The sequence below is a fragment of the Myxocyprinus asiaticus genome, chromosome 29 (assembly GCF_019703515.2).
Source record: "Myxocyprinus asiaticus isolate MX2 ecotype Aquarium Trade chromosome 29, UBuf_Myxa_2, whole genome shotgun sequence".
Classification (NCBI taxonomy): Eukaryota; Metazoa; Chordata; class Actinopteri; order Cypriniformes; family Catostomidae; genus Myxocyprinus; species Myxocyprinus asiaticus.
The window spans coordinates 9,923,700-10,067,878 of record NC_059372.1 but is presented as its reverse complement, the minus strand read 5'-3'; the positions used below and the strand labels follow the sequence as shown (position 1 = coordinate 10,067,878).

Genomic DNA, 144,179 nt, shown 5'->3' with positions numbered 1-144,179 from the left:
CTGAATGGTGCCAAAATAAAAAAAAACATTCATCTGTGGATGGAAACGCCTTGTTGATGAGAGAGGTCAACAGAGAATGGCCAGACTGCTTTGAACTGACAAAGTCTACAGTAACTCAGATAACCGCTCTGTACAATTGTGGTGAGAAGAATATCATCTCAGAATGCTATTCTGAGATGCGGGTTAGCACTATTTTGGCAGCATGAGGGGGACCTACACAATATTAGGCAGGTGGTTTTAATGTTGTGGCTGATCGGTGTATATAAACTCCTTTTCAGGACTCTGCATTTTAAAGATAATTTTGTAAAAATCCAAATAACTTTACAGATCTTTATTGTAAAGGGTTTAAACAATGTTTTCCATGCTTGTTCAATGAATCATAAACAATTAATGAACATGCACCTGTGGAATGGTCATTTAGAAACTAACAGCTTACAGATGGGCTTACAGATGGTATGCAATTAAGGTCACAGTTATAAAAACTTAGGACACTAAAGAGACCTTTCTACTGACTCTGAAAAACACCAAAAGAAAAATGCCCAGAGTCCCTGGTCATCTGCGTGGACGTGCCTTAGGCATGCTGCAGAAAGGCATGAGGACTGCAGATGTGGCCAGGGCAATAAATTGTCTGTGAGATGCCTAAGACTGCGCTACAGGGAGACAGGACACCTGCACAGGATCGGTACATCCGAATATCACACCTGCGGGACAGGTACAGGATGGCAACAACAACTGCCCGAGTTACTCCAGGAACGCACAATCCCTCCATCAGTGCTCAGACTGTCCGCAATAGGCTAAAAGAGGCTGGACTGAGGGCTTGCAGGCCTGTTGTAAGACAGGTCCATACCAGACATCACCGGCGCCTATGGCCACAAACATCGCCTATGGGTCACAAACTCACCTTTGCTGGACCAGACAGGACTGGCAAAAAGTGCTCTTCACTGACGAGTCGCGGTTTTGTCTCACCAGGGGTGATGGCCGGACTCGCGTTTGTCATCGAAGGAATGAGCATTACACCGAGGCCTGTACTCTGGAGCAGGATTGATTTGGAGTTGGAGGGTCCGTCATGGTCTGGGGCGGTGTGTCACAGCATCATCGGACTGAGCTTGTTGTCATTGCAGGCAATCTCAATGCGTTACAGGGAAGACATCCTCCTCCCTCATGTGGAACCCTTCCTGCAGGCTCATCCTGTCATGACCCTCCAGCATGACAATACCACCAGCCACACTGCTCGTTCTGTGCATGATTTCCTGCAAGACAGGAATGTCAGTGTTCTGCCATGGCCAGCGAAGAGCCCGGATCTCAATCTCATTGAGCACGTCTGGGACCAGTTGGATCAGATGGTGAGGGCTAGGGCCATTCCCCCCAGAAATGTCCGGGAACTTGCAAGTGCCTTGGTGGAAGAGTGGGGTAACATTTCACAGCAAGAACTGGCAAATCCGGTGCAGTCCATGAGGAGGAGATGCACTGCAGTACTTAATGCAACTGGTGGCTACACCAGATACTGACTGTTACTTTTGATTTTGACCCCATCTTTGTTCAGGGACACATTATTCCATTTCTGTTAGTCACATGTATGTGAAACTTGTTCAGTTTATGTCTTAGTTGTTAAATCTTTTTATGTTCATACAAATATTAACACATGTTAAGTTTGCTGAAAATAAAAGCAGTTGAAAGTGAGAGGATGTTTCTTTTTTTGCTGAGTTATATACATACATACATACATATATATATATATATATATATATATATATATATATATTTTTTTTTTTTTTTTCTTTTTTTTTTCTTGTAAATACATCACATTATGGAAGTAGAATGGGTTGAGAATACTGTTTAGCCCCTTACAAAGAAAGTACAGTGCTGGTAATGTAGTACAGTGATGTTGATAGATAGTAATACCATGGTACTTTGATGGTACTAAATGATGACCATATTCATTTACCACACGCAATCACAAGTCTTACTTTGCTGTCATGCGAGTGTAAAGAATTGGCACGCAATTTATCTTGAAGCTTCATGTTTATTCAATTCAAGTGTTTCCATATTAATACAGTTAATCTAATATCTAACATGTCCACCTTAATTACAGCCTTTCTTCCTGTGAACTCTGATCTGCTACAATCTGTGCAAAGAGCATGATTAAAGTAATCCTGCTCCTCATTTGCACATTCACTCTATAGGGTGCACACGAGGCGGGCGCTACCTCTACAGCCTACTGAATCAAAATTACACGAGAGAATGTGTTGAAAAAGAAGAGAGTTTAAATTCACTGTTCGAGATTTAACTTAAAAGTGTGGATATGTATGTATGTCAACCTTGTAAGCATGATCAGCATCGTAACAGGGTTGGCAGATTTTAATGCACAGAAACATTTAGGCCACAAACTAGCGCTACAGCATACTAAATTAAAATGATATGTGAGAAAGTGTGTTGAAAAGGGAAACTTTACATTTTCTGTTTGAGATCTAACTTTATATATCGGAATTTATAATCAAACCTGTTATAATGATCAGCATTGTAAAAGGGTTGACAGAGTTTTCATGGACAGAGACATTTGTGCCACAAACAAACACTACAGCGTATCGAATTTAAATTATGTGAGGGAAATTGTGTTTAAAAGGGGGGAGTTTAAATTCACTTTGAGATATCACCTAAAAATGTGGATCTGTTGATATGTCAACTCTGTCAACCCTGTTACAATGCTGATCATGGTAACAGAGTATTAACGTACAGAAACATTTGGGCCACAAACTAATGCTACAGTGTTCAGAATTTAAATTATGTGAGGGAAATTATGTTGAAAAAGAAGAGAATTTAAATTCACTGTTTGAGATATCGCCTAAAGGTGGATCTGTTGATATGTCAACTCTGTTACCATGATCAGCATCTTAACAGGGTTGACAAAGTTTTCACAGACATTTGGGCCACAAACTAGCGCTATAGCGTACTGAATTAAACATATTTGAGAGACAATGCATTGAAAAGGTAGAGAATTTAAATTCACTCACTGTTTTAGATCTAATTTGAAATGTGGATCTGTACAGTATGTATGTCAACCCTGTTATAATGTTCAGAATTGTTTTAAAATTTTTCACAGACAGAGACATTTGGGCCACAAACTAGCGCTACAGTGTACCGAATTAAAATTATGTGAGAGAAATTGTATTGAAAAGGGAAAGAGTTTAATTTGCTGTTTGAGATAACTTTTTATTTTGGATGGGAAAATATATCAATATCAACCATTGGCATATAATTTCTGTGAAGGGGGTGTTTTGTCCCCACAATCATGCATCTGTCCTTGTTTATATTTTTTTCAATGCTGAAAATAATTTAGTATTAGAAACCTTGCAGTTGTGTGACTGTGAGTCTGTCGTAATCATACAAAAAAACTTAAGTCCCTCCTCCGAGTTGGTATCGGCCAACTAGTTTTGCGCAATCCCCCTCTAGCATAGACGGCAGTGTCATGTGATATCTGATACTTTTCTCAGCGCTTGCCAGGATGGGCCAATCACAGTCGTTTATTATTACAGGATGAACATTTTAAAAAATGTGCTTATAGATAATGCAAAGGAGGATTTCCATTCACAGGTATGAATCCTTGCAATTATCAGTTTTTATTAAAAATAACTACCCAGTGTAAAATGTCTTTGAAGGGATATAATATGTTCTGAGATTTAAATGAGGATGCATGGAGGATTAGTTTTTAGACCGTCAAGCGCCCCCTGCAGGATTAATACTTTGTGTCTCACAAGACACAGTCAGTAGCTGACAACATGTGCAATTTCGGTCTGTAGGTCTTTACCTAAAACTTTCGTATGAATTTAGAAAACATGAAATATATCACAAATACATATTTATATATGTAGAGTCAGAGATGTTAAATGCATCCATAGAAATGATCAGTTGTTATTTTCAAGATTATGAAAGCAGACAGGTATTTCAGACGAGCCAGTAAGAATTTTAATTTTCTGAAAGGATTTATGTTTTTTATGAAACATTAACCCTAGTGCTTTTTCTGAATGTTTGCTATGATACACAGTGTATAAATATTTAAGAGTATGTAATGAATATTATTTCAAACCAAATCTACGCCATTGATATCGACCCTGTTATAATGCTCAGCATCGTAACAGGGTTGACAGAGTTTTACGGACAGAGACATTTGGGCCACAAACTAGTGCTACAGTGCACTGAATTAAAATTATTTGAGGAAAATGTGTTAAAAAGGTAGAGAAATTAAATTTACTGTTTGAGATATCACCTAAAAGTGTGGTTCTGTTGATATGTCAACTCTGTTACCATGCTCAGCATTTTAACATTGTTGACAGAGTTTTCACAGACATAGACATTTAGGCCACAAACTAGTGCAACAGCGTGATGAATTAAAACAATGTGAGACAAAATGTGTTGAAAAGAGAGAGAAATTACATTTGCTGTTTGCGATCTAAATTAAAATATGTAGATACTGTATGTGAACCCTGTTACCACGATCAATTTTGCAACAGGGTTGACAGTTTTCATGGTGTTATAAAGACATCAGGACTATAAACTAGTGCTTTGGTCAGGTTTATGGTTGCGTGATGATTTTGCATATGATCAAAGCTAGCAGCTTGCCCGTACCATCACGCTCATTCTGACTGTCTATGAAATTGTTTGGAAGCATTTACAGAATTTATGCCTTCTTAATGTCATAATTCCTATTATTCATAGTCTGATTGCTTCAAAACATCAGAACATATCAGATTCACCACACCGATGGGGCATGGAGTTTCTTTTTATAAAAATGTACTAATAAATCCACTGCAAAATCAAATTATACACGTAAGTACGCCTGCATCACGGGGACGGCAGTGGAAACCGAACTTGGCAAACTCAATGTCAGCACACATTTGCAAATCCTCTGTCAATCTGTCATTAGACATGTTATAAAATAATGATAAGTGAACGCTTCTCGCTTGCTTTATCGTGCCGCTCTGTGATGTTGATGTGCTGTAATGGGGTGAATGTGCAATGGAATTTGCCTGCTTGAATACACACAAAACATTCTGTATCTGCCTCACTTTGTCTTTTCCTGATGAGTATGTGTTCTCTGTATCATCACAGATTCAAAAAGAACATAAAGGGTTCAACGAGCCTGCAATGATAGCTTGAGTGCTATTGGATGAGAAAATGGTTTGGGGTTTTCCCAGAGCAAAAATTTATTTGTCAGACGGCCCTTAAGAGGCATAATGGCGTTCTCAGTTATGTTTCATTTAGTCTCATGGATAGACACATAGCTGAGATCATTTGGTGTTGGATGAATTCAGGGGTGTAGATTCCAGGGGGGGATGGGGTTGAAGTAACCCCCCCAATAATCAAAACAAGCAAGTTTTATTTTGAAAATTTTACTTGTGATTGCACACTTTGGTAAATTGGCAAATGTGAGCGCACATTTTGAACAACTTGATTTATTAGAGAAAGGAAGTTAAAAGGTCTGGGTTAGGGTAAAGCTCAAAATAGTGAAATGGTAAAATATTAAGCACCCATTAAAAATGAGGACAAAGTAATTAAAGAGGCAAAAACACTTTAAATATAATCTATCCTTTTAAACTATATTGAAAGATTTTAAAGCATTTTGTTTCATTTAAAAGCGTCCCAGAGAACAGAAAAGTTCCCCTAGTTGAAAAATGATCTATGCAAGTAACTTATTTGGCTTATTTTCATTTTGAGATTTCCTCTGTGGGTTGACAATCTCAGTTTCAGGTGTGTACAAATCTTTGCGTTTCACAGAAATGTTTCCTCTCATTTTGGCTGTTTTCAGTATCTGGTTGTGGATGGACTGATATTAAGTGGATCATTGTCAGTTAACATGACCATGTGTGTGGGAGAATTTTTTTTTATGTGATGTTATCGCTTCGGCAGATGTTGACAGATTCTTGACAGTTCAACTCTTTTCTGTTAACTAAGAAATCCTTAGAATCACAAACTGCTATGTTGATCAGCTTATTTTTCTTTTTTCCTCCTACCAGACCTGAATTGCGAGGTCAGAGTTTAATTAGGCACTGTGTTTTATCATGCAAATAACCAGAATTCAACATATTACAGGAATGTTTTGAGTTTAATAGAAGTTGAGCTCTATTGACAGCGTTTGTGGCATAATGCCCATTACCTTAGAAAATAATTTTGATTTTCCCCTTTTGAATTGACAGAGAAAATAACGTCCTGGTTACTTTCGTAACCTCCGTTCCCTGATGGAGGGAACGAGACATTGTGTCGATGTAGTGACACTAGGGGTCACTCTTAGGAGCCCCAAACACCTCTGCTTTTTTTAAAAAAGGCCAGTGAGAATTGGCGAGTGGAATTTGCATGCCACTCCCCCCGACATATGGGTATAAAAGGAGCCGGTATGCAACCACTCATTCAGGTTTTGTGCTGAGGAGCCGAGACCAGGTCCCGGCCATTTCAGCGGGTAGTTCAGCGTTGTGGAAAGAAGGACACAACGTCTCGTTCCCTCCATCAGGGAACGGAGGTTACGAAAGTAACCAGGACATTCCCTATCTGTCACTCACTCGACGTTTTGTCAATGTAGTGACACTAGGGGTCTCTATACAAAATGCCACAACTATCTGAACTGTGTTACATGAACTGGTGGTGTGTGATGGGCAGACCGCTGTGTGCCTCATAGCCAGCACACCAGGCCATCACGTAACCTCCCCCAACACTCTTATGAGCGTCGAACGGTCCATCAGGAACAAGTCGACTGCCCAACTATAGGGACAGGCTAGCCCAGCCGAGGCCTTTTTCCCTCTCTTTTCTCCCCAAAAAGAGTGGAATTTGTTAACTGACTGGGAGCCATAAGTGTCTGCGTCGGGGGGTGTCCCTCCCAAGGGGAAGACACTGTGGAGACCACACCCCACCCAAAAAGGGGGGGGGGGAATTTTGAGTGGAATGCATCACATGGTCTTACCGAGTCTTGTCGGAAGTATGTCATGTGGAGAGGTCCCATGGTAGGTCCTACCTAAAGGGGGAGGAGTTTCTACAGAGCATGGCGACTGGGGGCAGAGGGGCCTCTGCCCAAGAAAGATGCAGTTTGCCGACAGGGAAACAATTTTGCGGAAAATATCATATGGGGTCGCCTTCCGGGAACCAGCACATGTGGAGCACCTACCTCAGTACAGGGGCTCATTAGCGCACGTACTGGGCTGGTCAGCGAGTTTCTCCGCAAACTCAACTGCCAGGGGGCTAAGGAGGAAAGTCATCCAGGGATCACAGTCTGTGAGCTCCTCAAGGGAGGGGAAAGGCACTATGCGCAAGTGGTACACCCAGCCAGCTGTCCCAGAACTTACCTGCTTGTGCCTGCCAATACACAGGACGAGACTGGCTCAACCTGGAGATTGTAGAACCTCGCAAAGGTGTCGGGTGTTGCCCAGCCCGCTGCTCTGCAGATGTCTGCCAAAGAGGCGCCACTGGACAGGGCCCAGGAGGCCGCCACACTCCTGGTAGAGTGGGCTCGTAACCCCGCAGGGGGTGGCACGGCCTGATATGCCATTGTGATGGCATCAATGACCCAATGGGCAATCCTCTGTTTGGAGACAGCTTCCTTTCCGCTATCCACCAAAGCAGACAAAGAGCTGCTCGGAGCTTCTAAGGCTCTGCATGCGATCCAAATAGATGCGTAAAGCTCACACCGGACACAGCAACGCCAAGGCTGGGTCTGCCTCCTCCTGGGGCAGTGCTTGCAGGTTCACCACCTGATCCCTAAAAGGGGTCATGGGAACCTCGGGCACATAGCTTGGTCAGGGTCTCAGGATCACATGAGAGTAACCCGGACTGAACTCCAGGCACGATACGCTGACAGAGAACGCCTGCAGGTCCCCTACCCTTTTGATGGAAGTGAGCGCAGTCAGGAGGGCAGTCTTCAAAGAGAATGCCATTAGCTCAGCTGACTCCAAGGGCTCAAAGGGAGCTCTCTGTAGACCCCGAAGGACTACAGAGAGGTTCCATGAGGGGAGGAGGTGCGGTCTGGAGGGATTCAACCTCCTAGCGCCTCTCAGGAACCTGATGATCAAGTCGTGCTTCCCCAAGTACTTACCATCTACTGCATCGTGATGAGCCGAAATAGTGGCTACATACACCTTCAAGGTGGAGGGGGACAGCCACCCCTCCAGCCTCTCCTGCAGGAAGGAAAGCACCGATTCGACTGCACATCTCTGGGTGTCTTCGCATCAGGAAGAACACCACTTAGCGAACAGATGCCACTTCAAGGCATATAGGCGCCTCGTAGAGGGAGCCCTTGCCTGAGTGATCATGTCTACCACCTCCAAATCAGCTGGACCACCTGAGGGTGGAATCTCCACTATCCCATGAGGGTGACCTGATGTGACAGCACGTCCGCTGTGGTGTTGAGGTCGCCCAGGATGTGAATGGCTCGAAGCGACTTGAGGCGCTGCTGACTCCAGAGAAGGAGATGGTGAGCGAGTTCTGACATGCAACGGGAGCGTAGACTGCCTTGACGGTTGATGTATGCTGCCGTCGCTGTGTTGTCCATCCGGACCAACACGTGCTTGCCCTGGATCAATGGCCGGAACCTCCGCAGGGTAAGCAGTACTGCCAACAACTCTAGGCAGTTGGATGGGAGTCTGTGCAAAGCCCGGTTCAGTACTCGCAGGTCCAGGATTGGTCGCAACCCACTGCCTTTCTTCGGTATGATGAAGTAAGGGCTGTAGAACCCTTTCTTCATCTCGGCTGGAGGGACAGGCTCTATCACGCCCTTGCGCAGAAGGGTAACGATTTCTGCACGTATGGTAGCGGCGTTCTCGCCCTTCACCGAGGTGAAGCGGACGCCGCTGAACCTGGGCTGGCGCCTGGAAAACTGAATCTCATAGCCGATTCGGACGGTCCGGTCAGCCATCGCGACGGGATGGAAAGCGCGAGCCATGTGCCCAACCTCCGGGAGAGGGGGACCAAGGGAATGATCACATTGGACGTACTGGCGGGTGGGGCCAAAATGTGACAGTGGATGGTGGTCGTGACGTTGGCCGTGCGCACTGGATATGTGACCCAGGAGATGAGGGAACCATTCTTTTGTCAGGCTTTTGGGTGCCGCAGCCTCCTGGGCATGCGGCGACAAAAGATTCTCCTCCCGGCCCTCCACCGGGGGATGGAGTGGTCTGTCGACCAGCCCCAGAGAAGTGGGTCTCCTCACCCCTGGGTCGCCCGTCTCTGGGGGGCGCATCGAAGCCTTCCTCGGGTTCTTAGCGGCCAGCCGCGAGACGGGTTGCGTCTGCTTCCTGCGAAGGGCTCCACGCCGGAGCCGGGCCATGGGGGCGGGCTGCGGCGGAGTCAGTGTTGTTGCTGCAGGAGGATGCCCTTGGCGATGAGCAGACAGGGTGCGGGGTCTTAAACCGTGCCGGGGCAGGATATGTTGTAAGGCCTCCGTCTGCTTCTTTACCGCCGACAACTGCTGGGCAAAGTCATCGACTGCATCGCCAAACAGGCCAACCTGGGAAATGGTGGCATCAAGGAACCATGCCTTGTCCGCCTCTCCCATCTCGACCAAGTTGAGCCAAAGGTGGCACTCCTGGACCACCAGGGTGGACATCACCTGCCCGAGAGACCGTGCCGTGACCTTCATCGCCCAGAGAGCGAGGTCAGTCGCCGAGCGCAGTTCCTGCATCAATCCCAGGTCAGAACTACCCTCGTGCAGTTCTTTTAGCACCTTGGCTTGGTGTACTTGCAGGAGAGACATGGCATGCAGGGCGGAGGCAGCTTGTCCAGCAGCACCACAGGCGAAAGTTGTCAGGAATGACGTAAACCTACAGGCCCTGGACGGGAGCTTCGGGCACCTTATCCACCTGGGGATCACCGAATACCCCCTGGTCGCTTCACCATCGAGGGTAGTAGAGCGGGGGAGCTGAAAGACCGGGACTGGGCAGTAAAAGGTGCCTCCCACGATCTTGTCTGCTCCTCATGCACTTCCGGGAAGAAAGGAACGGGGGCGGGGCGTGGCCATGGGCGGCGCCCTGAGCCCAGGAACCAATCGTCGAGCCACGAGGGTTCAGGGGAGAGTGGAGGGTTCCACTCTATCCCGACGCTCGCGGCCGCCCGGGAAAGCATGTCCATCATTTACGTGTCGGCGTGAGACTTGAGACCGTTCCCGAAGGAGGAAGCCCAGCCGATGCCTCTGCGTCAGACTGGACGTGCCCGCTCTCCGATGATGCACTCGATAACTCATCATCTTCCTGAGCTCCGAACGAGAAGTCGAACTCGTGCTGAGACGAGCCGGTGGTCTCGTGCGAGAGCCCGATCGGGGTAAGCGAGCGTGCTGGGAATGGGAGGTCCGTGGGGGAATACCCGGTGGAGGTGGTCCCATTGATGTCCCCAAATCGCCCCCAGTGCTAACCGATATGGCCTCAAACTCGTAGGTAGAAGGACCGGTTTCTTACGAAAGCAAGCCGCGACTGCAACGTTGCCATGGTCATGTTCTCGCAATGAGGACATGACTCATCCATGAACGATGTCTCTGCGTGGGCAGTGCCCAGACACGTAAGACAGCGATCGTGGCCGTCAGAAGCGGAGAGATCATGACCACAACCAGGAATAACACACAAACGGAAAGGCATCTTTAAAAAGACGTTCCGTGTGTGTGCCGCTCTTTTTGTGAATGGAAATATACTCTTTTAGAATATACTGTCTTATTTTCGCTCTGCCAAGGCGCCCAGGGGCATTCTCTGCACTCCACGGGTGCAGAGGGTTAGAAATGCGCCGTAAATCCAGCAGTTTTGAGGTGCGTCTTTGGAGGGAATTGAATTCAGTGCACTGAATACAACTGCTCTGCTCCGAAGAGAAAATCTGAGTGGTTGCATACCAACACCTTTTATACCTGTATGTCCGGGGGAGTGGCATGCAAATTCCACTCACCAATTCTCATTGGCCTTTTTTCAAAAAAGCAGAGGTGTTTGGGGCTCCCAAGAGTGACCCCTAGTGTCACTACATTGACACAATGTCGAGTGAGTGACAGATAGGGAATCATGGTTACTGAAACACACTTACGATGTAGTGTAAGTCCAGGGGGCTAGCATTCCGGAGGGTTTAAAATCAAAATGTGAAGTTTGTATTTTTGTTAAAGCACTTGCATGAATTATTTATTTACATTTATTTAACTATTTATCATTTGAGCTTTACAGTTGTCTAAATTATCTCTGTTGATGTGGGTATCCTTTTTTAGGTGGATGAACTTGAGCAGAGTTTGCTGTATACAAACAGTCCCTTTCTGGTGTCCTTGCATGTAAAATGCGAAAGACCACTTTACATGGTCATGACATTGAAGTTGAAAGATGGATATTGGTCAATGATGTAATGCTCATATTGTTTTATACAGATCTATTAAATTATTAAAAAATACATAAAAAATGCAATTCACACAAAACAATTACTTGAATACACCTCTACTATGTTTCAGCTTCAATTAGTAATTTTTATATTTTTTTAATGGGGCTTAAAGTAAAAAATGCTGTGTATCCATCCAGAGATAGTTAAAATAAAATAAAAAATAATCATTAAAATCTGAATTTCTTGAAAAAAGAAATGTTGGCATGAGTAGTGCAGAATAATGTTTTATTATTATTTACAAAAATAAAAAGTAAAATAATTGTTATTTTAAAATAGGATTAATATTTGTAAAACTTTTGTCCACCAAATCAAAGTAATGTGGTGTAATCAACATGTAGGTAGCTATTATGTTTCATGTTGCCCTCATGACAGTGTGTGAAATAAAAAAATAAATAATAAAAAAAAAAAAACATTATTTTGTAATTTCATTAAATATCAATATTTTGACATTTTTATTAAAAGGCAGATTTTTTCAGGTCATTTGGTGAAACCATGAGAAAACGTATTTAGTTAAGAAAAATAAATGAAAACTTGATATTTCCTCGGAAATTTGTTTGAACTTTATTTTAATTTTTTTAATTGATGATTAAGTTATGTATTGTCTTATTTATTTAAGGTGCAAGGAAAGTATTTTAATATCTTTTACTCGATGGTTACACCACATGACATTTTTTAAGTCAATAAATACATTGGTGGCCAAAAGTTTGGAATAATGTACAGATTTTGCTGTTTTGGAAGGAAATTGGTACTTTAATTTACCAAAGTGGCATTCAACTGATCACAAAGTATAGTCAGGACATTACTGATGTAAAAAACAGCACCATTACTATTTTAAAAAATACATTTTTGATCAAATCTAGACAGGCCCCATTTCCAGCAGCCATCACTCCAACACCTTATCCTTGAGTAATCATGCTAAATTGCTAATTTGGTACTAGAAAATCACTTGCCATTATATCAAACACAGTTGAAAGCTATTTGGTTCGTTAAATGAAGATTAATATTGTCTTTGTGTTTGTTTTTGAGTTGCCACAGTATGCAATAGACTGGCATGTCTTAAGGTCAATATTAGGTAAGAAATGGCAAAAAAGAAACAGCTTTCTCTAGAAACTCATCAGTCAATCATTGTTTTGAGGAATGAAGGCTATACAATGCTTGAAACTGCCAAAAAAAAAAAAAAAAAACCCTGAAGATTTCATACAAAGGTGTACACTACAGTCTTCAAAGACAAAGAACAACTGGCTCTAACAAGGACAGAAAGAGATGTGGAAGGCCAGATGTACAACTAAACAAGAGGATAAGTATATCAGAGTCTCTAGTTTGAGAAATAGATGCCTCACATGTCCTCAGCTGACAGCTTCATTGAATTCTACCCGCTCAACACCAGTTTCATGTACTACAGTAAAGAGAAGACTCAGGGGTGCAGGCCTTATGGGAAAAATTGCAAAGAAAAAGCCACTTTTGAAACAGAAAAACAAAAAGAAAAGGTTAGAGTGGGCAAAGAAACAGACATTGGACAACAGATAATTGGAAAAGAGTGTTATGGATCTTAACCCCACTGAGCTTTTGTGGGATCAGCTAGACTGTAAGGTGATGAGAACTCTTTGAAGTAGTTTAAGAAGTTCTGAACATTTTTCTTTTTTTCTTTTTTTTTTTTAATAGTAATAGTAATTAATGTCCTGACTATACATTGTGATAAGTTGAATGCCACATTGTTGAATAAAAGTACCAATTTCTTTCCATAAGAGCAAACTCTGTACATTATTCCAAACTTTTGGCCGCCTGTGTAAATTTTTTTGTAGAAAATGCTATAGGCCTAAATGTTTTTCAGAAATGTGTGAAACCAACATGGACACAAAGGTTTCATTTCTATGAACTTGACATGTGTGTTTTATGCTAGATTTTTTAACTGTGCACAAGCAAGGTCAGTAATTGCCCCATGACATTATGCCCCAAATGCTGTTAATAGACCTTAACATGTATTGAATCCGAAAAAAGACCCCATAAAATGACCTGACGAACAGTTTTGGTGCCACCCACCACAAAAATATGGACACCGGGGAGGTACATTCTCATTTCAGAGCATTTTTTTCATTCTGTGTTCACATAGGTGAAAGAAAGTTTAAATGCATATATATCTGCTCAAAGTTAAGATAACTTTATGTAAGAGTACACTTGCATTTACACTAATGAGCCAAAACGTTATGACCACCAGCCTAATACGCTGTTGGTCCTCCTCGTGCCGCCAAAACGGAGCCGACCTGCTGAGGCGTGGACTCTACAAGACCTCTGAAGGTGTTCTGTAGTATCTAGCACCAAGACATTAGCAGCAGATACTTCCAAGTCCTGTAAGTTGCAAGGTGAAGCCGCCATGGATTGGACTTGTTAATCTAGCACATCCCACAGATGCTCAATCAGATTGAGATCTGGGGAATTTGGAGGTCAGGCAACACCCTGAACAATGTGTGCAGTGTGGCAGGGTGCATTATCCCGCTGAAAGAGGCTATTGGCATCAGGGAATACCATTGCCATGAAAGGGTGTACCTGGTCTGCAACGATGTTTAGGTAGGTGGGACATGTCAAATTAACATCCACATGAATGGCCGGACCCAGTGTTTCCCAGCAGAACATTACCCAGAGCATCACACTCCCCCCACCGGCTTGTCGCCTTCCCATAGTGCCTCCTGGAGTCATCACTTCCCCAGGTAAATGGCACACATGTACATGGCTGTCCACATGATGTAAAAGAAAATGGGACTCATCAGACCAGGTGACTGTGGCGAGCAGAGCGTGGCCGAGCTATAAGGATGGACGTCTGGGGGAGAATCATCGCAATAAGCTGTGAGAGAGATAAAGAACGCTATCATGGAGTCCTTGGCATCGCGATCTTCAGCCAGTGGTGAGGACTCCATGACAGCGCATCCTTCTTCCTCCAAAATCCAGAGTTTCAGCACCAATGTGGCAAATCTTTTGTTGTCAACTGAAGGATGAAGTGGAGCTGGGTAAACATCCAAACGTAAGACTTTTAATCACACTTTTCAGTGTACAACATAACAGGGTGATTTCAGCACCACATAAAATACATGCACTGCTTTTCAGCAAATACGTTGAACAAATTGAAACACACACAAACATACACACACACACACACACACAGACAGCTTCATGCGTCTCTCTCTCTCTCTCTCAAACTGTGGCTCTGGCTCCTCTTTATCTCTCTCCTGGCTGATTGCGATGATTCCCCCCCAGCCTTCCATCCTTATTGCTCGGCTACGCCCTGCTCACCACAGCAACCTTCTTCCACTGCTCCAAAGTCCAGTTCCAACGCTCGCGTGCCCATTTAAAGGGTGAAAGGGTCATCATGGGCACTCTGACCAGTCTGCGGCCATGCAGCCCCATACACAGCAAGGTGTGATGCACTGTGTGTTGAGACACATTCCTCCCATAACCATCATTAAAATTTTCTGTGACTTGTGTCACAGTAGACCTTCTGTCGGTTCGGACCAGACGGGATAACCGCCAGGCGCTTCAATGAGTCTTAGGCGCCCAAAACCCTGTCGCCGGTTTATGGTTTGTCATTCCTCGGACCACTGTCGGTAGGTACTCACCACTGCTGACTTGGAGCACCCCACAAACCTTGCCGTTTCAGAGATGCTCTGACCCAGTCATCTGGCCATAACAATATGGCCCTTGTCAAAGTTGCTCAGGTCTTTACTCCTGCCTGTTTCTCCTGCATTCAACACTACGAGTTCTCGTTGACTACGAGAACTGATTGTTCGCTTACCATCTAATCTACCCAGACCTTGACATGTGGCCTTGTTAGGAGATGATCAGTGTTATTCGCTTCACCTGTGAGTGGTCATAAGCTAACAGACATTTAACTAAAAGCCACAAAACTCCCATTTTGATTTCATAATGCTTTATAGGTGTTTCAGATGCACTTCTTAAAACTCTCAAAACATTTAAACTACAGATGGCTCATTTGAAAAACAAAACTGACAGAGCTGACAATCTGAAGCAGCACTTTATAAAAGTTTCAGGTAAAGGAACTCTCACACTTTAAATAGCTCTTCGGCGTACTGCAATATCTAGAACAGCTCTCCATCAAAATGTGTGTACTTCAAACCAACAGACAGCATCATAATTTTCAGGGCAGTCACTATTTTTCCACTCTCCTTTCTATTTGTCTGTCTTCCTTGTGGCAAGCTCAACTTGTAATGGTTTTCTTTAAATATTAATTCTCTTTCATTTCTATGTTCGATGGTGGCTCGGCCCAGAAAGACATGCTCAATGATTGAGCAGCGTCTACAGTTCCTTTTTACCAGCGTGAGTTCGTTTGAAAGGTTTTAGCAAAGCGTCACTCACTTGCAGTCACCTTCTCAAAAGGCCGGCTGAAATAGAGTGTTGCCTAGTCAGCGAAGGAGAGAAGAGCGGAGAAAAGACTGCCATGCTTTCATGGATAGATGGAATGTCGCTTTTCCAAAAAAATGATTGTAGACTCACATCTCTGAGCAGCACAGTGATAGCCATCAGTGCAGATTACTTTACCTCTATATAATTATGCACCTTATGAAACAATGTGTAACATGAAATTTTAATTGTATTGCTGCTGTAGCGAATTTGACGTGGCTTGATCTAACTGGGTTTCTCAACGTCTTGTAGGTGTATGATTACTGGCTGATCTAGCTTACTTGTTTAACTATCATTCAGGCCCGCTATTCAAATAATAATAATAAAAAATCTTACTCCATATTTTTGTCTTGTTTTCCAGTAAAAATATTGTTTGTGAATCTGGACCTTGATCACCCTAGATTAGACACAATATTGAAATGTAAACTTGACAACGTAAGTTTGGCATACTACAATGCCCCATCTGCTGCAGTTGTGTTAAAAGCACACACAGGGGTGGAACCGCTGTCTGTGGCAATATGCAACGTTCTGCACGTTTCTGCTTTGCTAGGAAGGAACAGCTGGAGTGAGCAGTCGGACAATCGTCAGGAATCAGCATGGCGGCTGTGATTGTGCTGATGCGAGTGGAGGGCCTGGCCAGGAGATCATAGCCTCATGAAAATGTGTGATATGTTGCTTTTATATTTTGGTGATGTCAGCTTCAATTTGAGGCAGCACTGTGGCCCCTCGGGCTAGTCGCTGTGACACAACCAAGAGACATGCTGATGAAGAGCTTGCAATCTGGCGCAAGTTCTTTCATCAAGGCCATAATGGAGGACTAAAGCGTGGGGCTATTGGCATTTTATGACTCTCACTTGCTTTTGAAGAGAAAAAATACATATATACATGTATTTTACTGCAAGATAATTTTTAATCACTATTTTGTGTCTTGTTTTCCAAGTAAATGGACCTAAATATCCTTAAAACAAGATAAAATGTACTTTAATGTAAAGCTAAATTGCATAATAAATTGTTTTGAGAGAATGTATCAATATATTTACATTTCTTATGCAAACTATTTTTTTTACACATCAGTCTAACAAACATTAAGTGAGGTTTATGCTTGAAACTAGATATAGAAGATAATTGAATTCACAAATTTGTTGAGTTTTATTCCATTTTAATTTTACACTGCAAAAACATAATTTTCTCACTCTTGTCTTGTTTTCTAGTAAAAATACATGAACATTTTAAAAGATACTTTGATAAAAATGACATTTGATATTAAAAGATATTGATATTAAAAAGGATATTAAGTCTTTTTTTCAGAGAAATTTGATGATATTTTTGCTAGGTTTATTCTTAAAGAACTACAGTATTTGTCATGGGGTAAGACAAAATAAACTTAATTCAAAGGCAAAACAAGCTTATTTTTCTTACCCCATTGATAAAAAATTATTTTCTTGTTTTAAGCATAAACTGTGCAAAATGTAGTTAAATTTCTCTAAAAGAGCTAGGGCCCTATTTTAAGAACGCTAAGCGCAGCGTTTGCCCAAGCATGTGCTAAGTCTAGGGTTTGGCGAAATTGTGCACGCAAAGCGATAATGGACTGGGTCAAGTGCAATTTAATTTGGAAGTTCTTCTCAGGTTATTGAGCCGTCTGCATCCTATTACTTAGTCCATTCCCTGTCAAGCACCAGCAACATAAACAAAGACAGCAGACTCATAAGAAGTTGGTAGTGTAAATGGACTGTATGCAGTGAATGTCAGTCATATTTCTATTAAAGTGGCATGCTTCTTTTTTACGCATGGAAAATTTGGTTCTCGTCAGGATTTGGATGTTGGCTCCGTTAAATAATAGAGAATGTAAATATTATTAAAGGAATGTTCCAGGTTCAATACAAGTTAAGCTTAATTGAAAGCATTTGTAGAATAATGTTGATTACCACAAAATTAGTTTAGACTCATCCCTCCTTTTCTTTAAAAAAAGCAAAAATCTGGGTTCCAGTGAGGCACTTACAGTGGAAGTGTATGGGGACGATGAAAGTGAACGTAGCCAGTTTATGGAGGGTTTAAACAGAAATGTGAAGCTTATAATTTTATAAAAACACTTGCAGTAATTCTGTTAAAACTTGTGTATTATTTGAGCTGTAAAATTGTTTAAATTGTCAGTTTTACAGTCGTTTTAGGTTTTGTTGACATTACATTGTCATGGTAACAAAGTTGTAAAATTGGCTATAACTTTACACAGAAAAGGTTAGTAAGCGATTTTATCACACTAAAATAATTTTTATACACATATCCTTTATGTCTTGTGGCTATACTTTTGAAACAGTGAGTATTTTAATGTTAAAAAATTGCCCCCCATTCACTTCCATTGTAAGTGCCTCACTGGAACCAAGATTTTTGCTTTTTTTTTTTTTATGAAAAGGAGGGACGAGTCAAAATAAATTTTTGTGGTAATCAATATTATGTCACAAATGCTGTGGATTGAGCTTAACTTGTATTGAACCCAGAACATTCCTTCTACTGACAAATCATGACTAGTACTGACAGCTTTCCAAATTAGGCTGTGGATCTGGTGATTTTTGCCAGCACTTCACTTCTACCAGTAATTTTGGATTTGGAAAAAATCTATTAATTTATTGAAACATGAAAAAATTAAACCAAAAATATTTCTAAATTCAAATTACACTTTAAACAAAATATAATAAAAATTATGAAGTGGTAAAAACAATCATACCAAATCCAAACATTTAAGATTTTCCGACTTCTTTTCCCGGCCCCTTTTGCAAGACAACAGGTGGAAAAATACCAATATAAAGTAGATCATAAATACAACTGTAAATATAGCCTAAACATAAGAATATTAATAACTGAAAGAGCATGAGCTCTAGAAAGTTTAACAAAAATCTCATAAATTTTTGTTTCATAAAATAGCTACAACAGTGATTGTCACAGACATAATTTGATGTTCCACTATATTTTCAGAGTTTGGACATTAACTTTATTATCACCTGCTGGTGGAATCTCCCAACTGCAAATGCAGGAAATGATTTTAGACCTTGCACTGAAAACAGACATGCTTTTCAAATGTCTTGGCTCAATGTCCTATTTCTCAGGAAAATAGCAAGTTGCAATTTGTGCCACTTCATTTACATGCAATACACCCACAATTTCCGCGTATACACCAAATTTTTCACAGATAGCACAAACACTCCCACCCACACCACTTTTGTGCACTTTGCCCTGGCACAAAAAATACGCTTAGTATTAGTAGTGCACAGTATTAGCACGTAGCATGCTCACGAAAACTTAGACCTTAATATCTTATGCTTTTCAAGTAAATGTATCTTGTTTTACCTACTATTTTCTTCTTATTTTCTAACTAAAGAAAACATTTTAAGAATATTTTGTAATCCTGAAAAAGACTTCTTAAGAATGTAAGACATCTTATATCTTTTTTTCTAAACCATCAACATTTATCGCTATGTACCGTTGATCCGCTATCATTCCAGCCTTTGCCACACAGTCAACCCTCAGCATCCTGACACTGACAGAAACATGGATACATCCAGAGAATACAGCAACACTTGCTGCTCTCTCCAACAACTTCTCCTTCTCTCACACCCCTTGACACACCGGTAGGGGTGGGGGAACAGGTTTGCTCATTCATAACAACTGGACTTTTTCACCACACTCTTCACTATGTAACAATGCTACTTTTGAATTCCATGCTATTACTACAATGCAACCCACAAAAATATATGTTGTTGTCGTCTATTGTCCTCCAGGTCAGCTGACAAACTTTCTCGAAGAGTTGGATGTCCTGCTGTCCTCCTTCCCGGAGGATGGTAGGCCACTTGTGGTTCTTGGCGATTTCAACATACACCACGACAAGCCCCAGGCCACTGAACTGAATACTCTTCTGGCCTCATTTGACTTGGGAAGACTACACACCACAGCCACTCACAGATCGGGCAACCAGCTGGACCTCATTTTTACATGTAACTGTACCAACTCAAATATTCTTGTTACTCCTTTACATGTCTCTGATCACTACTTTGTTCAATTCCACATGACTCTCCCATCTACATTAAAGCAGACTCCACCTTTGGTTTCCTTTCGCCGTAACCCCTGTACTCTTTCACCCTCTCACCTTTCCACTGCTGTCTCTACCTCTCTTCCTACACCAAATTTATTTTCTACGCTTGATGTAAACACTGCCACAGACACACTAAGCTCTGCTTTAACAACTGTCTAGACAACATCTGTCCTCTCTCTTCTAGGCCAGCACATGCTACACCACCCAGCCCTTGGCTCTTTGACGTCCTTCGTGAACATCGGACTGACCTCAGGGCAGCTGAGTGGAGATGGCGGAAATCTAAAGATCCAGCAGATCTAGGTAAGTATCAGTCTCTGCTTGCAACTTTTTCAGATAATTTTAAATCTGCAAAAACCTCCTATTACCAGAACAAGATCAACAGCACCACAGACACTCGCAGCTTGTTTAGAACATTCAACACACTTTTCTGCCCTCCCCCTCCACCACCTGACACATCACTGACAGCAGATGTCTTCACCACATTTTTTACTAATAACGTTACAACCATCAGCAATACATTCTCAGCACCTCACCCTGTCAAACACCCGTCTCCTGTATGCAACTCTTCTGTCTCTATGTTCTCTCTCTGACTGACACTGAGGTCTCTAAACTCCTCCTCACCAACCACCCCACCACCCCACCACCTGCTCCCTTGACCCCATTCCTTCTCACCTTTTCCAGGCCATCTCTCCATCCATCCTACCTGCACTCACACACATAATTAACACATCTCTAATTACAGGCACTTTTCCCACTACATTTAAGCAGGCTTGAGTAACCCTGCTGCTGAAGATACCCGCACTTAACCCCACACAAATAGAACACTACAGATCAGTCTCTCTCATCCCATTCATGGCAAAAACACTTGAAAGGGCAGTTTTCAATTAAATCTCTGCCCATCTCTCACAGAACAAGCTGCTGGATGACAATCAGTCAGGCTTCAAAAGTGGACACTCCACCAAGACTGCCCTGCTGTCTGTCACTGAGTCGCTGAGACAGGTGAAAGCTGAATCCAGATCATCCGTCCTGATTATGCTGGACCTTTCTGCAGCCTTTGACACAGTCAACCATCAGATCTTACTCTCCACCCTCTCTTCGCTGGGCATCACAGGAAATGTGCTTGACTGGTTTAATTCCTATCTCTCAGGTAGGTCCTTCAAGGTAGCCTTGAGAGGTGAGGTATCCAAGCCACATCAGCTACTTAATGGGGTACCTCAGGGATCAGTGCTTGGGCCACTTCTCTTCTCTATATACACAACATCACTGGGACCCATCATTCAGGCACATGGTTTCTCTCACCACTGCTACGCTGATGACACACAGCTCTACTTGTCTTTCCAGCTCAATGACACCACAGTGACTGCTTGAATCTCTGCCTGCCTGGCAGACATCTCGGCCACTGGGTCTGCTCCAGCATACCTAAAATCATTTCTGCAGAGCTACGCACCCACTAGAAGCCTGCGGTCGGCTAAGGAACGTCACCTTGTCGTACCAACACAAAGAGGCACCAAAACACTTTCCAGGACTTTCGGCTTCATCATACCACGTTGGTGGAATGACCTTCCCAACTCCATCCGTGAAGCTGACTCACTTTCTGTCTTCAAAAAATGACTAAAAACACATCTTTTCCATGAGCACCAGTCACTAACTAAAAAAATAAAAAACTTGTTGCACTTTAATCTGTTTTGAATACTATTATGATGCTAGTGAAACTTTGTAATATGGTACTTTTTCGTACCACTGTCTCCTTAAGATGATTCGCTTATGTTTTCCTTTTTTGTAAGTCGCTTTGGATAAAAGTGTCTGCCAAATGAATAAATGTAAATGTAATGTAAATGTACCATCTTTTAAAATTCGTATTTATCTTTAGAACTTTCTTAATTTGTTACTTAAGAAGATTTTCATGAATCCGGACCCAGATTTTTTAAGTCTCAAACCAGAACATGGTGACATTTTCAATGTAAGTGCTCACCAACCCTTGTCTGAAAAGATTGGAAAAACAGATGCAATTACTTTAGATAAAACAACAAGGCAACTGGATAAATTGTAAGTTAATTTGTTAAAAGATTCTCTAGAATGAAAGTACTGGCAAATCAACTTGCAATGGTAAAGAAACTGGTTTTCTTCTCTGCAATGTCATTCCTTGAGAATCGCAAACTATGCAAGAGACAGTAGCTGGAAGGTCACTGAAGACGCTTGATTTTAAGTCAGTGTCAGTGAACAGTGGAAACTGGGACATATTTACACATTTAAGTGAATTTTCGGGACACCAGGACACATCTCATGAAACGAAGAAGTCTGGTCACCCTTTGCACATCGGCAATAAAATCGGACAAAAATGGTATCATAAATTTAGCATCTTTAGCCCTGAGTAAAAAACAAAAACAAAAAAAAAAAAAACAAAAAGAAACAATTCAGGTTGTTCCAGCCAATACAAATGCACATTCATGTGGGAGGACTATCGTAAATGAGTTATTTTTACAAAACTGTCCTGGTCCTGTTTTACTAAAAAAATATTTTTTCAAAATAAAAAATAAAAAAAAATAAATACATTAGAAATGATATTATGCATATACAAAATGAAGCCTATTTTAAGGCCAATAAGACAGTTACCCACGATTTACCCTCCAATTCTCATTACTGCAATTTGAAAAATAATGACATTTTAATTATTATGCATTAACACATTATAGTACATACACTGGTGGCCAAATGGTTGGAATAATGTATGTGTTTTGCTCTTATGGAAATTGGTACTTTTATTCACCAAAGTGGCATTCAACTGATCACAATGTATAGTCAGGACATTAATAACATGAAACATTACTATTACAATTTGAAAAAAAAAATTCAGAACTTCTTAAACTACTTCAAAGAGTTCTCATCAAAAAAAAAATCCTCCACGTACAGCAATGACAGCTTTGCAGATCCTTAGCATTCTAGCTGTCAGTTTGTCCAGATACTCAGGTGATATTTCAGCCCACACATTCTGTAGTACTTGCCATAGATGTGGCTGTCCTGTCAGGCACTTCTCACACACCTTACAGTCTAGCTGATCCCACAAATGCTCAATGGGGTTAAGATCCATAACACTCTTTTCCAATTATCTGTTGTCCAATGTCTATGTTTCTTTGCCCACTCTAAACATTTTTTTTTTCCTGTTTCAAAAGTGCCTTTTTCTTTGCAGTTCTTCCCAAAAACAAACACAAAGACAATGTTAAGCTTCATTTAACGAACCAAATAGCTTTCAACTGTATTTGATATAATGGCAAGTGATTTTCTAGTAAAAAATTAGCAATTTAGCATGATTACTCAAGGATAAGGTGTTGGAGTGATGGTTGCTGGAAATGGGGCCTGTCTAGATTTGATAAAAATGACTTTTTTGAAATAGTGATGGTGCTGTTTTTTACATCAGTAATGTCCTGACTATACTTTGTGATCAGTTGAATGCCACTTTGGTGAATTAAAGTACCATTTTCTTTCCGAAACAGCAAAATCATCCTGGTTACTTTCGTAACCTCCGTTCCCTGATGGAGGGAACGAGAAGTTGTGTCGATGTAGTGACACTAGGGGTCACTCTTGGGAGCCCCAAACACCTCTGCTTTTGAAAAAAGGCCAATGGGAATTGGAGAGTGGAATTTGCATGCCACTCCCCCGGACATACGGGTATAAAAGGAGCTGGTATTAACCACTCATTCAGGTTTTGTGCTGAGGAGCTGAGACAAGGTCCCAGCCATTTCAGCGGGTAGTTCAGTGTTGTTGCAAGAGGGACACAATGTCTCGTTCCCTCCATCAGGGAACGGAGGTTACGAAAGTAACCAGGACGTTCCCTATCTGTCACTCACTCGACGTTGTGTTGATGTAGTGACACTAGGTGTCCCTATACGAAACGCCACAACTAGCTGAACTGTGTTACGTGGACTGGCGATGCGAGATGGGCAGACCGCTGTATGCCTCGTAGCCAGCGCACCAGGCTGTCACGTAACCTCCCCCAATGCTCTTATGAGCTCCGAACGGTCCATCGGGAACAAGTCGACTGCCTAACAAATAGGGACAGGCTAGCCCAGCCGTGGCCTCTTTTCTTCTTTTTTCTCCCCAAAAAGAACAGAATTTGTTAACCGTCTGGGGGCCATAAATGTCTACGTCAGGGCGGTGTCTCTCCCAAGGGGAAGACACCGTGGATTCCACACCCCGCCCAGAGAAGGGGTGGGGTATTTTGAGTGGAAATACATCACATGGTCTTACCGAGTCTTGTCAGAAGTATGTCATGTGGAGAAGTCGCATGGTAGGTCCTACCAGAGGGAGGTGGAGTTTCTACAAACATGGTGACCGGGGGCAGAGGGGTCTCTGCCCAAGGAAGATGCAGTTTACCGACAGGGAAACGATTTAGCGGAAGATATCTCATGGGGTCACCTACGGGGAACCAGCACATGTGGAGCACCTACCCCAGTACAGGGCCTAATTATCACACTTACTGGGCTGGCAACAAGTTTCTCTGCAAACTCATCTGCCACAGGGCTAAGGAGGAAAGTCATCCAGGGGTCACAGCTTGTGAACATGACTGGGAGTCAAAAGCGCATGTCTTCACCTCAAGGGAGAGGAAAGGCGCTATGCGCAAGTGGTACACCTGGCCAGCTGTCCCGGAACTTACCTGCTCGTACCTGACAGCACACGGGACGAAACCGGCTCAACCCAGAGACTGTAGAACCTCACAAAGATGTTGGGTGTTGCCCAGCCCGCTGCTCTGCAGATGTCTTCCAAAGAGGCACCACTGGTCAGGGCCCAGGAGGCTGCTACATTCCTAATAGAGTGGGCTCATAACCCCACGGGGGGAGGCATGTCCTGAGCATGATATGCCATCACGATGGTGTCAACAACCCAGTGGGCGATCCTCTGTTTGGAGACAGCGCTTCCTTTCCGCTGTCCACGAAAGCAGATAAAGAGCTGCTCGGAGCTTCTAAAGCTCTGTGTGCAATCCAAATTGATGCGTAAAGCACGCACTGGACACAGCAACGCCAAGGCTGGGTCTGCCTTCTCCTGCGGCAGCGCTCGCAGGTTCACCACCTGATCCCAAAAAGGGGTCGTGGGAACCTTGGGCACATGAGAGTAACCCGGACCGAACTCCAGGCACAATTCACTGACAGAGAATGCCTGCAGGTCCCCTATCCTTTTGACGGAAGTGAGCGCAGTCAGGAGGGCAGTCTTCAAAGAGAGTGCCTTAAGACAGATGCCACTTCAAGGCATGCAGGCACCTCGTAGAGGGAGCCCTAGCCTGAGTGATCGTGTCTACCACCATGGGTGATATGGAGGCTCCAGAGGTCTGGTCGTGGGTGCCAGATGGTGCCCTGTCCCTGAGAAAGAAGGTCCTTCCTCAGGGGAATTCGCCGGGGGGGAGCGTGAGGTCCGAGAACCATGTCTGGGTAGGCCAGTAGGGTGCTACTAGGACAACCTGCTCCTCATCCTCCCTGACCTTGCACAGGGTCTGTGCAAGTAGGCTCACAGGGGGAAACGCGTATTGGTGTAATCCCGGGGAAAGCAAACAGGTCTACCTGTGCTCAACCGAATCGACTCCAAATCAGCTGGACCACCTGGAGGTGGAGTCTCCACTCTCACCTGAGTGTAACCTGTTGTGTGCGTGTCCGCTGCGGTGTTGAGGTCGCCCGGGATGTGAGTGGCTCGTAGCGACTTGAGGCACTGCTGACTCCAGAGGAGGAGACTGGGCGAGCCCACTCTCCGATGCTGCACTCAATAACTCATTGTCTTTCCGTGCCCCGAATAAGAGATCGAACTTGCCCTGAGACGAGCCGGCGGTCTCATCCAAGAGCCCAACCGGGGCAAGCGAGCATTCTGAGGAATGGGAGGTCCGTGGGTGGTTACCTGGCAGAGGTGCTCCCATTGAAGTCCCCAAATCGCCCCCAGTGCTAACCAATGCGGCCTCATACCCGTAGAAGGACCGAGGCGGGGAGCCGCTGGGGTGGCTTGCTTTCTTACGAAAGCAAGCCGCGACTGCAACTTTGCCATGGTCATGTTCTCGCAATGAGGACAAGACCCATCCACGAACGATGTCTCCACGTGGGCAGTGCTCAGACACGTAAGACAGCAATCGTAGCCGTCAGAAGTGGAGAGATAACGACAGCAACCAGGAATAACACACAAACGAAAAGTCATCTTTAAAAAGACGTTCCGTGTGTGCTGCTCCTTTATGAAAATATACTCTTTTAGAATATACTCATTGTTTTGCTCTGCTGAAGCGCCCAGGGGCGTTCTCTGCACTCCACGGGTGCAGAGGGGGAGAAGCCGCTGAAATGCGCCGTAAATCCCGCAGTTTGAGGTGAACGGAAAGGAGAATTGAATTCAGTGCCCTGAATGCAACCACTCGGCTCCGAAGAGAAGATCTGAATGAGTGGTTGCATACCAGCTCCTTTTATACCCATATGTCCGGGGGAGTGGCATGCAAATTCCACTCGCCAATTCCCATTGGACTTTTTTCAAAAGCAGAGGTGTTTGGGGCTCCCAAGAGTGACCCCTAGTGTCACTACACCGACACAACGTCGAGTGAGTGACAGATATGGAACTGTACATTATTCCAAACTTTTGGCCACCAGTGTATATATCTTAATTTAAAACATCATTGTACAATAGCAACTTTTTTTTAATGTAATAAAGTGAAAAAATTATTGTGGAATGAGAATTGGAGAGTAAAATGTGCTCAAGTGTCTTGAAAATAATGTCACAATGCAAGACATTTTTGTGGTCCTAAATATACACTTCACTTTCTTTATGCAAAATATAATTTCATATATTTTGTGTATTGATTTGGGGTTAAATATGACCAAGACAATTTCTTGACAGGTTAGAAGTTTACATACACTTAGGTTGAAGTCATTAAAACTCATTTTTTAACCACTCCACAGATTTCATATTAGCAAACTATAGTTTTGGCAAGTTGTTTAGGACATCTACTTTGTGCATGACATGAGTAATTTTTCCAACAATTGTTTACAGACAGATTGTTTCACTTTTAATTGACTATATCACAATTCCAGTGGGTCAGAAGTTTACATACACTAAGTTAACTGTGCCTTTAAGCAGCTTGGAAAGTTCCAGAAAATGATGTCAAGCCTAATTTAGCTTCTGATAGGCTAATTGGAGTCAACTGGAGGTGTACCTGTGGATGAATTTTAAGGCCTGCCTTCAAACTCAGTGCCTCTTTGCTTGGCATCATGGGAAAATCAAAAGAAATAATTGTGGATCTCCACAAGTCTGGTTCATCATTAGGAGCAATTTTCAAACACCTGAAGGTACCATGTTCATTTGAACAAACAATAGTACACAAGTATAAACACCATGGGACCACGCAGCCATCATACTGCTCAGGAAGGAGACGCATTCTGTCTCCTAGAGATGAACGTAGTTTGGTACGAAAAGTGCAAATCAATCGCAGAACAACAGCAAAGGGCCTTGTGAAGATGCTGCAGGAAACAGGTAGACAAGTATCTATATCCACAGTCAAATGAATACTATATCGACATAACCTAAATGGCTGCTCAGCAAGGAAGAAGCCACTGCTCCAAAACTGCCATAAAAAACCCAGACTACAGTTTGCAAGTGTACATGGGGACAAAGATCTTACTTTTTGGAGAAATGTCCTCTGGTCTCATGAAACAAATATTGAACTGTTTGGCCATAATGACCATCATTATGTTTGAAGGAAAAAGGGTGAGGCTTGCAAGCCAAAGAACACCATCCCAACCATGAAGCATGGGGATGGCAGCATCATGTTGTGAGGGTGCTTTGCTGCAGGAGGGGCTGGTGCACTTCCAAAATAGATGGCATCATGAGGAAGGAAAAATATGTGGATATATTGAAGCAACATCTCAAGACATCAGCCAGGAAGTTAAAGCTCAGTTGCAAATGGGTCTTCCAAATGGACAATGCATACCTCCAAAGTTGTGGCAAAATGGCTTAAGGACAACAAAGTCAAGGTATTGGAGTGGTCATCACAAATCCCTGACTTAAATACGACAGAAAATGTTTGTTGGCAGTTCTGAAAAAGTGTGTGTGAGCAAGGAGGCCTACAAACCTGACTCAGATACACCAGTTCTGTCTGGAGGAATGGGCCAAAATTCCAGAAACTTATTGTGAGTAGCTTGTGCAAGGCTACCCAAAATGTTTGACACAAGTTAAACAATTTAAAGGTAATGCTACCAAATACTAACAAAATGTATGTAAACTTCTGACCCACTGGGAATGTGATGAAAGAAATAAAAGCTGAAATAAATCATTCTCTCTACTATTATTCTGACATTTCAAATTCTTAATGTCAGACAGGGAATGTTTTCTATGATTAAATGTCAGGAATTGTGAAAAACTGAGTTTAAATGTATTTGCCTAAGTTGTATGTAAACTTCTGACTTCAACTGTATGTTGTATTTGCCAATAAGCCGATTGGCTCTTTAATTGAAAGGCAGGACTTTTCCTACAACCGCCATGTTGAGAATTGCAATTTCTCCTATTTATTTTACGGTTAATTTTTTTCCTTATACAGTATTGTTACTGTACTGTGTTTACCTCTACGGAGTACCTTATACTGTCTTTGAACACCTTAAACAGTATTTCAACAGCTTTACATTAAACGTTTTAGAAGTGATGTTGAGCATGCTTTGTTCATGTATATAGCGTGTCAGTACTTTATAAATATGAGCATGCATCTGTTGGTTATGAATTGCCTTTATTAGTGCTATTCTTTCTGCTGTCAGTGAAAAAAAAAGAAACATCAGTTATGTTTCCATTAAATGTAATCCAAAAAGCCTCGGGTTACCGTTGTTGCTACATCTCAATCTATTTTGACAGCCTTGTCTATTGGCATGTGTATATGTGAGCTGATATGTGCATGAGTGAAAGTGTGTGCCAGCTGCAGCTGTGAGAATGCAAGCCAGGAAGATGTTGGTCTGTGAGGCAGTAATGCGTCCTGCTGTCATGCTGGCAGTCCTCAGGTTAACTGTCACTCACAGAGATATGAATTAGCTGTGACTCTATCAGGATTCGGCCGTCCCCCTCATCCTGTAAACATAGCCGGGGTTCACTGGCCCAAAGCTCAAAACACAGCCCATATGCCCTGCCCAAGCCCAAGCTTCCCTCCCTATCCAGTCTACATGCATTTATATGGCCCTTTAAAACCCTGTAAATTCAGAGAGACAATTACAATGCGATTTCCATACGGATTTAGGGGCCATTCAGACTGAATGTGTCCTTGCGGTTAAAAACCTAAACACAGTAAAATGAATAGAACAGAGATATCTCGAGATGTGTTTTTAAAAGTTGAAGTTCTTTTTAACTTGACATCTATAGCATCTAAAAAATGCCTCGTTTCTGTGCAAGATGCTAATAAAACAGCAAGAGGTGCGCAACGGTCAAAGATGTCCATCTAGTGCATGTTTACATTAAAAAAATAACTGAAAGACAGTGCAGACAAACACAAATACTCTGTGTGAACGGCCCCTCGTAGCACTCTAGGTTTGATATCTGTGATTGTCAGGGGTTTTCCTAATGTTACGCTGTGGTTTTCAACTAGTGGGTCGTGACCAAAAAATAGGTCACAGATCTGTTCTCATAGGGTCATGGACAACAGGGAAAAAAAACAATTGGGTTATTCCATGTAAAGTCAACTAAATTCCAGAAATGTCCCTGTTTTTGTTGATACTTTTTATGAAGAAAGACAGTCGTAGATTTGACACCATCCCACCAAGTTTGGGATTTCTATGATAAGGTCTCTGACACCCAGACACAGAAATAAAATAAGAAAATCAATACAAATACAGTAGAGTTCCAGCATCTTTTGTATTTGGACCCTCAATGATGCATTGCAGAGCTTTGTAGATGTACATTTCTGAAATCCCAAAACTAGATATAGGTATTGCACTATTACTGAAAGGCCACATGTTTCGCTTATTCTTTATAGGAGTATATTTTTGGACTCTAGAAGATCAAGATTTTGACATTATGGTTTTTATGTGAATAAATAAAGGTATATTTCTTGTCAACATTATTTGCACTTCAGACCTTTGTTTTGTTGGACAAGAAAAACTAGCTTCAGACCATGGGACCCACATTTGGTTTTTGACCATTGAAAATGGGTAAAATTAAACAATTTAGGGATGGAGGTACATTGACAGCCCCATATCTCTGGCATTGAACCATATTGGGCCTTTAAAATGAAGATACTGAAACCAAAGTTTATTCTGAACCAGAATCTAAAAGGATATTAAGTTATCTGTAATGCTTTTGAAGTTATAAGCACTCCGACTTTGGAAAAACAACTAAACAAAATGTTTTTGGTCATTGGCATATAATGCAAGAAGGGGTGCTGTAGTCAACTGATTTTATTTATAGATCTAACTATCTCTGTGTAAAAATAAAATAATGACACTACCATCTTTAAAATGTTTTTTAATTTTTTTTACCTGTAGTTTTGCTTCAAAATCATAAGTGAAAATGGTCATTTTGACCGTTCTTTTCAAAATAATGGATTACTCAGTAAACGTTGATCCATGGCATTTAATATTTTGGCTTTCATCAACATTTATGTATTTCTTTCACCAGTAAAAGAAGCCAAAAAAAAAAAAAAAAAGATTTGTGTTGAGTGGACACAAAATGATCCAATTGCAGTTGGATATAAACAGCAACTAAACATATAATTGTGCATAGTTACCTATAAAAGGGAGAAAACGCTTCCCAAATATTTTGTTGATCACGTCAAACACTGTGCATCCAAATAAACTCTATTTTGCAAATTCATCTGCTGAAAATTCAAATAATCACAAATTCAAATTAGGCAAACGCCAACATGGACAGGTTGCGTGACACTCAAAAACCACGAGCATACTATACAAGGTTGAAGATATGACCCAGACTGTATTAAATATGGGTTCACTTGTATTGAGGATAAAAATGGTTTGTGCCGATCCAAATTTGTTTTGTGCAGTGAAGTGAATGGCTGCTGAAAGCATGAAAACATTACAATTTAAGAAAAGAAGAGACATTTAGAAACAAATATGGTCAATTTCCTTTTTGAGCCGACAGTATGCAATGTAGATAATTTTATGTATTGTTGGGCCGAAGCAGTTCATGGTAAAATGTGAATATTTTAAAATGTTTGATTTTAAGGACTTTTTTTTTTTTTTACTCTTGTACAATAAACAATTTTGGTACTGTGTTGGGTCATCACTAGATGTCCAGGGTAAAATATCAGTCCTGAAGCAAAACCAGTTGAGAACCATTGCTCCATACCATAACATAATTACGTAAACAAAGATTTCATACACCCAGATAAAGATCTGCAATCTAGATGCAAAATAATTGACGTCCCAGGTTAAACGATGTGACCACTTTTTAACCTGTTTCCTAAAGCTGTGGAAATGTAATTTACCAAACATTTCACTCCAGGGTCTCCCATTATTTTGCTGTTCATTTGACATGTGACACTTAACCGCTCTCTGACATTTTTTGCCCAAAAATGTTAGTTTATTTTCAGTCCAGTTAGTGCACTTAAAATGATTTATTTTGGTGAGGCTTAAAATCAGTATCTGGATGCACACAGACCTTTTCCAGTGCTGTGACTTAATTAGGCAACCGACTGACACTTCTCAAGTGGCTGCCTGACAACCTGATCCACATGGGCCCTGGAGAAAATGGTACAAGCACATTTGCTGGATTAGCCATTCAGGAGGAAGCTCTGTCTATGTAGACGTGCTTTTCGAAAAATCAAAGACTTTAAAATGACAAAGAATGCAGGGGTACAAAAGTATTCAGTGGTGGTGTGCCTTAATCCACTCCTTAGTTCATTAGCAGCTATATTGCACAGAGTGTGAACCATCTCAAGGGCTCTCCTTTGTCAAAATTGTTTTAGTACAACAATCGCTCCCTGGTAATTCAAACCAAGATTGCAAACATCTTATTATTTTGTCAGTTTTATATATATATATATATAAACATAATTAGAGGGACACCCACAAAATAAAAAATAATTTACCAACGTACTCACCCACATGTTGTTCCAAACCTGCATAACTTTCTTTCTTCCATTAAACCCTAAAGGAGATGTTAGGCAAATTGACAATCTCAGTCACCATTCACTTTCATTGTATGCTAAAAAGTTGTAATGAAACAGGGTTCCCACCCTTATTGACCCATTCATTTCCATGACTTTTCCATGACCTTTCTAGGTGTTTGTGATTAATGGATACAGATTTTTAAAAATCATTTTGATTCAGACTGATTTGCTAGTGAATCATATAGACTGATTAATGAGCCGTTTCAACTAATTCATTGGAAAGACCTGACTCAGAAGAATGATTAACTCGCTAATCAGACATTACTATGACTTGCAAGCAAGTTTTACTCTATATAAGAGCAATATCTAGTTTCTGAAATATTTTAGAGCAGATAAAAACGAGAAAAAAGTTCACTATAGAAATTTCCATGACTTTTGTGATTTTATTAACTTCAGTGACTTTTCCAGGCCTTGAAAACGTGATTTAAAAATACCTTGATATTTTCAGGTTTTCCATGACTCCGACTATCATTATGCCTACCATATCTTTTTGTGCTCCATGGAAGAAAGAAAGCCATACTGGTTTGAAACAACAAGTGGGTGAGTAAATGATGACAGAATTTAAGAATTAATTTTTGAGTGAATTAACCCTTTAAAGATATAGTCCCTATTCCACTACAGTTACAATTTAAATCATTAGTAATCAGAACACAGCTACAGATTACTGAAGAAATTAAATTTTATTGTCAATTGTTTCATTTAATTTGTAGTCTATTCAGTTGGAAATGTGATCCGAGTAACCTTTGAATGGTGGTAAAACACTTTCTTATAACCTGTTACATTTATACAAGCTGACAGAGGGTGCTCTCACTCTGTTATGAGTGAAAGGTGGATATGATGTGATTGAGGAAAAAGATGTGGTTGTTTACACTCTGTGGGGTTTAAAAGTTTGGAGCAGCAGAGAGAGTTAACCGTCACGTGAACATTTAGCTTTAGGCTAAGCTAAAATGCTATTTCTAGCCCTTTTACATGCACATGTGCAGTAGGGCCCCATTAAATCCTCTTTATTTTATTTTCCCCCAAATTCTGTGTTTTCCACTTTTTTCTATAGTTTTAAAGTTTTATTCAAATTTTTCAGTAAAAAACTGTCTAATCATCATCATCATTATTATTATTTTGTCAAAATAGATTTTTTGCTGCACAAAAGAGCATCACAGTAGTAATGAAGCAGTGATGAAACTCTTGTCTGAGATATTGCTTTCATTTTTTATTGATGTATTATTATTAGCATTATTATTATTACCACTACTACTACTACTACTACTACACTGAATATTACATTTTACTATACGGAAGTAATATATTGCTGTCGCATTTTTTAAATGTTATGCATCTTGTTAAATGGAGCTTTTATTTTTTTAGCTTTTAAGTTTTTGCAGAAAATTGTATGTTTTTGACAGCTTCACTTTTCACCTCAAGAAAAGCAAAATGGCTAATGTGCTTATTAAACCGCAAAAGGCTATAATTTAAATATATTAATATATGGTCTGCATGTTCTACACGCTTCACAGTAAATAAAGTGCTTTGCTCTTTGTCATTATACACACACAGTGCGAACGTGTTGTTGATGATGCGGTTTGTGTATAAGCAGCGGCTTTTCACATTCACATACTGTTGCAGCACGCAGCTCATGCAGACAGCTCATTTGTTTAATTACATTTCCGCATTTTGTGATTTAATCATCACACAAGGACAAATCACGATTTTAATTTAATTGTGCATTTATACATCAAATTCATCCCAACGTGACATTTCACGTTTTACAATTAATAATGTTTTTATGACTGGATTCCTCAATTTCGTCCATATTTTCTGCAATGTGGAAATCATAGGGCCCTACATGTTACCAGCCATGATTACAATTATTATTTTTTTAAATCAAGAACATCCACTTTCGATCATACATATATACGTATTTATTTTTTCTCAAGTAAGACATTTGATATTAAGGCAAAGATATACTGCAAAAATCTTATTCATGATGATAATTTTTTTTATTGTTTTCCTGTAAATAAATATCTAAAAAAAAAAAAAAAGAAAAAAAAGGTTAAACAACAAGGTATATTTACTTTGCATGAGATATTTAGGCTTTTTTAAGAAAATGTATTTTTAATATAAGTGTATTTTGTCTAACTGTACTGGCAGATCTTTTTTTCCCCACTTGTTATTAAATTGTTTATAGTCAAAACAAATGAAAAAAAATCTGCCAGTGCTGAAGAAGTAATCCAAAGTATTCAGATTACGTTACTGACCTTTAGTAATCTAACAGAATACTTTACAAATTACATTTTACAGCACGTATTCTGTAATCTGTTGTGGACAGGGGTTAAATTGGGCCGTAACGGTACGGAACAGCCTTCCGGCACCTTTGATTCCAAAAACAAAGAAAAAAAAAATGCTTGTTTGTCAATCCATCCCATTTATTGTATTCCCGAAGTGTTTTTTGTTTGATCCCCTTGAGACAATCCATCTCTATTTAGCAAGTGTACTTGTTCAAAAATATTTCAAGATCATTATGCTTCGCTCTAGTCAGTCAACATGATCACAAGTGAAGTCGGCATGATGTTTCCGATAGTTTCGGTACCACAGTATCGGTTTCACTTTTCCCTCTAACATTACTTTTTTACTCCACTAATGGTTAAGGTAAGGTTTGGGTTGGGGGATAGAATCTATAAATATATGCTTTTCTCTTCATTGTATAATGTCCTGTAAAGCTGAAAACAACTTGCTTCACTACTAACTTTTGGCGACCTCTCCTGGACATAAATGGAGCTCACACGTGCCCATATGCCCTACAACACTTACTGCTTTGGCCACTGGGAGCACTGTTTCGAAATTTCGGTCAACGTATATCGATTTTGATGAAAGAAAGTCGGTCTACTCTTTTTGATTTCACTGTGAGATCAGGCTGAGTCAGTTGTGGACACCGGTAGAGGCAGCATATACGAGAGCAGCACAAGACCGCGCCCCCGCATAGACGTGCGTTCCGTTTCTGTACTGCACCGTGGTCCGATCACTGATTCATAGAAATCAAGTAATGTGGAATCAACTGCTCACCTGTTTCTTAGATCCACTGATGTGCTGTAGCGATTTGCTTAGTTTTGTTAAAAAGCTGTATACACGAAGGGGTTTTGAATCAGGAATCAATCACATCCAAAGCCACATCAGATCAAAATATCATATGCCTACAACTTGAGAACAAAAGACCACTCGACCAACACACTGTAAAAGGTTTCTGTGGCATGGGAGGTGTGGTCATGTGTCGGTCTGTGGGAGAGGGAGAGCGGACCGACACATGGACACGCCCCCCCATGCCACAGTTTCACTGTTTGTATATTGATGTGTACTCTTTTTTTTGTTGATTCAACATTTATTTTTATTTTTTTTTGTTTCTTTAAAAAAAAAAAATTCTAGCAAATATACAGTGGGATTCATTATAGTGAAAATGCTTCTTCACGCAACATTGAAGAATTTTAAACTCTTATAATTGAATGCAAATGTTTTCATTACCAATTATCAGAATCACAATCTGAGTAAAAAGTAGTCATGCAGAAGGTGTTTGTTTCCCCCATTAAGAACAATGTGCATTTACTTTTAAATTGTAACATTAGATATACACTGATCAGGCACAACATTTAGACCACCTGCCTAATGTTGTGTAGGTCCCCCTCATGCTGCCAAAACAGCGGCAACCCGCATCTCAAAATAGCATTCTGAGATGATATTCTTCTCACCAAAATTGTACAAAGCGGTTATCTGAGTTACCGTAGACTTTGTCAGTTCAAAGCAGTCTGGCCATTCTCTGTTGACCTCTCTCATCAACAAGGCGTTTCCGTCCACAGAACTGCCGCTCAGTTTTTGGCACCATTCTGAGTAAATTCTAGAGACTGTTGTGTGTGAAAATCCCAGGAGATCAGCAGTTACAGAAATACTCAAACCAGCCCATCTGGCACCAACAATCATCCATGCGATTATCTAGTCAGCCAATCATGTGGCAGCAGTGCAGTGCATAAAATCATGCAGATACGGGTCAGGAGCTTCAGTTAATGTTCACATCAACCACCAGAATGGGGAAAAATGTGATCTCAGTGATTTAGACCATGGCATGATGATTGGTGCCAGATGGGCTGGTTCGAGTATTTCTGTAACTGCTGATCTCCTGGGATTTTCACACACAACAGTCTCTAGAATTTACTCCGAATGGTGCCAAAAACAAAAAACATCCAGTGAGCTGCAGTTCTGTGGACAGAAATGCCTTGTTGATGAGAGAGGTCAATGGAGAATGGCCAGACTGCTTCGAACTAACAAAGTCTACAGTAATTCAGATAACCACCCTGTACAATTGTGGTGAGAAGAATATCATCTCAGAATGCTATTCTGTGATGTGGGTTGGTGCTGGTTTGGTGGCATGAGGGGGACATACACAATATTAGGCAGGTGGTTTTAATGTTGTGGCCAGTTTTATAAGATGACTCCCAACCTAGGGCAAGAAAGTAACTTGTCCCAGCTGTCATCTGATTTTTATAGAATGTATAAAATACATGTGATATCATTCTTATTTTTTTTTTTTTTTTTTTTTTTGTCATTTACTAAACCAAATTTTCCATGTAATTATGTCTTTTTACAATTAAGTTGAATAATGACATACATAAATAATGATAGACAAATCATTAAAACAGAATCCCAGTCAAATCGATTCATCTGAAAGAAAAATCTTCTGTGAATTACATACCAAACAGGCCTATTAATAAATCTATATTTAGACATCACACGGGAAATCGACATCACCCAATTTTAGGGTTCCCCCACCTCTGAAATCCCAATTTAACCCCTGATTGTGGAATACATTTTAAAAGTAACCCCCCAACCCTCTAGGTATGTTTAGTGCATCAAAGGCATTGCTAGTTCCCGAGTTCTTGTTCACAATACTGATTCACATCATAGGGAACTAGGTAGAGGAATAAGACACACCCCATACCTTCAAATGGTGTTATCTGTAAATTGTCCAGCCATTTTTAACAGGACAATAACATTATAATAAACATAATCGTTTGTTCATTTACTGTCTGCTTATTGTTTTTTTCTTTTTTTTTTTTTTTTTTTAGCATGCTGTTTTATTTATTTATTTTTTTTCTCTGCCATGCTGTATAAACAAAAGAGACACAGTTATTTAATTGCTGGGTTGTTTATACCCCTGATTGTGTATCCGATTTGAGCTCGCCTTTAATGTGGCAATAAATCTCGAATGACTTTGAGTTATTGTTCTGAATTAATATTAGAAACAGCTAATTTCCTTCCCCTGATTACAATGACGAAAGAATCCAGGGCCCCTAATGTGAATCTATGACATTGAGCCACGCTACCCCCAAAAACCATTTCAAATGTTCCTCCGCCACACGTGCCCATCCACTGATGGGGTCATTTCAAGTTTCGCCATTAACCTCAAAGGCTAAATGACTCGATTTTGAGTTACCGCGGCCGCGGTGCACTTCCATTTGACGAGACACTTCAGAGGCGCACTCTCAATTTTAATTAAGAAACACAAATGACCGTAATATCACGTTCATTTTGTCATATTGTTCAGCCTATCTTAAATCATCCTCAGGCTTCCATTTAAGGGAAGTTGGTATTCCGAAGCATAATGGCTCGATGGAGGGAATCAGGGATCCATCGGTGAGGCAAGGCGCTAAATAATTTATGTCTTTAATCTGTGCAGTGAGGTGTGAGCTCTATGGCTGTAATTATAAATGCAAGGAGGAGGAATTATTGCGGAATACTTTTACTGCATTAGGAGTCATCTGATGAGCAATCGTGATTGCCTACTCATTTCCAACAATGGAGGGCACGCTGGTGTCAGGATGCTCGAATCGCCAGGTGCTTTCTCCCATTTACAATCAAATGTCAGTTTCCGGTTATAAAACAGATACGATGGGGAGTGGTAATTGGTAGCTTGATTGCTGTAAAAAGAAGGAAATAACATAAAATGTTGCAAGTTCAGAGGGTAATTAGTCTTTGATAGTTTTGGAACAGAAACTGCAGGAAGATGTTATGTAGCACGGGTGCATCATATGCAATATTTAATATCAAGGTGACATGATACAGGCAAGTATCAATCGACCCTGATGATGACTGGGGCTAGTTGTCACACAGGGAAGGGCTATGTCTCAGTAACTGTTAGGTTTCAATTCAAAAGTCCAATTACACAAATGTTTTTTTTCTCTAGCAGTGATTTGGTATGTTGGTTTAAAACACCTAGTTTGAAACCATATTAAATTAGAATAATTTTGTGATTCTATTTTCCAAACCATAATTGTAATATCATCATAGTGAACACAAAATCACATTAATAAAGGCAAGGGTGTTAGACCAGACCATCAAGAGAAAAAAAAAGAAAAACAAAAAAAAGTTTTGTTGGGCATTTTTGTGTTACATTCCTGATTTTCTGTTTCATGAAATGATTTGTTTCAAAACCTGAAAAAGCCTGTAATAGACTTAGTGGTAGGTTCAATTGTGACAACATGCCCCACTATTGGGTCAACGTGTGGTAAATTAACTGAATATTTTCCCCTGGGCTACACAATTTTCTTTTTTTTTTTTTTTTTTTTTTACATTTTAAGCCAAAACTTTAAGGTTTGAGCCTACACAGAGATTGACTGAAACAAACAAACAAACAAAAAAATCTAGAGAAATATTTAACAGGAACACAATATAGCAACTTGCCCTGGTCTCCCCTGCATGGTAAAAGTAATCAAAATCATGTACAAAAATATACTAACAGAATATTTAAAAATTATTATTGTGATTAGATTTCTTTGTTCCATTCTATCCCAAAAAAAAAAATAAAAATAAAAAAAAAAAAATAAATAAAAAAAAAAAAGGGTCACGAATGGAATTCTGGGAACACCCAATTATTGTTTTTTTTATCATAATTTTATCAATAATTTACCGTAAAAAGTACATGTACTCTCTTGTTAAACATAATATAATTTTTTCCATTAATTATATGGGAAAATCATACTTTTTTACTGTAAAACTACATGTATTGTCTTTTTAAATATATTAAAAAATGTTAATGTGTATTTTAAGGTAACTACTCGTTAACCAATTTACAATCTTTTACTGTAGCATATTTACAGTCTTTTACCGTTAAAATTACGGACATTGTTTACAGTGTAGGAATAATAGATTTGAAGTGAAGACTTGTAGACAGTAAGAAAATGTTAATGCTTTATTTGTTTGGTATAAAAGGTGCAGTGTTCTTTTGTCTCACTACGTATTCTCCCCCAATGAGAATTTTTTTTTCTGCAATGCTAAATATACATTAATGTGAGACATCCTTGTGCCAAACCTGTCCAAATCTGTAAGCCCACACACTAAATCTGCGCCTAAACGTGTGATTTAAAGTTTTATTAAAGTGCATCTCTGTTCTATTGTTGCGACACAAACATTTTACAGAGCAAATATACTGTACATTTCAGTAAATGTTTTTAATGTGTGTCTGGCTACCTGTTTGAGCGCTTGTGTTTTTACACAAGTGCATTATCAGATCTGCAAATTACAGTTAAAATGCATTGATCAATTTGTTGTTAAAAGTAATACAGTTTAAACTTGCCATATCATACAAATAAATAGTAGTCATAGCCAGAGCTATTGCATGCAAACATCAGCATTTATGTCTCAAGCAGTAATACAATTCATTACTGGTGGTGCATTTGAACAGGGTGCAAAGAATTATGTCAATGTATTCTTAATCTTTTTATGATTATTTATTTTCTAGCAGTACACTTCATTCTAACCCGGCCAGTGTGTCCATTTAGTCCTCAGTATGATGAAATGTGGATTCTGAAGTTGAAGTTTAAGCATTCTACGTAATGCTACTTGAAACATTATGGATAAAAAAAAAAAAGAAAAAAAAGAAAAGAAAAAGAAAATGAGACAATTTGACCTGTGTTTTATAAAAGCAGAGCAATTACAGTTATTTACCAACAAGATAACTACAAGTAGTAAAAATCAACAAAACTACTCTTTGTCCATTTCAACAAACTGTGAATGATTCTCAGGGGATTTACTGTGAGTTTTACTCAAGTGAAGTTTGACTGCGTGATTGCTGGCAAATGTCCTACTGCAAAGCTTGCATTTGAACTTTGAGTCAGTTTCATCCTCTGTGATCTGCAAATCCGTTGGTCGGACATTGAGAGCCTTTGAAAGTTCGGGCTCTGTTACTTTAGTTGGGTGTTCTATGGGTAGTTTGCTCATGTCCTTGATCTGGAAACCAAGATGGTTCTCAAGGTGGGATATAAACGAAGAAGGTGTTCTGAATTGCGATGCACAGTCATTGCAGTAGAAGACCGGATGGCCGGTATCCATGTTCTTCAAAAATTTGGTCCCTCCTGTTTTCCTAAGTTGGTACTTTACGTTGGCCAGCCAGTGGCTAATGGTAGTCATGGAAAGCCCGGTGAACTTCGAGATGTGCATCCTCTCCTGAGGACCAAGATCTGAGAGAAGATACTTGCCCTCGGATGTCTGAAAAAGGCTGGAGGCAAACTGGGCTTGAAGAATAAGAAGATGCTGGGGGTTCCAGTTAGACTGTCGGCCCTTACGCTTGTGCACTGAGTACATATCATTGGAGACATCTTCGAAACGTCGCACATCAGTCTCCAACTTTATGGCAGGCACTCTTGTTGGCATTGGTGGCTTTGGGGTTGTGGCTTTTGGAAGAACCTTCACCATATCAGCAATGTCAGAGAGTGCATGTTTCTGGGGCATTGGAGTTGAGGACTGCAACGAAAGGGGTGAGTTTAGTTTGTTGTGTTTGTATTTTGTCAAGTCTATTGGCTGGTCGTCATTTGTATACATGAAGCTATTGCTGGCCCTGATGGCGGCGGCAGCAGTTGAGAGGGCCGATATTGGTTTCTCTAAACCTCTACTGAGTTCCGAAAATATGGATTGTGTGTGATGCGAGAGAATGCTTTCTGGCCTCGGCTTGTTTGCTTTACCCAAATGATTATTCAAGACAGACTGAAGTGCGCTTAGAGGGTTTATGCTAAGGACTTCCTGGGAGTCACTGAAACGTTCTGAGGAACTACTGTGCCTGTTACTGACAGGGGGGCTAGGTGAAGGGTTCCCTCTGTCAGAGAAAGCCGGGCTCAACTTCCCTTTGATTGTGTCATTCTCTTCACTTACACAGTCAGTATCTAGCTTTGAAGAGGAGGAGGAATCATCCTGACAATCACTGTCATCATTCTCCACCAGATCAAACCTACTGCTCTGGCTCTCTTTGCCTTCAGATGCGTCACTCCTCTCCTTTTTGATGTCTGAATTGTGGAAACTTTCAAGTCCTCGAAGTCCCTGAAAGAACTTCCTCTTAGGAGCGATGGGTCTGTGCTTGTGGTTGAGACTCTGCTTCAGTTGGATATGAGGAGATGTGTAAACCGAGGCAGTCTTGATCACACCTGATAGCTGGTATGCCGCATGAATGCTGGGGTAAGCGCTCCAACTGGGGGTTCCTGTTTGAGCTTTATTGATTGCCGAAGCCACCGTATTTGCTAAAGACTTCAGAATGTCACCCCCTCCATTAGACCCTTGCTCGAGGTCCTCTTCTCGCAAATATGGATACTTGAAATTAGCATCAGTGGACTTCTGATCCTCATCATCTTGCTTATCCTCCTTGTCTCCATTTTTCTCAGCTTTGTCCGGTGACATTTCCCTTGGAGTGGCCCTTTCAGAGTCACCAGATGCTGTGCACTTTGGAGAAACCTTGTCTCCATCAAGTTCATTCACTGTTGGTTCAGCTAGTGTCTGCATTTTCTCTATTGCTAGAGGGTCAAGGGCTAGATGCTTGCCTTTCTTGGAAGCCGAATTTGTCACTTTAATGAAATGGCCAGTGACCATCATGTGAGTGGTAAGCTGTTGAAGCGTATCATGCGAGCTTCCACACTCCATGCACTTCAGAATCTGAGACTTGCATGTTTCAAACTGCCACGTGTAACTAGCACCATTCTGATAGCCATACCGGTTGTTGGGAACATTTGCGAGGCCAGATGATCTTTGTGCCTCATTGTAACCTGACGCCCCTGTTGTGGAATCAGGCGAACATGGCCTTGTGGCTTCAAATGCACGTTTTTTTGCTGGTGGGACTAATTTTGGAGTGATTACTGGGATTGGTTCTTTTAAAGGCACTTTCTGGTAATGCTTTGTTTTGATCATGTGGACGCTTAGGTCTTGTAGAGAATAAAAAGAGTGGCCGCAGAACATGCACTTGAGAACTTTTTGTGCATCTTCCTTGCCTTCCATGTCTTGAAGGTTCCTCTTGCGGTTCTTGGATGATGAAGTGGAGGCAATGCTTTGCCTGTTGTGGTTGTCATCCTGGTAGTGACCACTCTTGTTCATGTGCACTGTCAACTCCACCAGTGTGTCGTAAGCTGCACTGCAGTCTTTGCAGCGGAACCGACTGGCTCCGGTAAAGACCGCACCGCATGCTTTGTTGTTTTGTCTGTATAGGTGGACGGAGCTGAATAGATTAGGCTTTGACACAGGTTTTGGGGACAATGTTTGCTGCAGGGTTTTTGAGAGTGCATCCTGGTGCCAGTCAAACTCACTCTTGGTGCTCCCGTTGGAGCTGTCGCAGTTCGTTTTGCTGCCAGTGTTGCCAACCTTCAAATCTAGTCCAATTTTTGACCAGTAGGAGTCTGAAAGGAAGTTGGAATAGGCAGCCCGCATTTTATCCAGGCTACTGTGCATTTCATCCTTCAGTTTTGGGCCATGGCTCTCTGTGTCCTTCTGACTTCCTGGTGGTGAGGTTTTAAAGTCAGACAGTCTGTCACTGCCATCACTCAGCCGGGATTCCAACTCGACCTCCTGGTTGGAGAGGACACTGACTGGAGAGTTCTGGAAGCTGTAGCTGCTTTTGTTGTCTGTCTCTTTGTCTTCTTTGTCCTTGGAAGCAGGCCTCTCAGAGTTCTCCTCCTCTGTCTGCATTTCATTGTCACCCTCCTCCTCTGTGATCGAATCTTGGCCACCAGCATCCTCATCCGGCTCATATACTGAAACACAGAACAGAAAGAGAGGATATCTAATTTGTATAAACTTTAACCACACTTGAACACCACTTGATACTATATGTGAGAGCCAGGGAGACTTTAAAATAAAGACAGGCGAATACAAGAATGAAATTGATCTAATTTATGATTGTAAATCATTGTGTAGTCGTTCCTCACGGAAGCTTGTGTCCCCACAATCTTCTCTTGGTAATAGTGGGCAATTTAGCAGTATATGTTATTTATAACAAACCACTGGTTTAGTTTTCCTAAGGTTTCATCTGTTGCATGGGTGCATCTGTTTTTATCTAGGCGATACATACACATGACAAGACCTATACAGTTTAGTCTATTTACAAGCTGTGCATGCCATCTGAATTATACAAAACTGAAGATGGTGAGGTTGATAAGATTTTTAACATTTATCAGTTTGTGGGTTCGCAATGTCTAAAAAGTTCTCATTTACTGTCAATCATTCTCACTCAAAAGGAGGTGAAAACATCTTCACTAGATTTAGATACTGCAGCATAAATTTATTTCAGTTAGAAGAGTTGAATACAACCTGACATCCTTTTGATCCCTCAATATTTACTGCTTACAAATGAAGCACTACTGACTAGTTTAAGAATAATTTGCTAAATCTATCATCACTTCTTAAACCTTACTAAATTATTCACTTAAAGTCAATTATATCAATCTTTGCAGTTAGGAAAAATCAAGATTATCTATATTTTATAACCACATATTTGGATGGCACTTTGAATTTCAAGAGCTGTTATGGGCAGATGTGCTCAGTTAAATATACATAGGACCTAACAGCCCGGGCCAGACACTTCCCTTTTATGTAGTTAATATTTCTTTTTCAGCTAGTGATGCTCAATGAGGGGAACTCATGAATTTGAAGACTAAAAGTGCTGCACTATGTAGCCCTCGTAATGTCCCGTGTCTTCAGATTCTGAAAATAAGACTTTTTATCAATATTTCAGAGGCGCCTTAAGAGTAAGCCTGGAGGTGAACTCCTTTCAACAAATGGATAAAGATGGAGCTGGGATTTAGCCTCTCCAAACAAGCCCAGGGAATGGGGTCCCTTGAACAAGGGGCCCATCGTGCCCATACAAAAGCTTCCGGAGGTGCCATGACCTTGATCTTCCGCAATGAAGATTTTTCAAATGACTGATCCTGGAATGTGCTCGTACACAAGCAGTGTCAGAGGAGAGAATCATGTTTTATGTATTGAAATGTGTATATAGTTTTGACATAAAAGGAGTGAGATGCCTTCTCGGTGGTGTCTTGAGTGTTTGTGATCACTCAGCCAGTTAAGTGCCATTATGACAGACAGCCATGCAGTCTTTGCTTAGCTTTGGATTATTTACATGTTGTGAGGGATAAATGAATCTAAATAGCAGAACCTTACTTCAGAAGCTAAATTGCATAAGATATTAAGACTTTTTTAGGAAATATATATTGAATTACTGCAAGTTTATTGTTTATTGCACTAAGTAAATAAAACTTTCTGAGCCTTATGTTTAAAACAAGAAAAACAACTATTTGCCCATGGGGTAAGAAAAATAAACTTAATATTCTTTGAAAACAAGTCTTAGAATCTTCATCCAAAAACAGAATCTTTATTTTTAGGTTGCCTATCTGCGGTGTAAAATATTGAGATGGATATAAACCTTGAAACATTCTAGAACTTGTCTTCCTGTATTCTGTTGCACAATCCTTGTTTTGTTACAGAGAAATTGTTAAGTCATGGTGCAATGCAATATTTCAGTGACTGGCATGTTTCTGCATATCTCTGTTTACGAGATTTTTACGATAGATGTTGATGATGTTCCATGAGAATATTTACAGTCTAAACAGGCAAAGTTGCCATGACACCATACACCTGGAGGTATCAATCGAGTGCTATTTGTACTGCGGATGAAAGACAGACAGCTAAATGAGAAATGCATTAGTCAACCGCAATGCATTTTAGTGAATTTGTAATAATCTTTACCCTAATAAAAATTAGGAGGAGTCTAAGGAGTGTCTCTTTCAAAGCAATTAAAATGTTTTAATGCGTGATGTATTACTTTGATATTCTGTTGGATCTGCTAAGCCTTGCAATACTGCTAAATCTAAACAAAATACTTTTAAATACAAAATACTTTTGGACAATTTGTGAATTTAGGATTCTCTGGTAAAAAAACAACTTTGTATCTCAATAAGTTTATGCTGTATTACATTTTTTATATTGAATTACATGAGATGCTGAATAATAAATCACAAATAATTACAAATATCAGTATTTGCTTAAAAATCTATTTTGCAATTAAGTTTGTCAATTAATTGCAAATGGGGGGGGGGGCAGACTTTAAATGGTATTATTTAACTTCATTTAACCATTTTAATATCTATGCACCAATAAAAATAAATATTTTCCTACACACACACACACACACATATATATATATATATATATATACACACACACACACACACACACACTCACACGATTGGCTGATTAGATAATCGCATGAATAAGTAGATGCACAGGAGTACAGTATATGAAAGTATTAAATTGACTGTGATAATTACTTTATTCTGTTTTATTCTAGATAACAGGGTGGCATTTCTTCATACACAGTCACTGTTCCCAAGACTCTAATATCTCCATTCTCCTCCAAGTGTCTGGGAAAGACATTAATACAACCAAAGGCACATGTTCACTTTCCAGGCCCACATCTCTCCAAAATCCCTTCATGAATGGTAACATTTCCCCTTCCTTACCCATTTGTAACAGGGAGCTTGTGTTAGCCAGCTTGGTGATCCCTGCCAAGCAGCAGGATTTTGGAGTGCAAGATCAAACTCAAGGACACCACTCCTCTAGACATGAAATACACCAGTCCTTCCTGCAGTAACTGTATAATCTACTACAGTTGAGCATTAGGACACAGCCACACGAGCAGGGCAACTACAGTCAACCCAAGCCCAAACACACACACTCTTTTATTGATGTTTCAGCCAATAGAACAACCAAACCATGACTTGACGTTAACGTGGGCCATTTGTATTAATTTCAGTAATATTCAATACACATTATTTTGTTTTGGTCTAAGTAGTGTATGCATGGATGCTTTTTTGTAATCGTGCATGTACAGTAGGGCTGGGTGTTACAGTCAGCTGTTTTCATTATATTTACCTACATCCCTCCTTTTCTTTAAATAAAGCAAAAAGCTTGGTTACAGTGAGGCACTTACAATGGAAGTGAATGGGGCCAATTTTTGGAAGGTTTAAAGGCAGAAATGTGACGCTTATAATTTTATAAAAGCACTTACATTAATTTCTCTGTTAAAACTTGTGTATCATCTGAGCTGTAAAATCACTGTTTTGATGCAAAATTGTATAAATGGATAACTTTACACAGAATTTTATTTTTTATTTTTTTTGTGATATTCAACATTATGCCACAAATGCTGTTAATTCAGCTTAACTTGTATTGAACCCATAATATTCCTTTAATCTCAAGAACATAAGATCAGTTAGCAGCCTAATTCACTGTGGGCACACACACTGTTTTTGGGCACTCTGTGCTATATCACAGCACTGAAAACGGCCGTTGGGCCAACTAGGCTTACAAAATAAGGTGCTGGCATGCCTGTGCTGAGATTTAGCATGTCATAAACCTCTGTAAACCCTCCAATCTGTGTCACAACAAATTTATATCTTCAGACAGGGATATTCTAAGGTCAAAAAACCGAAGGTGTCCATCATAAATCAGCCTCTAAGTGTTTATAACATTAATCCGTTGGGAAAGACTCCTGGCATAACATACAGACAGCTGGATTTCAAAGAGCTGCCTGATTTCAAGCCAAATGGCTGCTGAACAGCACAGAGAAATGCATGCGTTAAATGCGTGCATTAAATCTGATTTATACATACAGAAGTGGTATTATCATTTTTTCCCTTAAAAGTCAGTTCTTGTTACTGTAAATGTGATCAAAGGCTTGGAACAAAAGCTTTTTTAATTGTAAAAGAGAGTGATGTATTTCCATTATTTTTGCACAATGGTGTCAGACGTTATGATGAACTGTATTCTAAACCTAAACTGTAACGAGCTAATGATTTTGCACTTTGACGGATCAAAGTGAGTGTAATCTGTATCATTTCCTCTGGCACCATCATTTTAATGTACTCATGTAAAAATGTGCTGGCTTTCAAATTTCATGCACCTAAAATGAAGTTATGCAGTACTTTTTACGGAATTTAAAGAAGACAGTTGAAAGAGTATGATATTAAAAAAAGAGATGGGAAAAAGTTGAGCTTTACAAAAAAGCATTTAAATGTAATATGCATGTGTAATTTAATACAGCACTTCAAAATGAGGGTCTATCAAAAGTCTGTTCATCTCTTGTTGGAACCAGCCTTTAAAATAAACCCTGAAAAACAGTAATGACATGGGCAACATATCATAACTTTCACAATGTCTTTTCATTATCTATTTGTCAGAACACATTACAGGTCAGACTCAAACCTGCGTCGTCCACGCAAGCATCATGGCTTTACCTTGTCTAGAGCAGTGGAACTGGAATAATGTCTAAATACTTGTAAAACATCCAAAAATAGAATAAATAATATGTGATCCTGCTTCAGGAGCAATGTTAATATTTAATAGCTTACCAAAATATTTAAATTTCTGACATCTTTTACTTGCCCTCCTAGTTCAAAACCAGTATGACTTTTTTCATCCGTGAAACACAAGAATGAGGGATTATGATTCTGACTGTCATGCTCCAAAAGCACATAAAGCACCATAAAACTCTTCCATATCACTCGTGTGCTTTATTTAAATTCTTCAGAAGCCATGCAGTAGTGCTGTGTAAGGAACAGACTGAAATGACTCTCTTCTGCAGAACACAAACAAAGATTTTTGAAAGAATATCTCAGCTCTGCAGGTCAATACAATGCACATGAATTGTGACCAACATTTTGAAGCTCCAAAATGCACATAAAGGCAGAATAAAGGTAATCCATAAAACTCCAGTGGTTTAATTCATGTCTTCTAAAGCGATCCATTCAGTTTTGGGGGAGAACAGCCCAAAATATAACACCTTTTTCACAGTACATCTTCCAATTGCAGTCTATTGACACAATCATAATTTCAAGCTCGATAACACTTCCTAGTGCTTGACGTATGCCCAAAGCACTATGTGGCACTAGGAAGTGTAATCAAGCTTGAAATCATGATCGCCAAGGAGATTGCTGATGTCCAGGTTTATTGTGAAAAGTTGGAGTTACATTTTGGTCTGTTCTCACCCGAAACAGATTAGATCGCTTCAGAAGACCTGGATTAAAACACTGGAGTGTTATGGATTACTTTTATGCTGTCTTTATGTGCTTTTTGGAGCTTCAAAGTTTTAGTCACCATTCACTTGCATTGTATGGACCTACAGAGCTGAGATATTCTTCTAAAAATCTTTGTTTATGTTCAGCAGAAGAAAGAAAGTCATATACATCTGGGATGTCATGAGGGTGTGTAAATGATGAGAGAATTTACATTTTTGGGTGAACTATTCTTTTAATCTACCTCTTTACCCATTCAAATCTGGCGCACTCAAAAACGTCTTTGTTTACATAAGTGCAGCGCAGTGAGTGCACCTGACACCACATAATGCTATGTTTCCATACTGCTAGAAAACTGCCACTCTGGGGCATATTTAAAAAATGTAAATAAAGTGTATTGTCTATCATTGCATTCCGTACATAAGCAATAATATCATCTTAATATATGCACAGTTGGAAAGATGCCAGCTATATTTCTGAATGCCTAAATATACAAACAGTGTTGATTTATTACACTGTTGCTTATCCAGCCACAGTATTGCTACAATGAACGCATGCAATCACAATTTGAAGTCTGTTTGAAGTCTGAATTAAACATAATGATGTGACTACACCACTGAATCCAGCAGAAACTTCAGCATTATCATCAGATTGTTAAGTGCTTATGACAGATGTCATTGCTTTCAGCTCACAGCGATTGGTTGGAGCATGGTGTTTTCAGCTTCTCATTTGCATAAAGTTGAGCATTTCTAAAAAAACAATCTGCACAGGATGCACTACAGTGCCAGGTGAAAGTATAAACAAGGCTTAAAATGCTTTATGTATTTATGGAACAGAAAGTATACAGAAAATAACAGAAAAAATTGTCCTAGAGAAAAATGCTAATCCTGATTTTTTTCTTTTCAATGAAGTGTGTAACATTTTTTATTATTCAGCAAAAAAGTGAAAACTGAAAAAATGCATTTAATTGTATTTTATAATGCAATGTTTTAAAGAAAACTTTTTTCTTGAGATGAAGTAAAAAAAAAAAAACATAAAACATTATTTTTCCCGAACATATGTTCTCTTGTTTCAAAGGGAGGCATGACGAAATAAAATACTGAGAACCAACTGCTCTAGATCATGAGCGCTGACTGCTACACAATGGCTCTAACAGAATTGCTTGGTTTTAAATATGCACAAATTGCTCTTGAAACTCAGTCTATTCGCTATACAGGGCTAACTGTAATAATAACAGTTAAAAATGTGGTGTATGAGGCATTTGAATGTTCTCGGTGGACGTGTCCTTTTAACGTGCCACTGCAGTGTGCTAATCATCCCCTTTGAGACGTGTGAGCTTCTGTTGGGGGTAAATCTGTCAGTCAGCATTCAGTCAGGGGTGTGATTTGCATTAGTTCAGAGTGACTATGAACTAACATAACATTCAGGCGGTCCTTGTTGAAGAACTTTTCCTGTCACTCGCTAATTTTCCGTGCCACTGAATTGTTTTCAGCCTAGCACCGGCCCTTCAAAAGCTAATGCTAATATTTCTATCAGCAATTCGTTGAATGTTTACCCCGTTGCAGCAGTGTTATTATTGTTAACGAAAACTGAAATGAAAACTAAATGAAATATGCAATATGCAAAATATATATATATATAAAAAAAAAATAACGTAAAAAATAAATGCCTTTACTAAACACAAAAATGCCACTAGATGGCGACAACATAAGATGATCATTAGAAATTTGATGTGGAGACAGCTGTTAAATCTTCAGCCCTTTGCGAATATGCTATAACGCTAGCATCGCAGGAGACCCTGTAATTCTCTGGTGTTATTGAGTGCATTTACATGCAATAAACGCTGTTCCTTTATAAGGTTGTAAAGTCATAAACGGTTTAAGAATACACCGGTTGACACGGGTAGTTTTTTGCCCATTATGTCGATTTTGCGTGGCATGTAAACACCTTACCCGGTGTTTTCACCTGCTTATCCAATGTGCGCACATGTTGACCGTATGTCTCTTCACGGTTTTTACGTCAAAAGCAGCGAATAACGCAATTATTTCAAATCTCATGTAAACACGGTTTTCTTGCTTTGTCAGATTTTTTAAATAAGCAGATTTCTGGGAGTAATCCGCAACAGTGTGCATGTAAACATGCACATTGATACAGGTCTGCCTGTCTATGCCACTTTTGCCACTGAATTGTCAGCGCAACTACATTATTTTCAGCCTAACGTTGGCTTTTCCGTGGGGGCGGGGAGAGCTGCAACATTTCTAGCCTTTTGCAAATAAGCGAACGGTAAAACTAGCATCACAGGCGACCCTGTAATTCCGAGGTGGTCTATGCCAATTTCGCCCAATCAATTATGCAACTTCTCCCACGTGGTCTTTAAGAGCTAATGCTAATATTTCTATCAGCACTTCATCAAGCGTTTACCCCTGTTGCAGTAACATTTCTTTCATTGATTGGTTTGTGGGGTGGGGGTGTATAAGAGACAGCTGCAACATCTCCAACCGTTTGCGAATATGCGAAAGGTAATGCTAGCATCACAGGAGACCCTGTAATTCTGAGGCATTGTTGACAGGTCTGGCGGTCTATGCCACTTTCACCACCGATCTCCTTACCGTCTCAGGCTACAGTTTTTGCCGTGGCACGGATCGATAGCTCTTTTTACTTCTCATTGATTGTCTCGCAGCAGGAGAGACCTAAGCAGAGGCTGTTATGACATTTCTAGATTTCCCCCTGTCCTTGGAACAATCAATTACACGCGCATGGCAATCAAAACCTCTTTACAAAATGAACCTGCTCCGTGACATTTTCATCTCCCGGATTTATGCCACGTGTTAAAAAAGAGAGAGGCAGTGTGGGAGAGAGAGAGGCAAGATTTTTTGTGTCCCATATAAAACGGCTGCACACACACAGACACACGCACGCTAACGAAGCAGGTCACGCGAGCGCCATAATCTCTACTGCAGTCAGCACTGCACAGGCACTCCTTTGTTGGACACACTGGTTTGGCTATTGATTTTTGTCATAAGCTATGACAGCCAAGATCACTGTGGGTTTACCTAACTGTGCCCTAAATAGAGTTCAAGAGTCTCTCGGCGTGCTGAACCGCGGTGCACAGAGACTTTGATAAATCGCATAAAACAGCAAGATATTCTCATTTAGCAGAGCCTGCCACTCCCAACACGTCTGCAGCATTGCACAGGAAATATGGTAGACGCAAAAGCAATGTGCTGTAACTATTACCACAGCACAGTTTGCATTTCAAACGAGTAATGATAGAAACATTGTAAATCTTAACTTTATTCAGATTTATTTTAATTTTGATACTTATATATATATGTATTTTTTTTTGTTTTTTTTTTCATACAGTAGTAAAAATGAATGGTGTCTGAGGTTAAAATTCTCCCTAAAATTTATTTTTGTGTTCCACAGAATAAAGAAAGTCATACAGGTTTGGAACAACATGACTAAATGATGACAGAATTTCATTTTATGGGTGAACTATCCCTTTAAATAAGCATTTTTAAAATGCTTACAGATTGCTGTAATTAGCAAGCCAAAGTCAGATGTTTGGCTATTTAATAAATGAGTTCAAAGGATTGGTTCTGTTGAAGTGACGCCAATTAATACTTAACAGGCCCAATTAAATCTTTTCCCATGCTGTGTTGAGCCCCAGGCAAAGTGAGAACAGTGTTAACATTCTCCAACGTCCAAATATAACATTGACCAGAAGTGAGAAATACCAGATATAAGTATCTAAGTATAAAAACATGTTAATCTTTGACTGTTTGGCCTCTGAAAATTATAATCAAGAGACATTCTGTACTTAAAATAATAAAGTAAAAACAAAAAAACAAAACAATCTTCTAGCCATTTACTATAATCATATAAAGATATACGGTATAGATAGTTAGACAGACAGACAGACAGACAGACAGACAGATAAAAGTCACCGAGCCACACTGACTGCTTGACAATCTTCTTCCAGGGTTGTGGCTAGAAACCAGGCAGCGGAAAGATTAGTTAATTTTTGTATGCATGACAGAGATGTTACTTAAAGCACATTACTTCCTTGACTAAACAGGATCTATTCATGCAGATAAATGCCTTGCTTTCATATACCCCTGCATTAAATATTTAATGGTATAATATAATCAAGTAAGAGTTCCACAATTCAGGCTGGCCACGGGAAAGTTGCAGTGACATGCACAATTGTGGAATCGTTTCGAAGCTCTTTGAGCATTTTGCTTTAGATGGTTACTGTGTTGCACATCAAACGAAACTCTTCGAAAGCTCAAGAGGGTATATTACTGTAAACTATGGTGAAAACCAAGCGAACATTGTTATAAAATGGAAGCTTCTTTTCATAATGAATGTTGTTGAAATCTAAAAATAATCAAATGAAATGTAAAAAGCACTTAAAGGTCACTAAGGGATTAGTTCATATAAACGGATCTTGTGCCATTTGCGTCACAAACATTTGTGGTCTTCAAACTGACAAACATTGGTGATCTTTAAGATGGTAAACAAAGTGCTCCTTTGAGACTTCATTACCTCAAACAGACAAAGATCAGTTTTGAAATTAGACATAAATTCTGTCTATTCTGTCTACAAAAAGCTACTGTATGGCTTTGATAGCGAATGGACAACTTTTATGGAGTTTTTGTCTAGCTTTTTTGTCCTGTTTGGAGCTTGACAGTCCTTCATCTCTATATACTTTTAATGAACGGAAGAAGAGGAACACATACATTCTTTAAAATTTATTCTTTTGTTTTCCACAGTAGAAAGAAAGTCATATGGATTTGGAACAACATGTGAATGAGTGCCGAAATGATGACAGATCATTCATTTTTGGATGAACTTTCCAAAAGGCATCGAACTGCCTTTAATTCTGGGCTTGTAAATTCAAGATTAACCTTTTAAAAAACCCTTCCTCCATTTACATCATCTCAGCTTATCAAGATCACATCAACTCTGCTTGATTTGGGGTCACATTAATCAAAATAAAACCCAATATTTATTCTGCTCTTGGGGGCTATCAAAATGTGCTAAATTTTTTGTCATTCCCAACAAATAAAAGCACTTGAAACATTCGATGATATGACATGGTTCCTCTCTCTCCATTATCTCTCAACGGCTGTTACATAGGTCTTTTGATACAACTGCTGTAGTAAGATTGTGATGAGGTCTGATGGATAGGCACTGGCCCCGTTGGCCCCTACAGTCCCCGTCCCTCCTACTAATCTAAACCTGAGCAGTCAAGCAAGCAGGGTGGTACTAATGAAAGATCAGCAGACCTTGGTTCAAATTTCCGTGATTGAACGTCAGTCAGGAATGTTTGGATTGTGGGCAGACAGAGTGGGCCATACTTACAAAGAATAACTGACTTCTGTCCTAAAAAGATTATATACTTTTGTTCAGCAAATAATAAATAATAAAAGTCTGCTAAAGAGGAGATTATGGGTAAATTAGGCGTGAAACCCCAAGTGTTTACGAAAAAAAAAAAATTAAATAAGTTTGCAGTTGTTTGCTGGTTTTAGAGGGCTTTTTGGCACTTGCCAACTGGTCAGGCTGGGAGACAGCTAAACAGCTAAACTAACTGAGCATCGGCTTGGACAGGCTGGGAAACCAGTTAGACCACCTGAAGACCAGCTTGGTCAGGCTGGGAAACCAGTTAGACCTCCTGAAGACCAGCTTGGTCAGGCTGCGAAACCAGTTAGACCACCTGAAAACCAGCTTGGCCAGGCTGGGAAACCAGTTAGACCACCTGAAGACTGGCTTGGTCAGATTAGGAAACTAGTTACACCACCTGAAGAACAGCTTGGTCTGGCTGGGAAACCAGTAAGACAACATGAAGACCAGCTTGGCCAGGCTGGGAAATCAGTTAGACCACCTGAAACCGGTTTGGTCTGGCTGGGAAACCAGTAAGACAACATGAAGACCAGCTTGGCCAGGCTGGGAAATCAGTTAGACCACCTGAAACCGGCTTGGTCTGGCTGGGAAACCAGTAAGACAACATGAAGACCAGCTTGGCCAGGCTGGGAAATCAGTTAGACCACCTGAAACCGGCTTGGTCAGGCTGGGAAACCAGTTAGACCACCTGAAGACTAGCTTGGTCAGGCAGGGAAACCAGTTAGACCACCTGAAGAATGACTTGGTCAGACTTGGAAACCAGTTGGACAACATGAATACCAGCTTGTCCATGCTGGGAAACCAGTAAGACCACCTAAAGACCAATGTGGTCAGGCTGGGAAACCAGTTAACCACCTGAAGACCAGCTTGGTCAGGCTGGGAAACCAGTTTGACCACCAAAGATCAACTAGGTCAGGCTGGGAAACCAGTTAGACCACCCGAAGATTGCCATGGTCAGGCTGGGAAACCAGTTAGACCACCTGAACTTCAGGTAGTCTAATTGGTTGCCTAGCCTGGCCATGCCATCTTCAGTGAAGACCAACTTGGTCAGGCTGAGAAATCAGTTTGACATTCTGAAGATTGGCTTGGTCAGTCTGGGAAACCAGTTAGACCACCTGAAGACCAGGTTGGTATGGCTAGCAAACCAGTTAGACCGCCTGAAGACCACCTTGGTCAGGCTAACATTATTAACAGGATTTGGAAATTTCACAAGCAGGATTCAAACCTAAACTACCAACATGTGCACCACAACTCAAGATGCAGACAGACCACTAGACCATTACATCTCACTTTAAAATAGCCTGCATAAAGAGAAAAAGATGAACTATAAAGCGTAATATAGCTTAAGATATTAAAAATATCCAGAAATGCAGAACAAAGTAGTGACATTAACAAATGTCACAAGACACAATGAGGTGTACGAGCCTGGGACAGCAGGGCCTGTACTGTTCTTCCTTTAAAACAGCTGTCGAGAACTCCACGCGAAGATACTGGGAGGCGCTGTCCTAAACGAAAGTAGAAACAGATCCACTGGGAGAATTTCTCCTGTCCTCTCTGCTTCAGATGAACAAAGCCCTTGTGTGGCCTTTGTCTCAGTCACCTTGTCTGACGTATATAAAGAGGACTGAATGTAAAGGTGATAACAAAGATATTGGATAAGAGAATATACACATACTCTTTATTACTCCGTTATTTGTATTTATTTTTTTACATTTTTTTTCAGTTTATTTAAAAGGATAGTTCATCTAAAAATGAAAATTTATAAAACCTGTTTTACTTTCTTTCTTATGTGGAACGGGTTAGAGAGATGAGGGTGAGTAAATAATGACTAAATTATTCATTTTCACTTTTGGGTGAACTATTTTCTAGTATTATAGTTGGAGAACTATCAAATACGCAAGGAAGTGATGATTGTGAACCTCTTTTTGTGACCATACATAATTAAAGGGAAAGAGAGCCCACCCTTTCTGACACTGGGTGAGAGGTTTGACATCTATAGACTGCTGTTAATCAACTGATACTAAAATTAGTATACAGCATGGCTGAATATGCCTCAAAAACTGTCATAGGCTTCATACCATGCCAAGAGATTTCAGTCACAGACACTTGTCATCAAGGATAAAGTTTTCAGATCTCAAACTTTAAATCAGAAAGAAAAAGGGAATGTTTTGAATTAAAGGTTGAAAATTCTGATATCAGTTACTCACCTTTATGTTGTTCCAAACCAGCATGACTTTCTTGATTCCAAGGAACACAATAGAATATCCTGCCCATCTTTTTTCTTTGTATTAAAGTGAATAGGTACTGGGTTTGTCAAGGTCCAAAAAATGACAAAAAGGCACCATAACATATCATAGAAGTGGACCGTACAACTTGTATAAGCCTACCATATATAATGTTTTTTAAAATGGTTCCTACCAACAACAACAACAACAAAAACATGGTTACTGCAGTCATGGTTATTTCAGTTTTACTATAGTAATTGCAGGGTTTTTTTTTTTTTTTGTCATTTTGGAGCTTGTCTCTTTTACTTTCATTATAAAGAAAAAAAAAGCAGTCAGGATTTTCTTCTAAAATTCACAAAGAAAGTCATGAGGGTTTGGTACGACATGAGGATTAGGATTAGGGGTCAGGTTGGAACCCTCACCCTAACTTTTAATCACATGTTTAAATTTTTGGGTGAACTATTTCTTTAAAACTATTTTCCATTTTTGTGTACCGCCTCTCCCCCAGTTAATATTCTATGGATCTTTCATTAAATTCTGGCCCTGCTCCAGTTGCCACTTTGCCTTATACAAGCAGTTTTCTGCAGTTTTCAGCAAAGAAGGCATTTTTTATATTCCAAGTTCATTAACAGTAGATAGCCAGTTTTTCCCTTCATTAAATACAATGAGACTTCCCAGTATATTTGCAACAGAAGCGTCGTGCTGTCAGCTTCCTGTGGGACCAAAGGCTGTTTAGTGGCACAAATAAAGTGAAAGAAGACAACTCTCCTGCCAAAACCTGCAACAGTGGAAGAACACACCAAAGGGAGAGAGAGAGCGAAATGTTTCCAAAACAGACCCTCTGTTCATGATAACCATTATTTTTAATGGCAAATTTGTCGGGAGCTGTTGTCAAGCGTCCTCAACGCGATGATTAGGAACCGCCGTTCGCTGAAAAGCGCTAACTTCAGGATGCACCGGGAGAGCGTTGCCACTCGACGACAGCCCGCGTGGCAGACAATAGCTGCCTAAATTGTGAGATGTGTTGGCAATGGCAGTCCCTATAAAGTTTTTTTTCCCCTTTAATGCTGCATTTCTTCTGTTGGTGGATATTCTGTCATGTTGATATCGAGTTGTTGATTAGAATGAAAAAGGAAGCCACTCAATTGAAAGGCCAAAAGCGTCCCGCAGAGAAGCGTCAACTACTAAGAAAGACTGACAGTCCTCTTTTGAGTCAACTTTTCTTTTCACTTCATAAAAGTGAGTGTTTGCTGTATGTGCTGTCAAAGGAGTAAAGCTGCCATTTAAGGGCAGTGGGATTACAAACCGCAAAGACAATTTAGCTGGAATGAGACAGATCATGGATGGTTAGAAAGTACAGACTCTAACCCCATTCCTGTTGTATGAACTTTGACTAACCAATGAAACAGCATGAGTCACATCCTTAAAAGTTTCATATTGACGTGTTGGATAAATCAGTTCCCATTTCTGAATGACTAATCCGTTTCTACCAGTGGCAGAAAAAACAAATGATTTGTTCCACTGAATTAATTTTTCATGGCAAAAAAAAGAAGAATGCAGACACTGAGTAAATTATTCCAAACAAAAAGTAACTGATTTATCAGATTAACCTTTTGTGCTCCTGTTCTTACACAGAGCAACTGTGTTTGATATACTGTAGATAAATGAAGTCAATTTTGTGTGGTTATATTAATAACATGGATATGAACTTTACAGATCTTCATATATGATATGAAATTTAGTAATATAAAAATGTGAAATGATTTATAATATATTTAAAGAATAACAGATTAAGATTTAAGGCAATAATATGTGTGTAGAAAATATCCATATATAATAAAATATGTGTATGTGGAATATTCCGTGTTCAACACAAGTAAAAAAATCGACAGCATTTGAGGCATAATGTTGATTACCACAAAAAATTATTTAGACTCGTCTTTTCTTTAAAAAAGTCGAGGTTACAGTGAGGCACTTCAAGCAAAAAGGGTAAAATGGGTGAAAAGTGAAGCTTACAATTTTATAAAAAGCACTTGCATTAATTCTGTTAATACTCATGTATTATTCAAGCTGTGAAGTTGCTTAAATCATCGTTTTTACGGTCGTATTAGGGTTTACGGCGTTACAACGTTATGGCAACAAAGTTGTAAAACTGGATATAACTTCACACACAAAGAGTTAGTAAGCAATTTTATCACACTTAAAGCATGTTAACCTGCTTTTGAAACAGTATTTTAACGTTTACAGATTGTCCCCATTCAATTCAAATAAGATGCACAAAATTTCAGAATTTAAACAATTATATTATGCAATATTTACTCAAAATTCACAAAAATATAATATACTTAAAATGTGCAATATCTATTGACAAGCCTCACCATTCATTGACAATGACCACTTCTGTTATCAGCCAATTGGGCATCTCAAAAAGGCCAAATATCGTCTGAATCTGACTGACGTTAAACCTTACTATAACGCCAAGACTACCTGTCTCTTAAATGGGTTAAGATATGAGTGACAGATCTATTGATATGACAAATATATTGATATCTTGTTTTTCTGATCTGTCAATTATCCTCATCCAAAATGTTCTACACTTCTTTTTCCAACTGACCTGCTTTTAGCACTACTGGTGTTAAGTTTCTAAGTGAATTACTTATCAGTTTACATAATGATGATATCCACCCTTCGGCCCCTTTGATTCTGGGCCGCTGAGGGTCTTAACCAGTAATGAAGTGGGAGGGGGGCTTCTGCTCACCAGAATGGAATGGCCTCTTTCTCCACAGCACGTCTGAAAATGGTTAATTTATGGAAAAAGAGGGCAGCGAGATGGAACACATACCCCTGCGCGACTGAAGGCTGCACACCGGCAGGGGGAGGAAGACCGGGTGAGATACTGAGAGAGGTGGCGAGGGAGGCGGGGACCAGAGCAACAGAGGAACGGTTAATGGAAATGAGTGACAGGCTTTCAGAATGATTTACAACGGGCGGGCGGCGGCGGAGCCCGGCGCTTTGATGGATGATCCTGAAAGACGGCGAGCGACCATAAATCATGTCTTTGAATCATTGACAGAGATAAAGGAGGGGGCGAAAAAGCAACGGCATTGACGTTCATTCTTCCAATAATGTACATTGACGAGTTACACTACAGAGCCTTAATTAAAAAGTGAACACGGGCTCTTGCTCTCTTTCGGCGTGTCTCTCTCTCGCTCGTCTGCGGTGATATCAGTGGTAATTAAAGATGCAGCAAGGCCTCGTCACTGGTCTTGCTCCCACTTCCGCCCAAGGCTCACAGTGTCCAGATTAGATAGACGCTTGGCGAGTAGATAACGTCACTCCCCCTCCTCTGCACTCAGCGAGGGACCTCATTGCTCAATGGCTTTTCACTTCACGAAACACACACAAATACACACCTGCTTTCTTCCGACTGCAGAGTGAACTAGCAGTACAAGTGTTTTCCACATCCTAATGCTGCATGTACAGGTGCCTGATCGGCACTGTGTCTTGAAATTCAAATATCCTGGCACAGCATGTGTTGGCACTGCTGTAAAACCATTAAGAACACTATTTACATCTCAGTTTGTCAACTCAAAGACGTTGGACTTAAATAGGGATATTTAAGAGCTGTACAGATTCAGAATGGATTTGACTTTTTGCCATTGCGTCATGTCTAGCGCTGTTTTTTGAGCAACCCGCTAAAGAATGTAGTGTCAAGTTGAAAAATATTTCAACTTTCAAAAACGAGTCTCAAGTCAGGCGACTTGAGACTCGTTTTTGAAAGTTGAAATATTTTTTTTTCATTCTGTTCCATTCCATTACCATAAAGGAAGCTACTGTCATCATTTACTTATACTCATCTCATTTCAAACCCAAAAAGAGTTTCTGCCTCCTTCCGTATTCCACGGAAGAAAGTAAGTCATATAGGTTTTGAACGATGATGAGGGTTGACAGAATTTTAATTTTTGGGTGAACTACGCTTTAGGATCCATTAAAGTTCAACTAGTCTGTGGGTTGCCTGAAATTATGTTATCTTGCACATCCCTACTATGAAATAATGGATGTCAGGAGTAGAAAAGGCAAGGGACAGACAGAAAGACAGGAAAGAGACAGAAAGATAAAGAGGTAAAGAAGAGATATACCCATGAAGAGGAGGTGGCAAGCGAACTGAAGAAGTAGCATTACACTTCAGCTGGGCTCCTCCAAAGTGCATACAATGAAGCAACGAGCTGAAAGTAATCCTGAACATCTGTCCTGGGCAGCACGCACGCACCGCCTATTTGTTCCGTTCGAGGAAAGAAGCATTAGAGAGGGAGGATGGGATGAATTCACAAACTACTTCTCCAAGGGGATCCAAGCGAGAATGGTGCTGTACTCAGAACAACAAGACTGGAACAAGGTGGAATGCTAGACCCTGGGACCCTTGTGACCTTAGAGTGCTAAACGCTTTTAAGTCAATCACATTAAGGGAATTTCACAGTGTCCTACATTACCTCACTGTGGGCAGTGTGCCATAGGTTCTTAAGCTCAAGGCCAGTAAGTGGAAGGTTGTTGGTTCAAGTCCCACAAGGAATGACCAGTGTGCACTTTATCAAGTCACCCTAGGTTACACCAGGGTGATTGACCCTGTAATATGTGTACTTTAAGGGCACTTGCACTCTAAAGAATGCTCTAATGGAGCATTTGACATATAGAAATGGTTAAGACACGTTTAGGGTGTGGAAAGAGCCTGATTAAGTAAAAAAAAACACACACAAAAAAAAACAGCTGGAATACAGCTAATTAAATGTACATTTATGCATTTGGCAATTACTGTTATCCAAAGCGCCCTGCAGTGCCAGTACTCAAAGCCATTGTTGGGGAGAAGTCGAACACATTTTTCAGTAGTGTGTCAGTAGCTCAGCTATTTTCACAAAAATGTAGCTTTTTCAGTAACAATCTACTGTAAAATTTCAGACGAGTAATGCTAAATTTGAAATTGTATTGAGAATACAGCAATGGAGCCAAGGGAGTAATCAAGCGCAGTCACCTAAATCGTCCTTTCGTAGCATTGGGAACCAGTATGTTTTAGTGTGTTGGTTTGTTTGGACAGTCCATGTAAATTAACTATTTCCTTGAGCGTGTGACTCATAAGAGCTGTTGGTTCACCGGGACCCGGGTTCGAGTGTGGCATGTGGTCATGTCCCAATCCCCTTTTCCCATAACGTTCTATCAACTCTTCATTATTCTTTTAACAAAGGCTAAGTATCCCATAAAAATAATTAATAAAAAAGTGAAATCATTGGGTTTGCATTGTTCTAAACTCTAGTACTTCATGTGGGCCCCTTAAAAGAATCGTTCACCCAAAAATGAAAATTCTGTCATTTTCATTTAAATAACATCAAACCTCATTTGTTCTTGCACGACTCATAACCAAATACCATGACAAGATCCAATAAGGTTTGATGTTGTAGACATAGTTTCCATGTTTGATTTAGATGCTGTTTACGTGACTTGATCCCCATTTCATTTTAGTGTGTTGGTTCGTTTGGATGGTCCATGTACTGTAATTGAACTAGTTCACATAAATGATTCACTTGAGCTCCTTGAGTGCATGACTCATAAGAGCTGTTGGCTCACAGGAACCCGGGTTTGAGTCCGGTCTATGGTCATGTCCAAGTCCCTTTCTCCCTCAACTTTCCTGTCAACTCACCATCCTGTCATATTCATATCAATAACATCAAACCTAATTGGTTCTTGCATGTCTCGTCACATCAAAGCATGACACAAGATCCAATAAGGTTTTACATAGTCGCCATATTTACTTTTGAAGCTGTACACGTAATTTAATTTGAAAGTGAATAACAACTTAAATTTCGGTCTGTTCATCACATAAAGTGATCATATGGCTTCAGGAGACTTGGAATATGGTACACAAGTTGCATCGACTACTTTTACCATGGTTTTATGCTGTTATTTTGTCTTAATTGAAGCTTGACAGCCCGGACTCACAAATTATATGGCAAATAGACGTGTTTATTTTGTGTATTGAGAAAGAAAGACAGCCATGCAGGTTTGAAGGAACATTTAAATTTTTGGGTGAATTATTCGCTTCAGATAGAAGTGTGTGCACTATTTGTTTACTGTACCTCCCCATGATGACTGAGTTGCAAAAGATTTCAATGTGGCTTACTCTTGACTCATCATAACTGGATGGGACTCTAAAAGCGCCTAACAGGGCTTTGACAATCAGTGAAACAGTCATAAGAACAATGAGGCTTTGAGATATCAGATGCTTCTTTTACGACAACTACACTGTTCCTTATGTCACTGTCTTTAGCTGTCAATGCTTCAAAAGAAATGGACGTGGGTCTTGCGTCAGAGGCCAGACCTCCTTCTGACTTGGCCACTTAGTGCAAGCCGTGCCTTACACTGTAACCTTACACCACGGCACTGTGGGAAATTGTGCATGTGTGTGTGTATGAGTGCGTACTAAGAGGAACAATATCTCCCTCCAGCTGGACGGTGACATTTTGGCGTTTTGAAAGAAACTGAGTCAACAATAGTGCTCCTGTGGTGCAATGCTGTGGCACACACACTATTGGGGCCTAGCAAGAGGTGGAGAAACATGAAGAAACGCTACACCAACCACACACTTGCTTCTTCACTTTTTTTTTTATTTTATTTATTTTTTTTATCAGGAAATGCATCGGTATTCAATCTGGTAATTATTTTCCCCTGAATTTTGAAGTTGTAAATCTATCATATCGGATCCCATGCTGACATTTTCAAACACAGTTTGATAGACACCTGAAGTAATTACATGTCATTCTTCTGTTTGAGGGTTTCCAGGTGTAGTGCCACATCTTTTATATTCATCTGCTGTCGGGACCCTTCAGTGACATAACTTGAATGTGATTCCAACAAGAATATATACCTAAAAACATGTACTTGATTTTCATAGATGAGTCCCACAAGAGCCCAACATATGAAGACTTACAGGCTAGGAATGGGTCAAAATAGCCAACTAGTAAATTAATGATGTCAACTAGTGAATTTATCACTAGTAATACTATTAGCTATACTATTTTTAGAATAAAAAAATAAATTCAAATAGCATCACTGTCATACTTTCAATATTTTTGATTATCCTTTGGCCATTGCATCTCACTATTTTTTCGGTGTTTCACACCATGAGCGTTTTTAAGAAGACAAGTCAAGGAGAAGTCAAGTTAAAAGAAATTCAGTTTTAAAAATGTGTCTCGAAACCTCTGCATTCGGTTTCATTCTGTTCTGCTGTTTTTGAACACAAGAAAGTGTCCCAAGTGAACATCTCAAGAAACGTTCATATTTACAAGGCTTCTTTAAAGGTGCAGTATGTAAGATTCAGAAACCCTTGTTATTAATGACACATGTGGCCATTAAGTGAACTGCAGCCAGCTACCTGTTGCTCATGCTCGTGCACACACTCCATAGTGATGTGAGCGAGCGAGCGAGCATCGGCCAAAACAATGATGTAAAGTACAAATGGACTGAACGTGATCCACCGGCATCATGCTGTCAGATGACGTAGCATAATTAAAATTACACAGTTATGATTGTTTTACTTCAAACTTTGAGACTAAACTAAACCTACTTATCAGCTAACATAGCATACTGATACACACATACAGCTACATACTACCGAACTATACCAGACAGTTTACTGTTGCACTGCACTGTTATGTTGCACTATTGTATGTTTTGTATGTCATATGTTGTATTACGATCAAGAAACCAGCATATTTGCTTAAATGTATCCTGTATACATGACTTTTAGTATAAAAAGAAGATCGTTGAAATTATTTTAAAGTTACGAAGCAAGATAGCTTGCAATTCATCAGCGTTAGCGTGCAAGGTCAAGTTAGCTAAAATTACACAGATCAATCCTTATGGCACTATATTTCACATGCTTTGCAGTTATGTAAGCTTACCTGTCCAATAAGAAGAACGCCAATTCAGGGTCGGTTTTGATCCCCAAAACCGAACGAAGTTTCATCCAGGAATCAAATGCCCTGCCGATGTTCACTCTAGTTTTCACTCGACCATGATCACGTTCCCGCTTAGCCAGATGGAATTCAGTAGAATGCTCTCGGAAGTGCGAATAAACGTCACATCCTTTGGATTTTCCCGGCAAAACCGAACCACTCCCTTCACATGAAAATCAGTCTACAGGCTTTAAAAGGCAACCTAGGAAGTCCGGGAAGGTCTCATTTTTTAAGTTGCGTTACAAGCCGCTCACACATTGGCAAAGAAAAGGCAAATATTACATGAAAATTGTTACATACTGCACCTTTAAAGGGATAGTTTACCCAAAAATCTAAATTCTGTCACTATTTACTCACCCTCAAAATTATTCCAAACCTGTATGAACACAAAAGATTTTTGCAATTGGCAATTGGTATGGAAAAAAGATCCAATGAAAGTTAATAGTGACTGAGACTGAGACTTTGCCTAACTTCTCCTTTGTTCTCCATAGAAGAAAAAAGTCATAAGGGTTTGGAACAACACAAGGGGTGAGTAAATGATGACAGAAGTTTCATTTTTGAGTAAACTATCCCTTTAAGACCGACTAGTCGATTTGGAATATATGTCACTTTGCACTTCCCTATTACATACTGTGATCTAAATGAACCAAGAAGCTCAATAAACTCGAGAGAGTCTCTTTGTCTTAGAGTATTTACTCGACTCTGGGCCCTGTGATCTTAAAAGGTCTTAAAAGATGATCCATACAGTAATGAAGTCCGCTCCTCTGTTGGCTGGCCTCCCAAATGCACAACATAATCAAAGAAAAGTCACCGGGGGATTCTGCCGAGCTGCTCTGAGTGTTTGACTAGCAAACATTACTTTTATTTGTTTGTCAGAGACCTCTCGGTGACTGAATCCACTAACGACAGCTGAATACTAATTGATGTATATGCAACGTAAATACGATTCTGAAAGGTAAAAGTGCTGCAATGTCAGTAACGGACTAACACCATTATCTAAATGATGTGCATATCAAATTGATGTAGAGTTAACCTGAAAATAACCCCTAACTTTAACGACCTCGCATCTGATCTGAGATGCCGATCTGCTGAACATCTCTTAATTACATCGGCACTGCTAACAAAATCAAAACGAAAAAACTAAATCTGTAAAAACCTAAATAATAGTCAACCTTACTAACTACTTGGTTCTTGGACGAGTCGAATACTGTGATCCATCCCTAACGACTACCCACACACTTGCTACAGACAGATCCCACCCTCTCCCCGTATGTCGGGTCAGACCACCCTGTTCGTTGCGGTGGCGTGGAGGGTGGGGGGGGGGGGTTACCGCTCAGGCCTCTGGACTTGCTGTCTTGTTGTTCTTGGAATGCAGTGAAAGCAAATAGCAGCTTAAATGGCCCCCTTCGTTCCCAGACAAAACCAAAAAGCTGTAGAGCCATTCATCAAAAGACTCCGACAACCTGCTCCTCTGCCTCCCCCCGCCAGGCACGACCATATCCCCCTCTCTGGGTTTTAACTAGGACTCCATATCATTCCAGAAATGACAAATGATACTTATATCTGTGGCCTGTGCCGAATCAATAGGCATGCAGAACGGCTATCCATCTTGAGAGCTATCGACAGCTGCTGCCTGACATCAGGGGAGAGAAGCGCCTGGTGGCTTTATTCAACAGACAAAGCTAATGGCAGCATATATTTTCCTCTGAAGTTTGTAAACCGACTGTCCTGTCCTCCGCAGTCTGATGTTATCGCTTTTAATTATTTATCTTGCCTCTTTTCTTTGGTATACTGTGCTATAGTTTAGCGATATGATGTTTATTGTTACCGCCACAACGGTATTCTTATATACAGGGTTCCTAAATTTTTGGACCAATGAAATTCCATGACTTTCTCATGATCTTTCCAGTCATTCGTGAATGCTGGATACAGATTTTCATTTTAAAAATCATTTTGATCCAGACCAATTTGCTAATGAACCATTCAGGGGTGCGTTTCCCGTACAACTAGGTAACTCACTGCTTAACCAACATAGCATAATGCATTGTTGGAGAAATTAACTAGCTGGTCACGACTGTTTCCCAGAACCGCAGTAACTATATCGCACATCCATCGTTCGAACCACGTTGGTTCAGCAATATAAAGCTGTCGTTAATGATGTTACACAGGGGGTCGAGTAATAACTTCTGCGGATATCAAAACACAATAGCTCATTTACACATACTCCAGAAAGCTGCGTGCACTATGTAAGTGTGAAAGATACAGTACATTGTGCTGCAATAGGGTTTCCCTTTTCATCAGACTTCGGGGTTCCCCCAACGCACTTGAGCAAAAATACGCACATGCACACACTTCAAAAAGAACGACACTTATGCATTAACATGGACACATAAGCCGTGCTCTCCGACAGAAGCTGTGTGTGTTAAACCACTTTCTTTTAACAGCCTTAAATCCCTTAAACAGCTGCATTTGCGTTTACGTGACGGAACTTGCGACCATAGTTGGCTAACGATGCTTTTGGGAAACGCACATCAGACCGTTTCCTGAACCATTTATAATGATTCGCTCACATATCAACTTGCAAGCATGTTTTACTCTCAGGGTTGGGAGGGTTACTTTTAAAATGTATTCCACTACAGAGTACAGAATACATGCTGTATTTGTAAAGTATTTCATTAGATTACTCAAGATCAGTAATGTAATCTAAATACTTTAGATGGATTACTTCTTCAGCACTGGCAGGTTTTGTTTTGACTATAAAAAAAAAGCTAATGAGTGAAAAAAATCTGTAAAGTAAAAAAAAAGTACAGTACAGTAAGACAAAATACATTTTAAAAAGAAATTCTCTGAAGAAAAAAAAATTAAACATCTTATGCAGTGTTGCTTATAAAACATGGTAAATTTATCTTGTTTTAAGGATTGTTAGATAGTTTTATAGGAAAACAATACAAACATTCTTATAAAAAATACGATTTTTGCAGTACATCTTTGCCCTGATTTTAACGATCTTACTAGAGAAAAAAATTATCATCTAATGTGGATTTTCTTGATAGAAAAAATATAAGCGTGCCTGTCGCAGTCAACGTTTACTTTCATTGCATCTTCTTGATACAATGCCAGTGAATGGTGACTGAGGCTAACATTCTGCCTAACATTATATTTTGTGTTCTACAGAAGAAAGTAAGTCAGGTTCTGAGCAACACAGAATATAAATTTTTGATTTTATCACCCTAAAATCATGTTAACAAACATATTGTTTACGTCTTGTGGCTATACTTTGGACACGGCGAGTATTTTAACGTTTACGGATTGGCCCCAAGCACTTCCATTGTGGCTTGTTTAATTTTTCATCAGGTTTGGTGGACTTCTTTTAGCAAACACCCATATCAAGCTCCAGGATTGAATTTAGCTTCTTGCTGTCGCCATTTATCAGCCTCCTATAAACCTGAGTGATATGTTTAGCATATCACAGCTTGTACCTGATGCTACATCTTCCGAGCTAAAAACAGAGCACTACTAAATTACCTTCTGTAGGGGTATGTGGGTTGTGCGCAAGGCTAGCACCTGCCTGTGTTTACATGGCAGTTTGTGCTGCTGAAAGCTGATGGTGCGGTGATACAGGCCCGGTCTGCACTGCACCGTCTGTATCACGGCAGCTGACAGATAGCACTTCAGTCCAGTTTTAGCTGCACCTTCTCTTGAGGAAACATGATTGATGACTAGCACTGCCACCTATATCCATTTCCCCCCTCCGATCTCTCAGATTTTCTCAGGCTGAGGGTTCTGACAGAAGCCCACAAAACACATTTCTCAACATTTCTCAAACAGTCTTAAAAGGATCTTTATGTGAACGAAGTTAGTTTACGTATATAAGACATTCACAAGAAAAACTTCAAATACGAATAACTGGTTGATAAAAGGTTATACGAGGATGGAAACAACTAAGCGATAAAATCAGTTACCAGTTAACACCACATCCACACTAATACATTTTAATTTGAAAACACATTGATATTGCTACTGTTTATGTCTCTCAACCACACTGGAATGGCATTTTCCTCCACCGAAAATGAAGACTTTGGAAAACGCCCTCTAGCATTGCATACTTTGGAAAACGATGACGTTAGGAAACTGAAATCAATGCGTTTTCAAATGAAAATGGATTAGTGTGGACGTATCCTTAAACCACGTCCACACTAATTTGTTTTTACTTGAAAACGCATTGATTTGCTATGTTTATGTCTCTCATCCACGCTAGAACAGCGTTTTCCTCCACTGAAAACAGAGACTTTCGAAAACGGTCTCTAGTTCTACATACTTTGAAAACGATGATGTTAGGAAGCTGAAAACTGAGTTTTCAAACAAAAACAGATTAGCGTGGACGTGTAAAATTTGTAAAAAAAAAAAAAAAAAAAAAAATGTATGTAATTTTAATGGAAAAAGCATTTAAAACTGCTACACTAAAAAAAACGTTAATTGGTTAATAGTTAGTTACCTTAACATATACGGTAAAAATTATAATATATTTAACAAGACAACACATATAATTTTACTGTAAAATATTGTACATTTATTTATTTTTTAGATGTAAAAATATAATTATTGGTAAAAAAAATAAAATAAATTATATGATGTTTAACAAGAAAATAAATGCACTTTTGTCCAGTAAACTATTGTTAAAATTACACTGAAAAACAATAATCGGGTGTTCCCAGAAGTCCCTGCATGACTCATCACATTAATTAGATTTTATGGGAATAGTTATGTTTCTTCTTATTTTTAATATCAAATATATACATTGGGTTGTTCTGTGTTTTATTTTATGTAGTTTAGTTGATGTCTATTGCATTATTTTAGTGTCATATGTGTTTGTGTGAACACTAGGCGCTGTCTCTACATGTGTATTAATTATTGCTCCTGTATGGGCCACTCTTTATGAACTTTAGGTCATCATGTGGCCTTACTACAGTGATTAACAATACATTTAAAAATTAAAAGCAGACTTTTATAGTTCCAGAAAGGTAGTATATTAAGTAAATATCTTTTAATAATATAATCGATAGTGACCTGTAAAATATACGGGCATCAAAAAATGACATCCCGTAAAGCCTGAAACAAGGTCACCGTATTTTCTACGGTAAATTTCTGGTAACCACAACTTCTGGTATTTTAAAATAAATTTAACAGAATTTTTTTTTTTTTTTTTTTTTTTTACAGTGTTGCTTTGTGTTTTTATTTATTTATTTTATCAGTTATAATTTTGTGATTTAAACATTACTGTTGCTTTCAAACTGTGAAAAACTAAATCATTTCTTTAGATAATGGGAAAGCAATGTTTATTTTATTTATTATTTTGATACATTTACATTTATATTTTTGCACACAATGTGTAGCAAGCTTGCAAACATTTTTTTTTGTTTTATAGACATCAATTTGCACATTGTTTGGATGTGAAATAAAATCTCTTTTTTTTTTCAATACAGGAAATAAAATTTAATTTTTAATCAAAAACACTGAAAAAGTGTATATCCACATTATTAAAGTGTATAGGCCCATAGGGTCAAATGCAAAGAAGATAAAAGCTCACACACAGCCAAAAATGGCCTCTGTACAAGAATAAGAGAAAAATTTAAAGATTTGTTTTATGTAATCCGATTAATAGTGTATTCAATTATCAAAATAGGTGTTATTTGCAGCCCTAGTGGTATCACAATGCATTGTGAGATTTTGAAGGAAGAATGCAAACATGGAGAAAAAAGAATAATAAATTGTTCCTGTGAGACAATCGAGTACAAAAAAATAAAATAAATAAATAAAATGCAAAATACACCACAGCTCAGACAAAAGACAGTCCTCTTTGTTTTGTTACAATCAAACTGTTAGGACTACGTTCTGGTGTACTAAATCTTTTGAGAAGCGAACATCCAAGCCATCAATTATAACAATGCCACCATAAACGTGTTAACGAACACTTAGCCTAGCCATCTGGAAGACAATTACACAGGAACAAACATACCAGCTCAGCAACTAAAGGTTGGGTCATCAATCACATACAATGGTCACAATCTAGACGACTGTTTCTGCTGAGATCCAGCCTAATAACCCAATGAACTGCTGTGTCCAGAGAACCAAGTTTTAGGCCCTTAGCTGTTCAGTATGCTAAAGAGCATAACAATGAAATAGCTGTCTCATATGTTTTGTCATTGTATTCAAATTAAGCCTCATTAATTGGTTACATTTTACCCAGCAACAGCACCTACTGTAACAAAAATACATGTATCTTGTAACTATAGGTGTAAATATATCATAATATACCGTTACTGTGATATTCGATTTTGGTCATACTGCTAATTCTGTCCTTATGTTTTAAACAAACACTATATGTATATACATGTGTAAATACTGATCTGAGGACACAGTTGATCTCTAAATCTAAATAGTTAATTCTCCAAGGTCTCCTCCGGTCAGACGTCCACAGTTAAACCAATCCTGCACTTCTCTTTGAGTAGCCTAATTAATTAACATTTTCTCTTTCTAATTGCAATCATGCGCACCTTGGGGAGTCATCAAGGGACTATAATTGCAATTACACATTTTTGAGTTGGTAAAACAATGTCAACGTTCACACCAAATCTGTAGAGATACAGATTTGCGACTTCAAGTGGGTTAGTTACGCTCTGAAATTTTACATTATTTTGCTGGGGAGATACTCATAGACATGTAAACAGTGGTATCATAAGACAGATGTAATGATTTGTTATATACAATATTGGATTAAATTGTTTCAGTGTTGGAGAGTATAACTACTTAAAATTAGCAGTGTACAAACTTAATGATGTTTCAATAGCTCAGCTACAAGCATTTTATTTCTCCAAAAAGTAGTGGTGTAGCATGACAAAAGGCTACATTGATATTTTGTCTTGCTTATTCAACCTTAATAAACCTAAATAATGCGATTGTAGCTTGGATTCGTCCAGCATGTATATACGTTAATCAGACAACAATTGGCATTGACGTTGTGCACATGCCCCAAAAGATGGGAGATGCGCAACTTATATTTAACCCAGCGTGTCTGTTGTCATTCCTTCGAATATTAGATGATGCATTGTGTTTTATACTTGAACAGACATATGAACACTGTAGCTCGACTGCACAAAAACTGGCTATTGCTTGATTAGAACTGTGCATGTAAACATACTGTTGGGAAGTCTGATTCATTTTAGTGAATTGGTTCTTTTGGACCTTAATTAACTGGTGCATCAGTTTTTAAAGGAATATTCCATGTTCAATACAAGTTAAGCTTAATCGACAGCATTACCTGATGATTACCACAAAAATTAACTTTGACTTCTGGCATATAATAGCAACAATCATAGCAAAAATCTGGGTTAGTGAGGCAATTACAATGGAAGTGAATGGGACAAACGAGACAGGATACCACCAGAATGAGGATTATATTCACAATTAGATATATACCATACACCAAATCCTGATAATTTCAGCAAAAACACTCTGGGTAAGCCAGATCTTCCCTCCCCCAGACAAAATATGAATGAGGTGGTGAGAAGGAAAACCTGACAAGGGTAACCAGACCCCCGCTGGGCGTGATTTGTTTGTGCGATCACGGGACTCTTGGGTTTACACTTGTACACCACAATGGGAGGTGCAGGTTGTATTTTGTCTCATGTGGGTAAAAACAAGCACAACACTGTGTGCTTTCACAACCTTGTCTTTGAAGTATCATTTTGTGCAATCAACGTGTATAAAACTTCAAAATCTAGAGTCTTTTTGACAGTTTTTGATGTGCAATGCTGTATCTCATTAAAAGAGAATGCAACTGTTCCATTGATGGAAATTTCATAGGATAAAAATAAAACTTACAGTAATCACATGACTGAATACGATTTTTACATTATCTGAGTGGTGCTTCCATATGCAAAATTTGCCATGATGCTAAGGTGTTGTGGATGGTTTCCAGGGCATTGCTATGTGGTGGCTAAGATGTTCTGATTGGTTGTTTGCATGTTGATATGTGGTTGCTGGGTGCTGCTAGGGTGTTGTGGGTGGTTGCCAGGGCATTGCTATGTGGTTCTATGGTGTTTTGAGTGGCTGTTTGTATATTGTTATGCAGTTGCTAGTGTATTCAAATCAAATCTAATCAAATCCCTTTATTGTCACTCAACCATATACACAAGTGCAACAGTGGGTGAAAGTCTTGGGTGCAGTTCCAAGCAACATAGCAGTCATGACAATCTACAATAAACATCTAATTTACACATGACACAATTTACACATCTTGATTACACAACACAAAATACAATATACACCTCATAATATACAATATACAGTATACAATATACACAGATATAATCAGTTGGGAATAAATATGCAAGTGCTGTGTTGACATTCGTGCTTTGTGTTATTAAGAGAAAGTATAAAATTTGAGAGTCCAGTCTAAGACTAATAAAGTGCAGTGCTGGTATATGTATCGTGAGCAATCAAGAATTCAAAAGTCTGATCGCTTGGGGGAAGAAGCTGTCATGAAGTTGGCTGGTGCGGGTCCTGATGCTGCGATACTGCCTGCCTGATGGTAGCAGTGAGAGCAGCCCATGCCTAGGGTGGCTGGAGTCTCTGATGATTCTCATAGCTTTTCTCACACACTGTCTGGTGTAGATGTCCTGGAGGGAGAGAAGCTCACCTACAATGATGTGTCTGGCTGTTCGCACCACTCTTTGCAGGGCTTTGCGGATGAGGGCGGTGCTGTTGCCGTACCAGGCAGTGATGCAGCCAGTCAGGATGCTCTCTACAGTGCTGGTGTAGAACAGTGTGGGGATGCAGTGGTTCATTCCAAACTTCCTCATCCGTCTCAGGAAGAAGAGGCACTGGCACAAAGGCCTCTGTGTGGACGGACCATGTGAGTTCCTCAATGATGTGGACACCGAAGAACTTGAAGCTGCATCAAGCTCCATTGATGGTGATGGGGCTGTGTTCTCTGTCTTTTCTCCTGAAATCCACCACAAGCTCCTTGGTCTTACTGACATTGAGGGAGAGGTTGTGCTCCTGGCACCAGTGTGTCAGAGTGTGCACCTCCTCTCTGTGGGCTGTTTCTTCATTGTCAGTGATCAGACCTACCACCATCGTATCATCAGCGAACTTGATGATGGCATTGGAGCTGTGTGTTGCCACGCAGTCATGTGTGTAGAGGGAGTACAGGAGTGTTCTGAGAACACAACCCTGCAGAGCTCCAGTGTTTAGGGTCAGTTGTGAGGAGATGTTGCTGCCCATTCTGACCACCTGACGTCTGCCCGACAGCATGTCCAGTATCCAGCTGCACAGCAAGCTGTTTAAGCCCAGAGCCCGGAGTTTCACATCAAGCTTGGAGTGCACTATGGTGTTGAATGCTGAGCTGTAGTCTACAAACAGCATTCTCACATATGTGTTCCTTTTTTCCAGGTGGGAGAAAGCAGTGTGTAGTGTAAATGCAATGGCATCATCAGTGGAGCGGTTGCTGCGGTAAGCAAACTGCAGTGGGTCCAGTGAGGCATGCAGCACAGAGCAGATGTAATCTTTGATTAGTCTCTCAAAGCATTTGCTGATGATGGGTTTCAGAGCAACAGGACGCCAGTCATTTAAACAAGTGATTTTGGATTGCTTTGGTACAGGCACAATGGTGGACGTTTTAAAGCATATGGGGACCACAGACAGGGAGAGGGAATGGTTGAAAATGTCTGTAAAAACACCAGCCAGTTGGTTCGAGCACACTCTGATGACGCGGCCTGGAATACCATCTGGACCCGTGGCTTTAAGGATATTCACCCGTCGGAAGGAATGGGTTACGTGCGCTACAGAGGCGGAGAGTGAACTAACCTTTGTAGCTTCGGCTGCGAGAGCTCTCTCCGCGAGGGTGGTGTTATTTCCCTTGAAACGAGCATAAAACTTATTAAGCTCATCCGGGAGAGAGGCAGCGGTTTTCACAGCGCAGTTTTTATTCTCTTTGAAGTCTGTGATGATATTAATTCCCATGCTTCTTGAGTCTGTGGTGTTGAACTGTCCTTCAATCTTGTCCTGTACTGGCGTTTGGCTGCTCTGATGGTTTTGTGGAAGGCATCACTGGCTTGTTTGTGCTCCTCCGTGTTCCCGGAATTAAAAGCAGAGGTCTGCGCTTTAAGGGCCGCACGAACATCGCCATTAAGCCACGGATTCTGGTTGGGGTAGATCTGTATTGTGTTGGTCAGCACTACATCATCTATGCACTTCCTGATGAAACACATTATAGTATCTGCGTACACCTCTATGTTGTCATCAGAGGTGGACCGGAACATCTTCCAGTCCACGTGATCAAAACAGTCTTGTAGCATAGAATCTGATTGGTCTGACCAGCACTGGATCGTTTTGAGGGCGGGTGCTTCCTGTTTCAGTTTCTGCCTGTAAGCGGGCAGAACAGAGGAGTGGTCCGATTTGCCAAATGGTGGGCTGGGGAGGGATCTGTAGCCATCCTGGAAGGGAGAGTCTGGAACCTCCGCAGACATCCAAGTTTCTGTAAGGCAGATAATGCAGCAGTCCTTTGTCTCTCGTTAGAAAGAGTTCCGCGCTCTCAGCTCTCAGACCTTATTGTCCAGAGACTGAACATTTTCCATAGAATGCTGGGTAGTGGGGGTCGATTTGTGCGACGTCTTAGTCTGATGAGGACGCCAGCTTCCCCTTTTCCGGCTATGCTTCCACGGCCGGGCAGCCCAGACAAAGTGCTCCGCTGTCGTGTTTGAAAACAGCGGGTCAGCATTGAGGAATTTAAAGTCAGGTTTTCGGTGTGCAATTGAAGAACAAATGTCCAAAAGTGTTTGTCAATCATAGACAATGAGGCAGACGACATCCAAGTCAAAAAACATAAGAATTGTAGACAAAATAAACAAAAAAACTGCAACATTGGGTCGGAGCACGCAGCGCAGCAGCCATACTCGGCGCCATTGTGTGTGTGTATTCTCGATTGTTGCTTAGGTGCTGCAAGTGTGTTGCTTACTGGCCCAAGTCAAAAGAGCCCATCCTCAAGTTCCTACGATATTCTGGTCCCTATATATGGCTTGGGTCCCTCTTTTAATGTTTTATCTGTTTTATCGTCCACCAAAGGGATAAACACAAGTCGAACTACTTATAAAAGTAATAGCACACCTACCCTTAACAAGCAGCACAATTCGAGGTATCCACACAAGTTTAATACTTAGGGTTAGGGGTTTGTTCAAACTCCTATCCCTATGTATAAGCAATAAGAATAGTGAACCACAAATAAAGGCACACAAAGTGCTGAAAACTCATATTTGTGTAGGACAAATTCAAAATTATTTGCAGACTTGTGCATAGCTCAGAGACACCAATCAAGTGAAAAGCATTTTGACCAATCATGACAAAAATTTCTGCACCTTACGAAACCACCAGAGTGCTTTAAATCCTCAATTTAAGACAGTGAGGGATTGACGCAGCATATGGGGGGGGGGGGTGGAGCTCCTGAAGTCACTTCATATCCCCCTGCCGAAAAACCCCCTTCCATTTAATGATCCTCCACTAAGTAGAATCTACACACCTCCAAAAGAATTCAAATCCCTTTTCCCAGAGCCTCTTTCAGTCCGTATGATAAATGACACCCGTCATTCCACCGTTGCCAAACAGCACAGAGGGGAATTGTACTGATATATGATTCACAAGAAGAGGAAATAAACTCTCCCTTTCTCTATCGCTCGTTCCTTTGCCAACTAGGGCGGTCAAGGCTCGGTCATAAGAGGGACGAGACAGCAGTGGACCCAAAAAGGAAAAAAAGACAGCAGTTTTCAAGAGCAACGTCGACCTGTGAGCAGATGTTGGATCTTCTAGTGACTCAAAAAAAAAAAAAAAGGAGAACCAAGAAAACTGGTAAAGGAAATGCAATTGAAAGCTTGAGTGTTGTATAAGTATGCAATTACAGGGGGGGAAATCTCTATGAATGAATAACCCCCCCTTGCCCCCAATTATAACAAAGCAACTGTGGCTAATTACTAGTGTTATTATTTGCGATGTCTGTGTATGTAAAAGGATAGAGACAGCATGTTTGTTAGAGAGAAAGAGAGAAGTCATGTCTAAAACATGATGACATGATTTGTACTTATGCTTAAAAATTTCAATAAATAAATACTTTTTAAGAATCGAATTTCCTTCTAATTTCTATCAAATTTTCTTTTAATTTTAAATATGCCTTTAAAGTAACTTTTCTTTGCTCTACTAAGCATCAAAAAGCTTGTGGTGTATAATGCCTGATTAAATATACAGGATGGACGATATAGCAAAAAAATAAAATAAAACTCAGTATTGACGACAACAGTCATACTAATTTCTTATTTAAAAAATGTATCACATTACTAATTATTGAAGTTACTTTTTAAACCACTTTCAACAGAATAGCTTTTTTTTTTCAGCTCAACAAATTAAAAAAATGTAAAATAATTTAAATGAATTTAAATAATGTATATTTCCCTCATTGTTTATTTACTCATGCCCTTCAGCTGTCACAGAAACCAAAACATTCATACTTCATAGCGTACTTCATGTTTTAAATGCATTCTACATATAAAATATTATTTTAGAAATATGTGTAATCTAAGTAAAGAACACATGGAAGAAATATGTTTCATTTATATGCATCAATATAGCAGTTGATAATAAAAGCAACATTTACCTATATATATTTTTATTTAAAAATTTTACTGTATGAAAAATATCATGCATAGATATTTCTTTGAACATTATTGTGTGATGAAGCAAACAAATCGTTTCAACAAAATATGAAGACAGTTTAAACTGATTCACTGAAATAATCAAACTTACCAACTCTAATGCTGTTTTTGCACACAAAACAAGTAAGGAAGGCAGAGGGAATAAGAAAGGAAGGCGAAACCAGTTTATTGACAGTCTGTTGGAAAATGAATGGCCAAAAACAATTGCCATAGTCACAATTCACAATTTCGCAAATATAGCACAAATATTTACTATGCTACCCAGTCCTAATATCCCGAACCGCTAAAGTATAAACATTTTTGAAAGCATAGTGAAAGGGGATGAAACTTGACAGCATTTTTGAGCAAACTAACACAGCATGTGTGTGTGAGCGCATTGGTTGCACTATTATCAGAGCCCCCCAGGCCAGTGCTCAGTGGTGGGCCTCCCACACCAGCCAGCGTGCATGGCTGAGCTGAGAGCCAGGATGAAGAGCGTTCAATCACTCCGACAGCGACATCCTTTCGCCTTTACCATCAGAGTGGCCCCTATGGGGGGACGGGACGAAGATATTTATGAGCAGCGCATTTGCACACACGCCCATGCGGCTGCCATCATTGTGATATACTGCATGTTGGATGCAGAGATGGAGCCTTCCAGTTCATCTCCTTCTCATTTTTGGCCCCAGCCCAGACCCATGGAAGTGCTCCTGTGAGCTATATAGGACGAGTCTAATGCAGGCAGCAGACCCAACTCACTGCTGGCTACCCATCATGCTGATCTGCAACTCCTGAAGCACCTGGCCACATTTTATAAACAACATTTAACAGTGATATGGGCCACCACTCTGTTCCTCGTTATTCAAATGCATTTCCTTTGCAATACGGGGATTGTTTCTGGACAGATGCACCTATTCGAGTGGTGTGGGTCTTCCATATACTTACCGTGATTCACTGACCCATCTACAAAACAGGCCCAAAACTGCAGAAAGATGGATGGTACATAACTACTGCAGAGGAAAAGTTCTTGTTGCTTACTCTGTTCTAATAAGGGATAGGGTTTGGTGATGCATAGAATATTTATTATTATATTCACAATGATCTTGCTTGAGATATAAAATTATGCAACATCTTAATTATCACAATTAAATTTAATAAGAAAAGATGTTTTAAAAACGTCTCTGATTTAATCTTCAGTGGCAAAAACAATGTAAGAGTTCATTAGTTAAATTTCGTAAATGAGTTCAAACTCTTCATTTCAAAGTATTGATTCATTCAATCGAACTCTGATTTGAAGATTCATATCACCATCACACAAAAGTTTACATGGAAGTCTATGCATTTCATTTTTCATATATTAAAATGTTTTATGTGTTGTTATATTGGTGCATATAAATGTAATCATTTTGAAAAACAACATGGAAAACATGCTTTGATTATTTTCAGCCAGGCAGTTATTTTTACTGTATTTTACTTTTTATTTTATTTGTATTTATTTTTTTATTTGTATTTTATTGCATTAAAAATTCTAATGTTCTTGGCAACAATGGCTGTTTGGTTGAGAAGAGATCACACACACACACACACACACACATATTGAATATCTTTAAAATGCTGAAAATATGGAGATTGTTTTTAGCTATATTGCCCAGTCTTACTAAGGTACTGTAGGGGCCTCTGCATCTGTGTTCATAATTTTGTAAACAAAAAAAGAAAATGACTGTGAGAGCCATATTTGCCACATTTCAAGCAGTGACTCAAAAATGAATCCGAAAGATTACAATAAATTTACCTGAAAGAAGTGCGACTTTCCACTTTTCTGACTTTTTTCTCTCTAAAAAAGTAATAATTGCAAAGAAAGCCCTGCAAAGCCTCGTGGCAGATTAGGAAATGAATTGGAAATGGCTTCAAATTGTCACTCTAAAGCAAAGAGGCTGCTTTGCACCACAAGGGGTTGCTTTCCTCGGGCGGGAGGAAGGATTAAAAGAAGCCATAAAAGAGCTCAGTAATGGCATCAGTAATGTTTCACTGCCATTAAAAAAATGACTAAAAAACATCTGCTTTGCATTTTTCACTCCCTCGCTGCTCATTTGTCTTCTAAACTATCGGTGTGCCCCTCTCGTCTGAGGAATCTCACCTTTCTTCCTCAAGAAGTGCTCAATGTTAAATGTCAACATCCTGCTCCCACGCTGAATTATGGATCTGAATCATCTAACCCGGCCCAGTGATTTAATAAGTAAACTGTTTTTAACTCAACCTGAAAAAATATTGTCTAGTAGGGTCATTTCCCGACCACTTTCAGGAGGCGTTTTTTTATTTTTTTATCAGAGTTGCTGCCTACACATTTTAAAGCATTGAGCTTTGTTTTACGAGCACAGACAACCAAAAAAGCAAGGTTGTTTACATGGTATCAAAGGGCTTGCAGAGTAAATAACTAAAAGCAGTAGCATTTTTTCAAAACAATGTATCCTTTCCAGTAACAAGCTACCTTTTCCAGCAAGTAGCAGAGTAGTGTGACAAAATGCTACACTGCAGTTTTTGTTTTGTGTTTTTTTCCTTTTCTTTTTTTCGCATTGTACAATTACGAACACAGCTTTACAACTGAACCAATGCAATGATCAAACACTTTTTCCTAAACTGTCTTTTCTCTCACGTACCTCGTTGTTGGGCAGTCCGAATAATTTTAGTGAACCAATTAATTTGGATGATTCATGTAAATGAACCATAAACGATTCACTTGAATCCCTGCTTTAAATGCTGTTGTTCATCAGTGGTATCGCCATAACACGTCTATTTGTAGCCAAAAATGAAAATCAATGAAACTACCAGCTGTAATTCAGCCAAACATTGCAAAGCAAATCTTTCAGCCTAAAATGGATTTGTTTATGCATTTTGCTTGCGTTGATGTCACCTTAACCCCTGTTTATCCAGTGAAGTTCTTTTTCAATGGCACACGGTAAAAGTGACTTTATAAATGGGACACAGTGTTGTGTAAACACTTCTAGCTTTACAGTTAGAACCTCTGTTCTGTGTGTATCCTCAGCTGAAACCAGGACCTGCAGTAATATCTTCCCCACAAGCCTTGTATTAAACTATGGTCTTCTTTATTAGCCCGTTCCTGCTTTTTGATTGATTGCTGCCAGTCAACAGCGCCCATTCCCAGCCCACAACCCTTCAGCCGTGCAGAATAAGGAACTTTTTCAGTCAACGTAGATCAGGGCACTAAAGGGGAGTATTCACTGGGAGCCAAGAAGGGAGTGGTCCAAGGTTTTTGTGGAATCAGGGCTGGATGGCATCGCAACAGGGATTCTTTTGTCCACGTCTATTTAAAGGAATGCATTATAGAGACCCTGTATATCGCGACCATATAGGCTGCCCCAACGTTTTTGTGTAGGGGTTAAAGGGATAGTTAACCCAAAAATTCTGTCATTATTTACTCATCCTCATGTTGCTCAAACCAACTCTTCTGCAGAACACAGAAGGAGATGTTATGCAGATTGGTCAGCCTTAGTCACCATTCACTTTCATTGTATGGAAAAAAGATGCAATTAAAGTGAATAGTGAATAAGGTAAATGAAATAGTCATTGAAAGTGAATGAGATTAACATTCTGCCCAACATATCCTTTGTGTTCTACTAAAGAAAAAGAATCAATTTGAGTTTGTGATGACATGAGGGTGAGTAAATGAAGACAGAATTTTCATTTTTGGGTGAACTATCCCTTTAAGAAACCAATCCAAGAAAAGGACTGATGCACATTCTTGGTGTCTACAATGAAATAAATGCAGCACATGAAAGTTAGAAAACAAAACAAAAAAGCAAATGTGCTTAATTAATAGGGATGTGCAAAATGACATAAAAAAATAAATAAATAAATAAAAAATAAAGAGATTGACCCATTTTTGTTTTTAATGATTATTTGATTATTGATTGTTTAAGTGTCCCATAACTAGAGATGCACCGAAATGAAAATTCTTTACCAAAAATTCTGGACACACTGTGCCAAAAACCAAAACCGAAAAGCAGCTTCGTTTGGAATAATTAAATTTTAAATGTTATTATTAGGGATGCATCAAAACAACTTTTTATATAACTATAAATTTCATTATAAAATAGAGAAAACAGAAAAGAATTACATAAAACATGTGTAGCCTATTATGAAAACCTTTATTGTTAACTACTCTACTGGATAGTGCAGCAGCATAACAGTAATTCCAGTGAAAATCTTCACGTTCACTGGAAAATCTTCCGGTGATCACGAAGCCAGTTCTATGGCACATTTTTTTCCACATCTCTTTTGTGTTCATTTTCATTTTGATAGGATATCATACTACTCAGTCAATTTAAATATTATTGTAATTTAACACTTGTGCGACCTTCGGGACATTTTTGTCTTTTTCATTTTATTTTTTTTCGATCATTTTGGCTGTGTTAATACCAACGGCATAAATTTTACCAAAGGTGTGTATTTTTTGGGGTATTTTGATATTTCAACCTCAGTTCCTATAATTCATCTATAATAAACTGTGTACACAAAATAGTTACACTCAGGACATTAAGGACAAAAATATCCCCATTAAAACTGCAATATTTGATCCCAGTGCCAATTAAAGCATAAAATCATGAATTCTATGATATTATGCTTTCATTCCGGAGCCCTGACTTCAATATATATATATATATATATATATATATATATATATATATATATATATATATATATATATATATATATTCCACCAGATGGCGCCATTTTTCTCATGTTTAGCCTATGGAGCAAATACATGCTTTTTTCCTATTTTCTGTTTGCTGTATTATAGAGCACTGCAGGCCTTTTGAATAAACGATGCAGCTAAAATTGTGTGGGTGTGTTGGTATGGATGTCAGAGTGTGTTTTGTATGTGTGTATTGAGAAATTTGTGTGTGTTTGTGTGTGTGTGTGTAAAAAATCACAGAAGCATTATGTAAACAAACCAACATTTAAAGGGTTAAAATCAAATTAATGAATATTCAGTAGTAATGATCAGGACTGATGTTGGTTAAAAAATCTAAGTCAGTGAAAGTGGACAATAATATGAATATATAATATTTTATGGCAGTTTTCTGGCGCAGACATTTTTGTCCTCTAAGGTCCTGAGTGTGAGTTTTTTTTTTTTTAAATCTGACACTGCACAAAAAATAATAATGCATCAAAATAAATGTTGTTGCTAATCATTGACATATCCCAGACTGTGATAATCAAAAAAAAAAAAAAAAAAAAAAAAACAATTCGCCTTAGCATTTAGTATATGGAAAATAATTAATTTTTTGTGTTTTTTTTTTTTTTTTTTTTTCATAAAAAACAGCAGTGGCATTATATAAACAAACTGGCATCATGAATGAATATTTGATAGTTATGATCAGGACTGATAAAAAAATTAACTCAATGAAAGAGGAAAATAATATTCATATATAATATTATTATGGCAGTTTTTTGATGCAGACATTTTTGTTCTCTAAGGACCTCTGAGTAACTTTTTTAAATTGATGCACAAGGGTTAATAATAATAATTATAATAATAATTAGGGCTGTCAATCGATTAACATTTTTAATCAAATTAATTACATGGTGTGCCGATTAATTAACTGAATTAATCGCAATTAATCGCATATATAAATATTTGCTGAGAAAGCCCCTTAAATAATAATAATTCAATATATAATGATGAAATAATTATAAATGGATAAATTTAAATAATTACAAATATATATATATATATATATATATATATATATATATATATATATATATATATATATATATATATATATATATATTATAAAAACAATTATATTCGGATAATTAAAATGCATTACATTATTGTGGCAGAGGAGTTAAACATTAAAAAAGACTATACAAAAAGTGGCTTTAGAATCCAATGTATTGTTTATTTGCATATTATTGAACATAAGCCAATCATTGGCCTACAGTTCACAGCAATCCATTTTGCAATTGAATTTGTCAATCAGTCTAAGATGTATTATGAGGGCTTGTCTAAGGACCTGTCAATGTACATCTGCATCAGACGGATGCTTTTGGAGCATCTCACTTTGGTTGCGTCGCGTCATAACCATAAAGTTTTTAGGTCGATGTGTCAAGTTAAACGAAATTTAGTACTTCGAAAAACATGCCTTGAGATCCCTAAGTTCTGATTTGCGCTTCATCAAGCTGTTTTTTGAATGCAAGAACACGTCCTTGTGTTGTGCTGTCTGCTGAAGAGTTGGTTTGTTCTCTATATATGCTGTGTGTTACCTGGACAGCTGAAGTTTCCGCTTACTGCCCCCTGGGAAAACAGATGGTAATTCAAGATTGAATTGCTCAGGAATCTTCCTTATTACGGTCTGGGGACATGATTAATTGCGTAACGTTTTTTTAACGTGTTATTTTTATATAATGAATACACTGAATTAATGCGTTAAATCGACAGCCCTAACAATAATAAAGTTATGTTATACAGCAATACATTTTCAGTTGTAATTTCTCAACTTTAAAACCTCTGGCTTTTATTTTGGTGGAACACTCCAGGAAGAACTTTGAGTTTCTGTCTGTAGGCTAGTTCACAACAATTTTAATATGGTTCTCATCAGGTGAAATGCTCCTCGGGGGCTGTTTTTAATACATGTTTTAAGCTAACTGAATTTTCAAGCATCTACATCTGAGATGGATTTCATGTGGAGCGCTCACATATTGCGCATAAACAGCTCAGCGCATCACGAGCCGCATACGTGCTGTGTGTCAACAACAGAGCTGAGCTCAATCACTGAAGTGTGCTGCACATGCAGACTATATATTTACTTATTAAATGCATCCTTTTTGATTCACAAAACTATTGTATGGCTTTCAGAGACTTTGAATATATTGCACGAATCATATGGAATAGTTTAACGGTGCTCTTATGCTTCTTTAATGTCATATTGGAGCTTGACAGTAACAACCATGACACACAATAACACACAATACCGGAGTACTGAAAAAGGTTCTTTATTAAATGCGCTAATGACCAAGAGAGCAATCACATCTTTCTGGGGATGTGGACTTCAATGTACAACATAAACAATGCTTTTTTCTCTATATGAGTGTTTCTGTTACCGGATTTTAAAGTAACAGTTTCTGTTCTAATTTTTTTACCAATATTTTCAGCCTTTTTTCTCTTTCGGACGAAAATTTCGGTGCATCCCTACTGATAACCGATATACATAAACGGTTTTTAATTCTTGTTTTATTTTAGTTTTTAGGCACAATATCAACTTAATCACAAGAACGCATTGTTGCGTTCAAAAACATCTAGATGGAGCTAAACTTAGATGACTAATTGTCTGGTCTGTTGTTTACTATACTATCTGTTTATTATATTTAATCGGACCACACCAGCAAAAAAATATATTTATTGTTGGCTCTTGTCATAGTAAAAATCCTAAAATTGTCTAAATATCCTAATTTAAAGGAACATTCCGGGTTCAATAGAAGTTAAGCTCAATTAACAGCATTTAAAAATACATTTCGACTTGTCCTTCCTTTTCTTTAAAAAAAAAAAATAAATAAAAAAAAAAATTGGCACTTAAAATGGAAGTGAGGCACTTAAAATGGAAGTGAATGCAACTAATCCATTAACATTAAATACTCACTGTTTCAAAAGTATAGCCACAAGAAGTAAACTATATGCGTGTTAACATGATTTTAGTAGTCTAACCTTTTCTGTGAAACAATAAGCAGTGCATGTGGTTTTCTGTCCAAAATACCACAGAGACATTGCAATGGTCCAAAACAACACTAAAAATAAATAACACAAAAGCTATTAATTAAAACATTTAATGCCATTTATCAAGCTATATGTCCATAATGCACGTTACCCAACAATACAAAGCCCTAGCATTATGTGACGTGAGGGAGAGAGAGAGAGAGAGAGAGAAACAAACGTACAAAAAGGGCAAGGTGTCGAATGATGTTCGACTAGAGTAATAAAGTCAGTAATATCACTATCTCGGCCTCCTCTCCCAAGGATTGCTATAAACCTATTTCGAAAATTGCACCCATATATTTGCAGCAGACAGTTAGCTCATCTTGGTGACAGTGCAAACTTTTAAGGTGAATTATGCTGGTGTCATTCAGGGGCGTTTATCAAAACGGGTCAATTACTCACGGGCCGAAATTTCGCAGAGTGCCAAGGGCTTTAGTGTGCTAACGTGCAGTGCGGCATATGGAATACAGTAGCCCACAAAAGAAACGTGCACGAACTGAATTCAAACACACTTCATTATTGACTTAATCATTATAGAATGTTAACATATGGGCTCAGATGGCCATAAAAATAAATATGCATTTAGCTGACGTTAATATTCCTATTCAAAGACAACCATCAAGCATTAATTTCAGGCTAGGGAAAAGCAAACAAACAAACTGTCACACACACATAAAACCCATCCACCCAAATAAACACACACCTGCAAAATAGGGCTAGGCTATATAGTTAAAATTTTTTAGATATCTCTTAACCTTTTGACGATATTCAACATATATCACGAAATCTATATATTTGCTTTGAAATGGCTATGAAATTAAATTTTGTAAACGTTAACTACATACGAGAACACAGCTATTTTTGTCGCGACAATAAACTGAGCAGCTTTCATTTTATTTCTAATTTCACAGCAACAATTGTTTAGAAAGTTACATTTGAATTCTTTAATAAACAGCACGATATTTTGTAAACAAATTTGCGTGTTCAATTTTGATAACAGTAACTAGCTACATCAACGTTTAGATGTAGTTTGCTCTTGTGCTTATCGTAATGTGCTGTAATGTGTCAATGAACACACTTTTTATTCATGTATTTATTTCATGTCACAGCAGCAATCGTTTAGAGGTTTTCGCTTGTATTCTTTGATCAAAAGTAAAATATTTAACGCTGAAAAGAACAGCAATATTTGCCTGTGTATATTTTTACTAAAACATTTTAAAACGTGGAAAAGGCCAGCAAGAGACTTCTGTGAACATTTCTGAGTGATGAAGCAAACGAATCTTTGAATCAGAGTTTGTAACAGATTCACTGAAATGGACAGATACTGTATATAACAACACATAGTAATAAACAGTAATATTTACCTACATTTTATTACTATAGTTTTATTAAAATAATGAAAAATGCCACACAGAGACTTCCTTTTTTGAGCAACAAAGATAATTAACTGTTGAATAAGAGTTTTGAACAGACTCACTGACATGGACATTTTGAACTGAATCACAAAAACAAATCAAACTGACAAGTTTTTGCATTTAAATCAGATACGCTATTAAAACATGTCTGTTTTGACGCTAGCGTACCCGTGAGTCGGCAGACAAACAAGGATTGCAAAATTTGTCTAGAAGCACAATCTTTAGGAAAAGCAATAAATAAAGCATTAGAGGTAGACCGATATATTGATTTTACCGATTAATCGGTGCCGATATTTGCTTTTTGGAACTATCGGTTATAGGCAAAAATCTATGCCGATAGTTGCCGATAGTAAAAAAAAATAAAAAAATAATGTATTCCTACAATTTAACAACAGCCACAACAATCACTGACACCTTGTGGGGATTTTTTTATATCTAAATCTTTCGCCATTGATAATATTAATTCATATTTTTATCCTCACTTCAATGCATATTTTGTTATTATGATTAGATAAATCAACAAGTGTTCTAAATTGAAGCAAGAGCATGCAAAGAAAATGCTGCTATACAGAAGCATGCCCCGCGGCACATACATCATGTCTCCAACTTTCTAGTGAATAATAATCAAAAAACTCATCTGGTGATATATAAAATCCTCAGTCTGGTGAATATAGGCTATAAAAGGCTTAATTTGGTAAATACTTAAATATAGATAATTCTCTGTCATTTCAAAATAAGAGTCCCGAAATAAAAGCCCTTCATTTTTTCCTGGCTATTATTGGGATCTGGATGCACAATAGACTGAATCTGGAATTTTGTTCATTTTGGACTCTTGAAGCCTCTGTCTGTGCCCGTCGCAGAATGGAAAGACTAAGAATTTTTTTTTTTTTTACATTCTGAAAATCGATTTTAAAAACTATCAACTGATTAATCAGTTATCTGCCTATTCGACTACCTTAGTTATCGGTATCGGCAAAATCCACTATCGGTTGACCTCTATAAAGCATGTTAAAATCATCTCAGTATTTCCGATTTAATATAATTTAAAGCTTTATTTTAAATTGCCAGCATTCGGAAACTGAATAAATAAATTAAGTGTAATAAAATCATCACATTGTTCACAACGTAGCATTATTTTATTCATAAAAATCATTGGAAACATATTGTGAATATATTTAAACTGCCAGCCCTAATACCAAACAAACTTACTTGTAAACATACAGCCTCAAATGACCATAAAAATAAATATGCATTTAACACACATTCGAACATGCTCAAAGATAACAGTCAAGCTATAATTTTGTCTAAGAATAAGCAAACAAACAAACAAGCAAACAGTCACGTATGCATAAAACCCATCCACCCACATAAACACACACTGGTTATGCGACATTTGGGGTCATGTGCAAAAGTCTAACTGAAATCCTTTATGCCGCCTGTCTCTATATTCAGCAATACCAAGCACATTTTCAGAGAAATAAGGCAGAACCTTTCTATGACTGTCTTTCATGAATAATGATCAATGTGGTCTGTTTGCAGACCGCAGTCTGTGTCTCTTCAACATGCCTGTAGGCGGACGAACATTTCAAACACTCATGATCGGAGCCTTAGGTGACTTTATCCGCGTGTGCGAGTGTGTGTCCATTTGATGTCTAACATAGATGAAAGATTTAGAGAGCAAGAGACTAATGTAAATCTAGAATCTAGAAGTACAAACAACCTTTTCATTAAAGTTTGCATTCTCCAAACGCCAACGGTTTAATGGTAGGATTAATCTTATCTGGTAAGTAGCAGCCATTGGAGATGGAATACAGGATCATGAAAGCAGGCCGGTAATTACAGAGTTAAAGTCATCTGACTTCTTTTTTATTACCGTCAATTTCCTCCCCCCTGGAAGAACAAAAAGCAACACCCACCAGTGTAATCATGGGGTTTGATTCTGGTGTGCGTGGCTAATGTAATGATACCACCCTATCCAACAATGGCAAACCACAGCATCACTTTGTTTAAGATGACAGACACTCAGAAAAGCTGAAGTCTGAAGTACCCAGTAACAGCACATTGATAACATGGCTTCTTTTTAAACTAATCAAGTGATACGCTATCAGAAGCTACGTTCAGTTAGAAATGTACATTTATATTCTTTGATTGACAGCGTGATAATGTGTAAACAACAACATCTTACTGTGTTTGATTTTGATAACGTTAATTAGCAATGACAACGTTTGTGCTATTCGTGCAACGTTAGCCTACACAGTTTTTGTTTTGAAAAAACAGTGACTTTTTTCTCTGGCTTCAAAGCAACAATAGTTTAGAAAGTTATGTTTAAATATGTTACAATCAATAAATATTTTGTAAACAAATTTGAGTGTGTATAATTTTGATAACGTTAACTAGCTACATCAACACTTAGCTGTCGTTTGCACTTTTTACAAAAATTTGTAAAATTATAACATTTTTCAGTCAATAAATGGACACACTTTTTATTAATGTATTCATTCCGTTTTACAGCAACATTCGTTTAGAAATGTACGATTGTATTTACAGTCAACATTTTGCGTTTCGTTTGTACTTGTTCTTTTTGTAAATTGATAGCGTACAATGTTTTTGTTTTCTGCATCAATAAACAGTGACTTTTATTTCTAGTTTCACAGCAACAATTGTTTAGAAAGTTACATTCTTTGTACACTTTGTTCAACAGTATACTTTAGAAACAAATTTGTCTTCAGTTTTAAAAACATTAACTAGCTATGCCACCGTTTAGCTGTCGTTTGCACTTGTGCTTATCATTATGATACATTTTTTGTCAATAAACACACTTTTTATTCATCTGTTTATACAGTTTAACAGCAACATTTGTTTAGAAATTTTTGCTTGTATTCTTTGTTTAAAAGGGTGATATTTTGCACACTTTACAGTCAACATTTTGTTGTTGTTTGTTCTTTTGCGTTTCTTAAAATGGTAGCCTACAATGGGTTTTTTTCTTAATAATTGTGTCAATAAACAGTGACTTTTACTGTATTTATTTCTAGTTTCACAGCCATTTTTTTTTTTAGAAAATGAAGCTTGAATTCTGTAATCAAATATATGGTATTTTGTAAACAATTCTGTGTGTTCAATTTTGATAACGTAACCTAGCTACGTCGATGTTTAGCTGTCATTTGCACTTGTGCTTTTTGTAAAATTATACAATTTCTGTGTCAATAAACAGACTCACATTTTATTCATGTATTTATTCCGTTTCACAGCAACATTCGTTTAGAAATTTACATGTGTATTCTCCGTTTAAAAGTATCATATTTTACAGTCAACATTTTTCTGTCGTTTGTATTTGTGCTTTTTGGCAATGGTAGCTTACAAAGTTTTTATTCTTGTGTCGATACACAGAGTGACTTTTATTTTTTTATAGTTCACGATAATAATTATTTAGGAAGTACCGTTTGAAACAGTGCAATATTTTTTAAACAAATTTGTGTGGTCAATTTTGATATTTTGTAAACCTTTACGATCAACATTTTGCTGTCTTTGTTCTTGTGCTTTCTGTAATAATCTAGATTTTTATTTTGTTTCAATAAACATACCGAACTTTATGATTTTATTTTGTTACACAAGCAAAAACTGTGTGTCATATCTGAATTATCTCAAAGACACCACAGCACGTAACCATAGTATCGCGTGAACGCTAGTGTTGTATTTCTAGTTTCACAGCAACAGTCATTTAGAAAGTTACGTTTGAATTCTTTAATAAACGGCACTATATATTTTTTTAAGAAATTTGTGTTCAATTTTGATAACACTAACTATCTACGCCAGCATTTAGCTGCTGTTTGCACTAGGGCTTTTCGTAATATGATACAATTGTGCATCAATGAATAGATACACTTCTTGTTTATTTAATTATTTAGTTTCACTTTAACATTTGTTCAGAAATTTTGGCTTGTTCTTTTCAATCAAAAGTATGACATATTGTAAACTTGTTGCAATCAACATTTTGTTGTCATTTGTTGTCATTTTTTGTGTCAATAAACAGACCGACCTTTATGTTTTTATTTAGTTTCACAGGCAGAAACTGTACGTGGCATATCTGGATTATCGGCACAGCATGTAAACAGAAACACACGAACACTAGCGGGGTGATCTCACAAATAGGTATTTGACCCAGGTCGTTTATCATAGTAATCCAACGCAATAACAGCGTTGTTGTCACGCAGTGTGGCTGGCAGGAGGACAGACGGGAGGGAATAAAGAGAAGCCAGCTTTCTTTCTTCATTGGGCCTAAATCAGTCCAGGAAATGAATATGGATGGCCCGAGGCGAGAGGGGAAGGAAATTCAGAGGCTGATGAGGTCCCTGATGGAGGGATCTGGACACCGTGTGCTACCTCAAGCCTGGGCCACTGCCACACAATGCCAGTGAAGAGAGAACACACAAACATACGCATATAGAAAGCGTACATAAACGCAAAACAATGCTCTTAATTAAGGAATTTAAGAAATAGTTCACCCAGAAAAGAAAATTCTGTAATTCCAAACCCATATGACTAACTTTTCACTGTACAAATATCTTAAAAATATGCTTAAAATAACCCTGATACAGACCAGTGTATACTTGGCTAAATGACCCCTCGCCCAAACAAACACAAGAAATAGAGACATGCACACACACACACACACATATTGAAGAGGGCCGCTAAGATGGCAGTGTTTCAGCATAGGGGTATCGAGCAGGTGCAGCGCTGGCCACGTGTGCGGTGACAGACACATTCGTCTCTGTGATTGATCAGCTCAAGTAAAGCAGACAGGAAGCAATGAGAACCGAATCAGGCCTTCAGGAATCTCCCATGGGCCCCTGTAAAACAGGGCCACGGGGGCCAGAGCCAGGTCAAACGTAACACAAGCACTCTGCAAACAATCTGCAGTGAATCAAACCTATACAGAGCACAAAGGCAAGATTTATGATTTAATAAAATCACAAGCTAATTCAGTACAGCTAATTGCAGCATAAAACCGGATATTATTATGTTATGAAGGGACAGGAATCGTAAGGGATTCTAGTTCCGATTCCAATTGTTCCTAAACAATTCCATTAACGATTCTTTTAGTACTTGAAGAATAATTGGTTCAAATCAATAAATTACATGTTCGTGATTTGTGAGTCTTTTTGACCGATTCAAATCTATAACTCATATGAGTTTGGGACTGATTTTTGAGTCAGTGTGTGGGACTGATGTTTGAGTCATTTTGACTGATTCAAATCAATAACTAATGTGTATCTGACTGATTCGTGAGTGTTTTTGACCGATTCAAACCAATAGCTCGCACGAATATGAGGATAATGTGTCTTTTTGACCGATTCAATTCGATAATGAACGTGTTCATGGTGGATTTGTGAGTCTAGATAACTTATATGTTCGTCACTGATTCGTGAGTCTTTTTGACAATTTAAAACCAATAACTCATATGAGTTTGAGATTGATTTTTGAGTCTTTCTGACTGATTCAAATCGCTAACTTATTTGTTCGTGGCTGATTCATGAGTGTTTTTGACCGATTCAAACCAATAAAGGGGCGGTCACACTAGGCTTTGAGCACGCAATTTTTTTCCATACAATGCAACGGACCAGGATATGATGTCATGCGGGAGGACTTCTGGTGTAAGTAAATAATACACCACAAATAACACATAATATTATATTAAAACTGTTAAAATATATCAGGATATAGTCAGGATGTGACTTTACGATCTTCTATTGGTCACGCATCCACTCATCATACAAATTCACGGTTCAGAGTTTACCAAGCTTGAACTTTCGTACGCAGCACTGTACGAAATTTCTTCGCATTAGTTTGCGTTTCCGGTCTCCCTTGTTCAGATGCGTTTGGATGGGAGTGAATGGAGTGTGAAGTGTCATGTGACCATCCCTTAACTCACATGAGTATAAGGCTAATTTGTGAGTCTGTTTTGACTGATTCAATTCGATAACTAATGTGTTCATGGCGGATTTGTGAGTCTTACTAACCGATTCGAACTTGCATGTTCGTCGCAGATTCGTGAGTCTTTCTGACTGATTTTTTAGTCTTATCAACCAATTCAAATTGCTAACTTATGTGTCTGTGGCTGATTCATGAGTCTTTTTGACCGATTCAAACCAATAACTCATATGAGTTTGAGACTGATTTTTGAGTCTTATGGACTAATTCAAATCGATGACTTATGTGTTCGTAGCTGATTCGTGAGGCTAATGGACCAATTCAAATTGACAACATATGTGTTTGTGGCTGATTTGTGAATCTTATTGACCAATTCAATGGATCTGGTTCTAAATAAGAACTATTCTCTATTCTCAACCCTAGCAATGTTATAAAATCCTTTGCTACTCTCACAGCTACTCTTGTTACATCAGATTCAAGCATCAAAGAGGAAATGGATGTAGTGTAAGTAGACCATGAATGCGACGTCACACTAATGCCATCTGTTTGCAGGTTGGCACACAGTTTTGTGTATCTGTACGATCACCAGGAAGTCCCTCTCTAAAATAGAACACATCTCTGTGATTCTCTCCCGCATGCCAGCTTATAGGTGCGCTGTGCCCGTGCAAACACAAAATAGTACATTTCCACTGACATCAGAGCGTGAAATAAAATAACATAAAATCACGGGTGGGCTCTAAACTACTGTAGTGTAGTAGATAATAATGCATTCAGACGGGCCCTCGTGTTATGGGTCTGGTGGCCTCCAGCTACAAATCTGATACGGATGACCTCTACACCAGCCCGATGGGTGCTGTTGACCAATGAGATGGGAGATTCTTTGTCAACAAAACCAGCGGACACTATATCAAATCAGCAAGACATCAAGATTCATGCTTTTGTCTCTAACAGCATCTAAGATCAGTTTTTCTACATATTCCTCCACAAATTCACATTACTAGTGGCATTTGCTAAGGGAAACATCACTATTGCTACTGCTCATACTTAAGAGTTAGGGATTTTAACACACCCATAACCCTAAGTGTTAAACTTATCAAACTTAAGTGTAGACTTAAACTCGAATCATGCTTATTGGGGAGCCGGGATTTTTCTATTATTTATCTTCATGACTTACGAATAAAATAGGTGTAAAAATCCCATAGACTTACACTGAATAGGGACCTGAACCATATCTAGAGATCAGAATATCAAGACTTCAAGATGGGCTCTTTTGACTAGGGCCAGTAGGCAACCACCTAAAACACCCTAACAACTATGTAGCAACACCCTAGCAACTGCATAGGAACACTCTAAAAATGACTCAGTACACCCTGGCAACCCTCCACAACATCCTAGTTGTGCATGGGTCAAGCACTACTCACATTTTCTTCAGAAAGTGTGTGAATATAGGGTATTTTTCATGAAATACGAACAATGAATTCCTGTGTAAACCATTCGTACTGTGGGTAAAACGTTGCATTCAATTCAACGCAACAATTGGATTTATGACCAAATTATGAACAATTCACACAGAAATTCTTTCTGCTCATGTTTCATGAAACAAGCCCCTAGTCTTTTCAATATAACTGACATTGAGCTTAAAAATATTAAAAAGAACTTAAAGTTTCTCTATCTTGACAAATGGGAGCAATTTTAGCAGAAGATTATTGAGCTTCCCATTCAGACAAGGCTATAAATTTCCAAAATACACGACAAAAAAATTCCCAAATCATAAATCACGGCTAACAAATTACATGCTCGCAGTAACAGACAACTACACTGCTGAAAAACACATCTTAAACAAGACTAAACTGGTTTGCTGGTCTGGTTTAAGCTGGTCTCCCAGCCTGCCCTCTCTAAAACCAGAAAACCACCTCAAAGCTGGTTTAGGCTGTTTTTCAGCATGGTAGGAACACAAAACAGTGGGTTCTCATACAGGAGGCGGTACGCAGGCACAGACTGTTCTTGAGGGTCATTGGGTCTCATTGGCGCCCTGATGGGACTCGTCCGGTGCAAAATGAGGGCCGGCGTTCATTTAACTGTGATCTGCAACAAGATCCGTTGGTTCCTAATGACTCCCTCTGGCAGCATAATGGCAGGTATTAAAATGCTTATCCCAGCAAGGACTGCAGCTTTGCAGGCTCAGGCGCACATGGCTCCACTCAAGCAAACCCAGCTAGTGATGGACTAACTACAGGCCTCCATGGTGGCCGTTCCTGGATCTCGGTGAGGCAGCTGCACATCTTTAAACAGTGTGCCTTGGAGGGGAAAGTCAAGCGAGCCTACTGAAGGGCAGGCAGACAGATGTGTGCCCCATGTGAGGGACCTCTGTAAACAGTGAGGTGAAAAATGAACTGGGGAAGGGTATGAGTGGATTAAAGGAAGGATTCCGGGATTCCGGGGCGGGGCTGATAGATGGATCTGCATCCGTTTGCAATTTATATGCTGATTCGATCGCTCAGGAGTTGAAGCAGGTTGCTTTGTGACCCCCTAAAGACAGTCGAACGGCAAATTTACAGCTTCTAGCAGCAACCTCAAATGGATTTGGGAGAAAATTAATAGCGTTAATGTTTCTGAACTTGCTCATGCTAAAAGACAACAAAATTGCAATTGTGACTCATTTAATTTATGTGACATATTTTCAAGTGAAACAAAATATTTAGCGGGTAATAATGTATGGCGGGACTTGATTTTATCCACTGGGATTTGATTGGATCGTGCAATCTGAGCTATGATATTATTAGTTAATATAATTGTTTTCCGCCCACATGGCCTTGGTTACATCAGCAGCAAAAAGTTGCTTCAAAGTCAGAGAAAGTTATTACTTTTTCAATGAAAGAAAATAAAAACCCAGGGATAAGACCAAGGATATTTATCTAAAAGCAAATAGGGCCAATTTTGGTTTCCTGTTTTCCTCAAATTAAGATAAATTAAATTAATATAGGGCTATTCCATGTCAAATCAACAAAATTTCAGAAACTTCCCTGACACTAACCTAACCCTAACCTAACCCTAACGGCTGAAATGTAATTATTATTTTTTTTCCCTAAAAAATATATAAATATAAATATGAAAAATATTAAATGCCATGGATCAGTATTTACTGAGTAATCCATTATTTTGTAGAGGGGTGTAAAATTGAAAATTATCAGGGGCGGCAGCATCATTTTATTTTTACACAGAGATAGGTAGGTCCATTAATAAAATCTGTTGACTTCAACACCCCTTGTAGCATTAAATGCCAATGGCCAAATTGGAAAAATGTCTAAAAATGAAAAAAGTTGTTTTTCGATCCATATTTAATGCTCTATATGGTTCAATCCCAGAGATATGGGGCTCTCAATATGGCTCTATCCATAAATTGTTACATTTTGCACATTTCCAAAGGTCGAAAACCAAATGTGGGACACATGGTCTGAAGCTAGTTTTTTCTTATCCAACAAGACAAAAGTCTGAAGTACAAATAATGTTGAAACTAAAAATGTAGCTTTATTTATTTACATAAAAACAATAATGTTAACATCTCGATTTTCTAGAGTCCAAAAATATACTCTTATAAAAAATAAGCAACACATGTGACTCTTCAGTTAGTGCAATACCTCTATCTAGTTTTTGGATTTCAAAATTATACATCTGCAAAGCTCTGGAATGCATCATTCAGCACCAGAGGGGCTGAAACTCTATTCTATTTGTACTGATTTTCTATAAAAAAATAAAAAAAAATGATCAAAAACAACTTTTTGAGCCAGAGACCTCTGGTTAAGTTGACACGGAACAACCCTGCAGTATATTGAGTCCATGAAATTACAGCACTGAGTCCATAAAATGACAGTATAAACTCTAAACAAAAGTCAAATGAGAGTGTACTGATAATATATGGACTAAGGGAGGCAAGTAATCTACTCATTATTTACATGCCTGATATTTAAACTTTTCTACTGGAAATCCCCAATCGTTTAACACCCCCACGATCAAATAACTAGAAAAAAATACACAAATAATACACAAATACAAAAACAACCAATTCACACAATGTTTAAACAAGTGAAACAACATATGACTTTCAATAACAACTTAAATTTCAGTCTGTTCCTGACACAAAGCTGGTGGCTTCAAAAGACTTTCCATATAGTGTATAAGTTGCATGCACTACTTTTATGATGCTTTTAAGGCTCGACAGCTCCTGGTCGCCATCCACTTTCATTTTATGAAAGCAAGCAACTCGGACATTCTTCAAAACTTCTCCTTTTGTGTTCCACTGAAATAAGTTTGTAATGACATAAGGGTGAGTAAATGACAGAATTTTCTATCCTTTTAACACTTCACCCAAATAAAATGGTACTGGAACCTTCTCTTCAAGACTCGAGGGCGTTCAGAAAGGCCTGGCATCATGTTTTGTTTCAGACAGATGCAGTTGGCCCACCGTAAGGCATGCTTCTTCCTGAACAAAGGCTCCACTGTGCGCTATCAATCAGGTGAAGCCGGCATGAAGCTATAAATCCCTTCTTTGAGGAAATCCCCCTTTTCAGATTTACAAAATGGTGAGGGGTGCGACGTGACAGCCGAAATGTTGCAAGAATTCACATATTGACAGATTTTAGCAGATGTGAAGGGTTTTGATTTGGTTAACGGTCAATGTTTGGCGATGGGTGCCATGTTAAGTTTTATGGGAGAATCATGAATGTTAACATTAGCCGTTTGTCTATAATTCAGTCATGCCGAAGGAGAAATGTATTCGTAATGTCAATAATATGGTGGATTTGGCATAGCATGTTAGAATTCATTGAGGACACGAGTGGAATGTTTTCTGTACAAATGCATTCAAAGTTGCGGTTTAAAGGAATAATTCTGTCAAAAAATTAAATTATGACATTATTTACTCACTATCATGGCATTACAAACCCGTATGCTGTTATTTTGTTGGATGAACACCAAACGAGAATATTTCAAAAATCTTTTCCACAAATGTTTATAGTGACTAAAGCCGTCAAGCTCCAAAAAGGACAAAAACACCATAAAAGAACAATATTAAAATATCATAAAAGTCCATAAAAGTGGTCTATATGACTTAATATGCCAACATGGCATTTTTTTATATGAATACGAATGCAAATATGAATGAGATTTTACAGCTTCGCAGAGGGGAAGATTATCAGTAATAAAAACGTAAATTTCGGTCTGTTATTAATGTATGGCTTCAGAAGACTTGGAAAAATAATGTACATACTCGAGTCATACTAGTATGGACTACTTTTATAGTGCTTTTTCATTTATTTATTTATTTTCTCCCCTTTTTCTCCCAATTTGGAATGTCCAATTCCCAATTTGCTCTAAGTCCTCATGGTGGCGTAGTGACTCACCTCAATCCAGGTGGTGGAGGACGAATCTCAGTTACCTCCACATCTGAGACCGTCAACAAGTGCATCTTATCATGTGGCTTGTTGAGCACGTTACCACGGAGACATAGTGCGTGTGGAGGCCCACACCATCCACCACGGCAATCTACGCACAACTCACCATGCGCCCCACTGAGAGAGAACCACATTATAGCAATCACAAGGAGATCACCCCGTGTGACTCTACCCTCCCTAGCTACCGGGCCAATTTTGTTGCTTAGGAGACCTGGCTGGAGTCACTCAGCACGCCCTGGGATTTGAACTCGTGAGCTCCAGGAGTGGTAGTCAGCATCTTTACCACTGAGCTACCCAGTGCCCACTTTTATAGTGCTTTTATTGTGTTTTTGGAGCTTGAGATCTATCATTCTCAAGAACTATCATTGTATGGAAAAAAGCTGCGTAAAAATTCTTCACAAATTCTCCTTTTGAGTTTAACAGAAAAAAGTAACAGCATACAAGTTTGTAACAACATGACGGTGAGTAAATAAAGACAGAATTTTCATTTTTAAATGAACAATTCTTTTAAATCTAAGAAAGAGGTGTGAGAATTCTACCAGATACATTAAATGTTAATCATGTTGATTAAAATATCTGTGGATAGAGGCCGAATTGAGGGCCTCAACAAGTTTAACAAGCACATATAGTTCAACTTTCTATTTTACTTGTAAAATACAAGATAAAAGGAGCTCCATCACATTTCCACCATTCACAGCCTCCCTAAAATGATTGAAGCTTTTGCAAAGTTGGAAAATATTTCAAGAGGGCATGGCAATTAATAGGAGAAATTACATTTGGTAGGATCTGTAGCGGACAGAGTTCGTCTTCACTGACGAGTGTAATGCTGCATAATTTCAATGGTTTGCTCACATTTATTTTCTTTTGCTAAATTGCAATATTAGTCATACACTCATTATAGGGGCAATCAGTTCTTGGCAAATTCTTATTGCAGTTCATTTCTAACAAAGACAATGCAGGATGTCTATTTTTTTCAGGCTTATGTCAAGTATTGAATATTGAACCATTGTGTAATCTAACTGACAAGGCCAGTGCATATCCGATAAGTTTAATTTATTGTCAATCCTATTGTTTATATTATTCCAATATGAATTATCCAACTTACCAGGGATGCTGCACAGATTTAAAAATAAAATGGAAGACTTTTTAAGACATTTTTTAGACCTGAACGAATAGAATTAGTATGGTATGTCCGTACCAGATCATATTAAAATTTGTTATGTACCAATATTTCAACACATACAAATTAGAGGTCGATCGATACTGGATTTTGCTGATAAAATAATGTGTTGGAAGAAAGGCGATAACTGATAAATCGGCCGATAGTTTTTAATATTTATTTATTTAATGTGTTAAAAATGTAATTAGCATTTTATTACTGTGATGGGCACAGACACAGAGGCAACAAGAAACCACATTTCAAATAATAACCAGAAAAGCAAATGAAGATTTGGTGCATAACGCAGGAATTTTAACTATAAACAAGCCAAAAATACACCAGGGACTCTTATTTTGAAATGTCTGTCCTCCCAGTTGCTCACACAAACGGAAAAGTGAAATAATGAATAAAATATGCACTTTTACAATCATCTACAAATTATTACTATATGCTAGCTGTAAAATAAACATTGTCATAAAACAAAAAATAAGCAGTAATTAACTGATTTTGAAACTCCTCTGAAACTGCTGGAAACAATGTATCATGAGCTCCCAGCATGCTTGGAGAATGTGCAACAGTGTCTTCACTTTGAAGTGTGAAGCACATACAGACCATAGATTTATTTAATTTAATCAAAGCCTTTTGCAGTTTAATAATTACATTTGGTCATAACTCGATTCCTGTTTATTATGTCCCTAAATTTAAGACCTCTTTAAATGATAATTAAGACTTTTGTTATTCCATTTAAGATATTTAAGACATTTTATGGCCTTAAATTTTGAAAACTGAATTTAAGACATTTTAAGACTTTTTAAGGAACCGCGGGAACCTGTAAATATGAAGGATATTCAAGTTGTCAGATTTCTAATTAACTATTTAGATTTTTCACGTTCACTTTTTGAGGACGAATATTTTCACACTTCCTTTTTGAGGACGAATATTTTCTTAAAAAGCAAGGGCCAGCGATGGGCATTTTCACCTGATTATGCATGTTTATTCATGGGATACCTAGAGGAGAGATATATTTGGAATAATAACCCGTTCTCACTCAATCATGTGGAAAAGACATGTGGATGATGTGCTTTGCATTTTTAAGGGTCCTAGGAATGTTTTTGATAATTTTCTCCTTTTATTTTTTAAATTACATGGTTGACTCAATTAGATTTAATTCAGAAATTGACACCCACTTGGTTTTGTTTCTTGATACAAAAGGCCTATTTGAATATGGTACTCTTTGGAGTGTTTTACACGCATCGAGTGCGCATCCTACTTATCTTAAGAAGGGGTTACCATACACACAATTGCTTTGGCTGAAGCGTATCTGCACTTTAGAATGTGATTTTGAGTATGAAGTGGTTAAAATGTACAAGCAATTTTGTTTAAGGGGATATCCAAAGAAGTGTTTTGATGATGCACTGAGTTCGTAACGAATCCCATACACCAACTAAGAAATAAAAAAAAATTTCTGTTGTTTGTACTACTCAACATATAGTCAAGAAATTAAGAACATAATCGCAAAGCATTGGCATATATTATTGAGTGATCGTGTATGCTCTACATAATTTTTTGATGCTCCGCACTTTTAACATTATAGAGCGAAAAATGTTAGAGATTATTTAGTTAAATCCGATACCTTTACCACACAGAATGTGACAGATGGTCATTTAGATAAAGACACAGTTTTTTTTTCTTGTCTTAACTGTGCTGCGTGTAAGAATGTACATAGGAGAACTTCCTCTTTTAAAAGAAAACAGTATGTTGGCAAAGCTAACAGACAGATCAGAACACGCATATGAGTGCGATAAGAAGAGACGACCAAAAATCTCCCATTGCACGTCATATCAGTGAGGCGAATCACTCCGTTTCTGAATTGAACTTGACTGAACAAATTAAACGTCACTGTAGAGGAGGAAATATTGAACGTAGACTCTTCCAGAGGTAATGTAGATTGATTTTTGATTTGAATTCGATGTATCCTCTGGGAATGAATGAAGATCTTTCTTTGGGTTGTTTTTTTTTTTTTTTTTTTTAGATTGAAATGTTAAGTTATAAAATAAAATGTTCTCTTGATATACAGAACAGTACAAAGTTGATTGTTGTGTACATCTGTATGTGTGTGTGTGTGTGTGTGTGTGTGTAAATATATATATATATATAGGTACAAACAATGTTTCTTGAATGTATAAAACTAAGTGTCATTACTTTTGACGTTTGAACCAGTTACATGCTTAATATTACAATGTTTACGGTAACGGTTTGTACTATAAATGATTGCAGGTGTGTACTTATAAGTATTCAGCGCTGATGAAGGGGTAAACCCAAAAATGTTTTGCTGCTGCACTTGGCACTTTTTGCACTTTTTTTGCACATTTTTTTACTCTGGGGCCTCTGTATAAATAAACTGATGTGAAATTTAGCCCATTTTTGAGTGCGGATTCATCATTCCTTCCCTTTGTTTGGCACAACGTTGTTTGCCACATTGCGGATATTTCACTTTCACCATACCACAGTGGATTGCGGCCATCTTTGGGCAAATAAAAACCAGGCGTTGCTGTATCGTGCACAATGCCTCTAATCATTAATATGCTCATCCAGTACTCTTAATCAAGTTGTAAGTACAACTGAATTATTCCATATCCTGCAAGGACACCAAAGCTGTCAGTACTGTTTAATGAGTTTCAATTAAGCTGTTAGTTTCAGAAGAGCGGCTTGTGCGGGCATCTACACTGGAGCTCTGCAAGGACACAAACAAGACATTTTATTATGGCAGACTTACTGAACGGTGTCTTTGCGATTCCAATCAGAGCGTTAAAATATATATCGGGAGAGTTTTGTTGTGAAATGTTATTATTAAAAGTAGAGGTTCATTTGCATTTATTAGATGGCTCCTTTGCATGTCAGTTGTATTTAAAGGTACATTAGCAGTAAAAGAGGTTTAAGGTCAATCAAAGTTGCAGTCTATTGACATTTTTACAAGATAAACAGTGGACTCCAAAATTCTGAGACATCACTGAAAATCTGGGATTCAAAATGTGTTTTTAAACCTGCATATAGGCCCAAACAGAAAGGTTTTGGATTTTGAACAAAAGGTCAGATTTCTTAATTCATGACTCCAACCAGGCCTCCTAAGCAACCAAATTGGCCCGGTTGCTAGGGAGGGTAGAGTCACATGGGGTAACCTCCTCGTGGTTCGCTCTCGGTGGGGCGCGTGGTGAGTTGAGCGTGGTTGCCGCGGTGGATGGCGTGAAGCCTCCGCACGCACTATGTCTCCGTGGCAACGCGCTCAACAAGCCATGTGATAAGATGCACGGGTTGACGGTCTCAGACGTGGAGGCAGCTGAGATTCGTCCTCCGCCACCCGGATTGAGGCGAATCACTACGCGACCACGAGGACTTAAAAGCGCACTGGGAATTGGGCATTCCAAATTGGGTGAAAAAGGGGAAAAATCCACAAAAAAAATTCAATTCAGCTTTTCACTCAAACTGTTATGCTGATAATATAATATGTTATGAAAGGTGTCTTAAATTAGCTAATTCTTGCATAATAGAAGTATTCTCACTAGTGGTCTCAGATTTTAAACATACTACACTGTATATAGCAAGCAGACTCTGGCTATAATTAACAAGCCTTTAAGACTGCAGACAAACAAACTTCAGCCCTTCTGCGACTACAGAGAGAGAAATATATGTATCTAGAGTGTAAAAAAGAACACTTTCTGCTTGGACAAATTCACTTAGGCTAACTGTTTTTATTTATGTTTACCAAATTGCACAAATATGTAAATTATTCACTCTAAAACGTACTCTTAAACATGCAAAAATATGCAAATGATCTACTATAAATGGGCTTTCAACATAAGTACTGCATGAATAACAATCGTGTTTGCTTTTCGTATAATGCTCATGCTTTCCTGATCTTTCTCACAAGAAATTCCTTACCTTATTCATGCAAACAGTCATGCTGACGACTCAGACGAAACTCTTCGAGCTCTGACCTCTAGGGAGAAAATGGACTTAAAGGCCATATTGAGTTGATACATCAAATTAGTTCCCGTGTAATTGCAAGGCATGACGTGCCATGAAACTTGTCAGCTATAAAGCTGTCGGAAAGACATCAACGACCATGTTAAATGAAGACACAAAAAAAGACCATGGGTTTATGACTTGGTGCTGTTTTTGGACACCAGCCAGTGAGGTGGTGAGAAGGATATAGCCTTCTTGAAGATTTTAAACGTTTGCACTCTATGGGAGTATTGTAGCTGTGCATTTATTGCATGTATTAATCAATGATATTTTCACAGATGCTTTAATTAAATACTCCTTTAAGATGCCTCTGAGTCAAGGCTGAGGTTTAATAATAATGTGAAATTAAAATTTGAAACAGTACCTGTAAATTTAAGATGGCACATCGTTCGTAAATATGAAAAATACATGCAATTAGTGGTAATTTTGCAAAACAGTTATGCTTGAAAATATAGAAGCATAAATACAAAGTTTGGTTGGTTGTTAAGTGGTCAATTTAAACATGATAAGCACATCTTATTTACCTGAAGACCCTCTGGCCCGACACTAAGTGTAAACTAGCTAAAGTTTGCCTTTCTAATTGTTACAGATTGCACCATTAGCAAAATATTGTCATAGCTCCTGCCCCATAGACTGTAGCATGCAGGCCAGGGTTAATTTGCATAATAAATCTTAATTGAGACTCATTAAGCACTTGATTGGAAGCAAATCAGGTACACTGTGAACAATTTTTAGATTAATGAAGTTTTCTGTTTTTTTAAGCAACGCTGTTTTCTGCCGTTTTCTCATAAACTGTAAGGAGACCAGAGAGAAGATGTGTTTCTCATAGGAACACAAGCAAAAAGAGGTCGAGTTACAGACAAGTCTCTCGAGAGGCAAAATAATGCAATCAAACACGGTTAGCCAGGTTTATTACACAGATCAGCAATGGACGACACATGTGCTGAGCATGTTTATAGGTAGAAATACCCACAACTATTTACTCAAGGAGAGATTTTGAGAGCCAAATTTGTTTTAAATTTACAATACTTTATCAAATAAATATCAGTTCTGCATTAAATAGTCCAAAAATAAATGGTAATTTAAAAAAAATATATTAATATTAAAAATAAAACTAATTGGGGGGCCTGGGTAGCTCAGCGATTAAAGACGCTGACTACCACCCCTGGAGTCGTGAGTTCGAATCCCAGGGCGTGCTGAGTGACTCCAGCCAGGTCTCCTAAGCAACCAAATTGGCCCGGTTGCTAGGGAGGGTAGAGTCACATGGGGTAACCTCCACGTGGTTGCTATAATGTGGTTCTCACTCTCAGTGGGGCGCGCGGTGAGTTGTGCGTGGATGCCGCGGAGAATAGCGTGAGCCTCCACATGCACTATGTCTCCGCGGTAACGCACAACAAGCCACATGATAAGATGCGCGGGTTGACAGTGACAGATGCGGAGGCAACTGAGATTCATCCTCTGCCACCCGGATTGCGGTGAGTCACTACGCCACCACGAGGACTTAGTGCGCACTGGGAATTGGGCATTCCAAAATAGGGAGAAAAAGGGGAGAAAAAAATTAATTAATAAATAAAACTATTAAAATACATATTATTATTATTAATAATATTTGGATTAATACTATTTATTTAAATTAATTTTAAATGAATAAATATCAAATAAAACCTAAAAAATATTAAAGTTATTTATTAGAAGTTCTTTCAGTAGCCAACACCAATGGTGACTGTATGTAAGAAATAAATATCACTCCTGTTTTAAATAGTAAAAATGGTAAAAGAAATGTTAAATATTAAATATAAAAAAATACAACTATTAAAATAAACATTACTACTAATAATATCTGGATTAATTCTTATTTAATAAAAAAAAATTAAGTGAATAAATATGAAAAATATATTAATACAAAATATTAAAGATACTTATAAGTGAACAAACAAATGATTTCAGTAGCCGATACCTATGGTGATATGTATTTAAGCAATAAATATCAGTTCTGCATTAAATTTTAAAATATTAAATGTTAAAATAAATGTATTAAATATATTAATATTAAAAAATACAACTATTAAAATGTATATTCTTGGTAATCATATTTGGATCAATTATTATTTATTTTAATTAATAAATATGAAAAATATTACAAATTAAAAATATTAAAGATATTTATTAAAGAGTTTTTCAGTAGCCGATAATGGTGATATAATGCATATATTTATATTAAAGTAGTAAGTCATGCATTACAGTGATCTTGAGCACAAAGCATAAATGGTTAAATTTATTAATATAAATAATCAGAATAAACAACTCATCTATCAAGTAATTTAGCTCATAAGCCCTACTGTAGGCTGATGTCAACGCAGCAACTTATACATTTATAATTTATAATTAATCCGCTTTGCCGATATATCGGTCTATCACTGAAATGTATACATTATACAATGTACTACACGTGTGTTGACCATGTTCATGTGTGAAATATATTATTACTATTAACTATTTACTCAAGGAGAGGTGCACAAGAACGCTGCCAATTTTGTTTTAAACAAATAACATTTAAAAATCTAAGGTTATTTTATAAAAAAAAATAGTAAAGTAGTAAAAAAAAAAAAGATGTTAAGAATCTAATATTAAATATAATCTGAAATATTAAAATAAATATTAATATTAAGTTATGTTTTATTACAAATTTAAAAAATATTACAACTAAAAATATTAAGCATATTTAATAGTGGCTGAACAAAATTACTTCTTCAGTAGCCAATAGCAATGCAATATCTACAAAGAAGGTGGCTGATATAATGGCGATAAGCCATTAAATCAGAATTTAGAGTTAGAACTATCTATTTTATAATGAACATTTTACACACATTTATTAAAAATTAACAAAACAACAAACATTCAAAAAGACAGAAAATGTTCATTATCCATTGACAAGCTGTCATAGATTTTGGAACTGATGCAAGGGGAGCTAAAACATCTGTTTATCAGCCACTCAAGCACAGTTAAACATGGCCAAATATCGGCCTGCCAATATGCCTGGCCAGCATCACTATCACATAAAAAGCAAACCCTTTAAGAACAAGAAAACATAAGTATCTTTTAGTAGGTACAGCGTTTCCATCTAGTTCCCTTGTGATCACGACACCTTCAAAACAGAATAAAGCTTTTGTGTTCATATCAACAGGATCCTATCGCAGAGGAGAGGGGTAAATATGACAGCGAGATCTGAAACCCGATCCCAATTCACCGTTCTCGTCCGGACACAGCACCCTTTCTGAAATCCATCTGGACATGAGTACGTGAGCCCACACTGATTGTTTTGAACAACTTTGGAACCATATGGCCTGCCGTGGAAAGTCGACAATTACTGAAATAAGTCCATTCTCAATCTTTGTATCGTCCGTGCGATACAGTAAGAAACGTTCAGAAGAGTTTCTGGGTGTCTGTAATGTTTAAAAGATTATCCCTATCTGTTTGGCAGGTGTACTTGCCATCCAATGCGATCATTTTAACTGCCGTTGTACACTGCAACACCATCAAAATTCCTGCCGGTAATCAAATACCGTGCACACAAAAGGCGTTTTGTGTTATCGTTAGGCCTCCCCCCAAGTCTGACTTTCACTCGAGAAATTGACACAGATCAACTCTCTCTCCTCGCCCTCAATCTCCCAGACCTGCTTTCTGCCGAGACCGGGTACAAAATGCCATTTTGTAATTTCTTTTATACTCGGATGTCTGGAAGGAGTAATGAGTTTGAGCCTGAATGCAATAAAGTCTCTCCATAACCTCATGATTGTTGTGTTTAATGAAGAAAAAAAGAAACAGAAATAGCTTTTTGCAGCAACGAGCCTGTAAAAACATTATCTTGCCCGATTGTCCCGCTGGCGTATCAAATTGTGTCATTTGCCTGGAAACTGGCGCAGGTCTCGGAGGGAAGGCAAGGTGAATGGTGCGGCTGAGAGAGCGGGGGTACGAAGCAAAGCTGTGCCCTTGTCCAATCAGGACATAGGCATTATTTCCTCATCTAAGGAACGCAGAGTGCTCCGGGGCAAGGGAGGCTTCTCCTCTCTCACCTAGACGTAGCACCACCCTGTCTGACTCCCGGAGTAAAGCCTCACAAAGTAATACTGCCAGCTCCACCTGCTACCGTCGGGGCATGCTGGCGGAAATATCATGACATCATTACCACTGAGACAGGATAAACGTTGCTGTGGTTTAACTGTAACAGTCATGTAAACAAAAACTAGGGTATTCGCACAATACAGGACAAAAAGTAATGGCTGTATTTTGAACACACTCTCAAATACTGGACAAATGGCTGTGTATGTGACGGTGCAGCCTGAACACTCCTTTTTGGCATGCATGGTATTAACAACATCATAAAACAAACATTTTACATTCCCCGGGTAATTTGCTGGCTATCAAAAGCCTGAACAAAAACCGAAATGTGATTCATAAGAACGTATTAATGTAATAATAAGATCGTCATTGTGTAATTTGTAATAATTTTCAAGCACACAAAAAGGAACGGAAGCTATTGGGCGTTATTTCCTCCACATTGAACATTTCTTTTGTTTACTTTCGCCATAAAGGAATATTCTGGGTTCAATACAATTTGAGCTCAATTGTCAGCATTTCTAGCATAATGTTGATTACCATGAAAAATAATTTCGACTCATCCCTCCTTTTCTTTGAAAAAAGAAATACACAGGTTCCAGTCAATGGGGAAGTCAATGGGGCCAATATTTTGGAGGGTTTAATGGCAGAAATGTGAAGCTTATAATTTCATAAAAGCACTCAAATTAATTATTCTGTTAAAACTTATTTGAGTGTATTATTTGAGCTGTTTCAATCATCATTGTAACGTCAATTTAGGGGTTTCGGCATTACGTCATCATGGCAACAAAATTGTAAAATTGGATATAACTTTACACAGAAAAGGTTAGTATGCACTTTTATCACACTAAAATCATGTTAACACCAATATTGTTTACATCTTGTGGCTATACTTTTTAAACAGTGTGTATATTAACGTTTACGGATTGGCCCCATTGACTTCCATTGACAGTGCCTCACTGTAATCAAAATCTTTGCTTTTTTAAACAAAAGGAGAGATCAGTCAAAATAAATTTGTTGAGGTAATCAACATTATACCACAAATGCTGTCAATTGAGCTTAACTTGTACTGACCCCAGAATATTCCTTTAAAGGGATAGTTCACCCAAAGATTCATTGAAGAAAGAAAATCATACAGGTTTGGAATAACATTAGGCTGAGCAAATGAAAAAAAATTTGGGTGAGCTATCCCTTTAAATTCCTGTTATTTGTGCAAATATTTGTGCTGGATTGTCTCTACCTAGACAAACAACATCTGCCTTGATCCTCAGATATTTCCAGAACAGACCACTTAAGAGGACTTTGAGCTAGCCAATTCCCAGAAGCCCCTGTCACTCACTTATTGGCACTGCAACACTTTAATGCCTTTGACTGTACTCCAATTTGTCTTGTTAACAACAAATTGGGCAAGCGGCCTGAAGTACTACGGGCCATTCAAAACCTGATTAGAAACTTAAGCCAGTGAGAAATATCATAGGCCTCACTGCATGGTATGCAAATGACACATATATGTTCAAATTATGCGGATTAATATTTGTGTACAACAGCCATTGTGGCCAAGTAGAAAGTTCTATTTAACCCTCAGAGACCCAAGCATTGACATTGATGATGTATTTCTTATTTCCCTCCTTGAAAGTGTTTTCAGGAAACTACTGATTATAAAAAAGATATTTTTGTATTTTGGGGCGATTTTTGTGTGACTTTAGCAAGCTATGACATTCAACATGCTATTTATTTTTATTTTTTTTCACACAAAATCTATTCTTTTGATACAATTTAGAGTGTTAGCTACTGTTTTTTTTTTTTTTTGTTTTTTTTTGGTTTTTTTTAACCATTTTTAATAAAGAATAAAACACAAATGTTGCAATTCTGCTACACTGGGTCTGTTTCCACGCCATTTTTCCACTAAATTAACACAAGGATGACTCACATTTTATCATTGCCATTAACAAGATTACTGTACTTATTTGTTTACCTACATATCTTTCTATTAAAATATTTTATGAAAAATACCACTTTGGGACCTTTTATTTATTTTAGAGATGCAGTTATTTGCAAAACATTCTAACTAGGCATGTCCTAAAATATCGATACATATCAATTATTTATCGCCACGTTATTTTACCAATGTATTTTTGAGGCATCGATATATTAACATTAGCCAACATTTGAATTAGAAGCATAATTTGCGTGCTTTCCAATTCACTCAGTTTTGCTTCTGCTGCATGTCTGGCGTAATAGCATTGGGAGACCACAAGGGGGTGAAACATTTACTGAAACGGGTCGCAAGGCACAGGAATCACAACATAGGACGGGTATTTTAGAGCTTCTTGCACAGGACACAAATACACATAGGTTAAGAAGGTTTTTCTACCTCTTCAAGAATGAAAGTGACATTCAGAAATTTGCAGGTTAGTGTATGAAATTGGTTTTACTGCAAAAACTGAACGATTAGAAATTATTATGCAATTTCTCCATATGTATCTTTGAAGAGGTTTCATTCAAGCCGTCAAACCACAAGAAGATACTTGTAACTGAAAATACATTGTGTAGGCTATATGAAAGATGCATATACACAATATATCATCCACTGATGTAAATACAGTAATCTTTGTCCTTTTGATTTGGGTTGAATTTAATGGAAAACTATGCGAGTTACACTCCGTGGCACTGCAGATTTTTGAACAGCCTCCAGAGGGGGCGAGACCGCTCTGTGTATGTACCTTCATTGAAAATAATAATTTCGAATTTTAGAACACGCCAGAAATGTTCGGTGTGCAACCCCCTTTAATTTACCCTGCCGCTCACACTTATTCTGTTGAGAAATATGTTTCAAAACACAAAGTTTATTGTGCAAAGGGTAGCCCTTTTTATATCTGAAAATCTTCCGATTATCGATGAGCGCAAAAGGCATCGATTCCAAGCCTAGTTCTAACACACATGAGTTGCGAGACAAGGAAGGCTCGCGAAGCTAGTCCAACAACTTAGTCTTTAGGAAATGCAGTGACTAAATAAAAAGCGCATTAAAATAGTCACATTTCTAATGATGTTGCTCGATTTAATATCACCAGCAAAATCATGACAAATATTCTATTTATATAACTCAGCCCTTGTGCGAACAATATCAAATCAAATCCCATCGTTCTCTTTGACTGCGCTGAGAATTTGTTAGTTTTTTCTGTTTTTAAGATTTTTCATTTTCCTTTTTTGCGCAAAAGCCAAAATGGCGTCAAAGCAAGATCATTTTACAACATTTTAAACATAAAATCTTTAATGTTGTGTTTTTGGATACAGTAAATCCAATACATCTGACCTTCTAGTGACTGTAAACCAAAGTCACACAACCAATATGTAATTCTGCAAGGATGCGTCTTTGCTCTTTCACTGCGTTTCCGCAGCGGAGAAGGATAACCTGGCGAATAGCGCTGCCACATAACGAAATGAAAGCCATTTCATACCTAGAAACCTCTACATCTTAAAAGACTGTATGAAAATTGAAAAGGGGAGGGGGGGGGGGTGTGTTAAAAAAAAAAATCTCATTCTTTGCATCTTCTCTGGTCTTATTTTAATACCTCTCCCTCTCCTTGTTCACCCCTCCACACATCATTAAACATATTATTATAACATGACTGTCAGCTTGTGTCTCTCTCGCCGCTCCATTCTTGCTCTACCAGGTAATCAATTTGTCGTCACTCTCTGTAACCCCAGTAAAGTCATCAAGGGAAATGAGTTACAGCTGCAAAAAGCCTTCAAGAATATAGGTGTGTTGGGGGGGGTGGGGGTGGGGGTTGGAAAATGACAACATGGGCCTGGAATATTCCGCCGCTGATAGCACATCCCAGGTCTCGCAGATGAAATATTAATGCACAATTTGTTTATCTGCGGGCCCACATCTCTCCTGCGCCGAGCTGTTAATTTTCTATCTGCGCAGACAACGGATCAGTCAGACATGAACTCTTCACAGCCATTACCGGGAGACATTTTGATTAAGTATTCCTAATGTAGTGGATAGGAAAGAATGAAAACACTCTGCCTGCCAACTTTTGATTGACCATTAAGCCACTGATGAATGTGCCTGTCAAAGAGGAGACAATTACCTCAACAATGAAGAAACTCTTCTGGAAGGCTTATTTCTCCATAGGGCTGACACATTTACCAGATTACAGGCGAGCGGGCCCAGAGCGTGTAAAGGGATCGCTTAGGAATCTTCGCAAAAGTTCACCCAATAATTGCACCGGCTTTGTTACAGGGAATGGGGCTTTTAAAGGGGAGTGAAAAGCGTGTGTTTGCGAGGGAAAGTGACAGAGAAAGTAGAAATGGGGAAGAAGGGACTTGGTGTCTTCGGGGAGTTTTAAGATCCGCCATTGCTGGCAGTGTGTGCAACCATCTGTGGGGTTTGTTTACTGTTATTATAAAGAGTGATCATCCTTTTACCTCATAAAGACTCGAAAGCATCTGGCGTCAACTTACACAGCAAAACAGACCCACCGCAAACACTTTCAACCGCTAAGTTTGATACCTTACAGTGTTTTGATTGCCGCTCACTTCTCTTTTATTAAGAAAAACACCTAAAACAGTTAGGAAAAAAAAAAAACAATCAAATAACAGACTACCGCCTTACCCTGTGGCGTTTGGGTTGAACTACATATTTAAATTACTCATTACATTTTTCTCAAAACATAAACTGTGGCTATTCATGTGGAAATTTAAATTACATATATTTTTTAATCATTTATTATTCATAACAAACAAATGATAATGCTAATTTGTTTATCTTCTAAGCATACTACACTGTAAATCATGCTTTGTCAGGTAATCTAAAAATGTGCTTCATGTTGTGACATCAAAATATGTGGTTAAAATATTATTTAATATGACTGAATCAGCCTGACTGCATTAGGTTACACCAATGAAAGTCGTTTTAAGCAACGGCACAGTTTCACTTTTAACAGTGTAGTCATCTTGGCAATCACCCCAAATATTTTTCAGCATTCAAAGCTTATAATTTCAGGTTAAAACAACTCCAAAAGCCTGGGAAAAAAACAGACTTTACTTTGAGGATGCTCCCTAAAACATTTATGTTCTAAAGCCTTTTAATAATCCAAACACCACCTGGGGTCATGGGGAAGGCTAACAAAGGACCGATGATAAATGCCTCTATTAGAAATTAATCTATCAATAAATACAACGTGACATGTGATCAATCATATGCCAAATCAAAGCCCAAGGGGACAAAGAAAACAAGAAAATGTTTCAGTGAGTGTAGCCTTCTGGTATACAGCCAGTTGCATAGCAGAGCATGAGAAGATTATGTCTAAAAAAACCTTGAGCTGCCTACCTAGACAGCATTTTTGAGCATCATGGGCGCATTCTAAACATAATTCTGAATATTGCTAACAATGCTGCCTAGGTAGGGAGCTTAGAAGGTTTTGAGACAAAGTATACTGACAACATTGGTATACAACTACTGTATCAAGTTAAAAAGAAGCAATATGAAGAAAAAATGGCATTTTCATCAAAACTAATGATGCAAATTGGATTAGGCTTGCCAAGACAACATCATTTATTCAAAATATTGCCCAAATGCTGTCCAAGTCGAGTGCTCACTAAGGCATTGAGACACAACCTGTGAAGCAAAGTGTGCTGGCAAGACTGGTATGCAATTTACAAGTTAAAAGAGGGCAAAAAAAAAAAATAAAAAAATCGTTTTAGCGTAAACATACAAACACGGGATTATTCGCGCGCTCTTGCGTGAGTGCGCGTGCGTTCCAAAACTCCGTTTGTATGTGCGTGTCCGCTTGTCTATGAGATATTACGGGTTCATAGGAAGTTCAACCGATATTCGAATCCAAAAGCGGCACTTCTTTTCATAACCGCACGATTCGATTCATTCGATTCGTTTACTAAAACGCGTAACATTTCGTATGTCAACAAAATCGGGCGAAAGTTTCGAACTTTTAAAAACTTTTAGAACCAAACACTGATAAAGCAGAACAAAAAAAAATAAAAAATAAAAAAAAAATACAATGACACCAGACTTGGCGAAAAAATTCAAGATTTGTGTTTACCCCGGTTCTACCAACCCTATCGCTTAAAAACAGTAACACTTTAACATTATAAATGGACCGAGTAGTAAACCTTGCGTAACCCCTAATTCACTATTATTATCTCAAATCAGCATTATCTGCCATTAAACATCACCTTTCTAAGAAAGCAGCAGTTTAACTTGCATCATAAGAGAACAAGAGATTCATTCAGGTACAAATTCATCCATTGTGTCTTAAAACAACGGATGAATCCTATTCATGTCGTTATAAATGTGAAATGATAGGTGTCAGGTTGAATCCTTACCCGCTGCCCGTTTGGGTGCCTGCTGTTTCCTCCTTGGCATGTTCAACTCTCTTTAGTTCACGTACAGTGAATTTGAGCCCAGGTGAAATTCAGTATAAGCGCTCTGATAGAGTCCATACAGTATACGCGCAATAGCGACTCTCTAACGCACTTCTCTTCCGTACAATCCAGTATAATAGATACGCTGTCCAGAAAAAAAAAAAAAAAAAAAAAACCAGGTGTCTCTATTTACCTCTCTTTCCTAGATAGATAGCTGTATGGCGGACTGTTTTGCTTTGCTTTGCTTTTTCTTTCCGTCTCTTATGTTGTGTTCTTCTTGTTCCCAAAGCCAGAAGGGATAAATGCTGTCAATCGGTTAGACTCCTGGTCTCGTATGAGACGTATTACGAAAAGGACAGAAAAAAGGCGTGTGTTTGAAATAATGTATATCACACGCACACATACGGCGATGCCAGCAGCAAACATCGATCCATAGAACAAACTGAACATTAAAAACTCCTCCTCCTCCTCCCTCCTCGCCTGGACTTGATGATGGCAGCGAGACATTTGTTACACTAGATAACCACGAGTTTATTAAAGAGACAGAGGCCAAGGAAAAACATTAGACAGCCCACAAGTCCAACCGTTTATACTGTCGCTCTGCTGCCTTTTGCTGTAGTTTCAAGAGATGCTATACAGTAGGCTGTATATATATATATATATATATATATATATATATATATATATATATATATATATATATATATATACAGTTGTGCTCAAAAGTTTGCATACCCTTGTAGAATTGGTAATATATGTACCATTTTTAAAGAAAACATGAGTGAGCAGGCAAAACACATTTCTTTTATTTCTTATGGGATTCATATTCAACTGTAGGTTATAACAGAATGGCACAATCATAAAACAAAACATGGCAACAAAGAAAAAAATGAAATGACCCCTGTTCAAAAGTCTGCATACCCTTAGTTCTTAATACTCTGTATTGCCCCCTTTAGCATCAATGACAGCGTGCAGTCTTTTGTAATAGTTGTCTATGAGGCCCCAAATTCTTGCAGGTGGTATAGCTGCCCATTCATCTTGGCAAAATGCCTCCAGGTCATGCAAAGTCTTTGGTCATCTTGCATGAACCGCACGTTTGAGATCTCCCCAGAGTGGCTCGATGATATTAAGGTCAGGAGACTGTGATGGCCACTCCAGAAGCTTCACCTTTTTCTGCTGTAACCACTGGAGGGTCAACTTGGCCTTGTGCTTAGGGTCATTGTCGTGCTGGAAAGTCCAAGAGTGTCCCATGCACAGCTTTCGTGCAGAAGAATACAAATTGTCTGCCAGTATTTTCTGATGACATGCTGCATTCATCTTGCCATCAATTTTCACAAGATTCCCCGTTCCTTTAGAGCTCACACACCCCCAAAACATCAGTGAGCCACCAACATGCTTCACAGTGGGGATGGTATTCTTTTCACTATAGGCCTTGTTGACCCCTCTCCAAACATAGCGCTTATGGTTGTGACCATAAAGCTCTATTTTGGTCTCGTCACTCCAAATTACAGTGTGCCAGAAGCTGTGAGGCATGTCAAGGTGTTGTTGGGCATATTGTAACCGGGATTTTTTGTGGCATTGGCACAGTAAAGGCTTCTTTCTGGCAACTCGACTATGCAGCTCATTTTTGTTCAAGTATCGTCGTATTGTGCTCCTTGAAACAACCACACTGTCTTTTTCCAGAGCAGCCTGTATTTCTCCTGAGGTTACCTGTGGGTTTTTCTTTGTATCCTGAACAATTATTCTGGCAGTTGTGGCTGAAATCTTTCTTGGTCTACCTGACCTTGGCTTGGTTTCAAGAGATCCCTGAATTTTCCACTTCTTAATAAGTGATTGAACAGTACTGACTGGCATTTTCAAGGCTTTGGATATCTTTTTATATCCTTTTCCATCTTTATAAAGTTCCATTACCTTGTTATGCAGGTCTTTTGACAGTTCTTTTCTGCTCCCCATGGCTCAGTATCTAGCCTGCTCAGTGCATCCACATGAGAGCTAACAAACTCATTGACTATTTACACAGACACTAATTGCAATTTTAAAAGCCACAGGTGTGGGAAATTAACCTTTAATTGCCATTTAAACCTGTGTGTGTCACCTTGTGTGTCTATATCAAGGCCAAACATTCAAGGGTATGTAAACTTTTGATCAGGGCCATTTGGGTGATTTCTGTTATCATTATGATTTAAAAAGGAGCCAAACAACTATGTGATAATAAATGGCTTCTATGATCACTATCCTTAAATAAAAGTTTTTTTGCATGATCAGTCATATTTTCAAAATCAATGCCAAAATTTCACAATTTCTGCCAGGGTATGCAAACTTCTTAGCACAACTGTATATCAAATGTCAAATTGTTGTATTTTTAGTAGCTGCTACACATTACACATTGCTATAACTAGTAATATACAGTATTGTATGCAAATTGGATGCTGTAACACTGTATACAGTTGCATATACTGTACAGTTATAGTTTCCAGATATGCTTTATAAAGTCAGAGAGCCTGGCATTATAATGTTACACCTGCAGACAAGTATGCAATATGTAATTACATTTAGTAGCTGCAAGAAATTAGGCTATAGATAATTATTGTCATTGTTGAAGTAATTAACAGTGTTGGGTAGCTCAGCAAGTATTGATGCTGACTACCACCCCTGGAGTCGTGACTTCGAATCCAGGGCGTGCTGAGTGACTCCAGCCAGGTCTCCTAAGCAACCAAATTGGCCCGGTTGCTAGGGAGGGTACAGCCACATGGGGTAACCTCCTCGTGGTCGCGATTAGGGGTTCTCGCTCTCAATGGAGTGCGTGGTAAGTTTTGCGTGGATCGTGGAGAGTAGTATGAGCCTCCACATGCTCCGCAGTGTCATGCACAGCGAGCCACGTGATAAGATGCACGGATTGGTGGTCTCAGAAGGGGAGGCAACTGAGACTTGTCCTCCACCACCGGATTGATGTGAGTAACCGCACCACCACGAGGACTTACTAAGTAGTGGGAATTAAGCATTGCAAAATTGGGAGAAAATAAATAAAAAATAGTAATCAAATGCAAATTATGCATACTTCACTAAAAAAAGTAATAAGATTACTTTACTGATTACATCCTTGAGAAAGTAGCCACATTACTAATTACTTGAAGTTTCTTTCTAAAGCAGTTTTTCCCACTCAGCTAGTTCAAAATAGTCTATATTTCCTCCTCCATTGTCGCACACCGAAATGCAAACAGGTGTATATGTGAATTCATATTTTGGTTACACTTTCTATGAAGCCGATATTTATAATGCATTGTAAAGGCATTTTAAATGCATTATCGTGCGTTTGTAATGCCACATCATATACCTATAATATGTTATTACTTCTCAGAAATAATTGTAACCACAATTATAATACATTATAATACTGTTCATAGTTATACCTTAGAGTATAATGCATTATAACATGACCAACATCAAATTTTATCTGCATATTTTAGAATGTATTATACATATTTCTGTTATATACAGTATATTAGGTATGCTTAAGTAAAAAGAGAAAAGCAATGTTTTTTTATAAACAACCATAATATATTTTTAAGTGATTACAAGACATTAGTCAAGCTTGTAAAATGCTTATTATAAACACTGGCAGCAAAAAGTTTAGAATAATGTACAAATTTTGCTCTTTTGGAAAGAAATTGGTACTTCTATGCACCAAAGTGGCATTCAACTGATCACAATGTATAGTCAGGACATTAATAACATGAAAAAATACTATTACAATTTGATGATGAGAAAATGTTCAGAACTTCTTAAATTACTTCTCATCAATAAATCCTCCATATGCAGCAATGACAGCTTTGCAGATCCTTGGCATTCTAGCTGTCAGTTTGTCCAGATACTCAGGTGACATTTCACCCCACACTTCCTGTAGCACTTGCCACAGATGTGGCTGTCTTGTCGGGCACTTCTCACGCACCTTACAGTCTAGCTGATCCCACAAAAGCTCAATGGGGTTAAGATCCATAACACTCTTTTCCAATTATCTGTTGTCCAATGTCTGTGTTTCTTTGTCCACTCTAACCTTTTCTTTTTGTTTTTCTGTTTCAAAAGTGGCTTTTTCTTTGCAATTCTTCCCATAAGGCCTGCACCCCTGAGTCTTCTCTTTACTGTTGTACATGAAACTGGTGTTGAGCGGGTAGAATTCAATGAAGCTGTCAGCTGAGGACATGTGAGGCGTCTATTTCTCAAACTAGAGACTCTGATGTACTTATCCTCTTGTTTAGTTGTACATCTGGCCTTCCACATCTCTTTCTGTCCTTGTTAGAGCCAGTTGTCCTTTGTCTTTGAAGACTGTAGTGTACACCTTTGTATGAAATCTTCAGTTTTTTGGCAATTTCAAGCATTGTATAGCATTCATTCCTCAAAACAATGATTGACTGACGAGTTCTAGAGAAAGCTGTTTCTTTTTTGCCATTTTTGACCTAATATTGACCTGCCAGTCTATTGCATACTGTGGCAACTCAAAAACAAACACAAAGACAATGTTAAGCTTCATTTAATGAATCAAATAGCTTTCAACTGTGTTTGATATAATGACAAGTGATTTTCTAGCACCAGATTAGCAATTTAGCATGATTACTCAAGGATAAGGTGTTGGAGTGATGGCTGCTGGAAATGGGGCGTGTCTAGATTTGATCATAAATGACTTTTTTCAAATAGTGATGGTGCTGTTTTTTACATCAGTAATGTCCTGACTATACTTTGTGATCAGCTGAATGCCACTTTGGTGAATTAAAGTACCAATTTCCTTCAAAAACAGCAAAATCTGTACACACACACACACACACACACACACACACACACACACACATATATATATATATATATATGTGTGTAACCACTCAACATGCATTCAACATGCTAGCATTCACTGTAATAGTTAATTCTAGCTAGTACTAGCTAGGTTTCCTCTACTCGAAGCATTTAAGATTAGGTAACTTGTTAATTTTAAGTTAAGTGCCATCAAAATGTATGAGTACGCTTACTCAATATTTCAAATTAAGAGCAATCAATGTGCATGTGTAGTACAAAATCAAAATCTGACAGTTCTGCTTACTTTAAATTGTAATTTAGTAATTTAAAAAAATTGATGTAACTGATTACCTAAAATTGTTTGAGTTCTGCTAACTTATTCGGTTTTATAGTGTTCTTTCTGTAATTCACTGTAGATACTGCACAGTTGGTTATAATTTCCAGTTATGCACCATAAAGGCAGAGAGCCACACATTAAAATTTAATGTGCAGAGAAGTTTGCAATATGTAATTATGTTAAGAAGCAACTAAATGACACATAATTATTGTCATTACTGTAGTAAATAATTTGACATTGTAATGTAAAGTTTAATGTAACTTGTCTGTCTTTGGCTGTAGTTTCCAGAGATGTTGTTTACACTGAAAAATATGGGTTCCTGTAGCTTAACTTGTAGAGCATGGCATTAGCAACATCATGGGTTCGATTACCAGGGAGCACACAAACTGAATAAAATGTATACACCGAATGCACCGTAAGTCGCTTTGGATAAAAGTGTCTGCCAAATGCATAAAATGAAAAAAAAAAAGGTGAAAACATGAAAAGGGTAATACTTTACAGTAAATGTTACAGTGGTTTTATGTGAGTCTACTAAATTAAAGGTATAGTTCACCCAAAAATGAAAACTCTTTCATCATTTATTCACTCTGATATTGTTCCAAACCGGTAAGACTTTTTTTCTTCCATGGGTGATGTCAGGAAGAATGTTAGGGACTGACAGCCTCAGTCACCATTCACTTTCACTGTATGGACAAAAAGATGCAATGAAAGTGAATGGTGACTGAGGCTGTCAGTCCCTAACATTCTGCCTAACATCTCATAATGTGTTCCACAGAAGAAAGTAAGTCATAAAGGTTTGAAAATTATAAGTAAATAAGTAAATTATGACAGACTGTTCAACTAATAATTAAAAAAAAAATGTAATTAATGTGTACTTATTTACTGGAGCATCTTATAATTGCATATTAACTAGTTTAAAGTTTTTTTTGGTAACACTTCACAGTACAGTGACTATTTTACATATTTTACATGATAGTACTGATTATAAATAATATTAATACCAACAAAGTGTACTGACAATCAGCTACACATAATTCTTACACATTACATACTGTACATGTTGTTACAATGTATGAAAAGTACTTGTACAAATACACAGTTACATGAACACTGTTATTTACATTATTGAACATGTTTTCAAAGACATCGACAATGTGTTTGGATTTTACTTGGCTTAAATAGCTGTATTTCATTTCAACTGAACCACGGTAATTGCATGTAAACTCACACTTACTGCTCTGTTAAATTTATCAGGTAACCTGAAGATGTGCTTCATGTGGTAATTAACTAGTTTTATCCAAGTCAAAAATATGATTTAATATTACTAAAAGTAATTTTTAAGGAAATAAAAATCTCCTTAACAGTAACAGTACATTTTCACTTTGTACAGTGTGAATTGACTCAAACAGAAACCATAGAAACATTCAAATCTTTCAACTGAAAATCTTTATGATGTCATAGTAACAGTAACAATGAACGGCACACAATCAGAGTCACCGCACATTGTTCGGTGCAGCTTCATTACAGAATAACAGTAGTCTCAAAAGGTGAAAAAGTATAGAAAACGGCGGTTCGCCTTTCTCAAAAGCTCTCCAATGTCTCACTATTTGTGTCCCAACCTCTCACCATCTCTGATTATTGAGGTCACCGATAAACAAATGAGTGGCCATTACTCACAGACTACAAATGACCTCAGCGCACACGCCCCCTCCCACCATCGCTGTGTGATAAATGATCCCGCTGTCATACAGAGAGATGATGCTGCCTTTGTTAATCTGTTATACGCTGACGTTACTTGATCCCCCTGTTCTCTCGCCCCGCTTTTCTCCCTCTATCCGAGCTGATGTGCAGATGCCAGTCACCGTGCATTGATGGCAGAGACCCCCTGTGAACTTGACATGAACTCGGGCGATCAATCAATGTTGAGCTTCCAATCTGACCATACCTGTCTGACAGCTTTTAACACACTGTGTGTATAAACGCTAACGCACTCACATAGAGTATACACACACACATACTGTAAAGAGGTGCCCGTCACTTTCTGTCTACCTGTATGTTCCATAGCACTGGCACCTACTGTATAAACGTTGCCTATAACAACTATTTTGACAACCTTTATTATAGTGTGGGTCTTTCAATATGTAAATGAGAGTTTAAAGGAAGTGTGTAAGGGTACATTCACACAGAATGTGTTATTGAATCCATCTGTGCTGTTTTGTTATTATTTTTTATAAATTTAAACATGCACTAGACAGATGCATTTGATCGTCGTGACAGGTCTCACTATTTTTTTCAGCATCTTGTGCCATGGGCGGCACATTTTTATGATGCCATGTCAAGTTCAACTTTTAAAAGTGTGACGTATCTACTCCATTCCACTGTTCATTTTAACAGAGAGTTTTATTTTTTTAATGAAAAAGTCCTTTAAAATGAATGAATATGGCTTGATGAAATATTGACTAAATTTAGTAAATGTTACTCAATTTAGTAAATAAAATTGGCATGAAAATAAAAAATTGTAGTTGATGAAAATATGCAAAATGATCAAATTATGTCTAACTCCAACAGACCAGACTTTAACCAAATATTCCAACATTTTGTAAAATGTATAAACATGTAATTATTTAATCATGTATCACTAAAAAGATTAATCAACATAAACAACAAGAGAAAACTGTGCTCCTGAAATAATAGACTATAACGAGTATAGCCTTGTGTGACCCCGTGCATACATGCATTGATGTTGTATTTTGACTTGTGGGTCATGTGACAAAACAACATGGCACTGATCACAGCGGAGTTTGTCTTTAAGAGAAATGGCAAAAAAACTACATCTGTTAAGAAACCTAATTAAGTTTTTACATTTAAACCTGTTCGAGTCAAAAAGATTAGAGTCTCTAGTTTTATCCGATATGCTGTTTTTAAAATTTGAGTGATTTATTGTGAAACGCCACACTGTTAAACACAGTGTACACTAATGTGTACAATATCACAAGGATTAGAAATCCTATATTTATTGTGCATTATCACATTGTGATAGAGGCTTTATATGGAGTTAGGATGAAAATAAGGTGCATTTCGAACTGTTCTGAGACCAGTGCAGACAAACATAATAAACTATTTGATTTAAATATCTGAATTTCTATAGCTTGGTATTCTTTTAAAATTTCACAACTTAGTCCCGCTGTCCACATATGTGGGTGTTTATTTTTAGGAAAACTATTTGCTCTCTCTCTCTCTCTCTCTCTCTCTATATTTATATATTTTTTTTTTTTTTGCAAGTTTATTAGGTGCTACTAGTTACAAATAAAAAAGGGAAATGGAAAATTCAAAATTTTTAGACTATTTGTATAGCATGTAGCATGTTTTTACAGAAACAGCATATTCACAACAAAAGTTACACATTTTGACTACCGCAAAACTTAGTTCAAGTTCGTTATATTCGCATAAATATTGCATTGCAGATATGCGTAGCTAATTAAGACCGGTTCAGTTTGCCAGTTTCAGTTTCAAGCTGGAAAATCCCATGATATACAATGAGAGGATCACTTGAATCAGTTCTTTCTACATTTTTCTTTAAACAATTTTCTTTAAAAAAAAAAAATTGTTAGTGCATTTTTAATATCTTGAAGTATTATTTTTCCGTCATATTTCCGCCGACATTATGTTCTTACTAAAATAGTTTGATTAACGTCATGAAGCGTCTTTTTCATCTCATCTTCATTATCGTTGACAAATAAAAAAAAATAAAAAAACATTTTCGCCAGTAATTTCATTGCCAGATTTTACCACTGACTGCGTCCTGTGTGAACGGCCCTTAATATCTGTGCCACTAGTGTCACCACACAGAACTGACATTTTTTTTTTGAAAACAAACAGTTAGTCGCACCCCTAACTCAAACCATTGGCTGAGCAGTGTTGCTGGGATGCTCAAACAAACAGAGCAATGTTTTGGCACAGAGTATCAGTGTTTACACTTTTTGGGGAAATCAGTATTTGAATGGCTTACTTATAGTTGTCTATGCACATTAAGTTGAGATTGGAGAGACTGTTTTCATAAAAAAAAAAAAAAAAAAAAAAAAAACATTACATACTTCAGCTTTAGGAATCCCATATTATTATAAGCAGTAATATAGGGGTATTTTGTCATGTGCAATGTCAGTTGATAGGTATTACGTATAGATAAGTCCACAGGTGTGTTATAATAATCTAATCTAACTGTTCAACTGTTAGGGTTAGGGATTTGAATAAACCCCTTATACTGAGTATTAAATTTTGGTGCAAAACTCATCCTTCCCTGTTTGTGCTACAGAAATAAATGATACCTCAAAACATGCCATTACTTTTTGGGTGGTGGATGCTACAACATGCAAAAAATCCTGTAGACTTTGAAGGAGGGACCCGAAAAATTAGGGACAAAATATTATAGAGACTTGGACTTTTTTGACCGGTACAACCACCTAGCAACACCTTAGCAACCACATAGCAACACCCTAGAATCGTGGCGGCTAGTGTTACACAAGCAAGCACCATTGACATTTCAAGTTCTTAAAATTAAATGAACAACTGATTACATTAAATAGAATAGATTGAAGAGTAAAGACTCACAATCTTAATGCAAATGACACTAATATGTAGAAGTGTTGACACTGACAGTTATGGTCAAATTAGGATATGAGCTTTTCATAAAAAAGCCCCCCTTAAGTTTTGGTTTTAACGCTGACTGACATGGCAAAATATTTGCGACTGCTGCCAATGAATGCGACACAGTGTTAATTTGCATGGTAGGGGTTTTCAGTGTTTTGTTCCGCAGCACTGGTGCAAATCTTCAGTTCTCAACGAGCCGAGGTGAGCTAATTAAAATGCACTGATGAAAGAGTTAAGGCCTGGAGAATCTGAACCTGCTTCTGATTCAAAGCCCAAATTTAATGTGATACGGATAGGCAGTGATTGAAATCTTGAGAGTACTGGGTGATATGCACGAAGAATGTAAATCGCCAAAAACAAAAGAAGAAGAAAGTGAAAGTTAAAGTGGAGATTAATAGTAAAAAAGGCCATAAAGGTGCTGTAAGCGATTTCAGCCACGCCCCCTCTTTCCAAAACCCTGTACTCCAAAGATATCAAAATGAGCTTTATTGAGAGCAGAAACAGTTGTTAAAAACAACAGCAGCGAAATAGCGCCCTCAACTGACAAATGTTATGAGCAACATGGCATAAAAATGCACTATGACTCAATAATTCACTGCAACTACAATACTATGTGAACGAGCAAAATGATTGACAGGTGAAAACATCATTGTCCGCGGTCTGCAGACACATTTTTGTTTGCCGTTTACAGAGTCTAGAGCTGTCACAGAGACCGGTGAGATATCTCACAACACTTATTTCATTCATATCTTTCAGGGAGTAGGACAATTTTTTGAACACTTTTCCATGAAAAAATCACATACAGCACCTTTAAATATTGATCTGTTTTTGTTTTTTTTTCACCCACACTTATCATATCGCTTCTGAAGATATGGATTTAACCACAGAGTCTTATGGAATACTTTTATGCTGCTTTTATGTACTTTTGGAGCTTCAAAAGTTTGGTACCCATTCTCTTGCATTGTGAGGACCTACAGAGCTGAAATATTCTTTTTAAAATATCTGTTTGTGTTCAGAAGAAGAAAGAAAGTCTTACACATCTAGATGGCATGAAGGTGAGTAAATGATGATAGAATTTTCCTTTTTGGGTGAACTATCCCTTTAATGATCCGGTTACAGCAGTAAACAGCTCACTGGAGGGGAAGATTATCAGAGAATAATGACTTAAATATCTGTTTGTTCCTCTATTGCATGACTTCAGAAGACTTGGAATATAGTTATTTTTGTAGAATTTGATGACACTTTTATGGTGCTTTTGCATCCTTTTTAAAGCTTGAAAGCTTCAGACCCCATTCACTGTAATTGCATGGAAAAGAGCGGCCAGCACAATTGTTAAAAATGTGTTCTTTTGTGTTCTACAGAAGAAGGAAAGTCATACAGGCTTGATGGCGAATAAACAATGACAGAATGTTCATTTTAGGTGAACTATTCCTTTAATGAAGCTCTCAAGTTCCTTAGCAAGAAAGGACAATGGAACAAATATTTTATGAAATGTAGTACAGGTAAAATACCACAAAGAGAGCCTGTAACTGCTCTTTGTGATAAACTAATAGGCCTCCGCTTGTCAGTGCAGCATAGCAAAAAACAGTGACCTTTTCCTGTGCATATGCATACATATTGTTTGTGTATGCAAAGATGTGTGTTTTCACAGGATGTTGAATTAGCTGAATGCTGAGGGTGAACAATCGCACGTTTCCAGCACCAGAGGCTACAATCAAAGTTTTTCCTGCCATTAGATGAAGACAAAACCAGCTAAACAGAACCGTGGGGGGTAATGCTGGAATCTTCATTCTTCAGAACAATGTTCAGTTGTGTAAAACAATTTTCACACAGCTCTTCAGCCTGATGTCATGAGAATTATGTGACTGTGGAAAATTTTTGCAAAAATGATATTATGTGGTTCCCTACACATAGTGTATCACGGCAGTTCAGAGGTGAAATGTCCACTGTGTGGTGCTAAAAGCGAGTTCGAGTGATTTCCAAAGAGGTGAGGTTCTAAAGGGTTTTAAATCAACAAAACCTAGGAAAATCCATTTCACCAGGAAACTTGCAAGATATGTACAGGGAGCCACATAAAAATCTTGTTTGCAAAAATGTAGGTATAGTAGCATGATTCTGTGAGACCAGGTTGGAATCTCTTTTCCATACAATAACAGTCCGTAGTGACCATGTCTGTTAAGGTCTAAAATGGCCAAATGCACCATAAAAAAGCAATAAATAGTCCCTTATTGGACTATTGCATGCTTTATTCCAAGTCTTCTGAATCCATGCGATAACTTTGTGCGAGGAACAGACTGAAATTTAAGTCGTTATTTACTGAATATCTTCCCCTCAAATCTTATTCTACTTTCCGCATATTCAAACTGTTGTGCTGCATTTAGTTTATAGTTTTAGAAAAATATAGATCATCAAAACAATCTCCTTTTTCTGTTCCTTGGAAAAAAATTACAATATACAGGTAAAGCACACCATGATGGTGAGTAAATAATCACAGAATCTTTGAGTGAACTATTTCTTTAAGCAAAACCCAATTGTCACACATCGATTTTTCTTGCATTGTCATTCTAGTGATGAGCTACTTTTAAACACTCAATTAAAAAGAGTTGTTCATAACGCTCTAAACACTATAAACATTTTGTGTAAAGATAATCAATACAGCTTTCTAATAATACATATAGGTTTAATTTGGTCCAAGATTCAGGACAACACAGTATATAATGTTATAGCTCCATTTCCTCATCATATGCAGTATCATAAGTTATGAAAAATACTAATCGTAATAATAATAATTAAACACGGTTTTAGCAGCTGTTGCTGGTTAGATGTAGTCAATGTTGTTTCTATGACACAACAAGAAGCACTTTCTAAGCCTAATAAGGATCCATACTGGCAGTGGTTCCAACACTAGCCTATTTCCTCTCATGTGATGCATTGTTAAAGCAGCCTTGTAAAATGACTTAATTATTAATGCTTGATTTCAAAGTTTGGTGCTTAAGCAACATAGCTCCACAGGAGGACTAACATATGCAACAGAGTTAGTACAAGCACACATACTGAGCAGCGTGCAGATTGGGGCCTGTTCACCAACACAACCTCCCCTGCGTTTAGTCTGTTGTGTGCATTAAGGTATTAGCCCTGCTCAGAAGATAAATGCCCATGCCACACACTCACACATACATATATATATATATACAGTATGTCGTTATGGTCTATGCGGCTGACTTGCACTTGGTATTATTCGGATAGAACTGGAAAAGTTGATATTGTGTGAAGTGTGACACATATGAAGCACATTTGAATATGATTCAGTGATTTTGAGAATTTCCTTTCAAACTGTTTGAAGGTAAAATAGTGTCCACAATGTCAGTATAGATTTAAAGGGAAAGCTTACCCAAAAATTAAAATTATGTCATCATTACTCTCATGTTGTTCAAAACCCAAAGACCTTCTGTGGAACGGAAAAGGTTAGGTAGATTTTTTTATTTATTTATTTATTTTGGGTGAAATATTTCTTGAAAAAAAAAAAGAAAGAAAACAATTTCCTAAAAATCCATATTTCAGATATAATTTAAATGTTCAAGAAGCCTACTTAAAGTGAAGTGTGTAATTTCTGCATCACTAGCATCGCCTAACGGATATAATAGGTAAAGTTTGTCGAGACGAACTAGAAGAGTAAACTAGCTTAAAAAAATCACAGTAAAAAGCAGCCAGCTAGCTAGCTAGCTAGTCAGACAGAACGTCACATAAGCTGTGTCCCAAATGACACACTATACACTATGCATTTACAAAATGTACTATGCACTCAGCCATGTAGTGTATGAATTTTCAAAGTGTAGTATCGTCCCAAATGGAACACTTAACGTTTTTTTACTACACGGAAGCGTTCACCGTTTAACAGCTGGCGAAAGTGACATTTCAAACCCAAGTGTTGTGTTGCCGCTAGCTTTAGCGTGCTATCCACCCTCAGTTCAACACTTATATCTCAATAATATACATATTCACACAGCATGGTATGAAGGTAAAGCGTTTAACTCACTTTTGTAAGGTGCTGTCTTCACAGAAGTTTCGCTAGTTGTCATATTCTCCATTATTTATTTTTTTTTGCCAGATCACCATCGCTGCCAGTAACTCCACCCCTTCCGCTGAGTAAGGCAAGCCACGAGCGCTAAATGCATCAAGGGACATCCCAAACCACACACTTCTGCACTATTCTATGTCATTTTGTAGTGTAAGTAGTGTGAGTAGTATGTTAACACTGAAAATGCAACAAAAAGAAGTGTACTAGTACCCGGATGATGCACTTTTTCAACCTTCAAAATGGAGTGTGGAATATTGGACACTTCATGCACTCAGCGCACGCGGCTTGCCGTATGTACTGGAAGGGGCGGAGTTACATGGCTGTGTCACTAGCATGACAAAACAATTGTATATAATGGAGAATCTATAGTAGCAACTAGCAAAACTTCAGCGAAGACCTTACAATTGTGAGTAACATGTTGTGAGTTACATCCCACGCTGCGTGATGTTCATTATTTTACATATACATGTGAACTGAGTGGCAACACATCATGTGCCTTTGAAACATCAATTCCATCAGCTGGCAAATGCTTCCGTGTAATAAAAACTGTTAAGTGTTCCATTTGGGACGATACTACACTTTGAAAATTCATCTTATGTATGTGCATATTGTTTAGTGCGTCATTTGGGACACCGCTGAAGTGTCCAACATTCCATACTCCATTCTGACTGTTGAAGAAGTTCATCATCGGGTACTCATAGTACACTTCTTTTTGTTGCTTTTTTAGTGTTAACATACTACTCACACTACTTACACTACAAAATGACATAGAATAGTGCAGAAGTGTGCGGTTTGGGACATGCCTAATGTAAATCTACTAAATCTTTTAAATTTTTGATCTTCTGAAAAACCGTAGGTCTGATTAGTTATAAAAGACATAGCACACTAAGTTAGAACCGTCTGAAGGTCTATACCGAGTTTGGTGGATGTAGCTTGAAAGCTCTAGGAGTTAAAATGGATAATTTTGGTCTTGGTTTAGGGATTAAAAAAAAAAACCCTAAACAATGTTTGTAGAATAATAGTATGTTGGCTTTGTCAAGCCAAAGTAATAATTGTTTCAAGCAGGTTTCTCATACACTCCCAGTTATCTTCCATTGGTCATTAAACAGATAATTCTGCCTCACACCATGGGTCTATATTAGGTGAAATCAACATACAAATGGCTTACTTATAGTTGATTCTCTCTGCATATTAATATGGGACACAAGGAAACATTTTAACATCAGAAAATTACACACATCGGCTTTAAAGTTAGCAAATTACATCACCTTTAAACTACATAGGAACTCTCTATCCTCTTTCAACAGAGTGGCATTTAGCAACCAAGCAGAATTTTTCCCATATAAAGACTTGCAATCTTTGACAAATCAAATATGATCTGGGCCAAGCAAGACCAAATGTCCGGTGTCAGTCAAGCCTGGAGAATTTGATTGAAAACAGAAGACATTCTGATTAGAGTCTTTGCTCTTGTCATAATGGGCCACAAGAATTCCTTGCCACATTTGACCGTTCATCATCTAAGAATGATAGATGCTTGTTTGTGTATTCGTTTGAATGAGGACACACACGCACATTTGACTTTCGGTCCTTGAAGTAAGGTAAGGCCCAAGCCCTGTCACTTCCTCCCTGGCACAGCCAAAGTCCAGGGCGACAGCATGTCCAACCCAGGTTTGTCAGTGTCTGTCCAAACTTGACCTGTCAGCTTCTGTGTATGGATGTGAATGCTGATGGATGTTTCCAGAACTGCTCCTCTGTGTCCATCAAAAGCTGGAATGTGTCACTGCCACTTCTGAGTCGGAGCTTTTGAAATTTGTTGACAGCTACAGAGGGTGGTCTGCAGTTCTGTCAAACCGGATCAGGAGGGTTCTGATCTGACAGAAAGCAGTCAGAACTTTTGCTGTGCAAAGAGGGTCAATTTGTGTTCAGTCGATTGCATCTCAATTACAGTTTTACTGTTTGGTTGAAAGCAAAACGTCTCAAAAATCCACTCATGTTAAAGGATGGGTTAATACAAGTTAAGCTCAATTCACAGTATTTGAGCCATAATGTTACAAAAAAATAAAAATAAATATTTGGTAACACTTTACAATAACATTGCATTTGTTAACATTGGTTAACATGAGCAAACAGTGAACGATACCTACAGTACAGGATACTGTAAACCTATACTAATACATTTTTATAATAAGAAATTGTATAGCTACAAGACGTAAACATAATATGTGTTAACATGATTTAAGTACGATAAAATCGCTTACTAACCCTATATGTGTAAAGTTCGCCCCTTGTTTATTTTTACTTACAATGGAAGTGAATGTGGCAGTCCATAAAAGCTGAAATATACACTGGCGGCCAAAAGTTTGGAATAATGTACAGATTTTGCTGCTTCAGAAGGAAATTGGTACTTTAATTCACCAAAGTGTATTCAACTGATCACAAAGTATAGTCAGGATATTACTGATGTAAAAAAACAGCACCATCACTATTTGAAAAAAGTCATTTTTGATCAAATCTAGACAGGCCCCATTTCCAGCAGCCATCACTCCAACACCTTATCCTTGAGTGATCATGCTAAATTGCTAATCTGGTGCTAGAAAATCACTTGTCATTATATCAAACACAGATGAAAGCTATTTGGTTCGTTAAATGAAGCTTAATATTGTCTTTGTGTTTGTTTTTGAGTTGCCACAGTATGCAATAGACTGGCATGTCTTAAGGTCAATATCAGGTCAAAAATGGCAAAAAAGAAACAGCTTTCTCTAGAAACTCATCAGTCAATCTTTGTTTTGAGGAATGAAGGCTATACAATGCTTGAAACTGCCAAAAAAACTGAAGATTTCATACAAAGGTGTACACTACAATCTTCAAAGACAAAGGACAACTGTCTCTAACAAGGACAGAAAGAGATGTGGAAGGCCCAGATACAACTAAACAAGAGGATAAGTACATCAGAGTCTCTAGTTTGAGAAATAGACGCCTCACATGTCCTCAGCTGACAGCTTCATTGAATTCTACCCGCTCAACACCAGTTTCATGTACAACAGTAAAGAGAAGACTCAGGGGTGCCGGCCTTATGGGAAGAATTGCAAAGAAAAATCCACTTTTGAAACAGAAAAACAAAAAGAAAAGTTTAGAGTGGGCAAAAAAACACAGACATTGGACAACAGACAATTGGAAAAGAGTGTTATGGCTCTTAACCACATTGAGCTTTTGTGGGATCAGCTAGACTGTAAGGTGCGTGAGAAGTGCCCGACAAGACAGCCACATCTATGTCAAGTGCTACAGGAAGTGTGGGGTGAAATGTCACCTGAGTATCTGGACAAACTGACAGCTAGAATGCCAAGGATCTGCAAAGCTGTCATTGCTGCACGTGGAGGATTTTTTGATGAGAACTCTTTGAAGTAGTTTAAGAAATTCTGATTTTTGTTTTTTTTTAAATTGTAATAGTAATTTTTCACGTTATTAATGTCCTGACTATACATTGTGATCAGTTGAATGCCACTTTGGTGAATAAAAGTACCAATTTCTTTCCATAAGAGCAAAATCTGTACATTATTCCAAACTTTTGGCTGCCAGTGTACATTATTTAAAAATTATAGCCATAAGACGTAAACATTAAATGTGTTAACATGATTTTACTGTGATAAAATCGCTTACTAACCTTATGTGTAAGGTTCACCTCTAGTTGAAAAAAAAATATGAATAAAGACAGGGATTGCACCCTGAAGTAACACAAATCCTCTCTAAAGAAGTCATTAAAAGATGTGCAGTTTATGACACTTAATGTATCTATGTAATCAGCTCTTTAGTATGAGCTATTGAGCTCTTAGACATTGACAAATTGATTAAAGACGAATACACACTGCTTCTAATGTTAAACTCTTCAGTTGATTGTAGGTAAATATCCACTTCATTCAGCGCTCTGTTTGTTCTCTGTGTTCTTAAAGCCTAATTTATACCATGGAAGATCATTTATTTATACATTGCGTTTCCAAAATGTAATAGATTTTAATACAATAAAAATACTGTGTATTCGATATTATGTGTATTGTATACTGTACATTGTATATTATTATTTGTATATTGTGTTGTGTGTAATTATGTGTATATTAGATATGTAAATTGTGTTGTGTAAATCTGATATTTATTGTAAATTGGTACAGTATATGTCCCATCACTGTCATGACTGCTATGTTGCTCAGAACTGCTCCCAAGAATTTTACCCACTGTTGCACTTGTGTGTATGATTGAGTGACAATAAAGGGATTTGATTTGGGGGCTGGTTGTGTTCATTCTCGGCAAAGGAAAAATGTGAAAAAAGTTGTAATTATTTCCCATGAAAACAAGATTTTCATACTTTTACATACTTTTACAAGTGTTTTCCAGGACTGGAAAATTAGTCATACATTTTCCAGGTTTTCCAGGACGTGTTGGAACCCTGTTATATCCAATATTAGCTGCAACTTAATTGACATGACGATGAATAATATATTGAATAAAACTTTACAAAGGTTATTAAGCAATTTTATCATACTGAAATCATGTTAACACGTATAATGTTTACATCATGTAGCTATACTTTTGAAACTGATTCACTTCCATTGTAAATGCCTCACTGTAACCACGAGTTTTGCTTTATTTTAAAAACAAAACAAGGGGAGAGATTAAATTATTTTTGTGGTAATCAACATAATGCCAAAAAATGCTGTCGATTTAGCTGAACTTTAACACAAAAGGTGATGTTAGACATGAATGTTCAGACATGATGAAATCACCATTCACTTTCATTGCATTTTTTTTTTCATACAATGAAAGTGAAAGGAGACTGAGACTGAACATTCTGCCTAACATCTCTGTTTGCTTTCTATGGTGGAAAGTCAAACAGGTTTGGTTTGGAACAACATAAGGGTGAGTAAATGATGACACAAATTTCATTTTGGGGTAAACTATCCCTTTGACAAAACTGCTTTTGTGGATGCATGCTAAAACACTTAACAATTTTTGCTCAATCTGATTTTATCTGTTTTACAGGCATTTAATCTCCTAAAAATATAATCACATTTTTTTCCATGTATTTTAGTTGCATAATCTGTTGTTTATGTGCTGATGACACACGTTCATTCGACCGCAGTTGGAAACAGTCTGAAAGCTACTTCCTTTGAATGGCGATGGAGTAGATTGCCACCCATATTCCGAGTCTCTTTCCCTCCTTTTTTAGGAGGACAACTCTGGCTTTTAATAAACATGTAATAAGAAAGAAAACAGCTGGTAGCTGTATCACAGATGGTGCTGTTCTTGGCATCTCTGAGGAGGGGACCACACATGCAGATGGCTCATTATTCCAGCATTTGGTTATGCATATTGCACACAATCTTATTCCAATGCTTAACAACCAGTATAAGCTATACAGGTGTTACTTTTTTGAAACACACAGTTTTGCCTTCACAATATGCATTCATGGATAAGTCCTCACCTCTCCACACTTTCAAAAAACACACTGTTTTATCTCATGTATTTAGATGAACTGTTTTGATGGTGAAAAGTGCTTTAGAGCTTCAGTTTAACTTGTAACACTTTACAATAAGGTTGTATTTCTTAACAATAGTAAGTTAGGTAGCATGAACTAACAATGAACAATACTTTTTCACAGCATTAATTAAAGGAATAGTTCTGCATATATCAATATTTCCAGTGAAAAAGGAGTTACATTTTGGTCTGTTTCTCACCCAAAACCAATCGTATCTCTTCAGAAGACATGGATTAAACCACTCGAGTTGTATGAATGGCCTTTATGCTGCCTTTATGTCTTTTTTGGAGCTTGGAAATTTTAGAACCCATTGACTTGCATTGTATGGACAAAACACCTCATACATCCTTCAAAATATATTTGTTTGTGTTCCACAGAAGAAAGTCAAACGAGTTTGAGATGGCACAAGGTTGAGTAAATGATGAGAGAATTATATATATATATATATATTCTTTTTTTTTTTTTTTATATATTTTTTTTTTTGAGTGAACTCCCTTTTATGAATCTTGGTTAAGGTTAAGTATGCTTTAAATATAAACACGTTTTCATTCACTATGTGAAATTTCTCGCTATGCGACTAAAAATGTCTGTGATTAGCCACTAGTTGGTAATTGTTCAGATTTCACTCACCAGTGATTGAGTAGTATTTTGATAAAGAAGTTCATCATCCTTTCATTGCATGTTGAGAGTAAAAGTTTGAGCAATCCATTTGTCATTGAATAATGTCTCTTTTATCCTTTCTGTTCTTAAGTCAATTATTGTTAAAAAACAACAAACCATAAACATTTAATTCTAATCACAAATAGCACGGATGAGGAAAAGAAGCCATTCGAGTGCTCTCTCATTAATATGCGCTCATTTATAGAGCACTGCCGGTTTTCTTAAAGACACAGTACCAATTTTTAGGACTTGTTCTACAAATCAATGTAAATACTCATAAATAGTATAAATAAATAAATAAATAAATAAATAAATAACCAAATGTAATATATGCAAAATCATGTTTATTGATAGAAAACATGGATTTGTACATTTCTTAAAATCTAAAATGTACCAAAATTATTATATATCCACATACACTCACTGAGCACTTTATTAGGAACACTGTGGTCCTCTAGTTGTGTGTGAAAATCCCAGGAGATCAGCAGTTACAGAAATATTCAAACCAGCCTGTCTGACACCAACAATCATGCCACGGATCATGGAGATCAAAACTTTTCCCCAGTGTGGTTGATGTGAATATTAACTGAAGATCCTGACCCCTATCTGAATGATTTTATGCATTGTACTGCTGCCACACTATTGGCTGATTAAATAATTGCATGAATAAGTAGGTGTACAGGTGTTTTTATTTTCGTAATGTAGGTCACCTGTATAATCAACAGCATTAGCTGGGAGAGAATTTCTTTCATATGTAAGTGTGACACTCCTGTTCTACCTGCTCCGTATGGGACTTGAACCGGCATCTCTGGCGTGGGAGGTGGGTGCGCTAACAAGGAGGCTAAAGGCTACAGCCCCTAGTGTCAGTTGCTAGTGCACCTCTTGAGGTCAGGAGAGTGAGTTTTATACACATTGCACAGCTGTCTATCAGCTGGCTCCTGTTACACTCACCCCCCTAAATCTCACTCCCATCTGGGTCACAGCACCATTGTGACACTCCTGTTCTACCTGCTCTGTATGGGACTTGAACTGGCATCTCCGGCATGGAAGGTGGGTGTGCTAACAAGGAGGCTAAAGCCTACAGGTTTATACACATTGCACAGCTATCTATCAGCTGGCTCCTGTTACATAAGCAAAATGGACATTATTACCTAAAATATATCCATATGAATCGATATTGAATCAAATCCAGAATTGAATCGAGAGCTTGTCAATTGGATTTGAATCGCATCAGTAAATCTATATCAATACCAAGCCCTAACAGAAAACATATTTCCGTCACTGAATCTTTGAATTTGTGATGCACTTTAAATTGGCTGCAGTCAAATACCGTAAAACCATATTAATGAGTCATTAAATTCAGTAGCTCACATACAAAGTCCTCTTTCTTTGTAATTCAAACCAGAAGTGCTATTACACTTGGCTCCAGTCTGGGTTTTATTGATAATTTCAAGGCCTTTTCAGAATGGATATATTATATCAGGTCTAGACAGTAGTAAATATATTTTAGAAATTATACTGGCTGACAATTTAAAGTGAATTCAATGACTTAGAAACATATTGAAAAACAAAGAATATTTTTTTTAAAACATAGCAAAACACAAAAAATGTACAAATCTTTAATTTGTTATTGTCAAACACAAGCACAATCTTTTAGAGTTCAACATGAAATTGTATTCGCAACGCATTTTACTTTCATAATAACGGGACGTATTTCCAATTTAAACAGGACATGAGAAAAATATGTTGGCTGGGACTTATTTTATTTTATTCATCATGAATTTATTGGACTGTTAGCTACATTTCTGCCTAAAATCTCTTTTTGTGTTTCACAGAAGAAAGTCATATGGGTTTAGAACAACATTATGTGAGTAAATGATGACATAATTGTAATTTTGGGGTAAACTATCCCTTTAACTATTTTAAACATGTATTCATGTTCATCAGTTTCACATTTCACTCAGAGCCCATCATGCTCTATTATCTGATGAAGGGACATGCACATCTGATGATGAAGCATGTACTAATCAGCAGAAATGAGACAAGACCTGCATGTCCTAGGAGATCTGCTGGGATTTTCCTTCACTGCGACTCACACTTGACACCACATGACTGCCAGAGCTGTCCCCTCGCATTTATAACACACAACAATGTGACCTTTATTCCGGCAATAACCATAATGCGCTTTAGCACATGCCACTAGCGGCTTGACGATGCTGTTCGTGTCATATGTTGGATCTTGCACTGAATTCAGGCACAGAGACGAGACGGGGAGTCTCTCCATGCCTCAACCCTCGCAGGAAGCTAACGGTCTGAGAGTAGCGTTTTGTGGCTCTTAACCCTACGTGGAAATATGGCTGTTTCCAAGTTACTTACAGGGAATTTTCTCTCTGTTTTTTTTTATTTTTTTTGGAAATGGATAATTTTGAAGATAGTGATATTGATAAAGATGATGGTGGTAAAATGAACGAGGAATGTGATGAAGAATGTGACTATGAGATTATCATAATGCACCCGTTTTCACATTACCGAGTTTGGAAAGCGGAAGTAAACTATGGTGGGGTAAACTTATATAGTGGTGAATGAAAGACCATAGCACATTTTTTTTCCCGTTTGCTCCAATAGCAAAAGAGAAAATCCAATATTATGTTTCCACAACTTTTCAAAAAAAAAAAAAAAAAAAGTAAAAAAATGGTCAATCCCTCAGCAGCTGTATTTGAAACCCTATTTCAGCAGTGCTGATTATTATTATTATTTTTTTTTTTTAATGAAAGGAATATTCAGGATTTAATACAAGTTAAGCTCAATCAACAGCATTTGTGGCATAATGTTTAATGATTATGAATACCACAAAAATAATTTCTTGTCCCTCTTTTTTTTTTTTAAATTAAAGCAAAAATTATAGTTACAGTGAGGCACTTATAATGGAAGTGAATGGGACCAATTTTTGGAGGGTTTAAAGGAAGAAATGTGATGCTTAAACTTTTATAAAACACTTACATTATTTCTTCTATTAAAACACATGTTATTTGATCTGTATAGTTCTTTAAATTGTAGTTTTTCCTGTCATTTTAAAGTTTTAGGGTTTATGCCGTTACGTCATCATGGCAACAAAGTTGTAAAATTGGATATAACTTTACACAGAAAAGATTAGTAAGCAATGTTATCACACTTAAATCATGTTAACACACATATTGTTTACGTCTTGTGGCTATACTTTAGAAACAGTGAGTATTTTTACATTTACAGATTGGCCCCATTCACTTTCATTGTACGTGTCTCATTGTAAACCAAATTTTTAAGAACAATTTTTTTTTTTAAGATGGACAAGTTTAAATTAATCTTTGTGGTAATCAACATTACGCCACAAATTCTGTCGATTGAGTTTAACTTCACATGTTGGGTTGCCAGGTTGACTCTTCAAGGCCATCTCTTTGATGGTATCACAGGCAGTTAGCAAGATGATGCAGCACAAAACCATCTGGACGGACACATTTCACATTACTGAGATTTGATACATTACAAGGTCAGACTTTAAGTCAGTGGAAGTATCAGATTCCGAAGGAGCCAGACCACAGAGATGACTGACTCTGTCATATCTCCACTTTCATTTCACCTCTTATGCTAACTTCTCTTTTATTATGATGTAAAATAAAAGCCACATAGCCACACCCACACAGATTTCTGTAGTATAAGGGGCCGTTCAAAGCATTGCATCTGCGCCCTTTTGGAATAGTTTTTTTTTTTTTTTAATATATATTAACATGCACTAGACAAATGTCTTTGACCACTGCAAAGCATCTCGCTGCTTTTTGAGCATCTTGCGCCATGAGCACACCGTTTTTAAGACATCAAGATTAAAGAACATCAACTTTTAATACATGTACGTCGAGACACCTGCATTTTGTTCCATTCTTTATTTTGGCTAATTTTATAATACCATGAGTTCTTTCAGCCCAGTTTCACACATTTTATCATGTTACAGGGTTCCCACAACTTCTCTTGATCATAGAAAATCTGGAAATATTGGGGAAATAAAAGTCATGTAAATTAATTAAATATTAAAAGTAATGGAAATTTCTAGTATATATATATATATATATATATATATATATATATATATATATATATATATATATATATATATATACAGGTGAAGTGGATACTGTTGATCATCTCCTAAAAAGGCCACATTTCAAGGTCTGGGTAGACTAGATGGTAAGCAAACAATTAGTTCTCGTAGTCAACGTGTTGAACGCAGGAGAAATGGGCAGGAGTAAAGACCTGAGCGACTCTGACAAGGGCCAGACTGTTATGGCCAGACGACTGGGTCAGAGCATCTCTGAAACAGCAAGGCTTGTGGGGTACTCCCGGTCAGCAGTGGTGAGTACATAACGACAGTGGTCCAATGAGGGACAAACCACAAGGGCAAAGAAGTCTATCCCTTCTGGTCCGAACCGACAGAAGGTTTACTGTGGCACAAGTCACAGAAAATTTTAATGATGGTTACGGGAGGAATGTGTCACATCACACAATGCATCGCACCCTGCTGCATATGGGGCTGTGTCACCGCAGACTGTTCAGAGAGCCCATGATGACCCCTGTCCACTGTCGAAAGCACCTACAATGGGCACGTGAGCGTCGGAACTGGACTTTGGACCAATGGAAGAAGGTTGCCTGGTCCGATGAGTCCCATTTTCTTTTACATCATGTGGATGTCTGTGTACGTGTGCGCTGTTTACCTGGGGAAGTGATGGCACCAGGATGCACTGTGGGAAGATGACAAGCCAGTGGAGGGAGTGTGATGCTCTGGGCAATGTTCTGCTGGGAAACCCTGGGTCTGGCCATTCATGTGGATTCAGTTTGACCCGTGCCACCTACCTAAACACTGTTGCAGACCAGGTACACCCCTTCATGGCAATGGTATTCCCTGATGGCAATGGCCTCTTTCAGCATGATAATGCGCCCTGCCACACTGCACACATTGTTCGGGAATGATTTGAGTTACATTATGAAGAGTTCGAGGTGTTGCCCTGCCCTCAAATTTCCCCAGATCTTAATCTGATTGAGCATCTGTGGGATGTGCTGGACCAACAATTCCGATCCATGGTGGCTCCATCTCACAACTTACAGGATTTGAAGGATCTACTGCTAATGAGATACCACAGCACACCTTCAGGGGTCTTGTAGAGTCCATGCTTTGGCGGGTCAGTGCTTTTTTAGCGGCACGCAGAGGACAAACAGCATATTTTAGCTCCGCTCTAAAATACTTCATCGGCAGGATATTACTCTGTATGTATAGTAAAACCTGCATGCAAGCCATTATGATGTCCGATTTGTAAACAAATCATTCTTTTGAGTTGGGTCTTTTCAATGACTCAGTCGAACAAGTTAATTAATCGGTCTGAGAGATTCATTTACAAATCAATCTGAATTTGAATCATTTTAAAAACTAATTATGACCGACTCAGGAAAAGTTTAAGGAAAAGTCACTGAAATGAAATTCACTGCTCAAAAATATGTGGAAATCCTAGATTCATTCTGCAGAATACCGCAGATTTCCCCCAAAATCATAAAATGCAGCAAAAGAATCTGCCATCTATATAGGCCTTCATCACCTCCAAAGTCTGACTCTGTCTAAAGCCGTATTTTGTAAAATATGATGTCCCAAAGCCAGTTAGAATTGGACAGCCAGGATGTCTCAATACAGACATACTGTAAGATTAAGTGATATTAAAGACAGACATAATAATATTAAAATCTGTCATAATAATATTGACATTTTGGAGGAATTCCAGGGCTCATTTATTAATGATGGTTGGCTGGGGTTACTTGGAGGGTCAGAAGCCTTGAAGAGATTACACTTTGGCAGGTTTACTGCTGCTCCAAATATGATAGACCTGACATGTCATTTTCCCGGCTAAAGCACCCTCAGAAAAGCCATAAATTATCATGAGAGAGCGGGAAATTGATTCTCTCTCTCTGTACCCTGCAAATGTTCCCCATAAATATGCGGTGATGGGACATAGCTCCTTTTATTAACTTGGCAGAAAAAATCATAAGGTATTTAAGTCAAACGCAGGGTGATTCCAAGTAGCAAACACAGTTTTATAATAGTTTTACGTAAAATGGATTACTTGAGGGGTCCATCAGTTGCATTTCCTATCAATTTGTCCTGATATGGATCCATGAGGGTGTAGCCGTATACCACAAAATCCAGCAATCACACAAATATATGACGTTAGTCAATGTCTCTTTTATGGAATAGTTCAGTCCTCATAACTTTCATCGTATACTCACCCTCATGGCGTTCCAACCTCATATTATTTTCTTTCTTCCATGAGACACAAAATGAGATGTTAGGCAGAATGTCCGAGCTGCTCTTGTCCATACAAGGAAAGTGGATGGTGATTTAAACCGCCAAGTACCATAAAATTAGTCAATACTACTTGTGAACTATTTTCCAAGTCTTTTGAAGCCATATGCTAGTTTGCAACACTACAAAGTAGGGTTAGGTTTAGGTTAGGTTAGGTTAGGTTAGGTTAGGGTTAGGATTAGGTTTTTATGTCTTCCTGAGTTCTCACATTTTTTGACCAATGAATTTCTATGACCTTTCCGGTCACTTGTTATTTCTGCACTTAAAAAAAAGGGAAAGCAGCTCTATTGAAAATACTAAACTGGTACATATGAAATCAATTTAATGCATTTATGTGTGAGATGAGAACATGATTTTATTGTGTAAAGTCCAGATATTCAACAAAGTCATCAAAAAGTGATCTGATCACACTAAAAGGTTCAAATGGATTCAGAATTCTAATGGATGGTGTTCACTCAACGTGCTCAATTAACTAATTTAAAATGAGCTAATGCAACACAATTCTTTAGCATTTTGTCTCAACTTAATTTCATTGTGTACTATGCATTTATGTTCAATTAATCCAGTTGTGTTGAGACTAAGAAGAGTAGACCTAGGTCAATGTTGGGTACATTAATGGTGGGGGGGGTGGGGGGGTACTTATACTTACATGTTTTGGGGGTGTGTGAGCTCTAAAGGCATGGGGAATTTTGTGAAAATTAATGGCAAGATGAATGCAGCATGTTATCAGAAAATACTGGCAGACAGTTTGCATTCTTCTACACGAAAGCTGCACATGGGACGCTCTTGGACTTTCCAGCACGACAATGACCCTAAGCGCAAGGCCAAGTTGACCCTCCAGTGGTTATAGCAGAAAAAGGTGAAGGTTCTGGAATGGCCATCACATTCTTCTGACCTTAATATCATCGAGCCACTCTACATTATAATTTCATATCTAATAAACTCATTTTTATTGCATGTAACCAATATCCACAATTAAATTAAGTTAAACCAACAAATTTATTTTTCAGTTTGAACAAGGACTTTTATAAATCAGTCAGATTCAGAATAATTCACTAATGAATCATTAAGGGCTCCATTTCCCAAAAGCATTGCAAGGTTATGTGTATTGTAGAGATCATTGGCTCCAATGGTTTCTGTGATCTACTTAGGCTTACAATGCTTTTAGAAAATGCAACCCACAACAATTTGTAAACTGGTTTGACCAATTCATATTTACTCTACACAAAAGCAAAATTTAGCCTCTGAAATATTTTACAGCTGAGTATAACTACCAAAATGTTTATTCACTACAGAAATTCCCATGACTTTTCCAGGCCTTTAATCCTATTTGGAGCTTGGCAGGTCAAATCCCCATCCATGTTCATTGTATAGAAAAGACTAACTCAGACATTCTGCATAATATCTGCTTTTGTGTTCCACAGAAGAAAGTCATACGGGTTTAGATGAACTTGAGGGTGAGTAAATGATGACCGAATTTTCATATTTGGGTGGTCTAGACATTATCATGGTCTATAGAAGACAAACAATGTGGATTTGATTCCATACAGTCACCTTAGCAGGGAAAAAACCCCACTGCGTGAAATCTGGAATGTGTTATTCATATCTTCTGTGATATGAACAGATGTTTTTATTGCACCGATATAAAAAAACGGAAGTGTAACGATTCATTGACTGGAACTGATGCAAGCGGTCATAGCATTTGAACTGTGGTATTCCTACGAACAAAAGGAATGCTAGAGCAAATATGTATCACACACACAAAAATGCCCCCCTAGAGGGTTTCTACCAAGGTTTTGTTTTTTCCACCTGGCTGTTTCCTTGAGCAGCTGAGTTTCATAACTCATTGCTGTGACAATGGAGAGATGGTGTACACACAGTGTTCAAAGACATAATGTGCTATTTATGGACTAATACTGTCCACAGATAGAGCTAAATCAGCCATTTTTTCGAATCTGTTTGACAGCCGTCTCATAAGCTTCTCAAAACATCAGAAAAGATTCCAGGAAGTTTGATCATTATCATAAAGGCTATAAATCAATTCCATGAGACAAATATACCTTTGTGTTCTTATGCAAGACCTTGGTAAGACTATTCCTATTGTTTTAAACTGATTCTTCACATGCATTACATTTTTTCCAGTATAAAATATTGAGGTAATTATTTACTTAATGATAATCCTTTATACTTTAGTAGGTACTCTACCTTCAAAATAAACACAAGGGCTCTGTTTTTATGGTAACGGTTATCTACTCATTTATCAGAATTATGTTAAGCTAGACTGGTGATTCTCACCTGGAGGGTCGCGTCCTAAAAATTAATTGTAGGTTTGTTCTGATAGAGTTGTGGACAGCAGGGAAAAACAATGCTAAATGCAAATAATAAAATGTGTAAGGCTTTACTGGTTGTTTAGATCAGTGTTACTATCAGAAATAATTAATAATTATTTCTGTAGTTATTAATTAATATTTAAATTAATTAATTGGATCTAACTCATTAAAACCTCATATGGGGCTCCAGTAAATGTAGTGTGCTACGTTTAGGAGCAAGTTTGGTTATTAGCAATAATTAATAATTATCAAAGATAATTATTAATTATTAAAATCAATAGAACATTGATGAGAATCAATGTTAGCTTTTTAAAATCCTTTAAATCAACAATTTTCAAAGATAATTGTTAATTGTTAACATCGATGAAACATTAATTAAAATTAACACTATCTTATTGATCATTCAAATTCAATCATCAAAGATAATTATAAATGATCAAAAATCAATAGAATATTAATAAGGACTAACATTGACGGGGCACCACCCTGGAATTAGGGACTAATAACCAAATAGTAAAACAGTCTCAATATTAGATTGTTTTCTTAGGAAAATCGACATCCGAAGAATACCGATTTTCGGGAAAAAACAATGAATGAAGGTTTAAATCCGAGCACTGACATCCCGTCAGCATGACACAGGTGTATGCAAAACAAACCAGAACACTTCTCTTTGTAATATAAACAAAGTTTATTTATGCAGTAATATCAATTAATAATTAATACAATGCAGTCAATAAACTTCCAACTTACAACTACAAAACTAAACAGTGATATGATTAGATATGGAAATAAAAATAATCCTATAACACGTAAGGTGTGTGTGTGTGTGTGTGTGATTAGTAAGATAGAGAGAGAGAGAGAGAAAGATGATTAAGTGACAGCCCTAAAGCCGATTTCACGATAGTGGGAGAGAAAGCAGCTGTGTTTATCACTCAGAGACGCGGTGGACGGCTCGTAAAAGTCCCGCGTTATTTGACTCTTTAATGGATGAACTCGTTTGCTGTCTCACCCACGATGGTGAAATTGCACAACAGTCCAATTTGGTTGGACCACAATACAGCAAAACAAATTCGTGATAATTAATACCCTGAGTATTAATAATGAGCGGACATGGCGGTCCGTAAACTGTACAAGCAAAAACCTTGAAACACAAGGATAACACACTATAATGTTCTATCTCTACCCAGACGTAAACCTCTTACATGAATCGCATGAGGACACAGGTAGAATGTGTTTTACTCTGTCCTTTAACTCTGACCCGGTTCCTTGAGGCTCGGGTGATGACGGGAGGCCGTTCCCTCGCTCTGTCGGCGGGTACGGCTGTTGATTCTCGGCGGGCTGGCGGAGAACTCAGAAACGTTGACTTGATTGAAGATGGAAGATAATCTCTTCACTTCTGTAGGCAAACAGATGAAGATGCGAATTGCTCGGCGGTCTCCTTCGGATCCGTTAGAGTGTTCGGTTGAACACAGAGTAATCTCAACTCGTCCAGCGAGATGGAGATTGTATGGCCACAGTTTCAAGTCGGAAGTTACTTCCTTGTGCCACGAGGTTGCACCTGAGAGCAACAAAGAGCTACATCTATATTCGGTGAACAAAGTCGCTGGAAGCCACTCATGAAACATTTCAGAGGTATTTCAACTCCTGATGATGTCATGTTTGAGGGACGTTCTGTTGTGTGCCTCATCCAATAGGAGTTGAGAGTTCGATCCTTTAGTGAGCAAGGCTTCATGGATTTGTAGTCTGTTTTGGACTCCCTTTGTTTGATTTTGAGTTAGGTTTTATGACTTGTGTTAGGCCTGCCTTTGTCTTCTATCTGAATACATGAGGCCCAACAAATGCAACTACAAAAGTTTAGATAATAATAAACAAGCCTGTCAACTTTTTAAAGGGAAGAGAAAACAATTGCTATACGGAATTGAAATTGAATTGCCAAAGTTTGTTAGGTTAGTAGCATCAAATCAGTTATTCCTGTGATATAGACTTATTACTTTTGGACAGGCAGACATTTTTAAGGGTGTTAATTCAACTTCGGTCTCTTTTAGCATGGTGGACTTCTAGAAAGTAAAGTCTCATTAAAACTAGGGGTGTCCCGATACCATTTTTTTGGAGCCTGATTACGAGTACCGATACTTCCTTTTCAGTACTGGCCGACACAATACCTGTTTTTTGTTTTAATTAATTTTTTTGTAATGTTGCAGTTTTCAAATACTATACTGTGAGACTGATGATTTGAGGACAGCTGACCAACTGATATTCTAATTTCAGCAACTGTAACTCAAAACACATTATAATTTTTTTTTCTTTTTTTTTTTTTTAAACAGTAGCCTAAGACATGTTTAGCTCTCACATTGTCAAAAGTGGTCAAAAACTCAATAGTTATTTTTATGAGATATTGCTTAAATATACAATTATTATTCATTATTATTATTATTATTATTATTATTATTACTATTATCATTATTATTAT

At 38.2% G+C, this 144,179-nt stretch overlaps 1 protein-coding gene across 1 annotated transcript; it reads right to left on the bottom strand.

The window, feature by feature from the left end:
- Positions 1 to 39,192: 39,192 nt before the first annotated feature.
- Positions 39,193 to 113,427, bottom strand: LOC127419981 (teashirt homolog 2-like). The gene is made up of 2 exons (XM_051661862.1): positions 112,931 to 113,427; positions 39,193 to 43,021 (listed from the first exon to the last, which is right to left on the bottom strand). The coding sequence occupies exons 1-2, from the start codon at positions 112,968 to 112,970 to the stop codon at positions 39,999 to 40,001; spliced, it is 3,063 nt and encodes a 1,020-aa protein (XP_051517822.1). The 5' UTR covers positions 112,971 to 113,427; the 3' UTR covers positions 39,193 to 39,998.
- Between the last annotated feature and the right edge of the window lie 30,752 nt (positions 113,428 to 144,179).

What these genes read in the sequence shown, in the direction of transcription:
- LOC127419981 (XM_051661862.1), bottom strand. Translation starts at nt 112,970, where the DNA reads ATGCCAAGGAGGAAACAGCAGGCACCCAAACGGGCAGCGG. An exon ending in GGCACCCAAACGGGCAGCGG is followed by an intron (nt 43,022 to 112,930) that starts GTAAGGATTCAA and finishes TCTGTGTTTCAG; the next exon opens with TATATGAGCCGGATGAGGAT.